The sequence below is a fragment of the Notamacropus eugenii genome, chromosome 3 (assembly GCF_028372415.1).
Source record: "Notamacropus eugenii isolate mMacEug1 chromosome 3, mMacEug1.pri_v2, whole genome shotgun sequence".
NCBI lineage: Eukaryota > Metazoa > Chordata > Mammalia > Diprotodontia > Macropodidae > Notamacropus > Notamacropus eugenii.
Genome location: NC_092874.1, coordinates 157,099,956 through 157,244,134, shown reverse-complemented (window position 1 = coordinate 157,244,134; position 144,179 = coordinate 157,099,956). Strand labels below are relative to the sequence as shown.

Here is a 144,179-nt window from a genome sequence, read left to right as displayed (position 1 = left end):
AGGAGGGGAAATACCTCAACATGGTGAGAATGGCATGTCTTTAACCTCGTATTACTTTTCTCCTCCAGAATTTTCCAGCCGTTTGCTGTCTCTTTGCTGATCTCCCCAAGGGTAGGAGGAGGAGCTAGCTCAAGTGCCTATACTCACAAGAGAGAGACGAAAATTAATGAGCCAACTCACCTCCCCACAAACACAGCAGACCCAGAAATGCACTGGTCTGCATCACTAATCACTAGTAAGGCACACACACACATGCACACGCACACACATACACACACTTACAATCAAGTCCACGCTCATGGACATACATCTGCATGGCCTGAAGTTGGACCTCTGCAAAGGATCCAGATCCTTTGCTATCCCCTACCTGCACCCTACCCTCACACATCACCCACACAAAGGAGAGTCAAGGGGCCTGGTTAAGCTTGAACAGGGTAAGAGATGGTAGTGGTATGGAAAGATAGGGACCTAGTATCCATGAACAAGCCATGGAGGCACAGCCCAGTACTTACTTAGACAGGAAAATTAATTGAGCCAAGCTAGATGAATCAATGCACATTTATTATATACCTCTTATATATGAGTCACTGTGCTGGGACATGAAAAACATAGAGATAAAATGAAAAATCAGTTTCCATTCTCAAAGAACCTGTTTTTTCCTGGGGTCAGGAGAGGCAATGTGCCATGTAAATAGTTCAATTAATCAATAAGCACAAGGCACTGAGGGGATCCTGTAGGATGTGGAACTGGGACTGAACCTTGAAAGATAGGGATTCTAAAAGACAGAGATGAGGAATAAATATATTCCAAGCATGGTGTGCAAACTGTTCAAAGGCACAGAGGTAGGAGATTGTGTGTGTGTGTGTGTGAGTGTGTGTGTGGGGGGGGGTGAGAGACAGAGAGAGAGAGACAGACAGACAGACAGACAGACAGAGAAAAACGGAGAAAGACAGAGACAAGGAGACACAGAGATGCAGCTAGAGAATATCAGTTAGTCCAGTTACATTGGAAAACTACTACAACTATTCTTACTACTACAACTATTATTCCTACTCCTACTAATACTACAAGTACTACCACTATCGTTAAGACTACTCTAACTACTACCACCATACCTACAATTAAACAACGAAAAAATATTAACCTAAAACAGACTACACACTACAGTAACTGCTACTATTATAACCGTTCATACTACTACAACTCCCTACTACAACTCCAACTACTTCTACTATTACCAGTAACCACAACAGTAGGTAACATTTAGATAACTTTGAAAAGTTTACAAAACATTTCACATATCTTATCTCATTGGTTATGGAGGTCAATGCTTTTACTGTCTTCATTTTTACATATAAGAATGCAGAAGCTAAGGAAGACAAGAGGGCCAGCACAACTAAGGTTCTGGAGTGAGTTTCAGACGTAGCCTTCCTGACTCAGACAACACTGCTTTATTTACTACGTCCTTCTTTTACCCATATAGAATTCTTGGAAGGGAGAAATAGAAAAAATCTTGAAAGGTAATCTGGCACTAGACTGGGAAGGGCTTTAAGTGATGAGTGAAGGAATATTTAATTCCTCCTAGAGGCAATAGGGAAGCACTGAATTTCTTTGAGAAAGGGGAACAATTTGGTCAGATTCGTGTTTTAGGAAGATTGTTTGGAACTGTGTGGAGGGTGGGGGATGGGTTTAGGAGGAGAAAGACTAAATCTAGAGGCCAATGAAAGGATTGTTCTATAGTACAGGTAGAAGTGATCCTGGTATAAATGAGGTTAATGCCTTTTTGTATGGAGAGGAGGGGGATAATACATTTGATGTAGATATGTATATCCTATGAGGTGCTTCCTCTGACTCCACTAAAAGCTAGTGCTCCCTTCCTTGCTACCTTAAGTGTCTACAAACTTATCCATTTAGATGTTGTACCCCACCACCGAATGGATTTCACATCTATTGCTAATGCTTGTCCAGAAATGCTCCTTTTCATCTGGACTTCTTTTTTTCCCCAAAGCAAAACATAATTCCTCCCACCTCCTTTCCTACATTCTTTTCCTTTTAAATAAAAGAGAAAATTGAAATCACTGTTTGTTTGGGAACTCCCACTCCAAAACTCTGCTGACTGGATTGCTGGAAGCTCCCTATCTCTAATCAGTTCCAGACCTACCCAAGCTTCATGTAGGTTATTCCACTCCTGCATGAAATAAACATTAGCCCACCCCCCCAAAAAAAAAATCCCTCCCCTCCACAACAACATTTGTGAATAGTATTTAAATCAATATTATCATTGCTTTTCTTATGGATGTTACTTCCCAGGCCAATCACATATATGATTATTCCTACATGTGTTATCTCTCAGTTAAAATATAAGTTTATTGAAGATAGGGACTGTCTTGCTTTTAAAGTTGTATATCAATCATTTCATTGACTATACACCAACCACTTGGTATATAGTCAGCACTTAATAAATACTTTTTCATCATTCAGTCTCATATACTCTTTCTAAATAGACTAAAGTACATTTTACTTCCATGTAAAAATTTGAATATTTAAAGAATTTTTTAAATTATCCAATTATCTATTCCTTTGTGGCACTGACTAATTTTAGTAATGAATATTCACATTGAATCATAAAAAATATAATCTATTTTAATGTCTAAATATTTTATAAATGGACAGAAATGTCTGATTTTTCTAACCATTCATTCCTAATAGGTGTACTGTCATAGTGTTAATATTAGTCAGTAATTAATCTCTTTTTTTACCCTATGGGTAAATTGGAAGAAATAATAACTATAGCAAACCTAAAAATAAAATATGTCTACAGAGGAGTAGCTAGCATAATGTCACACGCTAGTTTGTGATCAATAACTGTTGGTTGAATAAATGATGGAATTTCTTTCCTATTTCACTCTACTAATTTCTTCCATTTATGGGTGAGTTCATCCCATTTATGCAATATGTTGCTTATTAGAAATGCACTGGATTCATAATGACTCACACTGACTTAAAATAAGATGGAGCAAAATCAATTACTACTCTGTTGAGTTTTTCTAAAATGCAAGTTTAGACATTATGATTTCAGGCAAAGTAACAACAAAAATAGATTTCGTTAAAAAGGACAAAGAGGGAAACTACATTTTCCTGACAGGTAAAACAGACCGTTTCAATACTTAACATATATACACTGACTGACATAGCTTCTACATAATTAAAGGAAAACTAAATAATTCACAAGGAGAAATAGATAATAAACTACAATCGTAGAGCACCTTGATTTATCATCTCTAGATAAATTTAAACAAAACATTAACAGGAAGTAAATTAAGGATGAGAATTATAGAAAAATTAAACATAATAGACCTTGGGTAATTACTTGAATGGAAATAGAAAAGCAAACATATTTCCAAGCCATGTATGCAACCTCACATTGAGCATGCCTTAGAACATAAAAACCTCACAAATATATAAAGCAGAAATACCATATGTGTCCTTTAGTGGTCATATAAAATAGATTTTTAAAATAAAATTATATAGTAGAGCTGCATAAAAACATAAAAATCAACTGGAGATTAAATAACATAATTTTAAAGAACTAGTGAGTCAAAGAAATAAATCATAGAAATGATAAATAATTTCATTAAAGATGATTACAATTCTGAGTGAACAATGCAGACAACACAGGCAAAGCAGTCCTTGAGGGAATTTATGTCTCCAAGTACTTTTGTTAAATGTAACACAAAGAGAAATAATAAATCAATTGATTTAGAATGCAACTAAGAATACTAGAAAACAACAAATTTTTAAAATCTCATACATCAAAAAAGAAATCATGAAAATCAAAGATTAACAAAATTAAAAAATTAATGAAAAAAAAACCACTTTGTATTGATGCTGTTGTGTTCATTCTTCGTTGCTGAAGAAGACCATGCCATCAGAGAAATAATGACATGACTTGCACGTGACTTGGTTTTGAATGAGAGAGGGCTGTGCAGGTCACCTGCCTCACTTCTCCAGAGCCATATGAATCCAGTGACCAGATATTCATCAGGATGACTGGAGATGACCCAGGATGCAATAGGAGACCCTGGACCTTTTAGTACTCACTTCGGTGGAGGTAATGCCCACTCAGTGAACAGGCCTCTTTAAGAAGTAGTCAGGGAATGGTCCCTTTAATGAGACAAAGAAAAGAAAGACATCAGGGTGGGAGGGAAACAGTAACAACTGTGAATGATAATCACTCAGGACGGGGAAGGGAAGGGGAGGGAAGTTACAAGAAATGATGAACAAGAAGAATTCAGAGAGGCCTGGAAGGACTTGTATGAAATGATGCTGAATGAAATAAAGAAAACTAGGAACCCAATTAAAAAACAAAAATAGATAAATCATTACCTAATTGGATTAAAAAGAAAAGAGAAAACAAAATTATGAGTTCTATAAATTAGAAAGGGTTCACAGCATTTTAAAAAATAAAGAATATGATTAGAAATTATTTCTCCCACGTACATGCCAATAGAACCAATATCTTCAATGACACAAGTGAATAGTAACAAAAATAAAAATACCCAAATTAAGAAACAAGAAAAAAAACAACTTTAAACAACTTAATTTCAGAGCAGATATTGAAAATGTATGTTGTTACTTGCCATAATCACACAGCAAGTAAGTGCCTGAGAGTGGATTTGGATTCAGCTCTTCCTGAATCCAGATCCAACACTTTATCTTTTCTGTCTCTTCATAAGTAAACATAACATGAAAAATAATTCATGTTATAATTTCAATGTTATAAAAATGAACAATATTAACTGATAAAAATAGAATATATAATATAATATATATTATATTATTATATGTAATATATATAATAATATAATATATATATAAAGATATAACTGATAAAAAGTTAAATGAGTAGAACCAGGGGATCAATCACTTGAAGAACACTGAGGATAAAGAACATTGAAAGCTGTAAGAACTTTAATAAATATAATTACCATCTTATGATCCCAGAAAACTGCTGAAGAAAAAATATTATTCATCTCCTGAGAGAAGGGTTATAAATTAGGATACAAAATTATATGTATGTGTATGTAAGTATGTATATATATGTACATGCATATATAATATATACATGTATATACATATATAAGTGTACACCTATAGCCAAAAAGGAAATTTGCTTTGTTTGAGTATGCTTTTTTGTTAGAAAGAAGTTGCTTTGGTTTTCACTTTTTTTCTCAATGGAATAAAGGGGTAGAAGACATCAAAATGAATTTCCATTCTTTTTTTTAATAATAAAAAATAGAGAAGAGTGGAGTGTAGAATTTTCATTTGCTTTTAGGTAAGATCACTGTGTTATTACTTTATTTGACTATTTTTCTTGTTATAAGACTCCTCATGACCTGTAGGAGGGGGTAATCAGTTAATGTTAGTAATCTAAAAAAAACAAAAAAACAAAAGCCACACATCCATATAACTACATAACTGAAAATACTATCCATGAAAATGCTAATGCCAACAGTTTTCAAGGGCCAGAAACAAGTTCAATCTCTAATTTTCTCTAAACATTCTTTCCTCATAATAGGTAATGAGTCAATGACAAAGAAAGGGCAAAGACATCCATAACAGTCATGGTCCAGCAAAGCCAAGCCATTGGCCTTCAGGGCCCAGTGCAAGGTCCATCTGTTTAGACAGACTTCTGCCTTATTGAGAAAAGAATCAGCTATTTTTATAATTTCAAGATGACAATGATTTCATTTTCATCTGTTCAGTTTTTTTCATTTATTGCTCGTTCATAAAGCTGGTAAGATAGATGTATTTTAGTAATAGAGTAAATATCTGTAACAAAAGAACCATTGAATAATTTTCTTCATTTTGCTTATGCTGAAGAAGAAGTTGGTAGCAGGGAATTTTTTTTTTAGTATGCGTAAAAATACTAATTAATTGGAAAATGTGCAATTGGTCATACATTATTCAGTATGAAAATTATTTTTCAGCCTATCTAACTTCCCCTACTGATGGGAGTGGGGGAAGAGAAACAACGACACACTGCTAATGTGCCAAGCAGGAAAGCAATTTTTAAATACATCTTTTGAGATTGTAGGCTCCTGCTTTTCATTTTCTAAAGAATGAAAATAGCTATGTCAAAATCAAGCTCATTTTAAGACTATTATCCTCAAAACCTCTAAATTGCTTTAGGTTTTTATATTAGATGAATCCCAATGAAAATTCATATATATTCGAGAAACTGGATGTGTGTGAGTGCACCACATTTCTAACTATGCTACATAATAGAAGTTGTTAGCTTTTTTCTTGATAATTTCTAGATTAAAGAATAAGAAAACAAAAATTGCTGAGGTATCTAAATAAATTAAAAACTATATATTGTGCACAAAATAAGAATTTAATGTAGGGTGATTATGGAAAAATACATCCATTCCTGACTTCAAATTATAGGTGTCATAATGAGGGAAACTTGAGCTGTCAGTATTAAATATTTTTTCATTTTACTAGACTTTTATAATATTTAAGAGATTTACTTGGTGATAGGACAAGCATATCTCTGGTTAATATTGGGGAGAAGGGTTTTTTTTTCCCCCTGGGTCATAAACAATATTGACCAGAAAAATCATGTTATGTCCTCTCATAATTTGATACGTGTGATTTTCGTCAAGGGAGCATTTTTTCATTCCTATAGTTAAGATGAATAAACTCAAGGCCCTGACCAAAAGATCTATTCCAGTTTTTCATTGTGAGGGTACAAAGAACCCTGTGTTCTCAAAGCTACCACATTGGCATATAAACTCTGACAGAGTTTTCCATTCTAGACAAGCTCCCAGTATAATAATCACAGCAAGAAATCACATCTACTTTTTGATGATCAGCCTAATTATGCAGTCTTAAAACTAGCAAGTAGGCTAGAATGAAATGGATAAACTCTTCAATCATGACAAGTCATGAAACAAAGAAATATACAGAATGCTCCCAGTACCATGCAGTCCCTTTTCACTCTTGCAATGAAGTAAAATGGAACTAAATGCAAGTAAAATAGTACAAAAAATCACAGTATCAAGACCATATATATATATATATATATATATATATATATATATATATATATATATATATATATATATATATATATATATATATATATATATATATATATACCTTACCTAGTTGTTGGTTCTCCAAAAAGGAGATCCTAATCCATTGACCAGTAAATTGACCTGCTGATGAAAGAAGTCTAAATGAAACCAGAAGACATAAGAAAGTTACAACAAAAAGAAGGAGGAGCCTGTTTTTATCATACATTTAAAGAAAACAATAATAAATCATTGCATTGCAAACATTGTCTTCTTGTTTTACAGTGCTCATGATTAACATGAGCAAAATGGCTTAATGAAAATAATTGCAACTAACACACTAGCATTTATTGCAAAGAATGAAGAGGTAAAAAAAAAAGCTACCAAGACCTTGATCCAGGAGTGTGCTGGAGCCAATTCATACCAGTTCAAGAGAGCCAATTAAATTTATAGAGTGAGCATTTGTGTCTCAGGTGATAGCAAAAACTGCAAGCCATGGTTTAATTTATTGTGTTACCACTATCACCATCATCATCATCATCATCATTATCATCTAATCATAAGAAATGTATAGAATTTTTAATAATGTAAATTAAATTTAAATGCATCTTGTGAGTTTTCAGAGAGCTGGTTGTTAAAACATTTACCAGTATACCATAGGATAAGACCCTCCAAGTTAAATCAATATAAATTTTAATACTTGGTGATTTTAATACAAAGGTGGATAGAATGGACAATGGTGAAAAATAAGCTAGACAATAGAGCTCAGGATTTTTTTTTAGTGCAAGGACTTGTAGTATACATAGAAACTCCATGTCTATATATAGCATGAATACTGTCTTCAATAAAAGGACCAAAAAGCACTGTACATAGGAAATGATATATTTTTTAAAAAAAGACACTGGTTACATTTCACAATGCAGGAAATCCTTGATTATATTCAGAAATCATTTCTGAAACAGTTTTATATAAGTAGTCAGTACATAAACTTCTTAAAACAAAGATAAAGGCATCACTAAAATAAGAAAAAAATAAAAAGTGAGAGGTATGGACAGTTCTAATTAGACATATTTAAACAACATATGAGAGGGAAATGAAAAATAAGTAAAGCAATAGACACTGACATCACTTATTTTGTAAAGAAGTTTAATTAATATAAGTAATTTAAATAAGTAAAATAAATAAAGTTTAAGTAATATAAAAACAAATGCTAGACAGAATAAGCAAGAGTCTAGAAATTCTGTCAGTTACGAAACACCCCTTGATCATCAGAGAGAAATGTTAGTCAAAAGCAAAGCTGGGTTTATAACATAAATTTATTGAAACAGTCTTGCAGAGGAGCATGATAGGAGATCAGTATTACCTAATAAAAAAGCAGAGGAAAAAAGTTGACCAGAAGCTTGATTTGAAACCCAATTAAACCAGATCATCTTAAGAACATTTAAAGGTGAAGATGAAAGGAGGAGCATAATGAAAATGAGACACTTGTAGGTATTCCATGTGAGTTCTGAGGAATTTTAAATGATATGGTCAATTTTTCCATCCCAATTAATTTCCTACACTTAGTGGCAAAATCCTCTTCAAATGAGTAATTATACAGTGTTTTAGTGTATTAAAATTGTATCTTTGGTCCCCCAAAGCCTCCCTGCTTTTAGTCAGTATAAGAAAGAAGGTTCCAAAGAGGAACCTGGAAGCCATGTACAAACCATCCCAAAGGTCAAAGGGGCATAATTTACAAATTGTATAATATAGTGACCAAAACCCACATCTTGACAATCCATATCGAATCATGGGAAACCACCTAGTCTATGCTGTCAGGGATTTTTGGTCCCATGATATGTAAATCTCAGACAAGTTTCAGGCATTCACAGTAAGACAAGCAGAATACAAAATGGTATTGATAATGCTAAGATGATGTGGATATGTACAGTATAAAGTTTTACAGACAACTTTGCGATGATCAGCATATGGTAACGAATGAAGATGAGAGTTAGTCTATACCCCCTCCACAAACTCTATAAAAATGAGACCTCAAACGCCTGCCCCCTGAGCACTCCTCCATCTCCACATGGCTGGTGCTGCTAAGTGCTCCCAACTCTAATCCATGGTCGCATGAGGATCCTCTGTACATCTCCTCCTCTTCATCCACTTCCCTACATTACCCGTCTTCCTTCATGCCTCCATCCCCTGCCCCCCACATCATCTGCCTTTGTACCCCTTCTCACTGCTCGCCTCTGTATTTTGTGTGCTGTTTGCTCCAAAACCCTCTGTGCCTTATTAAAGTGTGATTGCAACCTCACTCTCTGTTGCCATCATAATGTTTCTCAGAAAGTACTCACTGAACCAGGTGTGCCTGTCTCATTTCTTAATTTTATAAATTAATTATTAATTTACCCAGTTTCCAAATTGGAAAGGAGAAAAGAGGAAGTTGTGGATGAGACTTACATATCCAAAAGAGATTTATAAGAAGACATTCTGTTCAGACATCGGGAGCTAGAAGTGCGTTGCTATAATACTCAGTATCTATATCTATATTGCAGTGGTAGTATAATAGCTCCCTTGAAAATAGCTTCCCAGATTTTCCTTTCCATAGAGAGAAAATCCCATCTCTAGCGTGTGTTAGGGTTGCTCTCTCCTTTTCAGGAATTCCAGGATAGTGATCAGTGAAGAACAAATTTTTATCTGTTACCCTCTAATGTGTTATCTATATTTTGGAATCTTTGAACACAGTTATGAAATGAAGATGATGAGAATATGAGACTGAAATATTCCTCAGTCCATAAAAGGTTAGCTAACAGAAGGATATAGAGGTCTTCTAGATCCTAGATACTACAGAGCTATTTGGACCCATATAGACGCATCTATTCAATAATAATTGAAGAAAATAGGAGACTTGCTCAGCTAACTTTAGGGTTGAAAACAAAAGGAAGTAAGAAGAAATTAAAAGACTATAGGTATATAAGTTAGAAGCCAATTAATATATACATGAGTCTTTCTAGGAAATTCTGCCTTTACTTTACTGACCATTTCCAGGAAAATATCCTTGGATTACTGGATAAAATAAGAATCAAAGATTTTAGGGTTTTTTTCCCTTTGGGGTTCTATACATTAATACTAATTCAGATGATACAAGGAGGAAGAAATAAACTTCCAATACACAATGGTCCTAACATGAGGAGAGAGGTCTTAATTAGCAAGATAACTATATATAAATGTATGTACATGTGTATAGACAAATAGATACAGATATTCTTAGCAAGCAATGCTAATGCATTTGTATTTCTCCAAACACGACACCTGGAGTTAAAAAATTCTATGTGAATATAGCTTCATGTATGTCATAAGAAAGGTCATATAAACTGTAAGCTAGACACTATCAAATGAATTACAGAGAATTAACGGCAAATAACATGCAGATAAAAATGGAAAATATGTCATGATTTCTATCAATAGCTAACAAACTATTTTATCGATCAAGGACACTGGATCGGTCACATTTGTACTCTAAAAGTCATTGTCCCCAAAGATTATGGAACACCAAAATGTCAAAAGAATTAAAACTGAAAGTCACCAAAAGAACAAGGAGAGAGATATAGTGGACATAAGTAAATTGCAACATGTTATCAATAAGGCAGTTTGCAGGATTAATGGCATGAAACATATCTTTAGGGGATTATATGATTAGTAAGGGAGTTAGCTCATGTATTGAGAGCAATTTGTTATCTTCACTAGTTTAGGAATCCCCAATTTGAATAACTCACAGATCTACCACATATCTGTTTTACACATAGAAGGTGCTTAAAAAGATTTTATAAACTGGGAATAATGACAATACTTATATTTTCTAACTAGCAGGGTAATTTTACAGAAATCATATTGTAAAAATTAGTGTCAAATGAATATGAATTATTAGTAAAATTTAGAACTGTATAATGAAGAAAATAGTATTCTATATTATAGAGATAAGGGAGGTCAGTAAAGGAAGGAGAGGTAAAAGAAAGTGCTAAATCAGGGATTCTTAATCTAGAGTATGTAAACTCGTTGTAACTAATTTCAATATAATTGGTTTCCTTTGTAATCCTATATGTTATATTTTATGGATTGAAAATTGTTATTCTAATAATGACTCCATAAACTTCAATGGACTGCCAAAGAGTCCATGAGACAAAAAAAGCTGAGTATTTTTATTCTAAATCTACAATTGTGATCCTAAGCCAGATAGGAGCTACATGAATTTAGGGTAATTGCTAACAAAAAGAAATATCACAAGAGAGAAAGAGACCCCAAAGAGATAAGGATAGGCATGGTATATTAGTAGAGAAGTAAATGGATCAGTTTTCCTAAAGGATATTTGTTATAGATTATTAGTAAATATAATTAGATGTAGAGGTTTTGGGGAGACCTTGCTATGAACTTGAAAGCTCATCAGGTGGGTTTAAACTAAGGAGGAAAGTTATATAAAGGAACACTGGATTTAGAGTCAGGGATCCAGGTATAAATCCTGCTTCTTCAAATTATCTATCTTGAGCAGATCATTTCTGTGCCTCAGTTTGTTTTTCTACAAAATGAGATGATTGGACTAGATGATCTATAAGGTTCTTCCCACCTATAAATGCATGGTGCTCAGGAATAAGGGATAGAAATGTACATTGTCAAAACAACGTTTAAAAAAGATTAATCTAGTATTGGTATGCATAATTGAATGAGGAGAACAAAGACCGGAGTTAGGGAGGACAGATACAAATATGTTGTAGTAATCTAAGGTGATTAATATTCAGAATAGAGTGGTTATGATAGACATTTCAAGGAAAATATCAACAGGATTTTTAGACTAATTGAATGTTGCCTTATGGCTTTATAAAAATATGCATTTGGAAAATCAATTTCACTCAAAACATGCATAAGGACAGGTCGATTCTAAAATAGCCTACTGACAAATGACTAAAATTAGCATTCCTTTTTCCTATACTCTCCACCATGAAAACTGACTCAGGCTTTCTGCATCTCAGGAAAGGTCTAAATATATAGGTCATTTTTGTCCTTTACTGATCCAACTGAGAATTCTACAGTCAAATACTTTCCCTCACTTAGATTATGTTTTTAACAAAAATAAAATAAAATAATCATAGAGTATCTGAAACCTGAATATTTTATATTGTTTTATCCACTGATTCCACCCTTCCACTAAAATCAGACAATTTAAGTGATATTTCTGTATACCTTACATGTTTCAAAAATTGGTAATTTTCTTGGTTTAGACATTCCCCTCCCTCACTATAAGTTGTGATCCCTCCTTACTTTAATAGGTAGTTTTAGTGAGTTGCTGTAGGTGAAAATATTAATCACCAATTTTCCAACCATCTAAGGATGACTCTCTTTAAACTTAGCTAGTCTTAAGTCAACAAAAATACACTTTATCTGGTTCATACCCAAAGTCATTGGCGCAATAGAAAGAGTGTTGGTTTTGGAGTCAGAGTACCTACATTTAAATACCAACAATATAACTTTGTATAAATCACTAAATTATTCAAGGTCTAAGTTTTCTCAGTTGTAAAATGAAGAGCTTGATCTCCAAAGTCCCTTTTATGTCTAAATCTTAAATCATGATGCTAAATTAATAGGGACTACCAGAGTTTGTACTCCTTTGAGATTCACCAAAGACCTAGGGAAACGTTTACAAGTAAGAGAAAGAGAACACTAATTCAGATTCTGGTACTAATCAGCAGCATGTCATCAAAAAGAAGCTAATTAATCTACCTGGACCTCAGGTTCTTGGTCTAAAATGAGAAGGGAGGATTAAATTATCATTAACCTCTTCTAGTTCTTAAAATTCCATTGTTCCTTGAGAACATTTGGCTTCCTCCCCACACTTCTTATTCATGTTTCCAAAGAAATTTGATGTTCAAAGCTTATTTGCATAAGACTCTCCTCATTGGTTTAGATTGGTTACTCAATGGTCCGCTTCTGAGTGGAAGTAGAAGTGAGTTGCTGTAATGCTCAATATCTGTATTGCAATAGTAGTATAATATCTCCCTTATTGGTAATAGAGTTGGCAAGAGTTTGAAAGCAAGGTGAGATCATGGTCTTTTGGCTTCTAGCTTTAAGGAAGACGTCTTGCAGTTCCAGATTCACATCAGATAACAACTGATTTTCTTGTCTTTGTAAATACTGAACCTTCTGTTGAGATGAAGTCTGTTATAGCCCAGGTCTCTACAAACCAGTGAGAAATCATTTGTAACAATGAGGGTCATTATTTAACACAGTCCAAAAAACAGCAGTGTTAGTAACAAGAAAAGAAGAAATGAAAAGCATAACCACAGGCAAAGAGGAAACAAAACTATTCTGGTTTGCTAATGACATGATGGTTGACCTAGAAAACCCTAGTAACTCCAAAGACACTAATTGAAACAGTAGCTTTAGTAAAGTAGCAAGATACGAATTAAAATCACAGAAATCAACAGTAGTTTTACACAGCAATAATAAAGTTCAAGAGGAAATAACAGAAAGGATTACAATAAGGGTCAAGCACAGGAAGTCCTTCCCTTCTTCACAAATTCGTTGTCTTCATTACAATAACTAATGTTTATGTTGGGGGCAAACAATGGCACTATACCAGTGAGGAACAGGTTTCAAAAGGAAGTTCAAACTCCTCTCAAGTTTATATCCTACTTATTCCTTCCTTGTTAGTAGCCTTATATTTTTATCATTCCTTCCCTTCTTCTCCTACATATTGTGCTTCTAAATCTGCTAATCTTAAATCCAAAGGAAGGTGGGTTTGGGGGAAGGAAATTGGGAGGAATATAGGGATCATTCCAATTCACTCTTTTCATCACTACCATTGACTCAAATAAATTCACATCAAACTCATCTACTCTCCACATTCAATTATATGATTTAATGAGTTCTCTGTAATAATCCAATGCACCAATTGCATTCTCAGACCCTGCCTTGTCTTTCTAACTTTATATAATAAACAGTACTGAAGATTTTGCTGTTTCTTCTGCATTCATCCCTAGATATATGTAGAGCATATGGATTAATTTTAAGGGTATCACCTTTAACTTACAACAAACTAAAACTTAGCAAAGGCAGTTTATAACAAAGTAATTTCAGGAAAAAAAATATATATGTTAGGAAAAATCTACTAAAATGACCAGGTAGCATAATATACTGGAAAGGCATGTAGCCACAAACTCAAGAGATTAGAGGTATAATCTCATAACTGTCACTAATTAGTTGTGTTGCCCTAAGTAATAACAGTAGCTTACATTTAAAGTTTGCAAAGTATTTTCCAAAATATCATCTTATTGTGTTCTCATAATATCCCTATGAGATAGGTATTGTTATTATCCTCATTTTAAGGAAAAGGAAACTGAGGCAGACAAAGGCTAATCTCTTGTCCAGGTCATAGCTAGTGAATATCTGGGGAAGAATTTGAACCCAGGTCTTTGTGACTCCAAGTCCAGCTATCCACTATGCCACCTAACTACCTCTAAGTCACTTCCCTTCTCTTGAATTAATTTTCCTTGGAAAAATTTGGGGGGGAAGGTTTAGATTAGGTGACCTCTAAGGTATTTTCCACATTTAGTATGCTGTATTTTGTTATTCAAAAGAATAAATTTCATTTATGCAGAAAATGTTCATGTATAACATTTCATTCCCAAAATATGCTGGATAATTGAGGCATTGCTGTAGGTAAAATAATGAATTGATTTTTTTATAATTAGGCCATTTTGTATTAGTCTTTTGTTACATGAGCAGGTTTTATTTAAATCTGCATCTTGAAATAATCTTCACTGAGTTTGAAATATGATATTTGATGCATCTATTTTTCTCTATTTCTATCTGTCATGAAAAATCACACAAATCTTAAATTTAGTTGTAGCTGTGACAAAGGCTAGAAAATTGTAGAATGCCTCCATGAAGCTCTCTGCATAATGATGGCTTTGCAGTTATATTTTCCTGCTAGCCCACAGGAAATAACTTGATATATCACTTTGCTGGAATAATTATTAAAATTTGATGTGAAACAATAAAATATTTATCATTCCAAACTGCTGAAATTGCCTTGGCTTTGGGTTTTATAATATCATCATGGCACTTCCCCCACCTTCTTTTCATCTCCTACACAGCTATCTATAATGTTATTTTCCTCATTCCCATTTCTACTGGAATTTATAGCATCACAGATATCTTTCTTGCCTCTAAGCAATAGTTCCAAAAGATGTTTCAAGTATGTAAAAATGTCTAATGAAATAGTCATTCCTTTCAACCTCAAAAATTACTATTAAGTTTCTCCAGAAGGAAGATTTTACATTTTGGTTCTCATAATGCTTAGATTAACTCAACTTCAAAAAATAAACTTGCCCTTGGAATTAAAGGGTCATCTAGTCCAGGTAAATAAGCCATTTTCAGATCCTCTAAGAGGAAGTACTTCTTAAATAATTATTTTTAAAGCATTTAGCATCACATTAAGCTAGTACAACTTCTCTTAGGATTTATAGTACTGGCCGCTAAAACAATTGCATACATTTATAATTTCAAAATACATTACAACTGCATTTTCTTCGGTAGCTTTCCCAAGCCAAACAGATCGAGGAAATGTCTTAGGACTGTATTATATCACATCTATCTAGAAGTAACGCAAAACATAGGAAGAAACAACAAGTTTGAAATGGAGATCTGGAGGGTTCGAGTCCTGACTTCATACTAGTGTGTTTATGTCTTCCCATGTTATTTAACTTCTTTTTGGAAAATTTTACCCACAGAATAGGCATTGATGCTTGTAGTTATAGGCCTTTACCATCATCATGACCTTGAATGAGTCACTTAAATTCTTTACATCTCAGTATTCACATTTGCAAAATAACGATAAGACTATTATTCACTTCTACGTATTAGTAACACAGTAGTAGGACATAATAGATGCTCGATGAGTGTTCATTTTCTTCCTTTCTCCTTCCCACAAGGCCACTATAAGGAAAGTATTCTGTAAATTTTAAGGAAATATATAAATAGCATTTGTATATATATGTATGTATGTGTGTGTACACATATATGTATATATGGAATTATATTACATTACATTAATTATATTATATTACAAAATGGAATATATAGTCAATTGCATTTCAAATAATTTAATATATATTTATGTATTACATATATAATGGGATATATATTTTTATACTATATATAATAGAATATGTAAATGGAATTATATAAATGGAAATAGAGGAAGCATGATGTAGTGGATAGAGAGTTGTTCTCAGATTCCATATGATCCGAACTGAAATCTGATATTCTGACTTGTACTTACTGTTTGACTATGGAAAATCACTTAAACCCTCAATGACCCAGATAGTCTTCTAAGAGTTTATGTTGGAGATGAATTACTGATAAAATATAAGCTCCTTGAAGGTATAAGCTATTCTAATTTTTGTGCACAGGGCATGGCATATAGTAAGTATTTAATAATTGTTTATTGTTTATTTATTAATGATTTAATAATTTTTTATTGATTGGTTGCTATGTAATGAGAGATCCTCACTGAGGGCTCCCCACACTAAAGAAAACACAAATCTCATACAAAAAAACATCCCGAATGTCACTATTTACACATTCTGTCCAAATATCTGAGAGTAAATTCCAGAAAAATAGACTCCACTGAAAATGACATTCTTGCAAAACCTATATCAAAATTGAAATTGATTTGAGGAAAGAGTGGTTATTGGCAAGAATATTTGCATTTTAAAGTGGCTTCCTGATTTGAAGCCTGACCACAGTAGCTACAATGAGGAGGCAACTCTGTCCTTGACACAACATAAAATACTAAGTTGATCTGACAAAGTATTTAACATGAAACCATTTAGACATAGTGCCAGAATTCCATTAGAAAATTTAGAGCATTTGTGGATTCTTAAGTCAATTCTTTTTCCAAGATGGTAATTAGACATGTTGAAAAACCACTGAGCTACAGCAGCAGGACCTGACAGATATAAGGTAAAGATTCCCCTGATTTACTGAAGTGGTTATACGTTAGTAAAGACATTAAAACTTCTTACAATAAATGAAAGTCATGGGTCTAAAACAGAGATTTTTAGGCAAGAGTTTGAGCTTTTAAAAAATATTTTAATTAACCATATTTCAATATAATGAATACCTTAACTTATCTGCATTTAAAAACTTTGATGTGGAAAGGGATTCATAGAACTCATCAAACTGCTAAAGGGGAGCATGACACCAAAAAAGTAAAGAACCCTTGGCCTAAAAGAAATCAGGATGATTCCACAAGAAATCAGGCAATAGGAACATATTATGTGTTTCAGTTTCTCTAATCATGGGAACTAAATTCCAGGGGGATTATCCATGTATTAAAATAGTGTCTCTTCAGGGATCACATCCCCAAGAGGAACTTGACCTCAAATATGGGGTCCTGAGAGGATAGCTATTAGTCTGTCAGGGTTCTTGCATAAGTTTAGTTAGGTTATACATGTAAATTTACTGGGCAGATAGGATTGGTTTCCCAGGTAGCATGGTTACCCACCTTTAATAAATACTGGGGTCAGGATTTCCATATTTATTAAATATATTTTACTAGAGCTGCACCTCAACTGAACTCAGGGACTGAGACAGATAAATGTCAATTACTACATGTCAAGGTAACTCACTCTACTCTCAACAAAAGCTGTTTAGGACTGGTTAAAATACCTCTGGTAAATGCCCTGTGGGTGGTACAGTGGATAGAGTGCTAGGCTTGGAGTCAGGAAGACTCATGAGTTCAATCTGGCTTCATTAGCTGTGTGACCCTGGGCAAGTCACTTAACCCTGTTTGCTTCAGTTTCCTTATCTATAAAATGAGCTGGAGAAGGAAATGGCAAACCACGCCAGTAATTTTGCCAAGAAATCCCCAAATGGGGTCACAAAGAGTTAAATATGTTTGAAATGGCTGACAGTAGCAAACATTGGGAAAGAATGTGAGGCCTTAGAAAATTTTTATCCTTTCCTGGGGTCTTCATTTACTTTGGTAATGGTCAGACTTCTTGTAGAACAAGGCATCTCTCTACAAAAGTTCATGTATTGTTAGGCTGGGTTGGGCTGATCATTGCTGAGTCAAGCTGCTCACCTTCTGCCTGTAAACTTCTAGACTTCGCAAAGTTCACAATATCATAGTCTGGCCATCTTAAAGTTGCTTTTTTAGTTACTTCCTGACTCCTGTGGTTACAGCTACCAACTCTGAACAACTCTACTGCTGAGTTTTTGGATCTGTTCATAGATGGTGCTTCTAATATGTTCTCAGGATCTTCTCAACTCATATAGTTACCTCTCAGGAGTAGAGAGAGGAGAGAAAAAGAAACTCCTCCTAAAAACTCAAACTGGAATCCTGAATTTCTGAACTCACTACTCTGCACTAGGAAATTGCTGAAATTCTTCAGTTATTTAAAGCTCCCAGAGTCATGATTTCCCTGCTTTTGTTAACCAATAAAACTTTTTTTTTCCCTTCTTGACCCAAAGGGCTTTGCACCATTATTTTGTCCTCTTTACCAATTTGCAGGGAGCAAAGTGAAAACTCAGAGTTGTTTTATTGTCATTTCTCATACTATTGGTTATTTCTAGGATGTTTTTCTAATGTTCATTAATAGCTTGCAGTTCTTTTAAAAACTGTCTGCTCATATTTTTGACCACTTATGTATTGGAGATTGACTCTTGGTCCTATACATTTGGGTCAGTGAGTGGCCTTTACAGGGAGTGTGAGCCAAGAGGTACTCTGGAAACATCCAGGCACTCCAAAAAATGATTACTTACTGCTTGGGTAAGAGATAAGAAACTTCCTGGCAGCTTCTTGTCAAATAGTAGACCAAACCTGAGAGGACTAAGCATTTTAGTATATAGTGGCAAATAGAAATTGGTCCAGCAATAAGGATGTGGGCTGCTGCATCTGTTAAAAACAAGTGAAAGTTCCTAGGCTGTCCTCTTGGCTGCAACTCTCACTTGAGGAAAATAGTGAGGCATTTGTTTAGTTCTTAGTACAGGAAAAAGAGCAATTCTCTTTTTCCCCAACCCCAAGAAATGGGGCATGGACCCAGTTAGGCAAACATGAGCCTGAGTCTTTGGTTGCGTGTATGTGTGTGTGGCGGGGGGAGGGCTAAAGGACCACCATTCTCAGTGTACATAGTAGAAGATGGTCTTGTAAATCTGAGAAATCCAACTCACTGTCACAGTGTGAGGAATAGTTGACTGCAGTAGATTCAAGAGGAGTTGATTTTTTAAGGGGCTGAATACAAGTTCAAAGGAGGTTCAGGGATGGAGTGAAGTATTATGAAAAAAAAGAATCAAAATATAGAATGTCTATTCAAATATCCCACACAATGCTTTATGGTATAATGAAATTTGGGTATCATTCTTCTAGCAGAGTACAACTGCATGTTGCAAGTGTATGTTATATTACTAAACCCTGTTTTAAGTTCATACAAATGCACACTTGTGAATGCCCTAAGTTTAACATTACTTTTGTGCGTAAGAATAATTAACTGTTCTAGGACTGATTCACACAGGGCATTGAGTACCTTTTTACTGTCACTTTTTTGGGGAAACTCTGTGCATTAGTCATACATAATGTTGTCTTTGTGACTCAACAAGGAGAGAAGGATTTAATTGGTCACTGAGTGTAATAACAAAAAGCCTAAAGTCTCTTAATAAAGGGAAGCTTCCCTTTACTCAACACAATCCTAACACATGCCTGGGCACAAAAAAACACAAGGTTTTGGCACAGTATGCCCACTGTTGTGCCCCAGAAGTGGTTTCTCAAAGATGGAAATTGGTGCAAATAATTTTCCCACTTGACAGTTTTCTTTCTGATTCTATCTTCATTGATTTTATTGAAATATAATCTTTGGAATTTCATGAATATCTAATTGCTTATTGGTCCTTTATGATCTTCTTCTGGATGCTGGTTAGTTAAGAATTCTGCTCCCAACCGTGGTAAAGAAAAGTGTCTTTTTTCACCCTTCTCTTTTTTTTTTAATGAAGTAACCCTTTATTTTTGGGTCAATTATTCATTTTTAGCTCATTTTGGTATATGACGTTAGATACTAGTTTCAATTCAATTTCTACCAAACTGCTTTCTAATTTTCCCAGCAGTTATTATCAAATATACAGTCTTTCCCACTTTATTTACATTCTTGCATTTATCAAACATGTAGCTACTCATTTGAATAGCACCTGGTTCTTAGCTAATATGATCTATTTTTTGACCAATACTTTTGGTGATTGTTTCTTTACAATACAATTAATCATATGCCCCCTTCATTTCTATTTATCTTTTTCATTATTTCCCTTGAGAGTCTAGACTTCTTGTCTTCCAAAATAATTTCAGTATTGTATGTTATCTAAATCTCTACAATGAACTCTTGGCAATTTGATTGCTATTGTGCTAAATTTATAAACTAATTTATATAATATGATCAGTTTTATTGTATTGGTATGTCCAAGTCATTAGCTCCAATGACTCTTCAAGCATTCAAATCTTCCTTTATTTCTGAAAAAGATAAGTTGTTCTTGTATAGCTTTCACATGTCTAGGGAAATAAACTATTAAGCATTTTATAATTATTTTCAAAGGAATACATTTTCCTTTTCCCTCCTAGACTACACTTGAAAGGCTCATTGGAAAATAGTTATACAAAATAAAGCTTTAATATTTATATTTATTATATAACCATCATTCTTTGTATCATGTCCATTAAATACACACACACACACACACACACACACACACACACACACACACACACACATATATATATAAACAGGGAAAGTTTAATGAAGTGAAATTTTTTAATGAACAAATTGTGATTTTTAAAACATTCTTAATCACATCTATTAAACCATCATTGCAACATATTATTTATTTATCCACCAAAACAATCTAAGATCTTGAGCTATCTGCTATCCACTCTCATTTATGTCCTACAGAAGATAAAATTCCTGTCCTCCTCCACAGTTTCAGAGAGCTGCTCTAAGTTTGGAACTTTTCTTAATACATCACTGTGCTCAGTATAGTCCTGTGGGAGGTACGGAGGAAGACAGGAATTTGGCCAGAGAAACTGAAGTACATAAAAACAAGTCTTGTGATGTGGCTAAAGAACACTGGGCAAAAAAATGCGTCTGTAAACCAGGGCCTAGGAATGTTCCAGTAATGTCCTGATGAGTCCACACCTACTGTCTGCATTCAATTTAAAGATACAAATCTTGTTCACTTCTAAATTGAATTGAGGAATTAGAATTTGGAAATACATGCTGCTCATTTCAGTTGATATACCAGAGCTGAAAATGAACATACTTTTTTTTTTCTGGAAGTATCCTTGTAATGAATATCATTAATAATACAGTAGTCTGCTGACTTTGGAGCATATACCTTATACCTCATAAATGAATTGTCTTAAAGATGTCTTTTCTGCACATAGTTGCAATGTTTCAGGTAACATGATTTGAATCACAGAGCGTCAGTGTTCTAGGCAACTATTTAAAACTATAACATATAGGTGAGTTGCCATCTTCCTAATTAGAAGGGGTCTACATGACAGGAATCCATACTCTGATGAAATCAGATATCCAGATTTGCTTTCTCTTTCCACAATCACCTATTACTCCAAATGGACAAATTTTCTCTGCAGGTTAGAAGAAAATTTCTCATTTGTTTGAGGTGAATAGCCTCTTATGAAAAACACACTTTTGGGGAAATTAAACAACAGTTTGAAAGGGGCAATTGATTTCTAATAAATGAAAATTAAGTAGGAAATCACCTCCAACATATATTTATGGATTGGTGCCAAAGATTCCAAAATAAATAGATAAGAAAATATCATATTCCAGGTAGTTCAAAAAAGATTGAGCCAAATACTCTGCAATGTTTTCAGTTGTCTAATTTACACAAGAGGGAGGGAGGGAAGTAAAGAGGGGGAGAGATGTAGGGATGGAGGGAGGGAGGGGTGAGAGAGAGAGAGAGAGAGAGAGAGAGAGAGAGAGAGAGAGAGAGAGAGAGAGAGAGAGAGAGAGAGAAGGGAAGGGAAGGGAAGGGAAGGGAAGGGAAGGGAAGGGAAGGGAAGGGAAGGGAAGGGAAGGGAAGGGATTGACAGACTGAGATGAAGGAGGAATGACAAAAATATAAGTAGTTTAAAAACTCAATAAAACTGATTCTACTTTCAAATTTTGTGAGTGTGAACAATGTTTTCAAAACTAAAAAATTAGCTTTCTAACATTTTGAGAAAAACTTGACAATGGTTCAGAAAAAAAATATAGTGTTGAGGAGCCAATGTTATCAAAGGCATTCATAGAAGGTTATTTTGAGAATTGGATTAGGTGTTCATGAAATATCAAGTCAGCCTATGATCTAGAAAGGGAGTCATTTCCTTCCCTAAGAAGCAAAAAATTTATATTAGAAAGGATCTGGCTCAGAAAATGTAATCTTATTAAGACAGATAATGAATCAGAAAAACTTTTCTCAGATGGAATCATAAGAACTCTTCATACACATTGCACTTGCATCGTCTTTAATGGTAATTAACATGTATCCCTATTTTTTGAAGGCACCACCATTCTTCAAGTCACAAGGATTTGCAACCTAGAATCCAATCTCTTCATTCTAAAGTCCTTTCCAACTTTCAGTCTAAGATCTTAATTTTGCCTCCTCAATGTCTATAGTTTTGTACTCACATAGAAGCATCCTAGTCCAGGCTCTCATTACCTCTTATCTAGATTACTGGAGCACCCTCTTAATTTATCTCCCTAAATCCATTCTCTTTGTTTCTCCAATCCAGCCTCCATACAACTACCATACCTACATTACTAAAGTTCTGTCTGACCATGAGTAGGACCTAGATTTGTTCACTGGATCTGGATCCACACTATGATGAGGCACTGAAGGAGGACTACATTGAAGATTGTTTTATTAAGCTTAAGGAATAGCAGTTTACTACAATAATATATAGTTCAAAAGTGTTTATTCATACCACAAGCAGAAAGAATTTAGGAAGAAATTAAAAGAGATAACTTCATACATTAAAATAAAAGAAAACCTCAGTGTTATAATTCTTGGGATAACAGGCTTAGAGATAGAAGGGATCTATGAGATTAATAAAATTGTGAGAAAACTATTGCATTAATGAATAAATCTAGAAGTTGGTTTTATGAAAAAAACAATAAAATAAACTATTCGTTAATATGGTCCAAAAGAAAATATACAAATTACTAGTATCAAAAATGAGATTAAATTAGAGCAATTATTAGGAGTTATTTTGCCCAATTACATACAGATACATTTATAATTTAAGTGAAAAGGAAAAATATTTTAAAATACAAACTATCTAAATTAACAAAAGAGGAAATAGAATCTCTAGATAAACCTATTTTAGAAAAAGAAATTGAACAGGCTATAAATGAGCTTCCAAAAGAAGTGCATCAGGATTTAAAATTGAATTCTACCAAACATTTAAAGATCACCTAATTCCAATATATTATTTGGAATAATAGGCAAAGAAGGAATTTTACCAAACTCTTTTTTAAGGAATAAATATGATGCTGATACCTAAAGCAGGAAGAACAAATAAAGACAAGGAATACTATAGGCCCATTTAATTAATGAATATGGATTAAAAAATCTAAATAAACTACAAGTCAGGAGACTACAACAATATATCACAAAGATTTTACATGGTAACTAAGTGGGATTTATATCAGGAATGAAGGGAAAAATTAACATAAGGAAAACTATTAACAAAATTGATTACATTAATAACAAAAGTAACAAAAATCATATGATTATATCATGAGATGCAGAAGAAATTTTTTGACAAAATAAGATACTCTTTCCTATGAAAAACACTCAAAAGTATAGGTATAAATGAACTTTTCCTTAAAATGATAAGAAACCTAAAACCATCAGCAAGCATTATTTACAAAAGGGATAATTTAGATGTCTTCCCAATAAAATCAGGAGTGAAACACAGATGCCCATTATTTTCAATATTATTCAATATTGTATTAGAATTGGTAAAAATAGCAATAAGAGAAGAAAAAGAAATTGAAGGCACTGGGACTGTCAACAAGGGAATAAAAGTATCACTTGATGCAGAAAATATAATATAGGAAAATCTTAGAGATTCAACTAAAAACTTAAAGTAATTAATTATCTTAGCAAAATATTCGGATATAAGCCCACATAAATCATCAGAATTTCTATCACCAACAAAACCCTGAAAGAAGAGATAGCAAGAGAAACACCATTTAAAATAAATGAAGACTCTAAAATACCTGGTAGTATAACTGCCAAGACAAATCCAGGAACTACATGAACATAATTATAAAACATTTTTATACAAGTAAAGTCAGATTTAAATAATTGGAGAAATATTAATTGCTCATGGGTAGGCAGAGACAATGTAATAAAAATGACAATCCTACCTAAACTAATGTTCTTATTCAATGCCATCCTAATTAAATTACTAAAAATATACATGTTTTATTGAGATAGAAAAAATAATAATAATATTTGTTTGGAAGAATAAAAGGTCAAGAATATTAAAAGAATTAGTGAAAAATGTAAAGAAAGAAGGTTTAGCAATACCAGATTTTAAACTTTATTATAAGGCAGTAATTATCAAAACTATCTGCTACTGGTTTAGAAATGGAAAAGTGGATCAGTGGAACATATAATAAACTTAGACATATAATAACCAGTAGTAGATTGTTATGGTAACCTTGTGTTCGACAGATTTAAAGACTTAAGCTTTTGGGATAAGGGTATATATACTTTTTGGTAAAATTTACTGGGAAAACTGGAAAGCAGTCTGGCAAAAATTGGATATATACCAATAGCTTACACTGTTTACCAAGATATGGTCAAAATGGATAACTTATATATAAAGGGAGATATCAGAGAAAACTAGAAAAATGTGGAATACATTACTTATAAGACTTATGGATAGGAGAAGAATTTATGAATAAACAAGAGATAGCATCATGAGATATAAAATGGATGATTTGATTACATTAAAAGAAATAGATTTTGTAATTATAAAACCAATGTTGCTAAGTTTAGAAGGAAAACAGAAAATTGGTGGGGTGAGGGGAGTTACAGATAGTTTCTCAGATAAAGGTCCCATGTCTGAAATATATAGAGAATTTTGTCAAATTTATAAAAATATAAGTCATTCCCCAACTAATAAACAGTGAAAGGATATGAACAAACAGTTTATTGATGAAGAAATCAAAATATATAATTTTATGAAAAAATACTTTAAATTATTATTCATTAGATGAAAGTAATTTAAAACAGTTTAAAGTGTCATTTCACATCTATCAGACTGGCTAAAATGATAGCAGGGGAAAATGACAAATATTGGAAGGGATTGTGGAAAAAATGGAACATTAACACACCATTGGTAGAACTGTGAACTGATCCAACCATTTTGGAGAACAATCTGCAATTATGTCCTAAAAGTTACACAACTGTGTATACCCTTTGACCCAGCAATACCACTCTGAGGTGGTATTAGGTATGTTTCCCAAAGTGATCAAGGAAAAAGAAGAACTTACATGTTGCAAAATATTTATAAGAACTTTTCTTGTGATGTCAAAAAACTAGAAATTTAGGCAATTTCCATCAATGGGGGGATAACTAAACAAGTTGTGGTATATGATTGTGATGGAATACAGTTGTGCTGTAAAAAATGATGAGCTCAGATTTCAGGAAAAAAAACAAATAAACGTGGGAAGACTTACATGAAATAATGAAAAATTAATTGAGCAGAGCCAAGAGACGATTGTATATAGTAACAGCAATATTGTTCGAAGAAAAATTGTGAACAACCAGATTTTGAGTACTATTAATACTCAAATCAACTATAAAGGATCTATGAAGGAAGATATTATCTACCTCCAGAGAAAGAACTGATAGAAAGAAGGGTGCATAGTTTACTTTTACATATATTTATAAATTTTGTCAAAAGGTGGCCTTCTTTAGTGTGGTGTTGGGAGAAAGTGAGGGAGACAGCTCAGAACTTAAAATGTAATCAAAAAATAATTTAATGTAAAAGAAAGAGATAGAAGGAATCTTAGTAGCCTTCTAGTCCAAGGTCCTAATTTCACTTAAATTTTATTTTGTAATTAACAACCACTTATCTATCAGCCCTCCCTGTCCCAAAAAAAATCCTATATCAAATATACGTAGTCAAACAAAATAAAATCTCACAATGGCCAAGTTTAAAAATATGTCTCATTATTTAGTCCTTCACTGCTCTGTCAAGAGACTGGCAGCATTGCTTCTCTTTTGTCATCTGGAATCATAGATTAAAGTTTTTAATTCTTTCAAAACTGTTCATTTTTACAGCATTGTTATCATATGAATTCTCCTTTTTCTCCTCACTTCACTTTGCATTGGTTCATACAAATAACTCCAGATTTCTCTGAAACTATACAGTAGTATTTCATTACACTCATTATTTGTTTAGCTGGTCATCACTTGATGCAAATCTCCTAAATTTTTGTTTTTGCCACAACAAAAGGAGCTGCTATAAATACTTTTGTATATATGATCCTTTTCCTCTTTCCTTGATCTCTTTACGGTATAAGCCCCAAATGATATTATTGGGTTTAAAAGTATACACAGTTTAATTGCTTATTGGAAATAGTTCCAAATTGTTTTTCAGAATAACTGCAATTCTTTTATTTTACAGATGAGGGACCAAGTCCCAACAAGGTCAAGCGACTTACAAATAGTGAGCAGCAGAAGCAGTGTTTGATTAATCCATGACTTTTTTCCACTGCACCATACCGTAGAGTGGTGCAAGATACAATTTACTCATTTGTTAGAGGACTTTATAGTTTATAAAGCATTTTCCTATTTAAGTTCTTATTTCATCTTTACAAGACCAATTGGGTAAATAACATGTGTACTATTACACCAAGTTTGCGGGTGAGAAAACTGAGGCTCAGAAAATTTAAATGGCATGCCTCAAGTTATATAATTCACAGCAAGGCAGAATTGCGACTATATGGCTATAGTAAAATCAACCCAAATGACTGTACATATTTTATATGTGAAATACCAAGTTAATCTGTTCAATCCTAGAATTCAATTCATTTGTTCAACTTTTAAAACAAAACTCGTTCTACCTTCTCTAGGAATTATAAACAAGGCAAATAGTTACCTCTCAAGGGAGGAATACCTATGAGGGGTATAGGGTGTGTTCAGGGAAGGCTAGAACCTCTGATGTGAAGGCTGTTGAGCCCTTTCTGGACCGCTTTTCACCTTTGGTGTTAACCTGTTCCACCTAACTCTCACTGGCTGCTCCAAGAAGCTGTAGCATGTGCAGCAGTCACACCCCAGTAAACTGTTTTGGCAGATGGGATAAACCAGGTTGAGGATAAGGGAGGGGTCTCAAGTCTGTCGGTGAGCTAGAATGGTGTCTATCCCAAACATGTGAAGATTTCCCCTGATGGAATGGGCAGATGAGAACAATCTTTTGCAGTGGCCTTGAAGGCAGCACTGTGGAGTGCTTAGAGCTTGGTTAGACATGGAAAATGTCAAAGGCATCCACTGTCATCCACTGCACCTTCAACCATCACCAGTCATCTTGATTCTGATCTGCCACTGAATTGTGATGACTCTGGAGGAGTAGGATTATGGTTTCTAATTCATTCTGCAATCTATTTCTGTTTTATAGGTGAGTTCTTCCCATTCCCATTCACAGTTATGATTCATACCTGTGCTCTTCCTTCCATCCTATTTACTTCTACTTATCTTTCTCTCTTTTTATACCTTCCTCCTCTAAAGCCTGTTTTCTATTTCTTCTGTCCATTGCCTTCTATCTGCCCTCCCTTTAATCACACCTCCTTTTTTTTATTCCCTTCTCCACCTGCTTCTCTGTTGGGTAAGATAGATTTCTATTGCAAATTGAGTACATATGTTTTCCCTTTTTTAACCAATTTAGATATGAGTGAAGCTAAGTATTGCCTCTCCTTCCCCTCCAGGTTCCCCTCCACTGTAAAGCTTTTCCATATACACCTCTTTTATATGATATAATTTCCCACATTTTCTTCTCCCTTCTCCCTGGGTATTCCTCTTTCTTGTCTAGCCATTTTTTACAACATTTTTTTTACATCTTGTCTATCCATTTTTTTTTTTTACATAATTGACTTATTTCCCTGTATTGAATCTCTCTGTGCAGAATTTTTCTAATTGCCCAAATAATGATAAAACTTATAGAAGATACATATATTATCATATCATATAGAAAAATAAAACCTTAACCTTATTGATTCCATTATAATTTCTCTTCCATATTTAGCTTTTTATGGTTCTCTCGAGTTCTGTATTTGAAACTCAAATTTTCTCTTCAACTCCGGTCTTCATCAGGAATACTCAAAAATTGTCTATTTCATTAATATTCATTTTTCCCTTGAAAGTTTATACTCAGTTTTGCTGGTTAGGTTATTTTTGTTTGTAATTCCAGCTCTTTTACCTTCTGGAATATCATATTCCAATTCCTTTAATGTGGTACCAGCTAAATCTTGTATAAACTGGTCTGGCTCCATGATATTTGAATTATTTCCTTCTTGCTGCTTGAAGTATTTTCTCTTTGACCTAGAAGTTCTGGAATTTGGCTGTAATATTCCTGGGACCTTTCAGTTTAGGATTTCTTTCAGATAATGATTGGATTCTTTCAATTTCTATTTTACCCTCTGGGTCCAGGATATCAGGGCAGTTTCTAGGCTTTTTTCTTTGATCATAGCTTTCAGGTAATTCAATAATTCTTATCTGTCCACTATCTATTTTCTAGGTCAGTTTTTCTTATTTCAAATAAGGTATTTTACTTTTTTTAAAAAAAGTTTTACTGTTTTGACTTTGTTTTATTGTTTTTGGTGTCTCATGGAGTCATTGACTTCTACTTGCCCAATTCTAATTTTTAAGGAAATATTTTCTTTAGTGAACTTTTTATCTTTTTTCCTATTAGGCAATTATGTTTTTCTTAAGGCATTATCTTCTTCAGTATTTTTGTGCCACTTTTACCAAGCTATATATTGTCATTTCATAATTATCTTCCTTTGCTTCCCTTTCTTTATCTAATTTTTCCTGTACCATTCTGTTTGATTTTGACCATCACTTTAAAAAAAAAAAGACAAAACAAAACTCTTCCAGCAATTCTTATTGGGCTTGCATTTTTCTTTGAATCTTTGATTGTAACTTTTCATTTCATTATTTTCTTCTGAGTATGTGTCTTGATCTTTCCTGTCACCATAGTAGCTTTTTATGGTCCAATTATTTTTGGTTTTGTTGTTTGCTTCTTTGCCATCCTATTTCTTGATTTGAAACTTTATGTTAATGTTGGGCTCATATTCTTTTTCACAGGGGCTCTGGGGAACAGAGCTCTGTCTCAAGTTTCAGACTTTTTTATACCACTCTTCTCAGAGTTAGTTCTAGGGGTTCAAGTTTGGTACTTACAAGATTGTGTCATCTGGGAAGAGGTGTGGTCACTGCTGTCTTCATCTATTCTCTAGTCCTTACTCAGAAAGGGCCCTTGATCCCTTGGCTTTTCAATGAATATTGCTCGTTATTTCTCTCCTTTTGGGACCAGAAAGGAAACTGTTTCTCGAGGTCTCTAATTCCTTGGGATCAGGAGTATTAATGCCCTTCAGAGCTCCCACTCCCTTATTATGGAAAATGCTCCTCTCTGCCCTTGACCTATGATCCAGACATAGGTATAGGCAATGGAGTTGCCAAAAAGCAATTGGTTCTGCATCCAGTTCTAGTACATGATTACTTTCTTTATGTACTTTCTTTATGATCAGTTGCCAGGTCACCTTCTATTTCTGGCTTGAAGCTCCTGACACTGCTGCTACTTCTATCATCAGAACCTAGTCCCACCATTGGTATTTCAATCCTACGGGCTCTAGGTCAGTTTCCTCACCCATGTCACAGATCTCTCTTTCCAAACTTTTGTGTTATCTTGGTCTAGAAAGATGTCTCACTCTGATCTTTTGTTGGCTCTGACCCTCCAGAATTGAATTTGAGACATTTATTTTAAAGTTCTTTGGAGAGTGATTTTGGGAGAGCTTGGCTGAGTGCTTCCACCATCTTGGCTTTACATCAGGAAGTTGACTTGAATTTATTCTTTCTGACTGCTTATGATGTTATCTGAAAACACTTGATTCTGACTCTGACACTCTTTGGAGTTTTCCATTTGGCGTTTCTTTCAGGAAGCAAATAATGGATTCTACTTTCACTTTGTTCTCTGATTCTACAAGTTTGGGGTAGTTTTCATTCATTTCTTGAAATATAGCATCCAAGGTTTTTTTGTTGTTGATGATGTTGTTGTTGTTGTATCATCAAGGTTTTCAGGAAATCTGTTGATTCTTAAATTCTCTTCTTGACCTCAGTTCATGAGTCAGGTGTTTTCAGTCATTGATACCTTTTCTTCTATTTTTTTCATCTTTTTTTCTAATGTTTCTTATTGATTCTTAGAGTCTTTAAGTTCCATTTATTTCATTATAATTTTTAGAGAAGCTTATTGTGATTCGAATGGAGCTACTTGAATATGCCTTTACACCCAGTTCACTCTAGCTTTCACTGACTGGCCAATAATTGATCTCAGTCCAAGTCTCACTTGCTAATTGTTTGCGTTTTGATAGCTCAGAGTGAGTGTAAATAGCAAATGTTTCTGTTCGGTTCAGAAACTCTGAGGGCTTTTCCCTCTCAGATTGATTCTTTTTGTGGTCATCTTTTCTCTCCGTTCTTTCCTAGTCTTTAGTCATTGAATGGGCATTGCCTTAGACAAACTGAAACCTGGGAAAGAACTTAGCTTAAAAAAGCCCAAGGTCTCCCACTGCATCCCTGGTCATCACCAGTAGTCTTATGTCTTGCTGCTGTACTCCAAAAGACTCTGGAGGAGAAAGATTGATGGCTTTGTACTTTCTGCCTCACTTAAATCAATTCACTTGCAAGTCAGGACATCACCTGATGTCATTGGCCTTCTTCAGAATGAAAGCTGAACAACCACAATGATAAGTTTTAGAGTCCACTACTTGGGTAAGGTTTTCTACTTACTGCTTGAAGTTATTCATCCTAACCACATCTGTTTTCCCTCTCTAGAGCTTGTATTTTGTTTTAAAATACTTTTCTTCATTTCATCTAGATGCTTATGTAGTCTTTTTGACTGGGCCATTTCCTTTTTTTTCTGAGAGTTTGCTTGCAGTTGATGGGAAGTTATTCTCTTTCTTGGGTTTCAAGTAAAAACAATAGAAAAAATCTTCTTAATTAAAAAGGTTTATAATATAAGAATCTTTATTCAGTAGAATGATAATAGAAAGGTCTGGTAGAAGGAAATGGGCCTTGATAGGAGTAGAAATACACAGTATAAGGATGAAAAGAGAAAGGGACAGGAATCAAGGTGAAATGGGGATGGCTATTATCCTGCCTCAACAAATGACTACATTTCTAAATTTGAAACTTTACAAACCATAAATTAATTTTCAGTAAATAATGAAATGTCAATGACCCTAGAAGTTCATATTCTATATGTCATCATAAGTAATTATTTCCAGAGGATTTGAACCAAGAAGTCAACAGTTGTTTAAGATCTGAGAAAAGGAATCAAAGTATTAATCTTTGAAATATTGTTATTCTTAAACTTTGCCTATGTTACTGTCTTTTTCAATGGTCATAAAATTATCTTCTTGGTGACAAAATGATTAGCTATATATTAAATATATTAATCATCAGAGACATTTTCCAAGTATCTGTATCAGAATAAACAAAATATATTTTTTCAGCACTCATCCTGCTTGTTAATATTAGTTTGAGATAAAAATCAGAATTTAAAAGTTGTTTTTGCTGGATCTTTTCTTATGTTTTTATAGATGAAAAATAAAATATGATTCACAGTTCTTTTTCTCCTAATAATCTCTTAGATTTTCATCTTATAATAATAATAAAAAAGTTTGAACCAAAATCAAAGAAAGTCAGCTTTAAAGACTGAGGTTAGTAATTAAAGTTGTTATTAACCATATTAACCTTTTGTCAGTAGGAAATCTGACAACATTGGGAAATCAAAATTCATGTTGGAAATGTTGCTCATACTGATATTTGTGGGGGAGTAGAAAGAGGCAGAAGTGGGTTGAATTTGCTACATTTTTTTCCTTCATACTAAATACAAATGAATTACTAAGAATATGGATCTACTTGTGTGTGTGTGTGTGTGTGTGTGTGTGTGTGTGTGATATTGATTTTCACTAAATGTCAGAGAATGGCCTGTTTTTGGTAACAACAACAAAAAAATGAGTTCAATTTGCTTGGTGAGAGTCTTCTTTGAATTGTAACTCAACAGTAAACTTCTTCCATGGCAGAAGATATTTTTTTGCAAGACACTTAACAAATTAAATTAGAAATACAGGACAACAACTGCCACCAAAGAGAGTGAGAATAGAAAAGGGGCCTACTTTTCTGATGGGCATCATATGTGCATACTTATACTTGATGAAGTTTACAGTCTGGCTTCTATTCAAACTCTTAAACCACTTTTCAAGTACACATCCCTAAACCACATATAAAGAAATTTCTGCCTAAACACTCGAATAACACTTGAAATCTGATTCAGGAGGATTCTCATAATTCAAATATCAAGAAAAGGCTATTTAAAGTGAACTCACTTGAAGTGGGGGATTGACAATTCAAATTATACTACTGGGGAAAATAAAATGTTTAATGGGGCTTTATCTTGAAAAGTGAAACTGAAAATCTTGAAACTTTCATGTAACTTAAATTTAGTTGTAATTATGCAGTAATAATTTGAATGAACAAAGAATGAAATATTCATACATCAATGATTAATAAGCTCTTTCTCCCCTGGTCACACCATCCCCATCCTAGTGATTCTGAAAACTTGGCTGTCATCATTCAAATGACAGTTTTCATCAACTACTGCCCAATTCCTTATTCCTATTCTCCTTTACTAATTCACCCCCTTCTTCTTCCACAGTCTCACTGTAAGGCTACCCCACCACTTTTATTGTGTTCTCTAGAATGCCTGATACATAGGAAACACACTTGATTTTATCTTAAATCTTTGTCTTTTCCCTTGCTTCCATCTTCTGTTTTACAATACCTGGCTCCCTCCTGATGACACAGACTCCCTGGACCCTCTTTCTAGATTGGTTGCACTCTCCCTCATTCCCCTTACTAAGTAATCAAGGTGCAGTTGGAATACTCCTTGCTCCCTATTACTATTTCCAGTTGTTGGAAATCTTGATATCATCTTGACTCCTTTTTTTCTCTGACCCTTCATATATAATCTATTTCCAAGGCCTGTTTATTTTACATTCATTAGTATCTCTCCCATATTACTCCTCTTCTTTGACACTGCCCCCACAATGGTACAGCCCCTCATCACCTCTTGCCTGAACTACTGAAGTGTCTTTCCAGTTGGCGCCAGGCCAGTCCATGCATCATTCAGCTGCCAAAGTGATCTTCCTAAAGATCTGACCATGCCATACCCCTACTCAAAAAAGAAAAAGAATTCTAGTGGATCCCTGTCATTTCTAGGATCAAAGTCCTATATAAAATGTGCTCACACTCACTCACCTTTTCATCTCACTACTACTTTGTCAGACAGTGACATTGATTTTCTTGATATTCCTCAAACTATATACTCCATCTCCCTACTGCGCAATTTCACTAACTGCCCCCATGGCTAAAATGTTCTCCCTCCTCACCTCTGCCTCCTAGCTCCCTTCAAGTCCCAGTTAAAATCCAGTCTGATAGAGCCTTTCCCAACCCTCCTTAATTCGAGTCCATTTCTTCTGTTGATTACTGACAATTTATGCTATATATAACTTGTGTGTATGTAGTCATCTGCAAGTTGCTCCCTCCAGGAGACTAAGGGTGCCTTGAAAGCCGAGACTGTCTTTGTCTTTGTCTACCCAGTTCTTAGGACAGTGCCTGGCAAATAGTAGTTATTAAATAAATATTTAATGACTTTGATGACTTCTGAGGTCCCTTACACTTTTAGATTTATATTTTAGGTACCTAGAATAAGTGTTAATTATTTTTAGTGTAATTATTCTGAAAAAAAAATGATGGTATAACTTTCATTTCATGGTCAACTTTCCTAGCACATTTTTACAAAAAATAATTTTTAGCTTTATAAAATAGAAAAATGGCCTCAATCTATCGTCACAGTTTTCCAAAACAAATGCCCACATTAGCTATCTTCAGAAATGTATGTTTCTTTCTGCATTTTAAGTTCATCAAATCTCTGTGAAGTGAGTGGTATTGTTTTATCTACATTTTTAAAGTATTTATCATTGTACTGATTGAAGACTTTCAAAGTTGTATAATACCATTAAATAAATTGATTTATTTCCCACTTTGCATCTATTCATAAAAATGTTCAATTTCTTCTGATATTGTCTATTTCATTATTTCTTGTGAAGCAGAAATATTCCAATGCATTCATATACCATATTTTGTTTAACCATTTCTAATTGGCCTCCTATTTTTGGTTACCTCAAAAAAACCCTATTTTATTTTTTATACATATAGATCTTTTTCCTTTTGAGAAGTGTAGAGGCCTGATAGTACTACAAATGGATCTGCATAGCATATTAACTTTCTGGTAATCTCCATATTGTATTCCATAATGGCTTTACCAATTCACAGCTCCACCAACATTGCATTAACGTATCAGTATTTTCAATCCCTTCAACATTTGTCATACTCTGTTTTTGTCCTTTTCTCTAGTCTGGTAGAAGTAGAAGTGAAGTAGAACTTTAAAACAGTTTTAATTTGCATTTATGTAATTATTAGTGACATAGAGGGGGCCACCTCCAGCGATCCTGATCTGTATCTTGCCACTGGACCAGGATGGCTCCAGAGGAGAAAATAAGACTGGTGACTTTGCACAGCCCTCCCTCACTTAGATCCAATTCACTTGCAAGTCATGGCATCATATTCCTGATGACATGGTCCTCTTCTAGAATGCAGAACAAACAACAAAGCAGCAATAGCAACAAAGAGCATTTTTTTCATGTGAGTATTTGTTACTTGGATTTCTTCCTTCGAAAATATTTTGACCATTTATCTTTTGGAGAATGATTGTCATATAAATTTGAATCCATCTACCATTTTTCTTTTTTTTGTTGTTTCATCTGCAATTAATTTATTCACTTTGCTTTTGTTCTTACTGAATTTTAAGCATTTTTAAAAAGTTATAATTCATGTAGGCAATCTCCCACAAGAATTAATTTGTCAATGGCTGGGACAGTTCTTGAATCTAAATTAAGTCTGGATTCTTAACAATAATAACATCAGTTTACATGTATATGATGCCCGTTATGTGCCACACACTGTGATAAGGGCAAATATTATCTTGTCTGATCCTCACAACAACTCTGAAAAGTAGGTGCTGCTATTATCCCCATTTTATACTTTAGGAAACTGAGGCAGAGGTTAAATGACTTGCCCAAGGTCACATAGCTAGTCTGTGTCTCAGGTCAGATTTGAATTCAGATCTTCTTGACTACCAGACCAGTACTTATTCTCTAGGCCACCTAATTGCCTCTACATTTTCTATATCACTCTCCAGAATTTCATGAGTCTGAAGACTTTTAATGATTTCTGAATCATTAGAAGTGTTCAAGTTATGCAGAGTACATAGTTTATTTTCACTGCATATTGAGTACATTCATAACTATTTACTATGTGCCTTTTTCTTCCATAATAATCTTAGATATTCAAATAATAAACAGTACTCAAACGATATCGAGGCCAATCTTGAACAAATAAAGACTTGGGTTCAATTTCTGTCTGTGAAACACACTAGCTTTATTATTAGCAAGTCACTGAACCTCTATCTGGCAACACTCTAGACTCCAAATCACAGTTCACTGATTTGAGTGGGCAGTTTTTGCATTGACAAAATCTCAACTCTAGAATCACCCAACACCTCCCTCCCAAAACAAACAGCTAACATTTTTTAAGAATTGGGTAAAATGCTAACTTAGAATATTTGGATTATGCAACCAGAATTCCTCCTACTTGAATATTTTGCTTTTCAGAGTTTTTCTTCTCTCTTTGCGCAGTTGAAATCCAATTTTATTCATTATTCATATACTTGAGTCATTTGCATACGCATATCAAAAAAATCAGAACAATCAATGTCTGAATGATCAAGAATTTAGACTAAGTGCCTGCTGACACCTGGCTTATTTAACAATATTTGGAGAAGTAGGGACGGTGAAAAAAAAAAAGTAGGTAGTGGCTAAGACAATTTACTGGCTTAAGCTATCATGTTGTTAAGGATTTAGAACTGGAAGCGACTTTAGAGGCTGACTTGAACCACCTCTTTTGACAGATGAGGGAACTGAATGTCAGAGAGGACCACACAAGCAGTGTCAGAAGTAGAATTTGAATCCATGTTTGACATCACAAAAAGAACCCTGTCTATTGTACCGCACTGGCTCTCTAAACTTCCAAAAGAAAGGCAAAAAGTTGTACAGTGTCCATTCCAATAGTACTTTAGAAGAGATGAGCATACAAAATTTGTCTGTGCCTACCTAGAAGCATCAATGATGAAAGTATGAAGATGAAGCAAGTAGGATTTCATAAATTTCATAGCAGATAACATTTTTAATTACAAAGAGGTCTAAAGAGAATAAAATATTTGTTGGTTTTTATATGATAAATATTTGGCTCATAACATAATGTAGCTTTAATGGCTTTCTAAGAAATGGCTTTCTATTTTTTCCCTGTGTAAGTTAAAATGATATGATAGTCTGTGATAGAGGCAAGTAGGTAAATAAATTGCGTGCAACAATCTGAGTATCAAAATCAACCAAGGCATAAAAACACATGCTCACCTCCTCTAGTATCATGAAGGATAGCCTGGAAAGAATTTGAACAAAAAGATCTATGAATCTTCAAAATTTAGTTTTGTGGTGACAATGTACTAATTTTATAGAGTCCCAGAACACTACACGGTAACCTTAATAGGTAATCAGAAAGCAGTTTACCCATCACACTGGAAACAAAAAGTGAATGAAACATCTTTGGACCAGGTCTTAACACGCAGAAGTTGACAGAAGGTCCAGTCAGTTAGCTTATCAATATATAACAATGATGACTCACATTTATACAGTGCTTCAGAATTTACAAAATACTTTTGTCACAATAATCCTAAGGTAAATAGCTCAAGTATTATCATTCTTATTTTACAGATGTGGAAATCAAAACTCTTAAGAAATGAAGTGACTTGCCTATATAACTTGTTCTCAATCAACCAACAAGCAGACATTAAATACTTCCTGTGTACTTGGCATTGGTTGTGACAAAAACTAGTCTCTTTTTTCGAGTAGATTTCAAAGGAAAAAAAAACAAATGCAAAATTAGATACAAAACATACACTAAATAAATTCCAGGGCATTTATAGGGGTGCAGCAGGGGAAGGGAAGTAAAGACCACTAACTGCTGGGAATATCACAAGGTTATAGATTTTAGAATTGGTGGTCAAATTAAACTCCTCATTTTGTGGATCAGGAGTCCATGGAGATCAAATGACTTGTCCAGGGTAGGATAGCTAATCAACATTTGAGAAATGATTCAAATCCAGGCTTTTATTCCAGGGCTAGAGCTCTGACACCACATTTTCTTTTGGGGAAGGCATTACAGAGAAGGTACTTCAATTGAACTTTAAGGGAAACAATTGATTTAGAAAAAATCCCTTTTTCCTATTATGAAATTATCAATAGAAATAAATTTTTTATAAAGGGATTTATATATACACATATATATAATACAAATCTCTCATATGTAACTTTTGCACATATGCATTAAAGTTAATGAGATAGTTCCAACACTGCCTTTTATGAAATTCCTTTCACTCTTTGCCTTTTTGGTATTATTCCACCCATTTGCCAAGAAGTAGTGTGTGTATACATGTATGTGTGTGTGTTTGTATGTCCAATTAGGCTAGAAAGATGAATTTGGGGCAACATTGTGAAGGGCTTTCAAAATTAATTAGAATATTATTTGATTCTAGAGGCCACTGTAGTCTAATGGGGAGATATTTGAAGTAGAAAGAACAATTTCGAAGCCTAAGCCAGAAGTAATAAACGTATGACCTAAGATTGTAGCTGTTGAGAGAAGGGGATATAGACCTATGTCTACATCTATATAGCTCCATTAGATTTCATTATTCTCTCTAAGCTGATTATTATCTGAGGCAGGAATGAACTAATTTTGTAGCTGTTAAGAAGATACACATACACACATAAACATATGCACACACATACATGCACACACGCACACACATGTATACACATATATACATGCACATACATGCACACACATATATGTATACACATATACACACATATATCTCTAGGAATATGTAGAGTGAAAAAAAGGGGACCTGGAGGGAGGGAAAGAACAACCATTTAGGGACATGATCTGGATAATATACTAGGCAAAGCAGAGTGAAGAATTATTACATAGGTAGGAAAAACAAACAAACCAGAATAGTGTGACAAAGGCTCAAAGAAAAAAGGATATCTAGGAAGAGGTTGGTCAATAGCATCAAATGTAATAGATCAATAAACATAAGAACTGAAAAAAACCTCATCAGTTCTAGCGAGTAAAGGATCACTGGTAACTTTGAAGAGATGAGTTTCAATCAAGTGTTGAGGTTGAAAGACACTGCACAGGGTTGAGAAAACAGGCTAGGGGTGGTGAGAACAGATAACAGTTTTTAGGAGGTTGGCTGAAAAAGAACTTAAGGGGATGGGAGATCTGGTGAAGTATTTTGCTTGTTTTGTTTTTCTTCTTGTTTTTAGGATAAGGGAGACAGACATATGTGAAGGTAGTAAGGAAAGAACCATTAGGCAGAGAAAAGGTTGGAGTGTTCAAAGAGAAAGGGGAGAAAATGGTCAAGGCTGTGATTTGCTAGAAAAGATGGGAAGGGAGGAGAAAATGGTATCAAGTGCACATACAGCGAGACTGGTCTTGGCATGGATTTTATTGTTAGGAAATGAGGGAAAGCAGTAGAGAATGGGAAGACCTTTGCAATAAAGAGAATGGGAGAAAAAGGAGCTCATGTCTAATGTCTTCAACATTCTTAGTAAAGTAATGTGTGTAGGTCTTTAGCAAAGCAAAGCGGAAAACTTATTGCTCTGCCCTATGAATGAATTTTTAAGTAAGCCTTTTATATACGGTTATTTTTTTCCCCAGATCCTGTGTACTGGAAGGCTTTAAGGACAGGCATTTCTTTATGTACTAGAATCCAGCTTTATTAATTTCATGATCTTCAGGAAGTACAGGTATTACCATAGTGATTTATATGCCTAATCCAATATCTTATTTCAGAAAACTTAGCTCACTTTACAAAGACTTTTTTGATTATGAGGACAGAGAAAAGAAAAATAACTCAGATGCCAATATTTAAGGGTGACAAGAAAGTAAACTCAATTTTCTATACAGTCAACTACTCTAATAAATAATGGAAACTTGCAAATGCTCATCAATCTTAGAATGATAATATTCTGATCAAATGCTTTTGTAGAATTGAAGTATACATCTCAAAAAATGTAAATTTATTACGTCTGATAATACTGCTGCTAGGTGGATGGCACATGAAAAGTCTGACTCACAAGTTCCATTCAAAAGAGTCTAATGATTAAAAGGAAAAAAAATGCCAATATGATGGCAGGTCTTTATTTTTGCTGGAAAAGAAGTAACTTCTCAATTTAACAAGTTTGTCTGCTCCCTAAAGTTCTAACTCACCAATGCAAATGCCAACTAATTTTCACAGCATGGAAGAACATTTGGGAAATTCAAAAGTTATTCTTCTGCACTGACACTGACATGGAGATTTAATAGGAAGGGCGTAGAAGCCATGTTTATTCCTTAATGTAAGGTTCTTCCACACCAAAGTGCTGGCTGAGCTCAAGTCACTTCACTTTGGGAAATTAAGACTTATGTAAGACATTTCTTGGGGAAATATAAGTTTTAATAAATTTCTGGTGCTCTGTACAAGAAAAACAAAACAAAAAAATCATGGGGCAAACTGCAGACCTAAGCAATACATGAATTCTGAGTGGGCTGGGCAGGTTATACAACAGATTAAAAGAAAAAAAGATTTGTAAAAATAATATTTAAAACACCTACTGGACTGCAATATACTCAACTCAGAGCAATACACAGAATCAACAAACTTGATTGTAAAATTTTAAAAATCTTAAATTTATTAGGCTTTATTAGTAACACAGAATTACACAGAATAAAGTTCAGGTCCTTATCAGTGATGGCTCACCAATGTGTCTTCCTTGTTGTTTTTTTCTTTTAACCATAAGTCTTATGATGAAAATTTCTTCATAGTATAATTTCACTCTATTCTCACCTTCATGCTGTGAACATATATAGCAGTCCTTCCACCAATAAATTCAATGAAAAACATTTTTCAAAAAAGGCACATAAAGAATTTAGACCAACAAAGCTAGAAAATTTTGATTAACTTCCAATTATGTTTTTTTAAAAAGCTCTTATAATTGAAACTGACATAAATGCAAAGTCATGTGTAAGTACTTTAAAGAACACAGATGCACAAATTGATGGATGTCAACTGTCAGAGTAAAATCAAACATGAGCTAAACACCATGTAACTTGCTTAGAAGCAAACAACTAAACTAGCAATTTTTCTGGGATAAGCAGAAGCCCCTTTGCATTTTTGCTGGAAATGGCTTAAACAGGTACATAGGGAGACAAGCCCAGGTCATGGGAGAGTAATGATTTTTTATCAAAGTGCAACATCTCAGTGATATGTAACACTTATGAGCATAGACTATTGTTTATTTCTAATAATTATTAGTACTTATACTTTGAAAATATAATTGTTCATGTTTAAAAGAAATGAAACATTTAAAAATGAAATAAAATAGACCAAAGACACTTGAAGGCAATATGAATACTCTAAAAGAAGAACAAAGGGCAATTTCAGCATAGCAGGATAATAAAATCTGAATCTAGTTATAGAGCTAAACTTAGAGCTTGTGCTGAATCAGTAGTAGACTATTCAAACTACCATGTATGTTAGGTACAAGGAGTTTCCCAAAGGAAATACACAAATGAATGTCTCTAAATTTATTACACTCACATTTTAGCCCACAAAAATGCTCTCAACACCCACCTCAACTTACTTATAAATAAAAAGCTTATTCATTTAAAATGTATAAAAATTAAACTTGGCACCACCATTAAGGCAATGCATATATATAGATCAATTACATAGGAAATTTAGGAGTGAAAACTTAAGTTAAATGAATAAAAATTAGGTATAACACTAAGTGGGAGACTGTCTACAACATATCAAAAAAGTGGAAATGCATCTTAGTTTTGCAACTGAAACCTAAAAGAGAATAAGGAAGCATGCACCTTTAAAAAGAAAAAAACCTAAAATGTACAAGATTTGTTTAAATAATCAATCCAAAGGCAAGTATATTCATCCTCTTTTTTAAGAGCATTTCAATAAAACAACAAATTTAGAGGACAAACCAAGTTTTTAAAATATTTTGTTCAATGTTTGTACAAATAACATTCCTACAATTACAAGTATACATACAATCAAGGTAGTTTTTCAATGTTTCTTAATATTACTGTACTTAAAAATTTACAAGACATGAACATAAATAAAGCTGTTTAAAACTGGCAAATACAGTACTGGTCTATCATTCAGCACAAGTCACTTTATATTTGTCACCTTGAAAACCCTCAGGTTAGAATTTTGTGAATCCATTCTTCAAACCTAAAGATCAATAATTAAACTTATAAATACAGATATGCACAGAATAATTTCCATATTTGCAAATATGCAAACATCATACACTGGAGCCTCGCTATAACTCTGTCCTAGGTTCCATGCTTGAGGACTCTGTTATAAGCTTAACAATGTTACAATAAGGTCCTTCTTGATATTTCCAGTGGGGAGGGTGGGGGGGAACAATCTTCAATTGAGGTCCCTCTGATGGACCTGCCTTGTGAATGTCATGCTACAGCTGGTCATACTATAGTGAGGCTCCTGTGTATATAGCTCCAAATTTAATTACATTTGGCTTAAGAAACTTGATTTACCATTAAACTTAAAAATCTTAGAAGAGACCACAATCCTTTAGGTTATTTTTTATGATGACATCTGTGACAGCATCAAACACAAACTGAACATTCTTAGTATCTGTGGCACATGTGAAGTGGGTGTATATTTCCTTTGTGTCCTTTCGTTTGTTGAGGTCTTCAAATTGACACTGAATATATGCTGCTGCTTCTTCATATGTGTTTGAACCTTTAAAAGGAAAAGGAGTGAAACAAAAAAAATTAAATAAATTTCAGTAAAGCTGGGGCATAGATTCAAATTTCATCTGCATGAGGAATGCCTGTGTATAAATTCCTTCTCATGATGCCAACTGGCAAAGCATCTGCTACTTTTGTTCTTCGAGATTTGCTTGAGACACATGAAGGCTAAGTGACTTGCCCATAGTCACATAACCAGCATATATGTCTAGGGTAGAAGTTGAATTTCAGTCATCCTCACCACAAGGTAGGCCCTGGTATTCACTAAAACTCACTACACCTAAACAATATGACTTTTTTGTTTGTGGAGTAAAATTTGTTTATATTTAACATTCATTTAAAAAAAAGTAAGTTCCAAGTTCACTCCCTTTTTCTAGCCCCTCTCTCACTCATTGAGAAGACAAGCCACATATCATCAGTTATACATGTGAAGTCATGCAAACCATATTTTCATATTTGCCATGTTAAAAAAAGGCAACAAATATAAAGAAAGTGAAAAAAATCTGCTTCAATCTGCACTCATAGTTCTCGACTTCTCTCTCTCTCTCTCTCTCTCTCTCTCTCTCTCTCTCTCTCTCTCTCTCTCTCCTCTCTCTCTCTCTCTCTCTCTCTGGAAGTGCATAGCATTTTTCATCACAAATCTTTTGGAATCATCTTGGTTCACTGGAATTATTAGAGTAGCTAGTCTTTCATAACTGATTATCATTACAACATTGCTATTACCGTGGACAATGTTCTACTGGTTCTGATTACTTCACTTTGCATCAGTCCATATAAATCTTCCCACGTTTTTCTGAAACTATCCTCCTTGTCATTTCTTATAGCACAATAATATTCCATTACTACAGTAGCCCAACTTTAAAAAAAATTATTGAAATACAATTTTTTTCACAAAGCAGTATTTGTTCCTCCTTAGCATTATTATGAATTAAATCTTATAATGCACTTCTTACACATATTCTCTCATTTGGTTCTAAATTCCCTTATGAGATCAGTAGGACAATTAACATCAATATCTTATAGTGCAAGAAAAATGTTATTGAATATGTTTATTTATGCGCTGGAGATAGAAAAGTTTGAAATGATCAAACCTATACTTCAGGATTTTTATTTTTTGCAATTGCAAGATGGGTTGCAGTGGTGAATACTGAGTCAGGGAGATCAATTAAGAAGGCTATTATAACAGACCCAGTGAGAGGTGATAAGGGCCTCAATTAAGGTGGTAGCTGTAAGGGGACATATTCAAGACATGTTCTGAAGGTAGAAACGACGAGGTTTGGCAATGGATTGGATGTATGGAATGTGTGAGTAATTATGGCTGGCACTATGGCTATAAGCCTAAATGATTAGGAACAGAGTAGCAGCTCTCAAAAGCAATAGGGAAATTGGGAAGAGAAAAGGGTATCGGTGAAAATTAGGAGTTCAATATTGAATATGTTAAGTTTGATATGCCTACAAAACATCAAATCTGAGATGTCTAAAAGACAGCTGGTGATACAGAACTGTGGCTCAGGCAAGAGACTAGAGCCTGATACAGACAAATGGGAATCATTTACATGGAGTTTATCATTGAATCCATGAGAAGCATCTGCATGGAGTTTATCATTGAATTCACGGGAACTGATGAGGTCACTAAGTAAACTGGTATTGAGGGAAAACAGAAGAGAAGCCCAAGACAAAAATATATTAACAGTGAGAACTGAAAACCTTTCTGAAAAAGGACAATTCCATTGTTATTTATGATACTAATATAGTGATATTAAATGTACCTTATTTTATGAAGTAAAAACGCAAAACAGAAAATTCTTCTAGCAATTTAATTTGCCTAATTTTCTAGACCTCTCTTTTGCTATGCCTCAACATGGTCTATGTTTCAACTATTCACTACCTGCTGTATAGCTCCAGTACTTTCTCTATATCTTGCTTACTGCCTATTCAATTTTAAGACCATTTTATTTATTTATTTATTTTTTATTTATTTAACTTTTAACATTCATTTTCACAAAAGTTTGGGTTCCAAATTTTCTCCCCTTTTGTCCCCTCCCCCTACCCCAAAACACCGAGCATTCTAATTGCCCCTGTCTGCAAATCTGCCCTCCCTCCCTCCCCACCCCTTCCCTTTGGAAGGCAAGCAATTCAATATAGGCCAAATCTGTGTAGTTTTGCAAATGACTTCCATAATAGTAGTGTTGTGTAAGAACTAATTATATTTCCCTCCATCCTATCCTGTCCCCCATTACTTCTGTTCTCTCTTTTGATCCTGCCCCTCCCCATGAGTGTTGACCTCAAATTGCTCCCTCCTCCCCATGCTCTCCCTTCCATCATCCCCCCCACCCAGCTTATCCTCTTATCCCCCACTTTCCTGTATTGTAAGACAGGTTTTCATACCAAAATGAGTGTGCATTTTATTCCTTCCTTTAGTGGAATGTGATGAGAGTAAACTTCATGTTTTTCTCTCACCTCCCCTCTTTATCCCTCCACTAGTAAGTCTTTTGTTTGCCTCTTTTATGAGAGATAATTTGCCCCATTCCATTTCTCCCTTTCTCCTCCCAATATATTTCTCTCTCACTGCTTGATTTCATTTTTTTAAGATATGATCCCATCCTCTTCAATTCACTCTGTGCACTCTGTCTCTATGTGTGTGTGTGCATGTGTGTGTGTGTAATCCCATCCACTACCCAGATACTGAAAAGTTTCAAGAGTTACAAATATTGTCTTTCCATGTAGGAATGTAAACAGTTCAACTTTAGTAAGTCCCTTATGACTTCTCTTTGCTGTTCACCTTTTCATGCTTCTCTTCATTCTTGTGTTTGAAAGTCAAATTTTCTTTTCAGCTCTGGTCTTTTCATCAAGAATGCTTGAAAGTCCTCTATTTCATTGAAAGACCAATTTTTCTCCTGAAGTATTATACTCAGTTTTGCTGGGTAGGTGATTCTTGGTTTTAGTCCTAGTTCCTTTGACTTCTGGAATATCCTATTCCATGCCCTTGGATCCCTTAATGCGGAAGCTGCTAGATCTTATGCTATCCTGACTGTATTTCCACAATACTTGAATTGTTTCTTTCTAGCTGCTTGCAATATTTTCTCCTTGACCTGGGAACTCTGGAATTTGGCTACAATATTCCTAGGAGTTTCTCTTTTTGGATCTCTTTCAGGTGGTGTTCTGTGGATTCCTTGAATACATATTTTGCTCTCTGGTTCTAGAATCTCAGGGGAGTTCTCCTTGATAATTTCATGAACGATGATGTCTAGGCTCTTTTTTTGATCATGGCTTTCAGGTAGGCCCATCATTTTTAAATTGTCTCTCCTGGATCTATTCTCCAGGTCAGCTGTTTTTCCAATGAGATATTTCACATTATCTTCCATTTTTTCATTCTTTTGGTTTTGTTTTGTGATTTCTTGGTTTCTCATAAAGTCATTAGCCTCCATCTGTTCCACTCTAATTTTGAAAGAACTATTTTCTTCAGTGAGCTTTTGAATCTCCTTTTCCATTTGGCTAATTCTGCTTTTGAAAGCATTCTTCTCCTCACTGGCTTTTTGAACCTCTTTTGCCAATTGAGTTAGCCTATTTTTCAAGGTGTTATTTTCTTCAGCATTTTTTTGGGTCTCCTTTAGCAGAGTGTTTACTTGTTTTTCATGCTTTGCTTGCATGTCACTCAATTCTCTTCCCAGTTTTTCCTTCACTTCTCTAACTTGATTTTCAAAATCCTTTTTGAGCTCTTCCATGGCCTGAGCCCATTGGGTGGGCTGGGATACAGAAGCCTTGACTTGTGCATTTTTCCCTGATGGTAAGCATTGTTCTTCCTCATCAGAAAGGAAGGGAGGAAATGCCTGTTCACCAAGAAAGTAACCTTCTATAGTCTTATTTTTTTTCCCTTTTCTGGGCATTTTCCCAGCCAGTGACTTGACTTCTGCGTGTCCTCTCCACCCCCACCTCCCCTCCAGATCCGCCCAGCCAGCACTTGGGGTCTGAGATTCAAATGCTGCTTCCCAGACTCAGGGCTTTAGGCAGGGGCAGGGCTGCTGTTCAGTGTGAGATAAAGTTCAGGTGCTCAGGTCAGGGCAGGGCCGCCTCACGGACTCTGTTCCCTCAGAGGGTTTATGCAGAGACCTTCAACAATGGATCCAGGCTCCTGCCCGCTTGGGGAGCCCTGGTCTGTTCCCACCTCCACTGCTTCCTCTCGAGGGGGCCTGAGTTATGGGGGCACCCCACTCCCCTCTCGACCCGCCAAAGAGACCCTCTCACTGACCCTTGTCACCTGTGGGTGGAGGCACCCGCGTGTTGATGGAGATTCCGTCCCTGAAGCCTGCTCATATCTGCTCCTTTTGGCACCGTGCCGCTGAGGCAGGGTTGGGCTCCGCTCCGGGTCTGGGGAACGAGGGACTTTTTCCGAGAGGTTTTCAGGCTCTCTGGAGCAGAAATCTCATCTGCTCCGTTCTGTGGCTTCTGCTGCTCCAGAATTCACCGGTCGTTCTTTTTTTTTTTACAGGTATTTTATGGGCAGTGGGTTCGGAGGTAGCATATGTGTGTCTTTCTCTCAAGACCATTTTAAAAATAGCACCTGGTCCATAAAGCCTTCCTAGATTCCCAGGGGAATTCCCATTTCAAAATGGCTTTTTGTTCTTGTGACTTTAACACAGTAATCTGTATTCTAAAAATTCACTTTGTATAAGAAGGAACAAGGAAGACCTGAATTAAAGAACATACTCTGACAGAATCTAGTTGTGCAACCCCAAGCTAGACACTTAACTTCTCAATCAGTGATATGGGGTAACAGTGCAAGGCTGTAAGTGGTAGCAGATCTACACTGGTAGAGGAGATTTCCTTGGCTAGAGTGATCTACACTAGGGATGCAGTCAGAGGTGTAGTCCAAAAATCCAAAAAAATGTACCAACTAATGGCTTAAATCATGAGAAGGGGCAACTTCCTCCAATGCAAATTTGCAAGTATTATGAAATTTATAGTCCTAAATAGTTACTTAGACCATGACTGAAACACTAACTAACCAACTTGGGGCTACACCACCTGACCTTGTCAGAATGTGCATTTGAACCCTGATTTTTCCTACTTAGAGACTAGCAAGCAAGTTTTAATCCCCTAAATGACACAGACTTTCCTCCATTACAAAACAATTTCTTAATAAATGTTGGTTTTCTCTAAATGAATTAAAAATAAGAGTTTCTACAAAAACAGTATCATATAAAAGTGTGAATTTCCACTGAGAAAGTTTTCAGCTATACATAAAGAATAAGTGACTTGACAAATTTTCCAAAGAAAGTAAAATACCTGCATATTCAGGATAGCAGATAGTGAGAGGACTCCGTTTAATTTTTTCTTCAAAGAGATCCTTCTTGTTTAGAAACAGAATAATAGATGTGTCTGTGAACCATTTGTTGTTGCAGATGCTGTCAAACAATTTCATACTTTCATGCATCCGATTCTATTGTAAAAACAACATAAATGCCATTATATCAAGAGTAACAATAATTTTAGAAATGCACTAGTTTCTAAGTAGAGCTAATTACTGCCAACACAAAATTAGCATCTTCTCATTATTAATTTGACATGAACGTAATGAAAAACCATATGTTAAAACTGAAAATGCTCAAGTTATATGTTTTGCTTGACTTATGACATATTTTAGAAAGTTACTGTTTGCTGGTTAAACATGATAATAAAACAAACCTTCTTGACCTCTACAATCTGCATAAGGTAGCTCCATAATGTCCCATGTAGTGCTGAAAAAATTTACTGCCCCTCTATTCTTTACCTCTCTCTCCTAAATTCAACCTTCTTTCTCCCCCCAAAATCCTATGTGGTGGCTTCAGCGGGAATATTATTTCAACATGAACAATGAAACTTTTTATATATAATACATAACAACATAATGCTAAAATGTATTGACTGCCATAGTGCTGTAAGTAAAAGACTGGGAAATACAATCTTTAGTCTATGAAGAATTGCTTCTTAATTCATTGTCATTCTTTTGTACCACAGGTCTGATGTGCTTATAGATATGAATGCAGACCTTTTTGTCTTCTTGGGTTCCTCTCTGGTTAAGGAGTGGAAGGAGGGAGGGAAGAAACTACAGTTCTTCTTCCTGTGGGAGTTCAAGGTCTGTCTGGAATGCAGGAACTCATTATGTTGGATCACTAGAGACATTTAACTTATTAAAACTATGCCATCGAACCAACCCTCCTCCCCAGCAGATCTTTTAGAAGACCTACCAAAGATCTTCTAGTAAGCTCTCTTAATGCTTACCTTTCAAATCACTGGCTAAAACAAAACTCTTTTTAAACAATATTGGGTAAAAATATAATACTATTTACTTTGTCATTCAGTTCTTAAAAAGGGATTATACTTGCCATTTCTTCATCTTCAGCCAGAACCAGGTCATAGTCACTTAGTGCTACACAAAATATAATAGCAGTTACTCCTTCAAAGCAATGGATCCACTTTTTCCTTTCAGATCTTTGTCCTCCCACATCAAACATCCTATAAAAGGAAAAACAGTTTGTTGACATGGTTTCAAAATATTCAGCAGTCACAGGAATACTGAATTGTCAACAAAATAGCTACAAGACATTCTGATAAGGATATAAAAGGAAAAAATAGTGCAACATTGTGATTTTTTAAAAGGCTGAAATTATATCATGGGGGAGTGGGAAAAGTGAGAAAGACAAAAAATTTTTTTTAAATACCTAAAAAAATAAGTGTATTCAATTAAGAATTAGTGAATTCCTATTAGTGGCACAGTACTATTGTAAAATAAAAAAAAGACAGGTAATCCATGTCCAAGAAGAAATAACAAACGAATTGGGTAGTTGAGACATATCTCAAAAAATATATAAAAACATCTGGAAAGGAACACAAAAGTTGTAGAGATGAATATAATACAAATCATACCAAGTTCAAAAAGTCTTGGATGGTGGTGTGAAATACTTATTGAACCTGAAGATAAAGACCTGACCAATCAATTAAGAGACCCAGGTCTTGAATCAGAAAGAGGTCAGTTCTCTCTCTTTGTCATTTCAGAGGACATAGGATAGAATCTTTTCATGAAGTAGGTAATTTTAGGTCAGGGCTCTGAAGAAGGGAGGGTGATGGTAATGTGACAGGAGAGATAACATTAAGGACTGTAAAGTTAAATTAAATTGGCAGGACAGTAAAATAGGCAGGCAGAGACAAGGAATGGGTAGCATATTATAGGAAGATATGGTGGATCATAGCAGTTTCTGGTGCACATAGGAGAACCCTGTGGATCAAGATGAAAAAAATACTGATTTTATACAATTGGAAAGAAAGAATTAATGAAGTGTTTATATAGGCTAATGTGGGTTTTCCAAGAGACTATGACATGAACATTATTTTAGGAAAAGAGTAGTTCTTTTTTTTTTTTTCCCCCTTATGTACTTAGGCACTTTTAATGAGAAGCACTAAACTGAGTATGGGGAAAGACTGCATAACAACTGTTTATGTAATAACATTACATAAACTGGTACAGTTTAAAAAACTCATTCATATAGATGGTGCTCTAATTAAAGTGGCCATATTTAATTGTCATAGATAAGAATTTTCCCTGTAGAGCAATATTAGATAACAGTTCATGACTCTACCCACTGTGCATTAGTGTCCCAATTTTTCCAAATCCCCTCTAGCATTTGTCATTTTCCTTTTCTGTCAGGTTAGCCAATCTGATGCTTATGAGGTAGTATCTCAGAGTTGTTTTAATTTGCATTTCTCTAATCAATAGAGATTCAGAGCATTTTTGCATGACTACTGATAGCTTTGATGTCTTTTTCTAAAATCTGCCTGTTCATATCTTTCAATCATTTATTAATTGAAGAATGGTTCATATTCCCATTTACTTTTATAGATGATAAAAATGAAACTTAAAGATATCAAATGACAAGCAACAAATAATAAATCAATATGCCATGTAAAAAAGTGATGACATTCATTGTTTCATTATAACTTAACAAAACAAAAATGCTGAGATTAAGCATGAGGCTGGTGGTAATAACAATAGGTAGTATTTATATAGCACTTTAAGATTTGCAAAACACTTTACAAATATTATATCATTTTATCCTAACAACCCTGGGAGGTAGATGCTATTTTAATGCCCGTTTTACAGATGAGGAAACTGAAGCAGAGGTTAAGTGACTTGCCCACAGTCACACAGCTTTAAATGTCTAAAGGTGAATATGATATTGGGTCTTCTTGACTCCAGGTCCAATACTCTATCCACTTCTCTAACAAGCTGACTCTCAATTAGATGAGATGGACAAAAGCCCAAATGTACAAATATACATTCATATTTGTATACACATGCATGAATATCCATCTGCTCAATTTCCTAAGGAAAAAAATTGCAATAAAAACTTTTACAAAAGATTTACTGGAATTCAAACAACTGCAAATAAGATTTATTTTAGCAACTGAATTGAGGTAGTTCTGTAAAGTGCACCAACGAACATTCTTAAAACATCTAGCAATAAAAGACCTACATTGTTGCTATGTTTAAATTTGGAACTATCAATTAGCATATTGTATAGTATTTTAAATGTACAATGTAAAATAATTCTATGCTTCATTAGAGACTCAACTTGGCAATTAGAGGCAATGAGAATTTTACCATGGAAGTACCTTATGTTTTTCAGTAGAGATGTAGGGGAAAAAAATTCTAGGACAGAAATGAAGTAAATGATGGTCCTTTAATCCATAGGTCAAGGGAGACAATGATTGAGAGTAGAATATTAGCCTTGGCCAGAAGGTGGTAAACAATTACATTAGTGAGAACAGTTTTAGTGAATTGCATATGGTAAAAGCCAGCTGGCTGAGGAACAGAGAAAACTCAAGGAAGAAAAGCTGGTTGTTATTTCTGTATTGGCTCAGTGTGACTGCATAATAGGTTTAAGATGCATCAGAAAAATCTAAAATTATATGATATAGTATGTTTTATATAACATACTATGTTTAAACATCAAAATACTTTATTTGAAAAAGAATGTCATTTAGAGATGTACTTTCTCTAGGTCATTCATTTAGAGATTGTTTTTTTTTTTTTCCAATAGTAGTGATGGGCTGTGTTGAATCATTGTCTCATACGATTTATTACCAAAGGAATAAATCTGTTACATTTGGGAAAAAAAACTTCATAAGATTTCGTGATTTTTTCCCACTTACAGGTGAACGGGAGTAAAAAAAAACCAAAAAGGCAGGTGGTTGGAGTAATCAAAGCTGGGATTTGGCAAGGAATGATTGACAAAAGGCCAAGGAGGCAAAAAATTCAAATATAGAAAACAACAGAGCTGAAATGATTTACTAAGAGGTTGAGTTAGGGAAGGAAGGATGATGTAGTCACTCCAGAGGTAATGGCCTGCAAAAGAACAAAGGGATAGACTGGAAGTCAAAGTGGGAATGAAGAACAGATTCAGGAGTTGTAATACAAAGAGAAAGTTGACCTAGGTGTTCTCTTGCTATCTCCTTACTAATCTTCAGTATCAACTTTCCATTAATCATTTTTGTTCTGTCATTTCCAATGTAAAGGTCATTTTCCTTGACAAAGAAGACAGAAATGAAATAAGAATTGAGTCGTTCTACTTTCTTCTTATTATCAATTATCATTCTGTCTGCTGCAAGGAAAGGAGAGATCCCTTCTTAGATTCTCTTTTTTCTTCCAATAAAATTCTTTTGTTATTGTTATTGCTAGCCTCGCTCACTTTCAGTCTTCATTCTTTCTGATGTTTAGTATTCCTAACACCATTTTTGGGGGGATGAAATCATTCCTGGAATTTGGCCCTGCTTCTGGGCTATGTATATTTCTTTTAAAAATTTGACTATTGAGTTACTTCTGCATACTATCAAAACTCTTTGAATAAATACCATTTTTTCTTTTTCGTTGGAAAAATGATTCCCTGTGTAGTTTCAGAATTTCATTCTTTGACATCTCCCATCACTCTTAACCTGACTGATGCTGAAGGGTTTTAGTCCATGAGGATGTGTGCCATGAAATATCCTTCTCCAAATCTAGGGTGCATGTTAGCCTGTGCCCAATTTTCCTCTCCCCAATCATTAACTTTAGCATGGTGTCATGACTTCCTGTCAAGGCTTCCATTTTTCTCCCATCCCAGCGTCATTTACCTCTCGGTTAGTTTAAATTAAATAAACAGCAGAATAACTGATAGTCTGCATTCTGACCTTCTCCAAGCAATTCCTAACAACAAACGTTTTGACTTTCTAAGTCAATATGGAATGCTGAGGATAGTAAGACCACAGGTCTAAAGACAGAAAGAACTTTAACAATATCATAACAAAATCTCACTTGCCATGTTCCCTGCCAGATTTTATAGATGAGGAGGTTGTATCTCAGAGAAGTTAAATTACTTGCCCATGGTCACACAACTAAGTCAGAATGAGCATCAAAACTTAACTCTGCCCCAGTTTCCTGTTTCCAATGCTAGTTTTTCTTTCCACTGTGCTTGGACTATGATGAAATACCACTGTACAAATTACTTTGGTACCCTCAACCATATATTCTAGAGAAAGTAGGTAACAGAATATCTTGTACATTTTCATGTTTCCACAAGAATAACATCTTTTAGGAAATGGTTTTCATCCCAAGAAAAGTTTTAATATGTTATTCTGATAATTTTACTATTTCACATATTAATATTAATTTCACTAAATTACTTTGACAACTGTATCATGCTTTCATATAGCCTTTTCAGATCAATACGAAAGCATGATTAATTTTCATATGACACATGTCCAGAAATAATTAGACAGAAATGATCTCCCAACTCCACCAACACAGTTCCATCTAACACATTTTGTTATTCTGTAAAGCTACCAATACATATTTCTATATAAAACTGCCCAAATCTAAGTTTAAGTACTCCTTTTTAAAAGAAATAAAATAAATCCTACACTATTCCAATCAATGAATATCATGCCTTTGTCATGATTTTGTCTTTGATAAAGTTTAAAACCCTATGGTAAAAAATAATTTTGCAGAGAATGAAAGAATTAATTGACTTCAGTGAATGAAGATGGACATAACAAAAGACATCAAGTTATATACTATACACTCTAAGACAAATTAAGGAGATTTTTCTTCTGCTACGTGAAAAACTCTACCATCATTAAAAAATAGAATATGATGGATAGCAAAGGTCAAAATCAGTGAAAAGATGTGAGAAATTTGAAGAAAAATACTCGATGGGAAATAAAATTTCTAAACTCAAAGGCAAATGAGCAGAACTGGAAGTTGCTGCAAAACACGATCAAAGGACAACAATTTGAAAAAAATGATGAAAAACATTACAAAACATACAATAGAGCCTGCTGAGATGACCTAAGACTTACAGTATTAATCTTTCTAAAAAAGTGAGGAAAGAGTCTGACCACCATTTTCCAAGTTATTGTTCAAGACAATCTCCTAGCCTAGAAAACACAGATAAACTACACATCTATAGAATTCAGACAGCTTTTGAGAGAGACATCAGATAGAAATACTTCAGAAAACATCTCATTCAATTTCTTCACTTAACATATAAGAAAACAGATGTAGAGAGGTTAAAAAATGATTTTTCACATGGTCTGACACATATTAAGTATTATAGCAGGACTGGAACCTGCATCTTCCAACTTTAGTCTTCTTTCACAATGCCATGAAATTCTACCACTTCATAAAGAAAGACTCTTAAAAGCATCTAAGAAAAATATCAACTATCAAAGTAACTGTTTGAATCATGCAGAACACAGAGAAAAAACTTCAACATGTTTCAACCTAGCTATTTATGAATAACAAAGGAACATAATAACTTATTGCTGTTATTATTATTTATGTTTCACAAATTTTACAAGCATTTTTCCAAGAAAATGAAAACTTAGCTTAACTTTACTATATGCAAAGCAGCCCAGGAGACCAAACTAGAAATTTGACAAGTAAATCAAGGGTGAATATAGGGTAAAATTCTGAATCACTGAAATACCAGATCAATAACTTAGGTAATATCTTCAATATTAATGTAATTTATTTTAAAAAGAAAGGAATATCAAGAAAAGGCATTTTTTAAATTGTGAAGATGAATATAAAGGAAGTTGATGATGGGTGAGGTTATAATTAGGTACGGTGGGAAATTTTAATTGACTACCTAGGAAAAAGAAAGAGGAAAGAACTCAGTACTGTTTTCTTGTCTCTGTTTACATGCAAAGTAAGTGGAAAGAAGGGAAGCTCTAAACACGTAACACAAATCTGCATCTTAAATAATTTCATTTCGAGGTATGGATGGTGGGGTAAAAGTCTGCACATTGGTAAAGATTGGGTACAGAGTTGTGAGAGAGGGTAAAAGCAAGCTTCTGTGTATCTTTAGAGATTGATATCTCCTTGGTTTTAGTCAAAAGGCTGACAAACGGAAATAAAATAGATTTCATGTTTGTCAGATCAACAAATGTTCATTAAATGTCTACCATGTGAGTATAAAGACACAAATGATTAAGTCCCTGTTTTAAAGTTGTCTACCAAGGGTAGGATGGGAGAATACAAATGTATGCACAAAGTAGCAAAAAGTAATTTGTAGGAAAGGGAGGCAGCAACTAGGGGAATCAAGAAAAATATACTCATGCATTACAGACGAAGGAAAAAAACAAAGTTAACAATCTGATTAGTCAAAGAAATGAGTCAGTCCTCTGAGCATCTTTGTGATAGACAGTTAAAGGTTTAAATTGAAAGCCTGGCAGGTCTCAGAGTCAAGAGGACCTTAGGTCAAAGACTGCCACGACAGTATGTAGTGTCTCTTTACATATGTCTTTAGTCAACAGCATACAAGACACTGGTAGAGCTGACACTTCTAGAATGGCTAATAAGGAGTATTAACTCTTTGTCAGCCAAACCATAGGTTAAAAAAATTACAAAAGTTGATTAAAAAAACCAAACAAACCCACAATTAAAGATGATTTGAAATATGTATTTATACCCATTCCTAACTTTTTTTACATCCATCTAACAAAAGTTTTGTACCTGGAAATATTTATTAATGATAGTACTAGGCCAAAGCAGGGCATTTAAAAACCAAGACAAAAAAGAGATGTCACTTTCAAAAACTCTAACAATTGTACATTGGAAAACACTGGAAACTGAATTTTCTAATCTGTTTAAAAACCTATGAAATCAATAATTTACTGGTTTTGATTCCATATTAAAAATATAAAAATGAAAACTTTTTCAATTACTTTAAGAATAGACATATCAGGGATGATAAGACACCTGGGTTTAAAAAACAAAACACCCTTCATGTAACTAGTGAATGGGGCTGAAAAGTAAGTATCATTATTTAGAAATTTTGTTTGATGATGCACTTTCATTTTGACGTACCTGTGACCATGAGGTATCTTTTTTGTCTGTGACCATTATTAAAACAAACTGAACTAACAATCAGACTTCCTAACTGCTATTATCACAAAGTAAAAATATATACCATTTACATTCAAACACAGTTGAGTTTAGTGACAGTTTAGTGATAGCAAAATTTCTTTCCTATAAAAATAAAAAAATTACGAATTGTTTCTTTAACATTTATGTTTTACACATTTCTGTCTGACTATATATTATAACATACATAATTAGAACATTTACATAACTCAGAAATAACCTTACACAGATATGCATTATAGGTACATGTGCGTATGTATCCATGTACACACACATATAAAATACCACTATGGTAGTAAAAAAAGAGTATTTATTACATATACACAAATATGGCCCTATTTGGCCTGTGTGACCCTGGGGAAGTCACTTAACACTGTCTCAGTTTCTTCAACTGTAAAATGAGCTGGTGAAGGAAATGGCAAACCACTCTAGCATCTATGCCAAGGAAACCCTAAATGGAGTCATGAAGAGTTGGGCATGACCGAAATGAATGAGCAACAAAATTAAAAAGAGAATTGTCGTCAAAATCAGTTAACACTATATACTGACACATATTTTGTTCAACTTAATCATACTCAGGCTTTCCAGTAGGAACATCCAAAGCATACTTTCATTTTTATTCTTCTGAGATCCACATAATATTTACGGACAACTGACACCAATACTTTGGCAAGAATAGTAATCTAACATTACTAGTTCAAAAATGACTTAAAATAATTTAAGAATTCCTAAATAACCCAAAATTATTGTTAAGCCATTAAATTAACCTAAATATATGTTATAAAATTCTATCTCATCTGTAATATATATTTTGGGTACAAATCATCATAAGAAACAGCTTTATATAACAGGTTAGTACTTGCCTAGTAAAGACATGACACAACTTTAGAAACTCAGCCTGGGGAAAAAAAATGACTCAAACATGAATTTCCAAGACTTTGGCAAGACAAAATTCAAAGCAACTGTTCCACAGCAGATCTGCTTTATGTTCTAAAAGCTGAACTACTCATTATTAATTTCTTAAAATTAATCAGTGATGAATTTTTCAATATAGGTAGTCAATATCTTGCATTATCCTTATAGTTGTGAGAAAAGTAGCTAGAGGCATTTATTCTTGTTTAATATTAAGGAAGTAAACACAAAAAGTCACAGACACTTAGAGGCACACAGTGAATAAACACCCTAGGTCTCCTGACCATAAACTATAAACTGACAGTATTAAGTGAAAGTGGTATTATACATGAATTTGCATAAACAGTCTCTTCCTTGTGTTAATGGACCTGTTATTCTTCCTATCTGCAAAGAACACAATCCATCTGTGCCTTCATATTCAGTGTTATTCTTATCTGTTTTCTCATTCCCAAAATTTTTATTTACTCCTGAAGTTAGGGAACAATGAATTTTAGGAGGCTAGGAAATACCCTGAAGGTTTCTAACATTTCTAACACTTTTGAGTCTATGCCATGGGACTCCAAAATGGAAATCATGTAGTGATTACAGAGAAAAAAATCTAGCAGCAGCCCATTATCTATCTGGATTCCAGACATCTTCAACCGCAACCTTCCAGAACAAGCCCTTGAGTAGCAAATAAGTGAAAAGATCTCTGAACCTTCAATCAATTCATTCTTTTGTCTAACTGTGCACTCCTCCAAGGATGTTGATTTCAACCCATCCATGCATTTCCAATCTGTTTAAACTTGTCTCTTGTAAAACCTCCTGAGAGAGTATGCCCAAAGTGCTCAGTATTTTCTTTCTCTATAACTCTACTCCTAAAACTCATGGTAATGCACAAATCCCTAGCTGTAAAAGACAGCCCTGAGGCTCCTGTTGGAAAGCTTACTAATACTTTATAATTCATAACAACTTTTGTTAAAAAAGTGGAAAGCTGGAAGTGGGTGAGTCTAGCTGCTATTAAAATCAGACAAAATGAGAAATGATGTTAGACAAACTGACAGGAAGGAAGATGAAAAACAAAACGAAAAAGCATAGGTAGAACTGTATTAAAAATATAAAGAATACATGATCTTAATGATAACTGAGTCATCCAGAAAAAATTAAACTTAGTGCAAAAAGTCAATTTCATAAAGATGGTATAAAATGTACTTGATAAAAAGATCCCCCCAAATTGACAAAACAACAAAAATTGACCCTTGTTGGAGAAAACTTTAGATATTAGAAAGCTTAGTTATGTGCGACATCCCCTTCTCCATAGATGTTAAAAAACAATAAACAGTGAATGAATACACATTATTTATTTTTTGATACTCAAGCAATCCAAATGATTGGAAAAGGTTCCCAGGTGGATGTACCTGTCACCTACAATGTTCTGTACTACCGCAACTAATGTTGGAGCGTAGGGCTTTCCCAAATTATTTGATGATTGTCAGGTTTCCTCCTGGGTTGACACCACAAGTAAAATTCTGTGTTATTATTAATGTAATTCTATTCCTGGACTTTCTAGAACAGAATTACAAAATCTCTACTTACATACATTAATCTCCTCTAAAAGGATGCCTTTATATCACAAAACTTTCAATCAAATTAAAAGAAGGTGAGGATAAGTGAAAAGGGAGAAAATGTATTCTAAAAACTATACAAGAACTACAAATGCTGATAGATAACTTTCATGTAACCTCAGAATGGTTTAGAATTTTTGTTGGAAACTAAGTGAAACTTTTGCAAGATATGATGAAAACTCTATAAATAATATGGAAAACTTAATTGGACATTTCTTATCATAAACAATGAAGTATCCAGATAATATTTTATAACAGTTGAAAAGTTGGAGGACTTTTAACTGAACTTTAAGCCTGGAGTTCTATTTTTGTTTTCTGTGCGTGTGTGTGTACATACATACATAATTTATATATATACATATATATACACACACATACATACACACATCTACATAACTCACACACACACATACATAAATATAATCTTTGACTACTTGTTCTCTCTCCTTCCCTCCCTCCCCAGCTCTCTCTCTTCCCAAATGTCTTTTGCATGTCCTCTTTTCTCTTTTCATACTGCTACTACTCTATTCCAGATCTCCATAACCTCTCGTGGACTATTCCAGTAACCCTTCTAATTAATACTTCTTGTTTCATGTTTTTACTAACTCCAACTTGATGCCAAAGAGACTTTCCTAAAATGGTGGTCTGGCTATCTCATCCCTTCTCCAATTCAATATATTAAGTGCCCTATTACCTCTAGGATAAAATGGTTCCCTCTTACCTGTAGGATCAAATATAAACTCCTCTATTTGATATTTAAAGATCTTGCCAACATGACCCATTCTTAATATTTCAGACCTTAAACATTCTATGTTTTACACCCACACTTTCTTTTTATTCTTCCTACATAAGTCATTTCCGACTTCTGTGCTCCCTCCATGCATTGGCTGCCCTCATATTTGGAACATTATTTCTCATATCATTTGATTCTTAGAATTCTTTGATTCCTTCAAGACCAAACTAAAGCAACAACTATGACGGGTTCTTTCTGGTCCCCACAGCTTCTAGTGCCTTCCTCTCTCAGGTTATTATCATTCTACACTGTATTTGTCTTGTATATACCTATCTATAAATATGCTATTTTTTCTTATTAAAATGAAAGCTCCTTGACCACAGGAGATGTTTTTGCCTTTTCATTGTGACACTAGAACTTAGAAAAGCATCTGACATAGAGTAAACCAGTTAATCAGTTGACATTCCAATAATGTTTTTTGGTCCATGTCATGAGACTGCTTCATAATAGAATCTATTTCATGATGAAAAGACTATAGTAATATCTCACTCAATGAAGGGGAGGCTTCTGACAACTTCCTTAGTGCTAGACATACTAGAGATATTTAAGAAATGATGTTTATTAAACATATTCTGAAAAAGAGGAGGCATAACACCATTTGTTTTATAGTGATCTGAAATTGGTCTTTTTTAGAGAACAAAACTGTAACTTTAACAAAATTTTGACAAATATGGAAGAACTAATAACAACAGCCTAAAAATGGTTTGGGAACAAAATAAAATAGAGCAGTCCTGCTACTGTACACTTGTCCCTAGAACTTAGTGATCACGTGACTATAATTTCCCAGTTCATTTGAAATATACGCCTTAATTTTCCATGAACTCAGACTGTTCAAATGATGAAAGAAACAGAATAATGTGAATAGTAGTAAGGCAGAAGAGAATCAAACATGACATAAAGATTTAAATAGAAAAAGAAAACAAGGAAGTCAAAAGGGGAAATTAAAGCATGAAGTAAGTTTTAGCATAGGAGAACCAGGAAGCAGTCAGAAACAAAAAGATGAGAAAAATACATTAAATTTTATAAATAACACAGGCACCCTGGTATATAAAATAAGGTATATGGGGATTTTGGAAATCTAGTAGTTTTTTTCTACATCTTCTGTGAAGGTCTATTTCTACAGATAAAAATTAAAAATACAGTAAACTTTAATATGGAACTTCATTTAACCTCTGGGATTCAGTATCCTCACCCACAAAAAGCACATTTCACCTCAAAGAACAGTGTAAACAGTTGATAACAGTGTAATATTGTGCAAGACTGAGAAATCACAAGGACAGAGCTGCCAGATCTATTGATTCAAAGAAAGGAGAAAAGATTTCACAGAAATTTTCATATTTTCAATTATTTCAGATAATTTCATAATGGGTATACTTTGTGAATATATAAATTCTTACTAAAAATTAGCCTTTCAGTATATAACAATTAGTAGCATTGGTTTTCCAACTAAGAGGACTCAATTGTGATCCATGCCTTTTATATAAAAAAAAAAAAACATACTTGGATTTCTCCAAAATTTTTTTTAATGTAAGTAGAGAGAAATTGTATGCAACTATTTTTTTCTGGATAAAATTTAATTATCACTTCTGGAATGTTTACTTCTTATAATTTTTCATCAGAAACTCACCTTTGCCATTTCTGAGAAAACAATTTATCACTTCACATAATTTGGGTTATCAAATATTTGTACTTTTAAGCCTTGTGTTTCTTAAGTAATGAATTTTACATTTACAACTTATATATTATGCATGTTAGGTACTCACTTAAAATGAAGATCCTTGAAAGTAAAATGTGTTTCAACTATTCCTGTCGTTTTCACTCTAGTTCTCAGAACATCCTGCTGTGTTGGGATGTAATTTGGATGTGCTATTCTGTCCAAGTCATTCAAGTAGCTGCAGAAAAAGATGGTAGGTTACTCATACTAACAAAGAAGAACTAGAAAAAGGAAAAGAGTAAAACATTTCCTAAGTACTTCTTCTGAGGTGTTAGGCAAACAGAGATCAAATTTAGACCTAAATATTTATGAAAACTCTTACTGAAATGAAAGAAATGCAACAATTTTTTAAGATAAAGCAAAAAAAACCCCAAAAACCACTTCATCAGTTGCAAGCAAAAGCAAAATCCAGAACAGTATGTAAGTCAAATAAAAAAAGATCTAAGTTTAATTTTACTTCTAGTTTTTAAATGTGTTCAGTGGTAGAGTATTCAATAATGCAACACCCCCTTACCAGAATGGAAAAGTTTTGACTATGGACATAGTCTATATGTCTGCTGTGCAAGAACCAGTCCAAATGTAAAGTGGCTCATCACAATATGCTTCATTCAATTCATTTATGAATCATTTCCTGATATAACTCTCAAAAAGGTACAAAGGCAACAGATTCTGTAATAGGGGAGTATGTGCCCACATAGATGAAATAATGAATTTTTGAATTTTTGAGCAAGAAACTTAACTTTACTGGCTTCTTTTTAAAAATGAATCTACCCAACTTTCTGTGGCTATATATCTATATCATATCCTTATGGTTCATGTCAAGTTGAGGGAACTTTTGGCCAAAGGTTGCAGACATTCTTCCATGAAAATTCTCCAGACTTTGATCACCACAACCAGGTCCTGTTTTTTCTACCTTACATCTTTCCAGTCAATCAACTTTCTACCACTTATACCAAAGTGGTTCACTCAAGTCAACTAGCTCTTGCTCTACCTGCCTTGGGATTCATTTGACCAGGCTTCCAGGGCCATGCTGCATCATAAGAGCAGCGAGGTGTTTGTTGTATGTGATAGAATACAGGCTAGGATAACATAATATTTCTTTGAAAAATGTTATTGTTAGATAGGAAATACCTGGAAGATATCTAGATAAGTACTTGTCATCATTTTTATCATATTTTTCTCATGGTATTCCACCCATAAAATGGTCTTCTTCTCCTCTTCTATTCTTTAAAACCTGCTTGAATCCCACATTTCCATAATTTTTCTTTTTTCCAATCAACCCAATTTGAAGTGATCTCCTCCATTCACAAGTCATCCAGTAATTGTTATGTCTTAACTTGGTATAGTGAAAAGAACAGAGGACATAGAGTCAGTTATGTGACATCCAGCAAGTCACCACCTCTCTGTGGTCTGTTTCCTCATTCAATTAAAAAAAGAAGAAACTGAATCACATGATCTCTACAATCCCTTTTGTCTATGGACCATTGTGACTGATGAATATGGTCACACATCTTAATGTTGACAATGAATGTGTTACTGTATCATATCTCTATATTCAATAGCAAGCCTTTTAAATCTTTTGTTTTAACCTTGTAAACATTTATATCATCCTGTCATAAGGTCCTAAAAAGGACCTACATCCGTTTCCACAACAGCACCTAGCACAGTGTCTTATGCATAACATATAGTATGCATTTAATATGTATCTGATTGTATTGCATTACACTAGATGAGAGTAATTTTCAGAATATTCTCTGCATTTTATATTTCACTTCCACAAATATTTATTAAACATATATTATGTGCAAGATACTATATCAGGTAAATGATAGGGACAAAAAAGAAACAAAAAAAGTAGAATTCATTCCAGTACATTCTACTGGGAAGTTATAACAGGCAAAGGGATAAGCAAAAACATGAATTTATGGAGGAAGAGAACACTCACAAAAAGACACTTTAAATTGCAAGCAAAAGAGCTTATATGTGATCCTTCAGGTAGTAAAAGAACCACTGGCATTTGGTAGCAAATATAGATAAGTGACAAGGTTAGATCCATGCTAAAGAAAAAAAATCCTTTTGATGGATATGTGGAAGATGGAATGGATTGAAAAGAGACTTGAAGAAAGGAGAAGAGACAAACTGGAAAATACTGAAACAGGAAGAGGTGCTGATGGTCCTGAACTAAGGTGGCAATCCAGTGAGTGGTAAAGGGATGGATAAAAGAGATGTGATGGTAGAATCAGCAAGGCTAAACAACTAACTTAGAGAAAAGTATACAGGATAACTCAGAGAGGACAAACTTTAGTGACAAGGATGATGATTTCTTCAACTGAAATGAAGAAGTAAGGAAGTGGCTTGGGGGGTAAGGAGGACATAAGTTCTGCTTGGGACATGCTGAATTTGAAACGATTATAGGACATCCTAACAAGAGACCCCAAAGGGAAGCTCCGGAGACTGGGACTAGATATACAGTTCTGAGAATCATCTGTTTAAAGAGCAATGTAATGATGACCTTGCTGAGTGCAGAGACAAAAGAAAAGGGCTCAGAAAAATGCTTTGGGGAGGGGGAAAACCTAGTTAGGTAATAGGATGTGAAATGATAAACTAAGAAAAGGAAATGAATAAGAGTTAGACAGGTAGGGAGGAAATGAAGAAAGAAAATTATCACAAAGAACAGAGGGTCCAGGAAAGCAGTACAGAAAATGGCAACAAATGTTGCAGGAAGTTCCAGTAAAATGACTGAGGAAAAGCCGACTGATTTCATTGGTAATAACTAAGAGGAGGCAGCTAGGTGGTGCAGTGGGTAGAGTGCTGTGCCTAGAGTCAGGAAGACCTCAATTCAAATATGGCCTCAGATACGTACTAGGTGTAGGATCCAGGGCAAGTCAAGTAACCCTATTTGCCTTGGTTTCCTTATCTGTAAAAAGAGTTGGAGAAGGAAATGGCAAACCATTCCAGTATCTCTACCAAGAAAATAATCTATGATCATGAAGAGTCAGACATGACTGAATGACTGAGCATCAATAACTAGGAACCCACAGAGCATAATCAGTTGAGTAACTGAGTCAGAAAACAAACTTCAAGAGGTTGAGAAGAGAAGGGAGATGTGTAGCAGCTGAGGCAATGAATGTAGACTTTTTTCAAAAGTTTGTCTATAAAAGACAGAAAAGAGATATAAGGCAATAACTTTAGGAAAGTGGCCAAAAGTAAAAAAAGGGAAAGAAAACCTTAAATGAGAACGGCCTTAGTCCAACGAGTAAAAATTGATTAGAAATTATGGTATTGGGTATTAATAAGGATTTGTTCCAAGCTAGCCATCAATGAGAATACTAAGGTGAAGCTACAGAGAAACTTTCAGATAAGGACTAAAAAGTGGTGGTGAGCACTGAGAGTAGTTTATCTTAATACTTTTTTATTTGCATGGTAAAATCAGCATAGATTTATTCTATGTGTCTGATGGTTAGATTTTTCCATATTCATAATTTGATCTCAAGTTCCATTTCTACTTCCTTGCATAGAGCACATTACATACCGAGTTCAAATGTAGTGGTGGAAGTGGCATTGTTGCTGGAGATGGAAACAGTTTGCTATAGAAAAATTAGTGAATTTGTTACTGGTCACATTTTTTGATTTACTTCAAGTTTAATCTACAAATTCTCTCAAATTATTTTATTTAGTTGGGTTTCACACTGAACATCTGCACACTTATTTTTTGTTCTGTTTTTTGCCATTTTATAAAGTAAAGCTACTCATAATTTCCCTCTGTCCTCCTCAAAGCTGTGCAAGTCAGTTTGTACTTCAAAAGTGGTACTGACCTTGTCTGCCTTGATCGCCTTTGTCTAAGAGATAAGTGTTTGCTGGCTGAAGAGTTATATGGTTTCTTTTGAACTTCTCCATGTGGTGACCTATACTGAACTTGTGGGATGATGATAATCAGAATCAACATTTTAGTTTATCAATTTCACATTTTTGAAAGTCAAGCACTTATTCTAGGTCAACCTAAAGCTTTTTTTTTTTTTAATTTCATGAAGTCTTATTTCTTGCCTTTACGTTTTTTTCCTTATTTTTTTAACAAGGAATAAAAAATGGACAACCTAAATACTGAAGCAATATCCATTTAAAAAAAGAAACTAAAAAACTTATAAAGGCCCCCACCATGTTGTACCAATTCTCTATGAAACATGTGAGAACATGGATAAGAACTGAAGATATTAAAGTAGATATAAGATAAGATATTAAGGTAGATCTGAAAAGATAAGCCTATATCATAGTAATCTATACAAGTAGAGGGAAGGCTAACATGGAGAATCTATAGTAATGAAATATATATGTGTGTATATATACATATACACACATGTGTACATATGCATATATGTAAATTATTTCTAGTAGTTATGGAATAAAATATTAATATTCCCTGTTCTTATTTTTCATGACTTCTTTAGCTATTAAGGATAAAATGTTCTTGAAAGCCTCCTTATTGAAACTGCAACTCCACTCAAATATTGGTTGTTTACTTGTATGGAGACCTCAAATGATTTTTTTCCTGTAGTCCGGTAGAATTTAATAAAAATTCCCTCCTTTCAGTCTTAAATCTAATGGTATGGCATTGTAAACAAGAGAATTTTAATTTATAAAATGAAATTATTTCTATTTTATTAGAAAAACTAAGAATTTGAGATTACTCCTAACCTGCTAACTAAAATTACAGCATAGTGTTAATAAAGTACACAACACAGGTTGTAGTTACATACTTAAAAGAAAGCAATATTAATAATTCAATATCAAATTACAATCATCACCTTTAAAACAATCAAGTGAAGTAGCCTGTTATTTTTTCTGACTCTAAGAATTTCAAGGTGAGACTAACAGGTCCAATAAATTACCAACATATCTTCATCCTACGATAGTTTTCCACAAATAGGGGAAACTTCTTTCCTTGAGTCCAAAGCTCTTAGTGAGTTCTATTATTCACTCTGCCTTGAAATGTGCCCAAGTGTCTGGCTGACTAGGCAGTGTGACCAGTGAGTATATGTGCATATACTGTTAATGACACAGTGATAACCTTTTGGCAATGTGCCCAGGCATCTGTCTCTTCCCTGTCAGTTAGCTTCATTTTCACCCCACCCTCCTGTTGGAAAAGTATTTGAAATGCTAAGTAATGACTTTTCTTCAGGTCTCAATGATCTTAAATTGGTTCCAGCATTTAGGTTACTGCATAGCTCATGACCAGTAAATACTACAACTCACTATTCCGATGGTATCTTCTGGATTTCATCTAGTTCCTGTGTTAAAAGTTCAGAACCCACATAGCTTTTGGATTAAGTAAAAAGAATTTCAAAAAACCAACGGGCCTTAGTTAATTTTTCAATTTCCTTCCCTTGGCTCCCTAATTACAAGTGCTAATATACTGCTGGAAAACAGAAACTGATTTAATCCTCAGAATTGTCCTATTCTGAGATTTTTAAATTCAGTTTCAAATTAGGTCAATGGAATTTGTATGCTTATATACTTTAACAAATAGATGAAAAATGATTCGTAAACCTTCAACATATCCATATTAAATACATAAGCAAAATAAAGCGGTCTTTGGGGATTGCTCATCTTTTAGAAGTCCACTTACATGGACCAACTTAATTTAATCCATATTCATTAGGGTACTACTAAGTGCCTTGACTGTGCCAAATAGTGGTTGGGGATGCAAAATGGTTGATTTCTAGGAACTTAAGTTAGAAAAAGGAGGAGGGGGGAACACAAGCAGTACAAGTGAATATATGATGCTAGCAAAATATATGTCTCACACAGTAAGTGCTAAAGAAGGCTCAAATACAATATGGGAATGTGAGACTGATCAGTCAAGGAAGGACAGCTAGAGGAGGTGAGAATATAGCTGATCCTTGATACACAGATCAGTGTATCTGGATAAACAAAAAGGACAGGGAGAGCAAAGCAGACAAAAGGAATGGGCTCTATCTTAGGAAGGCTGCTAGCAGCCATTGTAAGCCCAGATATAAAGCCACAGAACTATTAAGTCGGCTGATGGTTAGTTAGTGACGGAACTAGGATCTGAACTCTGGTCTTCTAGACTGAATGACATATTGACTACCACACAATGAAATATGCGACTAATAACAGAAGTGATTTTGGAAGATAAATCAGGCCACACAAGCAAAGAGAGAGATCAATTAAGAGAGTGTAGAAATTGTAAACTTTGTAAATTGGAATTGTCCCAGATAGTTTTTACTAGTTAATATTGATATGTTATATACAAAAGGTGCTCAATAAATCTTTAATTTAAAAGGGGTATGAGTAGTGCAGAACCATTCAAATTTTTTTGGCAGGAATAAGTAACTAATAATTCATTCTTTATAGTCATTAGGTGATGTGGTATAGTGGACAGAGAGCTGTCCTTGGAGGTGGTGGGCAAGTTCAAATCTTGCTTTTGATATGTTGATTGTTTGACCCTGAATAAATTACTTAAACTTCTCAGTGGCTCAAATAAATATCTAAGACTGTAAGTTGGAGAATTAGTTGTCCATTTGCATTGATAAGCGAGATTTCTTCATCAGGAGCTCTTTATACCAATGAAATCACAAGAAACAATAAAAAAAATTCCTTTTAATAATAGGAATACAAGTACACATATACCTATATAAATGTATAGATATACACATATTTAATATGTAAGTCTGTTTGCATATATGTATATAAATATATGTATATATGAGAAAGGGATGCATTATTACATACATTATTACATTAAAAAAGATATTAGTGTTAAAATATCTAAATGTAAATGTTTCTATAGAAAATAACAAATCCCTAATTTTATCTATTTTGTAAATGAGTGTATCTTGTTATAACAAAACACAGTTCAAAAACAATGAGTTTATAAAACATAAAGAGGATTCCCTACAAGTTGATTCAACCAGAGAGCTCCTCTAATACTTTTGAATTTATAAAAGTTCAATTTAGGCATCAAATTTTCATCAATGGTTCTACTGTAACAGAGTGGTATGTTTGCATTTCATGGTATTAAATGGGGAGAAAGGAAGGAACCTGAAGACTCTCACGAAAAAGTGTTCAAGAGCCATGGAAAGAATACAAAAGTGGATGTGAAAGTGACTACTACATAGTTACTGAAGTCATTTATCTGGTAAAATCAAGTACCACTGGATATTAATGGTTATACAATGGACCTTTTCAGATTTCAGTTGTCCTAATAAATAAAAAAAATTTCTAGGTATATGGAGCATTTTATTTAAAATCTCTTTCTCTGAAATAGAAATATATCTATTGAAAAATATGTAAATACTCCTACTGAAAATTATTGATAGATCTGGTGAATCACTGGCTATGCACCATTAATTATGCAATAATGAAGAAAAGCATGAAAAGAAGACCAATACAGTATCAGAGTATGGATATGTAAAGATATATAAGAAAAAAAATGCTGCCTATAAAAATACTGATAATGAAGACTGATCGAACACAACCTTCTTTTTAAAAAAAAAAATAATACTATTGAGCATACAATAATACTCAAAGAACATGACAGGCAATAATTAGTAAACATTCACATAATCCAGCAGTCACATAATCTATCATGGGCTATTTCTCATTGAGAGAGAGAGAGAGAGAGAGAGAGAGAGAGAGAGAGAGAGAGAGAGAGTGTGTGTGTGTGTGTGTGTGTGTGTGTGTTACTTAAGGCCTTTCATACCATTCATTAAATACTCCATTATTTTATATTCAACATTTTATTACACTTGTCTGCTCTATTCTTTTATAATTTACTTCAATTTTGAAAAGTTAACAATGCCAACAAGAAAATGAAACCATCTTGTAAAGTTCAGCAAATACAGAGTATATGTTTTTTAGAAAAGTTAAGAATGAAAAATATTAAATGAACAGTAGGTATTTTTTTTAGAATTTTTTTTGCAATGATCTACTACTCTGGGGTAAAATCTAAAAGGCAGGCAGGTTTTTATAACTGTTTACATTACTTGGGGCAAACGGGGGAGGCTGTTCATTGAAATACCATTTAAAGACCTCACTTCTATTGTCTTTCACATGCTCTACTGAAATATATGATATACTTATGACCAAACTGTTATTTACTGTCATGTCTTGGCACCATCCAAAGGAATCTCTCCTTCAGGTCCACACTGTTGGAACATGGCTTCTCAATATCAGGCTAGAACGGGTTACTTAATTTGTTTTGTATCATGGACCCCTTTGGCAGTCTGGTCAAATCTGCAGCCCCTTTGCAGAATGCTGTTTATCTGCTTTTTAATTCATAAATGAAGAAAGTGCTTAATTTCAGTTAGGGGTTACTTGAAGACAATTTTTTTTCCCCTATCCAAACTGTAAGAACTTCTGAAATCTATTCCCAGACTCCTTAGTTAAGAACCCTTGAACCAGAACAACAATGCTGCAATAATCTAATTACACCGCAATTTCTCTGGCTCCAGTAAGATTCTTAAGACTCTCACATATACATGTGAATATTGGCACTGGAGATAATTGTTTTTCCTGGAAAAGTATTTTTAAAAAATTCCTGTGATACATATTTTCATTAAAAACACACATTCATTTCTTCAATGAACATAAAAGAAATAACAAGTAATGACACACTGAAACATACAAAATAAAACACCAAGACATTGAAATATTTTGAGTTATGTAACAATGCATCTAATAATTTAGCAATAAAAATCTGAATTATAAGGAAACTTGCTTTTAATTATTAATGAAATTTTAGTTCTGAAGTTAAAATTACTTACTATGCTGCAGAATCATTAAGTTGGTATTCTCGGGACCTGTTGAAACAGGCTTGTACACCACTATCTTTCCACAATCTTTTGATAACACCTGCAAGTTCTGCAGTCATAAAACCTTCTTCGGCAGCTCCAGCAAGTACAAAAAGTTGCCGGGCATCATCCTGAACAATTACAAAACATTAGAAAAGTTGAGGGGGAGGTGGAAGGGATAACTATTGTAAAACAAAAATAAACATTTATTCTGTTCTTAAAAAAACACAAAACAAAAAAAGAAAAAGAAAAACATGCTCCTTCCCCAAATCACTATGTATTTCTATTAATAAAACCATCAGAAATAAATATTTACAGAATCAGAGAACGTTATTGCTGAAAGATGTCACACCTGAAAAGTAGATGGGAAATAATCTGTTTCAACACACTCATTTTACAGATAGAGAAAGTGAGGTCCAGAGATAAAAAATTTGTCTAACAGTTCTCCCAGGTAGTAGCAGAGGCAGAACTAGAATCCTAGTCTAGAGCTCTTTCTATGACACCATGTTACTTTTCTTGCAAACATAGGCAGCAAGATATGCTCCCTGTCCTCAAGGAACTTACAATCTACCGTTAAAGACAACACAAAGAGTAGCAAATGAGTCACTATGCTTTTAATTTTTATAACTCCAGGTTAAAAAGAGCTTTCCCACTATCAGACTTTGTGAGGTAAGGAATGTATTATAATCATCATTAAAATAGCTAAGGAGACTAGAGCTCAGAGAAATCTGAGACTGGTTCAAACAAACACAGCTAACTTCTACATTCTGACCTCAGGTATAGCATTCTTTTCACCCAGACATTAAGTCTTAAATTTTGTCTTATGTGGGATGCACTATAATACTTACTTTGGGAAACTGACAGATGCTTTGGGAACCTAGTCCTTAAGAAACTGCCAACATTTTGGGGTAAGACTAACGAAGATTTAAGCTGAAATTTGAAAGACATATCACCAAGATAACAGGGTAATGGGTAGGTAGGTAATGGGGAGATAAGTATTCTAAACTGAGGAAAGAACATGAAAAATATGGAATGAAGATTACATATCTGAGGGCCATTCAGAGACCAAAATGACCACAGTTAAGGAGTTCATTCTTTCATTTCAACTAGAACTCATTTAACTAAATGAACCTGAAGGTTCATTTTTGAGGATTAGTGGGATGTAATATTGAACAAATAGGTGGGGCTGGATTACTGAATATTCTTAAAGATAAACAGATTTAGATTTGCTGATTAATTTATTTACCCTATTTGGAATTAAAAAAAAAATTCCCAGATACTTTTCACTATGAACCAATGAATACGAAATAAAGGGTGAATTCAAAATAAGAATACAGTTATTTTAAAACATTAAGTAAAAAATCCATTTTTACCTAATTATCTGGATATTTTCATTAATTTGCACATGTGTGGAATGAATCTCAATTTTTTTGTTGAAACTAATTTTTCCAATCTTCTTTTTTTTACTTCAGTGTATATAAAGGGGGAGTGTGTGTGTGTGTGTGTGTGTGTGTGTGTGTGTGTGTGTGTGTGTGTGTGTGTGTGTAAAGCAGAGAAATCTATCTTACTTCAAATAAGACTTCATTATTAAACGTTTATGGGATTAATTTCCTCTTGGGCTTCAACATAAAGAATATTTTATTAAAATGTTACAATCTTGATCAAAATCACAGAGTCTGATTAAATATATCAAAAGTTCAGAGGAAGGTAACCAGGAATGGTTAAAGACCTTGAGATCATGTCATGTGAGAACTGGATGCCTGGAGAAGAGAAAATTTTAAGTGGAAGGGACAGTTGTCTTCAAGTACCTGAGTAATTATCATGTGAAAGTAGAATTTGAAGTGTTCTGTTTATTTGGCTCCAACAAGTATAACAGGAACAAAATGCAGAAGTTTCAAAGAAATGAACACATTTCGTATTATTGTCAGGGAAAATAAACAAATTTCTTAATACTAAGAGAGGTCCAAAAGTGGAATAGGCTGTCTCACAAAATGACTGGATATTTTCCCCCACTCCGTAGACATTTTCAAGCAGGGTTCAGGTGGCCACTTTTGGAGTGCCAATTCTTTTTAGATAAAGGTTAGACTATGTGGCCTTTGAGGGCCTTTCTAATACAGAAGTTGTGATTCTACATCAAAATGCTTCATTTTTACTTTAAAAATATCATTATGCTCTAGGACAAGGGACATCTTTATAAATATTTTTTTCTACGTATGTACTACAAATTTTGTGACAATAAATTAATTTTGGATTGACTTTTTCCTCTCTTACATCCAGCTGAATTTTAGATGTTATATTAGAAGACAGGAAAAGAATAATATGTGTACCTTATCACATAACAGATATAACTATCATTTTGATGCAATTAAGAAGGGTAGTGATTTTTTCATCTTATCTCAATAATAAAATTTTATAGTAATAACATGAACATTTCCAGAATACTAGACATATTAATATATTTTTAATATAATTTACTGGATTTCTTAAAAGAGTCTGTATTCCATACATGCAAAATTTAAAAATGCAAACAATGCAAAAAGTATCTTCCAAATATTTAAGGTCATTTTACCTACTTTTATACTTCAAACACATGGGATTTTATCGCTAGTGTAGTATTAACTACATTCTCTGCATTTAGTAAGTAGTCACCAAAACCTGCTATGGCCAAACAATTCATCACCACATGGTCAACTAAGCAATAAACCTTCCAGAGCTTAACTAGACTATTTCTAAGGACAAGACCTATCTAAAGTTCTTCCATCTGGCTAGTATCTGCCAGAGTTTGCTGCCTTTCAGAAAAGTCTGCAACATGCCACAATGAGACATAAGCAAACTACAATATAGACTAAATTATGTTGTAATTTTTTTGAAGTAACTACTAGATTCTTGGCCATTTATTACTTCCAGTTAAAAACAATACTAAAGTTGAAAGAGATCTGCTTACAGTATCCTTTTCCTATCTCAAAGCACTAAAATTTGACTAAAATTATGTGATCTATACACCTTTTTAATTGTATTTCTTTTTCAGCTCCTTAATGTTTCACATGTATTATGATTAATCGTAAAGTTAGAATAACTGCTTTGGCCATCTTCAAAGAGCTTTTTTCTTAGCTGAGCTAAGAGGTTAAAAATCATGATCCTCATAGGTAGTCACTTTAGCCTATATTCTGTATTTTTTAAGCAAAATAGAAAAAATACCACTGTTTATAAAAAAAAAAGTTATGTTATAGAGAAGAGGGAGTTTTGATGGAGTTGGATAGTAAAGAAAATTAACTGAAAGAAAACAGTGCCTTTTTCTTGCCAATTCATAAAGTTCACCATTTTTCCAGACGTGAACAAAATGTGAAAAACAATAAAGTCTTCCAGATGGGATCACAACACATAAGCATATGTTTCCTTTTTTTAGGAAATCTCAAGAAGAATGCACGCAATCAACTACCACATGGGATATATCCTTAATAAGCACAAAGAAAACATGTCCTTAAAGACCTACATTCCTGTGATCATTTATAAATTTAAAGTAAAAAAGATATAATTCGCTACCATTCAAAATAATCTTTCAATATAATCTAAACTACAATCAATTAATATAAACCATTTCAATTTATTTAAAAGGCTCAGATTTAAGGTATAAGCTGAGATTTTTGTAGAAAAGAACTTTATAAAAGCTAATTATTATTTTCTTAATAGCTGGGGGATTAAAACCTATGAACAAACAAACACATCTAACTCTAAAGCAAGATCTGAAAAACAGAAGGAAAATTCTAAAAACAGAGGTTTCACTATACTTATTGATGACATCGGTCCTTTCTTTGACTTTTCAAAAGCAATTAACATCCTAAATGATGTCAAATCATCCAATTATCAATAAATCACTAACACATTATCATCTGAAAGACACTAGCAGTAAATCAAAATGAATATGTACTTTCAGACATAACACTGAAGTCAGTTATTATGTGTGTGTGTATATGTGTATATATACAAACCCACATAAACGGCATTGAAAATAAGCAGTGGGGAACAGGAGGAGAGTTTACAAACAAGCCAATAGGGCCTTATGTTCAGTCAGTTTGCAACATAACGGAGATTCACAAAAAGCATAAAAAAATGTAAAGAACATTGATAAAAATGGCAATAAATAATAAAGCATACAGAGAATATGCTCAAATCAACGTTGCCAGAAAACAATGAGAAATTAGTTTGGTAAGATTTTAGGGTGGTTCAGTAGCTAAGAGAGATACCCTCAAAGACAAGAAGACCAGTATGTAAATTCTTCCTCTGACATATGATAGCTATATGACCATGGGCAATCTATTTATCCTCTCATTGGCCAAGGCAATGCTCTAAGGCAGAAGAATCAGACACAGGGCTAATTAGCCTGCCAGCAACGTCAAGGCAAACAGCCAGAACCAGATTAAAATGTAATCAGGAAATATTTAACAAAATAAATTAAAATGATATACAACACAGATAATATTAATGTGGTTTTTAAAGTCAATATGCAGAGACAGGGATCCTTATGTACCATTTGATGGCTGGCCCTGTTTCTATTTGAGTTTGACACTACTTCTCTAGGAAAACTTCAGAGCAGCTGACCATCTACAGTGCTAGAACCTCACCTGAGAGTTTTGTCTACACCAAGGAAATCACAGATCCAATCTAAAAGACTGAGGTGACTAGGTGGTATGGTGGACAAAGTGCTGGGCTTGGAAGACCCAAGTTCAAATCCACTTTCAGATACTTACTACCTATGTGACTCTAGGCAAGTCATTTAGCTTATCCTTGCTTCAGTTTCCTCATCTGTAAAATGGGGATAAAAATAACACCAAATTCCCAGGTGAATAAAAAATTGTTGTGAGGAGCAAATGAAATAACTGTAAAACACTAAGCACAGTGCTTGGCACACAATTAAGTGCTATAAAAATGTTAGTTATTATTATTACTAATATTATTATTAAAATACATTGAATTAAAGATAAGTTTTTATAGATTACAAAGGCAAAAGAGTTTCAATTTCATATGACAGGTAACAGATTAAATTCTTATTCTAGGAGTTAATGTAAAGAAAAAGGTGTTTGAGGAAAAATGTTTCAAATCTAGTAGGAAGAACTGAGAAATGAAGGGAGACTCTCACAGTGGAAAAGAATAGAAAAAAGCAGAGAAGCAGAAGGGCTAGAGTCCATATGTGTGGTCATAAAAATGTAAACTAGGGTGGTGTCCATGTAAATAAAAACCAGGAACTATTGTGGTGAAAAAACCGGTAGACCCTGATGATGGCAAATATAAAGACTTCATTTTTTATTTACTTTTAAAGAACATCTGGCTTATAAAGAATATATTGTCTCCAAAAAGGTACTGCACATGAACTTGCTAATATCATAATAAGATTCTTTGACAGGTAAAAATCAGAAATCTCTTTAATGATTCCATGTGCTAATGTAACATGACACATAAAACAGGGAGACAAGCAGCATGGTACATCAGAATGGGATCTGGATCTGAAATCACTTCTCAGGACTCAAGTTTGAATATGTTTTTGGGTTAAATCATTTAATATTTCTGTGACTCAGTTTTCTTATCTCTAACATGAGGGCAATGGACTAGATGGTAAAGGTTCTTTCTGATTTTAAACCAATGAATCTATGATCTTCCAGGGCCTATTTTATCTACCTTCATTTAATTACTGTGTCCATCATACCCTGTGTGCTGCTCACACACAGATCCTGAATTTTCCTGCCTCTATTTAATGCTTAAGGTGATCTGAAAGGGGTGAAGGTAGAAACATTATTTTAACCATAGATCTGAAGATGGAAGGAATCTTAGAGGCCTACCCAAGTAGTGTCAGGAGTGAGAGCATTATCACTGGAAAAGGTATCAAGTCTGCCATGCTGGAGATAGAATTACAGCAAATAATGACTATTCCATATTTTTTAGGTTTCTAATGTCATGGTTTATAAGAAGCATTCCATTATGAATATCCCCTTGTCTATCCTTTATATTTTTTAATAATATTGGAGGTTCTCCTCCGAGGATGACTTGTACTTAAACTGAACTTAGGCAAAATGAAGAATGGTTTTTCATAGTATATAATCAAAAGGATTAAGTGGGAATTCAACTTTAGCAAACACACACACCTTTTTAGCAAAATTTAGGATGTAACTGCATATATACACTAAATTTTAAACACCAGTCTTGATTCTGGAGGAGGATTCTGGAGAAGCCCATGTGACCCAAGACCATAACATAAAGGACAGTTGTGGATCTATACTGGTAAAATGAAGTTTCCTCACTGTGAATTCTCCAACCTCTTGAAATCACAGGTCTAGACCAAAACTAAATCACAACTTTATAACCTGTGGGGACTGAGATAATGAAAACTCCACTAATAAGGACCCTGTAAACCTTCTCCTGCTTAAAATCAATGTCAGATAGTTTTATTAAAATTTACTATAGAATATTATAGCTATGTAATTTATTCTTTCAATTTAAAATAATGAATGTATCAAATCTATTAGGTGTTGGCAGCACAAATACAATGAATCAAGCAACCTTTATTCACAAGTACCTTACATTTAATGGGGAAAATAATGGCACGTATATAAATAAGTATATGGATAATAAATGAAAAGTAAATAAATACAAAGGTGGTTTAAGAGGGAGGGCACTGGCAGTTGGGCAGAATCAGAAAAGTTTCTTGTAGATAAGATGACAAGGTTATGTTCTCGAAGAAAAAAAAAATCTGAGAAACTATTCAAAAATCTATTAGGACTCAGTTAAATGTGACCGTCCCAATGATACTTACCGCCCTCGCAGCGTCTCCAAAGTCTATCTTTAATCTCCCCATTGCCCTAATAATAGCAATAATTGACTGAATGGTGTTGCTGTAAACAACTGCTTTATACTGTTTACATTCTTCTTCTGAATAACCAGCTTCATGGATAATTCTAAGAGGAGAAAAAAATAAAGAATTTATTTGTCTTACCAGAAAGACATGTTCTAACTAGAAATCTCACGATTGTTAGTTCCACCTACTTCATTTGTTTTACAATTGTGCTCTTCCCTGATTCACCAGCTCCTAAAAAATAAAGAGACACAGTTACAAAGGCCCCTTGAACAACATCTTTAATTACAAAACTTGTTTTTTTGTCTTTGATTTCAGAAAGTGCTTTTATCTTTGAGAAAGCTCTCATGAAACAGGGCATTCTAAATTAGTTCAAGAAAGGAAAGAAGGGAGGAAATCTTAGATATATATAATTGTAATATATACATATATAATTCTAAGTTATCATTATATGAATCTTTCCCCAAAATGCTGTTTCTATGTCAATTCTTTTTAGTATATTATCTGTAACTGAGGGGTAGCAGAGTAGATAGAAGGCAGACCTCAGGACCAGGAACATACCCTAGCTACATGACCATGAGGAAATCACTTGAACTCCGAGTGCTCTAGGCAACTCGTTTAAGATTATAAATCACAAAATAATAATAAATAAGATTATAAGTCACAAAAAAGCATGCTGACCTGTACTGGTAGAATGAGTTTCCAAATCTGGAAGTTCCTTACACTAGCAAAATCATATCACTATTTTATTTGCATTTCATTTCCCAAGATATCTTAATCTTATATAATCTGTAGAGGTGCTCCAGGAGAGGAAGGGAACAAAATACTGAGGAAAAGGAAGTAGAAAAACAGAGGACGATTTTATTGCAGCTTAAACCTTCCCAACAAGTTAGGACCATTGAAAAATATTTGGCTAAAGAAATGGGAGGCAATATTTCTCTGCTATTCTAGGATTTTAAACCTGTCCCCTGAAAAATATTATTTTGCTATTATATATTCCAATACTGAGAGTAGTTTAAAAATGAACATATACTTTAAAATGACTCATTTTATAACTTTAAAATCTCAATTTCTCTCTGCTAGCTAGTGTTCTTTGATGCTAACAACTGTCCCCTCCCCTTCAGTATTATCCTCAACTTACTTTGACATTACTTTTTTTAAAAATAAATTATATGGCTGCAGATAAAATAGAATACAGGAGACTACTGCACACTTAGACCAGTAAACAGAGTTGAGTAGAGGGGGAGGGGAAGAGAGGTCCATTTATTAAGTATTACTGTCATGCTAGGCATCCTTGTGGTTTACTTGGAATGGGGAGAGGATGCCTTCTTGCACAGCGAACAAAAGTTTGGTGGAAATACAGAAGGGGAAGAAAATGTGCTGATGCTGGGTTGATTTCCACAGCAGTATCTGGCACGTTCATAAGGAGAAAAAAAGAAGAAAAAAACAGAGTTGAGGCTAGAAAGACTGGACCCAAACACCAAACTGCTCCTCAGGGTATATGTTACAAAACAATTCTCTGCTCATCATTACTAACCCTCTTGACTGTACAAGGCTTAGTTATCTAGTTGGTGGCTCCCATAGGATTTGTACACACAGGCTTCCTTTTTTGCCATTCTGTTAAAAAAGTGATGAGAAAGCTACACTCATGAAAAGGAAATGGTGTCAACAGTCGACAAAATAAGTAGATGAGAAAAGTTGCAGTTAAGTGCTACAATTTAAGATTAAATGGGGATTTAATTACCCATGGTATCCCAGACCTATACCATTGCAAATAATTTACAGTTGTTGTGAATGCCTGGGGGAAACATTGTCATTCAATAATTTAAGAAATTAAATTCAATGTCTGCTCCCCATGAAAAAGGAAAAAAAAAACAAACAAACAAGAACTGGATGTGCAATCATGGCGTTTACAATCTGAGCTTTCTAGGGTATGTGCCAATGTACACACATCCAAGATAAACACCCCATTACTTATTAATCAACAATAGTGTACTTGGCACTGGGGAAAAGCACAATCTCTGTCTTTACAGCTTAGTGAAGATAACTGTTTTTCAGCATTTTAGGAATAAACAACTCCAGCAACCCATTAAGATTAGCTTTTATCAAGTGGCATTCATAATAATGCTTTTTCCTGGGTTTCCCCAACATTTCTGGGATTTTCTGGCTAGTATTTTGTCACATTATTAAAATATACAGACAGTAATGTCAAACATTAGTGAGACACTGTGGAAATAACCCCAGAAATCTGTGATCAATTCAAAGGTTCTCATATCCACTATTATGGGACAGATGCACCTTTAGAGGCTAACAAAAGCCTCTAAATTTTGGAAGCCATGTATACCACTGCGCAGGTAAAGGACTACTTTAGGTATCTGTGTCCAAAAAAGATGTTGTAAGACCTTCCACAGAAAGAATCATTTTTTATTGGTAGAAAGTTTCTTTAAAACTTAACTTCGTCCTTACCTATGAAGCTTATATGTGACACTGCCTACTTCACTTGACCTGTCAAACAGGTATAATGTCTATGTACACTTTATAGCCCAAAAGCACTACAATCTGTCTTTCAGTAACAAGAGAATCCCTTATTGATATCGATATAGATATATATACACATGTGTGTGTGTAAAATTTATATTATATAATTATATATGATTATATATTATATATTAATATTATATAATTTGCCTTTCTTCTAATTTAGTTAAGTATTATGTTACTTGATGAAGTATGCTTATTTTTGTATGGAATGGATAACCAGAAGCATTAATACTTGGAGGCCCTTTCAAAACATTTTTCTTTTAAGCAATTTAACTGTCTTGCTTTGGTCTCTTATAATAGTGATCTTCTAAATACTGTGAGCAAAAGCTCTAAAACTGCACTTTTTAGTATATTAGGTAGCAAAACAGAAAATAAGAGGTTAAACCCAAATTATTAATGTTCCAACTTTTAGCAATGTAGGCAAAAGATAGGAAAAATTCTCTAAGTGATAAAGTGAATGATTTTCTAAGAGATTTTTTTGCCTGACTTTTCTTCAAGGACACATTCACATGACTGACCTTGCTTACTGAGAATGTGGGCAGCTTAATGTTGTACAATGAACCATTAGTCAAATATCAATCAAATCTACTTGTGGAAACATTCTTTTCTCTCTCATTTACCTGTTTCAGGTGAGAAATTCAAATCTGAATTCAGAATTATCACACAAAGCAGATGAAAAGATAATGAAATTAAGTTACTATTCAATTTAGAGCTACGTTTTCTAGCTAAACCATCCATTTTACTAATTCATAAGCACTGTTACATGTAAATTTGAATATACATAATATATATATGCATAAACACAGATAATATTTTATGTAGCTTTTCAATAACGAAACTTGAACATTTGATTCTGGAACCCTTAAAATGCCCACCTTCCCTTACCCATTACTTGTGTAAAGGATAGAAAGAAGTGACTCACTAAGGGATGGCTATAGTAACATTACAATGATAAAATGCAAACCCCTTGTGTGTAGATTACACTCTCACTAAATTTCCCATTGGATTAATTCACACCTTTCTTTGCATGAAAGAGTGAAGAAAGGAAAGAAATGATTCAGGGTGTACTTAGGTAAACCTCTTAGTTCAAAAGGCTTTTTCTTATATCTTTGCCAGAAGAAAAAGAAGACTACTCAATGCAACCTCAATAAAATGAAAATTTCATTCTTTTCCACTTCCTATTCAGTCTTACAGATTCTGCAAAGAAATAACAGAGACAGACACACTGTTTCTGTTCTGCTTTGTTTTAAAGTCATTTTCTTAAGTTTAACTACCTATGAATAATTAAGATCACTTCCACTCATTGTCTTCCCCAAAATGTCCATGCCATCTTTAATTTTTTATTTTCAGTATGACATATTGGACAGAATTGGCCTAAGGAACAGGAAGATGTGGGTTTAAAGACCACCTCTCACACATACTGGCTTTGTGACCCAAGCAAATCACCTAACTTCTCAGTGTTTTAAACAAGTCTAAGAATCTAAGTGGCTGAGAATACCTGGGAATAACCTTTTTATTTTTAAATCAGGTCCTTTAAGGTAATACTAGGTAGGGGAAGATCTTTTAAAAAGTTTTCTATATTTTCCCAAATACATAGAGGAAAACAATACTGGACATGCTGCAAAGACTTCAATTAGGATGTCTGACTAATGCTTGCTGTTTATCACTGAATGGGCATTGCCTCAGTCAAACTGAGACCTATTAAGGACCTTAGCTTACAAAGGCCAAGGTCTCCCACTGCATCCAGGGCCATCTTCAGTCTTCTTGATCTATGTCTGGACCAAGATGGCTCTGAAGGAGAAAGTGAGGCTGGTGATTATGCAAAGCCCTCCCTCACTTAATTCAATTCAGTTGCATGTCATATCATCACCTCCCTGATGTCACAGTCTACTCTGAGAATGAAGGACAACCAATAACCACCTTGACTAATGGTACAAAAATATAAGGCTAAGGTGTGGCTAAATATTGAATTTTTTTTTTTTAAAGTTTACTTACAGTAAGATTGGTCCTTAGTTTTTTCACACCTTTCAATCAAGACAAGATAGATGAGTTAAAAACGTTTTCCCCCCAAAACAAATGTGTATGATGGTAGGACATATAGCTACAACTAAAGGGTGAATCCAAATAAAAGCTCACACACTCATGGAATAGGTTTTGGGAGGAGAGTGCGAGGAATTCATATTCCTCTTTCAAGTTCATTTCAACCTTTTTAAGCAGATCTAATAGAAGTGTATAAGAAATAGCCTTAAAGACTTGTATAGGCCACAAAGCTGTTAAAGGATTTGCCCATGATCACATAGCCCTGATCTGTCAGAGGTAGGACCTGAATCCAAGTCTTCTAGAATTTCAAGCCTGACCTTTCCATCCAGTATGATGGCTTAAAATGAATAGTACTTAAAACACTAACATACTGATGACAGAACAGTGAATTAGTCTCATCATTCTGGCCTTGTGAGTGGCTTTTGTACCAATCTAGAAAGCACAGAGAGATTTTAAAACCAAAACCAAAACCTTAAGAATTATGATGAATATAACAGCCAACAATAATTTCAGAGGACTAAAGATGAAACATTCTCCCCCCGCTTCCTCCTGACAGAGAAATGATGGATTCAAGAGGCAAAATGAGACGACCAATGCATCAATTTATTTTGCTTGATTGCTTATTTATCAAAAGGGCTTGGTTTTGCTCTGTTTTTTCAACCCGTGAAAGGTAGTAGAGTGAGGAAGTATGGTGATAGAACTACCTGATCCCCTCCCCCCAAAAAGGATCACTGAAACATTTTTTGGTTTATAACACTGAAAAAAAAACAGAAGGAAAACCAGAAGGGAATTCAGATGAGCAGAACACCTTTAAATTATATTTTGAATTAATTTATTATGTGTTTTAAAGGAAAAGCACAGATGTGTAGTTTTGTCTTTGATCTTTTTCATATATGTAAATGTTCATTTTATTATGTATTTAAATTGAGAACTTTAAAAAACTAAAATATTTTTTAAAAAATCACCCAACTAATTTGGTTGACATACTTCTAAATTTGCAACATACTGACTGAATTCACAAATGAAGAGCTCCACATTCAAGGTCACCTGTCACTATAGAGGAGAAGGCTTGATGGAGCATGAGGGGAGGGGGACAGTATTATGATAAAAGCAGAAAACTGGTTTGAAAAATTAAACAAGTCAGAGTTACAGTAATTCCTGTCATGCTGCTTCCTACTTTTTTAGGGAAGTTTAGGGAAAGCGATAAAAGCCAATGTTAGGGAACTGTTTCTTCAGTGTAGCTCCTAGCTAGGGCAGACTTTGTAATGGAAATTTAAATGTAAAATCTTCCCCATTCATTAATAGGCCCATGTGACCTGCTTTAAGTAGCATGGGAGCCTAAGTCACATGAGTGTGAGTCACATGAAGCCTGTGGTGGGAGGAGTTTGTCAAATGGGTGGAGTAGGGAGAGGTGGAGCTAGAGCAAAGCTGAGAGGAAACTGGTCAGAGTCTAGTCAGAGTTAGGAAGGATGCAGGCAAACAGGTAGCTGGCTAGTATGAGTGTCTGAGAGCTTGTTTGTGATTTTGTTTAAGGGAGCATGCTTGTGGTTTGTTTAATGGAGCTGGTCTGTGGGAAGCCTAGCAGGGGGAAGGCTTGGGGATGGTGTTGTTCTCTGCATTGTTACTGTGTATAGATCTCTCTGTTACTATGAAGGATTTAGCTTTCTGCTGTCTCAATAAATATTTTGGTTCTGTCTTCCATGTGGATAGTCCGTTATATTTTGTGATTCAGAATCACACTAGGATATTCACGGCTGCTGTAGGTGCTGTGAATGTTGCATTTGCACTACAGACTTTTAGAATAGGCCTGTATTGGGGGGTCTCTTTTTTCTAGAGCTACTTTCCTCCTCAGAAAGCAATATTAGTTGGTAAGTTGTTGAGCAACATCTACAGCCTAATATAGCAGACTCCTTTAAAGAGGTGTTCTTTAAAATGAGAGGAGGCAAGTTTAAATATAGGAATTACTATCATGAGAAAAGACCTCTGTGGATTACCAGGATCACCAGAGTGCTACAGGAAAAACATAAGTTTGAAAAACAAAGATGAAGCAAATCATATTAAAATTAACTAGAATGACTTTTCCACACTGTGCAATTGTTTGTAACTAGTCATTTCCACAAGTCAAATATATATATATTTATAGAGAGATATACAGATAGTTGTATAGGGCCTTATTGTTGCTGTTCAGTGGTTTTTCAGTTATGTCTGATTCTTCACGACCCCATTTGGGGGTTTCCTGGCAAAGATACTGAGTGGTTTGTCATTTCTTTCTTCAGTTCATTTTACAGATGAGGAAACTGAAGGAAACAGGATTAAATGACCTGTCCAGGGTTACACAGCTAGTAAATGTCTCAGTCCAGTCCAGATTTAACTCAGGAAGATGAATCTTCCTGATTCCAGGTTTGGCACTCTATTCCCTGCATCACCTAGCTTCCCTGAACAGAGTCAAAAGAAGTGAAACGGGTTTAAGATTCAGAATCCTGCAATGATGACACATAACAGACACTTCCCATCCCCACAAGCACATATACACACTCCCTAGTCATTCAAACAGCTAGTTGTACTCTGACTCCTTCCTCTTCATGCTCTGTCTGAACAAAAATCTGAAATTGTTTCAGCTGAGAGAACCACCATCAGATCAGGCAGCTCCCCACAACAAATTCCATTTCTTCTCTGTGACCACTTCTTTCTTCCCTCTTAGGGAATTCCACTACATTAAACTCTTTCCTTCTATTTTTCACTGTGAGTAATCAGTTCTACCTTAGGGACTCTCTCATTCTTTCACACACACACATTTACACACACACACAAAAAAAAACAATAAAAGCCTTCTTCCTATGTCTCTTCTAAAATTACTTCAGCAAAATTTCTTCCCTATTTCTCTCCCTCTAAATATCCTTCATTTTATTTTTTGAGTAAAAAAAAGATTCCAATCATGAATGATTAATTTTAAAATAGTTCTAGCAGTGAAATGCTTTTGTCTCAGATGAAGAAAGTTATTGTGATATGGGAGAGGGGAGAAATCAGAGCTTATTTATACCAAGAGTCCATTGAAAATCTCCTCAAAAGTCTCCATCTACCCTTTCTATTTTCATAAGTAAGTTTGTTTTGCCCTAAAACTGTCAACATTCAGATTTTTAAAAAAGATTCTTTCTTGGGGCGGAGCCAAGATGGCAGAGTAGAAAGACTCACATACACATAGCTCTGGACCCACAACCCATAGAACATCTGTAAAAAGGAACTCATGGCGAATTCTGGAGCAGCAGAGGCCACAGAACAGTGGAGCGAAGGAGATTTCTGTTCCAGAGGGACCTGAAAACCTCTCGCAAAAGGTCCTTCGTGCCGCGGACTGGGAGCCAAGCACAGCCCAGGCACACCCGTGGCACCGAGAGGAGCAGATCCGAGCGGGCTTCAGGGACGGGATCTCCAGTGGCCACGCAGGTCCCTCCACCCACAGGTGACGGGGGTCAGTGAGAGGGTCTCTTTGGTGGGTCGAGAGGGGAGTGGGGTGCCCCCAAAACTCAGGCCCCATCAGGAGGCAGCAGCTGAGGCAGTGGCAGACCAAGGCTCCCCAAGCAGGCAGGAGCCTGGATACACTGTTGAAGGTCTCTGCATAAAACCCCTTAGGGAACTGAGCCCTTGAGGTGGCCCTGCCCCCACCTGAGCACCTGAACTTAATCTCACACTGAATAGCAGCCCCGCCCCCACTGAAGCCCTGAGGCTGGGAAGCAGCATTTGAATCTCAGACCCCAAGTGCTGGCTGGGAGGATCAGGAGGCAAGGTGGGTGTGAGGAGAATATTCAGAGGTCAAGTCACTGGCTGGGAAAATGCCCAGAAAAGGGAAAAGAAATAAGACTATAGATGGTTACTTTTTTAGTGAACAGGCATTTCCTCCCTTCCTTTCTGATGAGGAAGAACAATGCTTACCATCAGGCAAAGACACAGAAGTCAAGGCTTCTGTATCCCAGCTCACTCAATGGGCTCAGGCCATGGAAGAGCTCAAAAAAAAATTTGAAAATCAAGTTAGAGAGGTGGAGAAAAAGCTGGGAAGAGAAATGAGAGGCATGCAGGCAAAGCATGAACAGCAGGTCAGCACCCTACTAAAGGAGACCCAAAAAAATGCTGAAGAAAATAACACCTTGAAAAATAGGCTAACTCCATTGGCAAAAGAGGTTCAAAAAGTCAATGAGGAGAAGAATGCTTTCAAAAGCAGAATTAGCCAAATGGAAAAGGAGATTCAAAAGCTCACTGAAGAAAATACTTCTTTCAAAATTAGAATGGAACAGATGGAGGCTAATGACTTCACGAGAAACCAAGAAATCACAAAACAAAACCAAAAGTATGAAAAAATGGAAGATAATGTGAAATATCTCATTGGAAAAACAACTGACCTGGACAATAGATCCAGGAGAGACAATTTAAAAATGATGGGCCTACCTGAAAGCCATGATCAAAAAAAGAGCCTAGACATCATCTTTCATGAAATTATCAAGGAAAACTGCCCTGAGATTCTAGAACCAGAGGACAAAATAAATATTCAAGGAATCCACAGAACACCGCCTGAAAGAGATCCAAAAAGAGAAACTCCTAGGAATATTGTGGCCAAATTCCAGAGTTCCCAGGTCAAGGAGAAAATATTGCAAGCAGCTAGAAAGAAACAATTCAAGTATTGTGGAAATACAATCAGGATAACATAAGATCTAGCAGCTTCTACATGAAGGGATCGAAGGGCATGGAATAGGATATTCCAGAAATCAAAGGAACTAGGACTAAAACCAAGAATCACCTACCCAGCAAAACTGAGTATAATACTTCAGGGGAAAAATTGGTCTTTCAATGAAATAGAGGACTTTCAAGCACTCTTGATGAAAAGACCAGAGCTGAAAAGAAAATTTGACTTTCAAACACAAGAATGAAGAGAAGCATGAAAAGGTGAACAGCAAAGAGAAGTCATAAGGGACTTACTAAAGTTGAACTGTTTACATTCCTACATGGAAAGATAATATTTGTAACTCTTGAAACTTTTCAGTATCTGGGTACTGGGTGGGATTACACACACACACATGCACACACACATGCACACACACACATAGAGACAGAGTGCACAGAGTGAATTGAAGAGGATGGGATCACATCTTAAAAAAATGAAATCAAGCAGTGAGAGAGAAATACATTAGGAGGAGAAAGGGAGAAATGGAATGGGGCAAATTATCTCTCATAAAAGAGGCAAGCAAAAGATTTTTTTAGTTTGGGGAAAAAGAGGGGAGGTGAGAGAAAAACATGAAGTTTACTCTCATCACATTCCACTAAAGGAACACACTCATTTTGGTATGAAATCCTATCTTACAATACAGGAAAGTGGGGGATAAGGGGATAAGCAGGGTGGGGGGGATGATGGAAGGGAGGGCATGGGGAGGAGGGAGCAATTTGAGGTGAACACTCATGGGGAGGGACAGGATCAAAAGAGAATAGAAGTAATGGGGGACAGGATAGGATGGAGGGAAATATAGTTAGTCTTATACAACACAACTATTATGGAAGTCATTTGCAAAACTACACAGATTTGGCCTATATTGAATTGCTTGCCTTCCAAAGGGAAAGGGTGGAGAGGGAGGGAGGTAAAGAAGTTGGAACTCAAAGTTTTAGGAACAACTGTCGAGTAATGTTCTTGCCACTAGGAAATAAGAAATACAGGTAAAGGGGTATAGAAAGTTATTTGGCCCAACGGGACAGAGGAGAGGATGGAGACAAGGGCAGAGAGAGATGATAGAAGAGAGAGCAGATTGGTCATAGGGGAAATTAGAATGCTTGGTGTTTGGGAGGGGGAGGGGATAAAAGGGGAGAAAATTTGTAACCCAAAATTTTGTTAAAATGAATGTTAAATTAAAAAAAAGTGCCAAAAAAAAAATAAGATTCTTTCTTCTTCTGTTTTAACTTGGATAAAAAAATATAGTCATCTCTCATGTTTGATTGAAAATTTATAGCATTTTTTATTAAAAAAACTATTTGGGGGGATGTTGACTGGAAGACTAATTATCTTTATGAATGTATTTTCACATAGCAACTATTAACATAACACATAATTGAGGACTTCCTGAAATAAATAGATATATATGTATATATGTAATATATACATATATATGTATGTATATATATATATATATATATATATATATATATATATATATATATACATATGTATGTATGTTTATCAAGCAACTACAGAAACCAGGATGTCAACAGATCATCAGAATCATGAAGCACATAAACAGCAGTATGGAAATTAAGATATTAACTTTTTTTTAATGGTATACACCTAAGACTAGGTCTCCCTATATCACTTATACTGGAAGTGTAGCAGACATTTTGGTTAGTTTCAATACTGCTCAGTTACAAAGCTTTAACCTCCTCTGGTATTTGCACATGAGTTGATTTATTTGTCCCTCCTTAGACAACCTGGTGATCCTCTGTTCCCAGAAGCTCACCATATTGATGTTGACTTAATACACAGCTAATAGCTTTTATACCTACTTAAGCTTAGAACTGCTGAACTCGAGGATTTGTCAGTCTTAATCTCCCAGCAGCAAGGACTGCAGATGTGTACCAACACAATAATTTCACTGCTGAAACAGAGCTAAATGTTTAAGGAAGCTATGTCATTCAAGATAAACGCTATCTTTTTTTTTTTAAGAGAATAAAATTAGCATAGTAGATGAAAATAAACAAAATGTGGAAAACCGGTAATAAGCAAACCAAATTAAAGACTCAAAATAAAATTAATAATGGCTAATAGTTTGGTATATAAGACATATTACAAAAATTAAATCATTGACCATTTACATTTTTTAAACTGTCAATATGTAACTGAAAAAAAGAATAGACAAATTATTTATAATGATATGGGGGAGGGAGGATAGGAAGGTTCCTTCCAGATCTAAATCTACGATCTAAAGAATAACTGTGAGGAGAATAGTAGACCAACTTCTTTTTACAGTTACAAGGAATGATAGAAATATATTCCTGTGTTAGTTTCCACTAGTGTGCTAACAGGTGTGGCAAATGTGAAAGGAAAACGTATATACATTTGGTCTGTATGACAAAGGATCTGAAATTTCCATTTTAAAAAATCTCGACCGAGACCCTTTAATTGTTACTATAGTTGCCCAATGAAGTAAGGTATTCTAAGAGAATACTGAAGTATCAAATGTCAACTAGTCCTGATACGATCAAAACAATTGTACTTAAAATTTAGAATAAACTAAGAAAGTAACAGAACACAAAGAAGGTGAAACATGGTAAATAATCTTTTATTTTGAAAATGCTTATCTCCAGGAGAAACACAACTATCTAAAACCAATGATAAATGATCAAAGGATATGAAGCATTCTGTCAGGTTAACCAATCTGATATATGTGAGATGATATCTCAGAGTTGTTTTAATTTGCATTTCTCTAATCAGTAGTGATTTATAATGTTTTCTTTTGTGTTGTGACCACTGATAGCTTTGATTTCTTCTGCTGAATGCTGCTTCATATCCTTTGATCATTTATCAACTGAGGAATTTTTTTTTAATAAATTTGACTCTGTTCCCCGTATATTTGAAAAAAGAAGCCTTTTTCAGGAGAAGCTGCAAGAAAATTTTCTCCCAGTTTTCTGTTTTCCTTTTAATTCTCTATGCATTAGTTTTATTTGTGCAAATGCTTTTTAATTTCATATAATCAAAATTATCTACTTTATTTCCTTTGATTCTTCTAATGTCTTATCTTGTCATTAACTCTTCCCTTATCCATAGATCTGAGAAGTATATTTTTCCATGTTCCACTAATTTACTTATGACATCACCCTTTATGTCTAAATAATTTATTCATTTTCACCTTATCTTGTTATACTGTATGAGATGTCAGTCGGTACTCCATTTCTTCCAAAATGTTTTCTACTTCTCCCAGCAATTTTTGTCAAATGATGAGTTCTTACCCCAAAAGCTTGTATCTTTGAGTTTATTAAAAAAAAAAAAAAGATTACTATGGTCAATTACTATGATGTATTGTGTATGTAATCTATTTCATTGATCCATCACTATATTTCTTAGCCAGCACTAGATTGTTTTGATGATTACTGCTTTGCAAGTTTTTAAAATCTAGAGGTGTTGGGCCACCTTCCTTCACATTTTTTTGGAGATCTTTGTTTTTCCAGATGAATTATTTTTTCTAGCTCTATAAAATAATTCTTTGGTGGTCTGGTTGCTATGGCACTGAATAAGTAAATTAACTTAGGTGAATTGTCCCTTTAATTATACTGGCTCACTCTACGCATGAAGAGTTAATATTTCCCCAGTTTTCAGATATGTCTTCATTTGTGTGAAAAATGATCTGAGTCCCTGGTTTGTCTCTCCAGGTAGATTCCCAAGTATTTTACATTGTCTTCAGTTATTTTAAATAGAATTTCTCTATTTCTTACTGTTGGGCTTTGTTGGTAGTATAAAGAAATACTGATGATTTATGTGGGTTTATTTTATATCCTTTAACTTAGCTGAATTTCTATAGTTCTCTAAATATACCATCATATCTTCAAAGAATGAACATTTGTTTGCTCATTACCTATTTTTATTGATTTTTTTCTTGTTTCATGGCTATAAATACCATTATTAATATATTACTGAAGAGTAGTGAGGGTAATAGACATCCTTACTTCACCTCTGATTTTACTGGGAAAGCTTCAACTTTATTCCCGTTGCATACAATGCTTGCACTTGGTTTTAGATGGATACTACTGGCTCCATTTATCTTCATGCTTTCTAATGTATGGGTGTTGTATTTTCTCAAAGGCTTTTTCTGCATCTGATATAGTCATATGATTTTTGTTGTTTTTGTTATTGATATGGTCAATTATGCTGACAATTTTCTTAATCATCCTAATATTATTTCCTAACAATATACTTGCTAATAGTTTCCTAATACATCATAATAGTCCTAAAATATTTAGGAATAATAATCCTAAAATAAAATAATAATTTTCCTAATACTACATTTCCTAATAAATTCCACTTGGTCACAGAGTTTGATCATTGTGATGCGTTGCTGTAATGTTCTTGCTAATATTTTATTTACAAGTTCTGCAGTAACATTCTTTAGCAAAATTACTCCATACTTTTCTTTCTCTGTTTTTACTCTTCCTGGTTTGGGTAGCAAAATTATGTTTATATCATAAAAGGAATGTGATAGGAATCCTTTATCTATTTTGTCAAATCTGAGGTCACTGTCAGTCACCTCAACCTATGCCTTACCAATGGATTCTGAATGATTCTGAAGAAGAGAGTAATGCTGATGACTCCGCACAGCACTGCTTCAATGAAATCCAATTCACTTGCAAGTCAAAACTGTCACTCTCCTGATGTCATTGTCCTCTTACAGAATGAAGGATGAACAAAAACAAACCATTACTTTCCAAATAGTTTATATAGTATTGGGATTAACTGTTCCTTGTTGGGAGGAAATCACTTATAAATCCATTTCGTGTTGCAGAATTTTTCTTCATGAGCTCATTTCTGAATTATATTTTTGTGAATATTCATCTACTTCACTTAGATTGTCAGTTTTAATGACATATAATTCAGCAAAATAGCTTCAAATAGTGGCTTTAATTTCATCTTCCGTGGTAGTACTTTCACATTTTTCATTTTTGACATCTGTAATTTGGTTTCTTTTTTAAATCAAATTAGCCAGTGTTTTCTATTTTATTGTTTTGTTTTGTTAACAAAATCAGTTCCTGGTTTTCTTTTCTTAGTTCTATCTTTTTTTACTTTTAATTTTATAATCTCTCTTTTGATTTTGAAGATTTCCATTTTGATGCTTAATTAGGGATTATTAATGTTTTTTAATAACAGATTTAATTGATCTGTTCTTTTTGTCTCTTTTACTTATATGTAAATATATGTATATATGTGCATATATATATATATATATTTATAATTAGAGATATAAACTTCCCCCATATTTTGCTTTGGCTGTATAAAACAAATTATGCAATGTCTCATTTTTGTCATTCCTGTTAATGAAATTATTGACAAATTCTATTATTTGTTCTTTGACCTATTTATTCTTTAGAATTTGGCTGTTTAATTTCCAATTTTTTTTTTTTAGTCCACGATTCCATGTTCTACTATCAAATTAAATTTTTATTTCATTATTGGCTGAAGACAGTGAATTTTCTATTTCTGCTATTCTGCATTTGGTTGTGAGATATTTATGCTCTAATACATCGTCAATTTTTGTGAAGGTGCCATGTACAGATGAAAAATGTATACTCCTTTCTGTTACCATTCTGTATTCTCCCGGGGTCTATCATAGCTAACTTTTTATAAGATGTTATTCATCTCCTTGACTTTTTTCCCACTTATGGTTAGATTTATCTAGTTCTGAGAGGTGAAAGTTGAGGTCCCCCAAAATGTTAGTTTCACTATCTATTTCCTCCAATAATTCATTGCACTTTTCTTTTAAGATTTTAGATGCAATACCATTTAGTGCATATATATTTAGCACACATATTACCTCATTGTTTATTGTTAATTTCAGCAAGATAAATTTTAGTAAGTCTAGTTTTGTTTTTGCTTTGTCCAAGATCTTGATTTGTTTTTGTTTTTTTTTTTTAAACTTCAGCTGAAGCATAATAGATTCTGCTCCAGCTCCTTGTTTTGTGTGTTTCTCTTTTTCAAATGTGTTTCTTGTAAATAATGTATTGTAGGATTCTGGCTTCTAAACCATTCTGCAATCCATGTCTCTCTCGTGAGTTCACACCATTCACATTCAATTATGATGACTAAGTATGCATTTTCCTTCATCCTATTTTCTATTTATCCTTCTCTTTTTATCCTTTCTCTTCTCTAAAATCTGTTTTGCTGCTAACTACTGACCTTTTAATCCATAATCCACCCTTCTTTTTGTTATCCTTTCCTTTCCTTTTCCCTTAGCCCCCTGTTTGCCTATTGGGTAAGAGATATCTATTACAAATTGAGTGTCTGCGTGTCCATGCATGTTTATATGTGCCTATGCACATATATGTGTACACACATATGTATTTTCCTTCTTTGAACTAATTTAGATTTGATTCAGGTTCAAGTGTTGCCACCATCCCCTAACCTTTCCTTCACCTCACTATAAAAGCTCTTTCTAACATGCCCATTTTTCACATGAGATTATTTCTCCCATTCTTCTTCTTCCTTACCTCTTCTGTCAGGCACTGGCTCACTTCTAAAAGGGGCTTATTCACTGAATGGTCATTACCTCAGTCAAAGGGAGAACCTGAAAAATCCTTAGCTTAAAACGACCAAGGTCTTCCACTGCATCCTGGATCATCTCCAGTTGTCCTGATTAATATCTGGCCACTGAACCCAAATGGCTCTGGAGGACAAAGTGAAGCTGGTGCCACACCACAGCCCTCACTCACTCAAATTAACTTCAATCACAAGTCATGTCATCATCTCTCTGATGTCATGGTCCTCTTTGAAATGGACAAACCACAACCTGTGAATAGTCTGACCTGTCTGAATGGGGACCAAGGTGGCCAGTTCCAGTTGGGCAACTCCTCCTCTCTCCTTCCTTTCCTCTCTTGGGTCCTCTCCTTTCCTCTTACCTGAGGGTATACTTCCCAAAAGAAAGTAGATTTCGAAGGCTGAAAGCTATGAAGTTAACTTGAGGTTTACTGGTTGTATTACCTTCTCAAAGACCAAGTCCTAAACATAACTCACTCTGGATCTCAGGGACTGGACAGCAATAGGTCCCTGCCCAAAGACCACTTAATGTTTATTTTTTGGGCCCTCCTGGCTTAGAGTGAATGTAAATAGCAATTATTTCTCTTTTGGTTAGAAACCCTGAAGGTCTTCCCTCCCAGTTTGACCTTTTTTTTCTAATTAAAAGAGCTATCCCTTTGACTCACTTCTTAAAGAGGCCTATTCACTGAATGGGCATTGCCTCACTCAAAATGAGAACCAGAAAAGACCTTTTCTAAAAAGGGCCAAGGTCTCCCACTGAATCCTGGGCCATCTCTAGTCCTCCTGATTGATATCTGGCCACTAGACCCAGATGACTCTTGAGGAGAATGTGAGGCTGGTGACACTGCACAGCAGTCCCTCACTCAAAAGAAAGTCAATTGCAAGTCATGTCAACATCTCCCTGGTATCATACTAGAAACACGCAATCACAACTTTCTTACTTAATATTTTTTTGTACATCATTCCAATATAATCCACTCACTGTCACACCATCTGTGAAGAATCCTTCTAATAGCTCTAACAATTATAAAGTTCTTAGAATTTACATGTATTAGCTTACCTTATAGGAAGATAAGGAGTTTCACCTCACTGAGTCCCTTAAGATTTCTCTTTCATGTTTATCTTTTTGTGCTTTGTGACTCTAGTATTTGAAAGTCAAATTTTCTTTTCAGCTCTGGTCTTTTCATTAGGAATGTTTCAAAGACCTCCATTACATTAAATGTCTGTTTTTCCTTTGAAGGATTATACTCAGTTTTGCTGGGTAGGTGATTCGTGGTTCTAACCTCAGCATTTTTATCTTACAGAATATCATATGCTAAAGCCTTCTCTCCTTTAATACAGCAGCTGCTAAATTTTGCATGATCCTGTGACTCCATGGTACTTGTACTTGAAGGGTTTTTTTTCTGGATGCTTGCAATATTTTCTCTTTGACTTGGGAGTTCTGGAATTTGACTATAGTATTTATGTGAGTTTTCATTTGAGGATCTCAAAATTTTAAGTGGTGACCAGTGGATTCTTTAAATTTCTATTTTACCCTCTGGTTTTATGTTAGGGCAGTTTTCTTTGATAATTTCTTAAAAGATGATGTCCAGGTTCCTTTTTGATCATGGCTTCCTTCCTTCAAGAGTTCCAAAAAACTCTTATACTACCACTCCTTAATCTACTTACTAGGTCAGTTATTTTTCCAATGAGTTATTTCACAATTTATTCTATTTTTTCCAGTATTTTGCCTTTGTCTTATTGTTTCTTTATGTCTCATGGAGTCATTTGCTTTCAGTTACCCAATCCAAATTTTTAAAAAATTATTTTCTTCAGAAACCTTTTGTACCTCTTTTTTCCATTTGGCCCATCTTTTTTGTTTAGGTGTTATTTTCTTGAGTAATTTGTGTGTGCCTCTTTTACTGAACTGTTAAGTCTTTTCATAATTTTTTCTTTGCTCTCATTTTGTAACTTATTTTTTTCCTTTACCCCTTTTACTTGATTTTGAAAATCTTTTCTTTTAGTTCTTTCAATAGTTCTTGTATCTTGTGTCCAAGTAACAGTTTTTTATGAGGCTTTGATTGTAACTGTTTTCAAGTATATTTTTGTTTGATTCTCTGGATTCTCTTAGTATATTATCATATTGTTTGGAAAGAGTGATAACTTAGTTTCTTCTTTGCCTATTTTAATTTCATCCATTTCATTTTCTTCTCTTATTGCTAAAACTAATATTTCTAGTACCATATTGAATAACAGTGGTGATAATGGATATCCTTGTTTCACCCCTGATCTTACTGAAAAGGCATCTAACTTATCCCCATTACATGTAATGCTTGCTGATGGTTTTAGGTAGACACTACTTATTATTTTAATGAAGACTTCATTTATTCCTATGCTCTCCAGTGTTTTCAATAGGAATGGGTGTTGTATTTTGTCACAAGCTTTTTCTGCATCTATTGAGATAATGATATTATTTCTGTTAGTTTTGTTGTTGATATAATCAACCACACTGATGATTTTCCAAATATTGAACCAGTCTTGCATTCCTGACATAAATCCTGCCTCATCATAGTGTATTATTCCTGTGATAAGTTATTGTAATTTTTTTGCTGATATCTTATTTAAAATTTTTGCATCTAATATTCATTAAGGAAATTGGTCAATAATTTTCTTTCTCTGCTTTGGCTCTTCTCAGTTTATGTATCAGAACCACCATATTTGTATCATAAAAAAAGAATTTGGTAGGACTCCATAATTTTCCCTACTAGTCTATGTAGTACTAGAAACAACTGTTTTTCAATTGTCTGAAAAAATTCACTTGTAAATCCATATGACCCTGGAGATATTTCCTAGGGAGTTCTCTGATGGCTTCTTCAATTTCTTTTTCTGAGATGGGGTTATTTAAGTATTTTACTTCCTCTTCTGTTATTCTGGGCAATTTATATTTTTGTAAATATTCATCCATTTCACTAAGATTGTCAAATTTATGGGTATACAGTTGGGCAAAATAATCCCCTCATCTTTTAACGTAGATGCTGCAAGATCCTGTGTGATCCTGACTATAATTCCTTGTTATCTGAATTGTTTCTTTCTGCACGCTTGCAAGTATTTTCTCTGTGATCTGATAATTCTTTAATTTGGTTGCAATATTCCTTGGCATCTTCAGTTTGGGATCTCTGTCAGGGGGTGATTGGTGGATTCTTTCAATGATTATTTTATGCTCTGGATCTAGGACTGCAGGGCAGCTTTCCTTGATGTTTTCTTGGAAGATATTGTCCATACACTTTTTTTTCATCATGACTTTCCGGTAGACCAATAATTCTTAGATTTTCTCTCCTGGACTTATTTTTCAAGTCAGTTGTTTTCCCAATGAGATATTTTATGTTTTCTTCCATTTTTTTATTCTTTCAATTTTGACTGATTCTTGATGCCTCAAAGTCATTAGTTTCTATTTGCCCAATTCTAATTTTTAACAAATTATTTTCTTCTGTATCTCTTTTTCCATTTGTCCAATTGTTCCTTTTAAGGAGTTAGTTTCTCCCATTGGGTTTTGTCCCTCCTCATTCATTTGGCCAATTTTACTTTTTTAAGGCATTGTTCTCCCCAGAGAATTTTTTTTTCATTTTGTTCAATATATTTTTTAAATCATTGGGCAATTTTTCTTCTACCTCTCTAGTTAGGCTTTTAAAATCCTTCTTGAGTTCTTCCAAGAATGCTTTTTTGGGTTTAAGACCAGTTCATATTCCCTTCTGAGGTTTTAGATGTGGGCATAGTCTCAATGCTGTCCTCTTCTGAATTTGTATTTTTATCTTTCCTGTCCGCATAATAAGATTCTATGATCTTTGATTTTCTAATTTGCTTCTTGCTCATGGTGATTTGCCTTTTCTCCTGACTTTTTAAAGTGGATCTCTGTCCCACATTTCCTGTACTGGGAAGTAGGGGTGTTGTTACTGGTTTTGTGTACTATGGCCTCTGGTTCTTTCAGCTATAAGTCACATAATGCTGCAGCTTACCTGGTGCTGAGATGGCTGGTATGTGCCAAAAAAGGCCAGGTGAAGTCTGAGTTTCTCTGGGGTTATAATGAAGCTTGCTGTGTAAGGTGTGGGGGATGGGTGTCTGGCCACTGGAGGTCTCCTCTTCCCCTAGGGCTGCACTAGAGCATGGGTAGGCTCAGCAGCTGGCTGACTCTGTCTGTGCTGGTGTCTGCCAAATTACTCTGGCTGTGCTAAGGCCTTCCTCTCAAGTAGTTCAGGATCTCCTGCTGGTTCACTGAGGTGGGGCTTGCTGGGAAACCACTGGTTCTGCACTGCTCCCCTTCAGCCACAGCAAGAGGGACTCTTCTTGTCAATCTCCCCAGTCTTCTGCGCTAAAAGACTGCTGTACACCTTCTGCTGACTGCACTATACTGGATTTTTCCTGGGGCAATATTGTCTAGGGTTTTCAAGGTCAACAAAGTAGGGTGACAGCACTTACAGCTTACTCCACCATCTTGGCTCCCAGAAATTCAAACATGTGACTTTCAAACATTCAGTCTGTGGGTTGACAGCCTCAGGGGCAGCCTCTGTTACTGCCGCAACCCACCTTTGTCTGTCACCCAGATCTGCCTGACTCCTATCCAGTGCTAAGGGGTTTGGGAATTGCAGCTGGTGACTCAGACCACCCTGGGTTATTCCTATTCCACTATGGCTTAATCTGTGCTGGTGCAGACCACATGCTCTGCACTCCACCAACCTCGTGTAAGAGATCCTTCCCATCAACTTTTTGGGCTGTCCTGGGCTGAAAATCTGCTACACTCTGTCTGATAATGGATTATAACATTCTAAAAATTTGTTCAGATTCACTTTTTAGAGGTATCTGAAGGAATTCGTGGAAGAGCTCAAGTCCTTGCTTTCGTTCCACCATCTTGGCTCCCCCCACAGTAGCTTTTAATAGGTTCTTTTTATTTTTGTCCTTTGATAATTTTTCCACCCTATTTCTTGATCTGGAACTTTAATGTTGGGATTTGTTCTTGGTGTGTGTTTGTATGTGTGGGGGGGGGGGGTTAGGGAGAGGGTTAATGTCTCAAGCTTCAGACTTTTTCCTACTGATGCTTTCAGAACTAGTTCTGGAGGTTTGGAAGCTTTTGGTTCTTCCATTGTGGGGTGATTCAGGAAGAGATGTAGTTGCTGTTTTCTTTGACTGCATTCTGCTCCTTATCCAGTAAGAGTCCCTGTTGCCTTGGGATTGCAACTAATACTACTCCTCAAGTTCTCTACTCCCTTGAGACTGGAAATGATACTGTTCCTCAGGGTATCTAATACCTTGTGACCAAAATCAATACTGAACTTCGGGGCTTTTTCTCACTCTAAACCAAAAATGCTCTTCTATACCCTTGAACTATAACCTAGAAGTGGGTATAGGCAATGAAGTAGCCAAAAAGCATCTGATCCTGCACTCAGAGCTAGCACAAAGGTCCTCTGCAATCTCTTTCTGACCAGTTTTTAGGAACTCTTACTGTCTCTGGCTTGAGATCTACTAACACTGATGCTTTTGTCACTAGCACCTAATTCCATCAGTGGTTTTTCATCCACGTGGTCTTTGGGTCAGCCTCTACCGCTGTACTACAGATTTCTCTTTTCAACCTGTTAAGCTGTCTTGGGCTAGAAGAATGCCTCACTCTGACCTTTTCTTGGCTCTGCCATTCCAGAATTCAACTTGAGGCATTATTTATAGTTGTTTGAAGGGGAATGTTGGGAGAGCACAACTGAATGCTTTCTCTACTTTGCATCTAATGGAAGCTTGATAGGCCTTTGAATAAAGAAAAGGATCCACAGCAAGTAGAATCAAAGGGCCCCCTGGATGTAGAATGAGGCTTGGAAAAAGAAACTGAATCAAGAAAATCAGAAAACAGAATAATCATGAAATGAAAAAAACCTTTACTGGTCATTTTTTTTTTGGATTTGTATGGATGTATATACATACATGTCTGTCTGTCTATCTATCTCTGTTACTTCAAAATGGTCTAATCAGCCTAAATCATCCCTGACATTGTACAACCTTCCTATTTTTGAAGATTTCCTGGGGGGTTGGGGAGATATCACAACTTCCTTTAGAAAGCCATTCCAGAGTTTAATAACCTTTACAGTCAGGAAATTCCTATTTATACTGAGTCTAAATTCTTCAGGGCACAGCTTAAGTTCATTTCCTCTTGTTTGGTCTTTGTGGGCTGTGAAGAACAGCTGGTCATCCAAACAAGCATGTAAAGATTCATAGGACAGTCAATCCTCATCTCTGTTTGCTAAGAATCATCTCAGATTGTTGGTACTTCTAAAAATAAAAAGAAAAAAGAAAACTTGCTTTATACATTTGCTGTAAAAAACAAGAAGAAATAAGGCCTAATGAGATCTTTCTATTCATCTTAAGTACAAGGTCTAGCACTAGGCAATATTTTAAAAGTCCATCAAGTGCTAAATAAATTTCAAAATTTACCTCATATTTCTACCTGCTACTTTTGATTAAGAAACCAACATGTTATGTTTGCTTCTTTGCATTGAAGTACCTTTGAAAAATATGGTGAACAATTAAAAAGTTTCCTTCATAAAAAAATGTTAATTGCTTAGGCAAATTAAAGAAAAGTTATACAGATGACATACCCATGATTTAAACAAAGGGCTTAAAGTTTTTAGTAGCACCCCCATGGACAAGATGGAGAAATGTGGATTTGATGAAAGCACAGTCAAGCAATTTTATTGAACAACATTCACAAAGAATATTAACTAATAAAGAAATGTTTAAATAAGAAAGATGTAATTAGGAAGGAGTTCTCCAGTTAGGTGCCATAAGACTATGTCCTATTCTGTTCAAATGTTAAATGAACATGAAGAGACATGATTACCAATTATGCAGAAATCAGGGAGAGGTAAGTTAATGTTGGATAAAAAAGCAGAAAAGTCAAAAAGACCAAGTTGGAGCTAAAAGCTGAAAACAGGACAGTTTTTAACATAGCTACACAAATTCCATATTTAGATTTCAAATGTCAATTTTAGTGGATGACAGGAGTGATGTGGTTCAACACCTCATTTTTCATGTTCATGTGAAAAATATAAGTTTATCTTACATGTTTTGAGTCTAGGATGTGACATGAACGCTAAAGAATTTAATGAAGTTGTTTATATTTCGAGCATTTGAAAGTTAAATCAAAAGACAATTATTATGAACTTCTGATTATTCATACTGAGTGAAGATGGGGCCATCTTCAGTCATCCTAATCTATAACTTGCCACTGGACCCAGGTGGCTCCAGAGGAAAAAGTAAGGATGTTAACTTTGTACAGTCCTCCCTCACTTAAATCCAACACACTTGCAAGTCATGGTATTACCTTCCTGATTTCAGGTCCTCTTCAAGAATGAAGGACAAACAACAACTGAGTGAAGGAAAAAAACCAAACATTCTAACCAAAGGTATTTGCCATTGCATGTTGTTTACAGATGATGGTGTGCTGATGGAAAACAGCTCTAGAAGAAGAGAGAGCTTAGTAAACATGATCAATTTAAGAGACCAACCTAACTATCTAAAGAAGAAAAAACACAATTAAGAATGGTTGTGAGAGGCAGGGCCAAGGTGGTGAAACCATGAAGTTACCTGAGCTCTCCTCAGTCTTCTTGTAAACATTAAATCAAGCATCTAAACATATTCTGGAGTGACAGAACCCACAGAAAGATGGGTTGAAACAACTTTCTAGCTTAAGATAACTTAGTAGGACTTCAGGAAAGATCTGTCTCACTTGGGTAAAAGGTGTCAGAGCAAGCCAGTAGGAGGTTTTTAGTTTTTAGCCACAGCACAGATAAGCAAACAAAGCCCTCCAGGACTGGCTCAGCAGGTCAGCTGTGAGACCTCCAGCCCCAGCAGCAGAAGGCAAACTGCCTGCCCTGAAACCTCAGCACAACAGACACAATTAGGCTGAACCCATCCCTGTATAGTGGGCAAGCCCTCAAGCACCTAAGACCCCACAGTAGAAAACCAGTGACTAACTCCCTGGCCCTTACTGTAAAAAGTTTGGAATAGTGCCATCTGTACCCCAGGAGCAGAGCTCAAAATTTTAAAAATGAGGGAAAACCCCCAAAGAGCCCTGATGATAGAAGGCTACTATGCAGACAGGAAAGATTAAAATACAAACTCAAAAGAGGCCAGAGTCAAAAGCCTAAATACAAAGCTTCAAAGGGGAATAAGAATTGGTTTCAAGTTCAAAAACTTCTCCTGGAAGAGCTCAAAAAGGATCTTAAAAGTAACAGAGATAGAAGAAAAACTGGGAAAAGAAATGAGAATTATGCAAAACTATGAAAAAGGTGTCAACAGCTTCAAAAGTGAAGCACAAAAATTGACTGAAGAAAACAACTCTTTAAAAAATAGAATTGGCCAAATGGGAAAAAAATCCACTGAAGAAAACAACTCCTTTCAAAGGAGAATTATTCAAATGGAAAAGGATGTATGTACAAAAGCTTACTGAAGAAAAGAATTCTTTAAAATTTACATTTGAACAAATGCAAGGCAATGACTCTATGAGACATCAAAAATCAAACAAAATCAAAAGAATGAAAAAATTTAAAAATGTAAAATGTCTCACTGAAAAAAACAACTAACCTGGAAAACAGATCCAGAAGAGATAATTTAAGAACTACTGGGCTACCTGAAAGCCATGATCAAAAAAAAAAAGCCTAGGCATTTTCTTTCATGAAAATATCAAGAAAACCTGCCCTAACATCCTAGAACCAGAGGGCAAAATAAATATTGAAAGAATCCACTGATCACCTTCTGAAAGAGATTCCCAAATGAAATCTCTAAAAGCATATTGTAGCCAAATTCCAGAATTATCACGTTATGGAGAAAATACTATAGGTAGCCAAAAAGAAACAATTCAAATATCAAGGAGCCAAAGTCAGGATTACAAAGGACTCAGCAGCTTCTACATTAAAGGATTAGAGGGCTTGAAGTATGATATTCAAGAAGGCAAAGAAAGTTGATTACAACCAAGAATCGTGTATCCAGAAAAATTGAGCATAACCTCTCAGGGGAAAAGATGTACATTCAATGAAATAAGGGACTTTCAAAATTGCCTGATAAAAAGACCAGTGATGAACAGAAAATTTGATCTTCAAATACAAAACTTAAGAGAAGAATAAAAAGGTAGAAAATTAAGAAAAAAAAGTATTCAATAAGGCTAAACTGTTTATATCCTTATACCAGAAGATGATACTTGTAACTCTTGAAAACTGTATCTTTATTAGGACAGTTAGGAGTGTATATAGACAGAGTGTGAGTATAAGTTGACTTTGACGTGGTGATATAAAAAAAAAATTAAGGGGTGAAAACAAGGATTGTACTAAGAGAAGAGGAAAGTGGGAGGCAGATGTAAATTCCACCATATGAAGAGGCACAAAAGACCTATTACATCAGATGGAGGGAAGCAGTGGGGAGGATCGAAACTCTTTCTCTTCTGATTTGGTTCAAAGAGGGAATAACACACACCCAGTTGACTACAGCAAAGTAGGTTGAGGGCTGATAGAAGGGAGGTCAGAAGCAAAATCCTGATAAGAAAGGAAAGGATGAAAGGAGAAAGAAAAGTATTAGCAGCAATGGGGGGAATAGGATAAAGGGGAATATACAGTTAGTAATCATAACTGTAGATGTGAATGGGAAGTACTCTCCCATAAAATGGAAGTGGATAACAGGGAGCATTAAAACAACAATATGGTGCGTAAAAGAAATAATAAGTTTACAAGAAACATATTTGAAGCAGAGAGATACAGAGTAAAAGTAAAAAGGCTGGAGTAGAATACATTATGCTTCAGCAAAAGTAAAAAAAGCAGGAGTAACAATCTTGATTTCAGACAAAGCAAAAATAGATCTAATTAAAAGAGATAAGGAAGGAAACTACATTTTGCTAAAAAGGTACCAAAGACAATAAAGTCATATCAATAATAAACATATATGCACCAAGTTGTATAGCATTTAAATTCTTAGACAGAAAGTTAAGTGAGTTACAGGAAGAAATAACCAGCAAAACTATACCAGTGAAGAACCTCAATCTTCTCTCCCCACCGATCAGAACTAGATAAATCTAACCACAAAATAAACAAGAAAGAAGTTAAGGAGGTGAATACTTTCAGAAAAGTCTGATACGATAGACCTCTGCAAAATGGATAATTCTGATTATATTAAATTAAAATTTGCACAAACAAAGCTAATGCCATCAAAATTAGAAGGAAAGCAGAATGATGGGAAACAATTTTTACAGCAAGTGTTTCTGATAAAGTCCTCATTTCTCAAATATATAGACAACTGAGCCAAATGTATAAGAAGACAAGTCATTCCCCAATGACTTGTAAATGGTCAAAGAATATGAACAGGCAGTTTTCAGATGAAGAAATGAAAGCTGTCTATAGTCATATAAAAATGCTACAAATCACTATTGATTAGAAAAATGCAAATTAAAACAACTCTGAGGTATCACCTTATACCTGTCAGATTGGCTAATATGACAGAAAAGGAAAATTATAAATGTTGGAGAAGATGTGGGAAGATTGGAACACATACATGGCTGTTGGGGTTGTGAACTGATCCATTCATTCTGGAAAACAATTTGGAACTACACACAAAGGGCTACAAAATTATATATTACTTTGGTCTAGCAATACCACTACTAGTTCTGTATCCCAAAGATCATAAAAAAGGGGAAATGACCCACATGTACAAAAATATTTAGAGCAGTTCTTTTTGTGGTGGTCAAGAACTGGAAATTGAGGGGGTACCCATCAACTGGGGAATGACTGAACAAGTTGCTGTATATAAATATAATGGAATATTATTGTGCTATAAGAAATGATGAATAGGTGGATTTCAGAAAAAAACCTGGACACACATGAACTGATGCTGAGTGAAGTAGGCAGAACCAGGAGAATACTGTATGTAGTAATAGCAACACTATATGATGATTAGCTTTGATAAACTTAGCCTTTCCCAGCAATACAAGTGATCTTAGACAATTTCAAAAAACATATAATGGAAAATGCTATCCTCATCCAGAGAAAGAACTATGGAGTCTGAATGCACATCGAGGCACACTATTTTCACTTCTTTTCCTTCTCCTTTTGTTCTGATGCTTCTTTCACAACATGACTAATGTGGAAATATGTTAAACATGACTGCAGCATCAAACTGCTTGTTGTCTTGGGGAGAGGGAAGAAGAGGAGGGAGGTAAAATATTTGGAACTTGAAATCTTACAAAAATGAATGTTGAAATCTATCTTTACATGGAACTGGAAAAAAATAAAATACTATTAAGCAAAAAAATAAAAAAAGAGTTGTCCAGTCTATAATAGATGGATGACTCACAGTTGATTCATCAGAACAAATCTTGGGTTGACACTGTAGAGGAACAATGAACTGAGAACAGAACTGAATAAGAGACAAAAATTACATTTCAGAAACTGGTTCATGCTGGCAAATGATTCCACTTTCTTCTTGCAGTAAATGCTTACATTTTTAACACAATATTCTTTTTTTATGATATATGTCTATGAATCATGGAATACCAGCCTCAAAAGAATTAAGGTGAGACAAAAGACAATGGAGAGACACAAGATGGGTGAAAATGTTGCTTCAATGCATACAGTATCCAAATTAGGGGAGTATTATGAAAGAGCAATGGTAAAGAGCATATCTGAAATGTTAACAGTTAACTATGCTATAATGGGTTTCAAAACCTCAGATTTGTTTTAGTATATTATGGAACACTCTTTGTATGATTTCTTCCTCAAGAAAGAAGAATTCAGAAAACTTAAATACTTCTCTAGAACTCACAAACTGCAACCATTCCCATGCCCACTACCATAAACAAACTTCAGGTCTTTGACAAGGTAAAGTACCATATTTATTGATTATTTTCTGACGCAGTAGTACTTGTAAGTAGAAGAGGGCTGGTCCTCACCACCCTTACTCCACATCCACACCCTATGCCTTTCAGTAGGAACCCTCTTGCCCTGTCCATTTTGCCTGTACAGCTTCCAGGGTTCAGGCTGAGCATCAGTTTGAGGTAACATATCATATCTGGTCACTATTTATTATAGTATTTATGTATTCTTTAACCATTTATCATGCAAAAGCTACACTACCATTTCTTATTAGGTTTCTATTTTTTACGTGTTATTGATGACATTTTTGAGCACTACACCCCTACCTCTATTTTTTTCTATATTCACTGTGGTTTCTATTGCAAGATTTTACATAGTGATTAGTGAACTTTTTGCGGGGAGGGGAGAAGGCATACATCCTGTTATAGAAGACTTACTTGCCAGTAATTTCAATTCTGGATGTAATTTTAAATAAAGACAGTACACTGACCAGTTGGAATGTAGCCATGAAAAGGAAATGATTTCTAAATCATTCACTATTCCATTAATCTATAGCATTACTGTGACATTTTAAAAAAATGGGCCAAATTCAAGAGTATACATTTTTCACCTACATTTTCAGCCCAGAGTGTTAGTTCTCTTTTAAGTAAATGTGGATTTTACTGAAAAGACACTGTAATATTCCAGGGCTTAACACAATTACTATGATGTGGACTTTTTCTAAGAAAAAAAAATTACTAAATTCAGGAAATGAGCTATCAAAAATAAACACCAACTTCCCTTCATTGAACAATACTTACTATCTCCTATGGGCAAGAACTGTGGATGACAGCTACAAATATGAAAGAATCATGGGCCTTGCCTTAATGACTCTCACTAAGGAAGTCATAAACAACTATTATAGGAGGTAAAAATCTGAAAGGAAGAGGAAGAACACTGAGGTGGATTCAGAGAGTACCTATGGTCAAAAAAAACCTAACTATACTATATGAGGAGTGATTCCAGGAAGTAGGTAGGCTTAGCCTAGAAAAAGAGAATATTTGGGTTAAGAGAAAGAAGAGAATGGAATGGAACCATCAAGAATTTAAAGGGCAGTCATGTAGAAGAGAGCTTAGATCTTTTTTACTTGGACCTAAAGGGCAGAATTAGGATCAGTAGATAGAATTTGTTAAAAAAAAAAAAAAAAAAAAAAAAAAGCTTAACGGACTTAATATTGGGAAAGACTTCCTTAAAATTAAGAGCTGTTCAAAAGTGGAATAAGCTACTTATACTTTAATGAACTTGCATCATCTCATTACTGGAGGCCTTTAGGAATTACCTCCCTCTACGTGAGTACCTGAAAAGGCCAAGGCCTCCCAATGCATCTTGGTCCATCTCCAGTCATCTTGGTGAATCTGGTCACTGGATTCAGATGGCTCAGGAGGAGAAAGTGAGGCTAGTGACCTGCACAGCCCTCCCTCACTCAAAACAAAGTCAAATGCAAGTCATGTCATCATTTTTTCTGATGTCATGGTCTTTTTTGAAAATGAAGGATAAACACAACAATAAGAGTACCACTTGTCAGAGATATTGGAAAGGATATGTTTTTCAGACGTAAGCTGGAAGAGACTATTTTGAAGTACATTCCCAGTCTAAGAATAAAAACTTACAGAATGCAATGGGAGTCCATAGGAAATACAGATTATCTCCAGCAAGTAGAGATGAGGGAAAGCTTCATGGATTAGCAGAAAGACAAGTAGAGCTGGAGAAAAGGAGATTTCAAGTAGAAGAAAAGTTGTATAAAGGCAATCATGAAGGGAGAAAAATTACAAAGTAATTGAGAATATAGAAAACAAGATGTCACCATTAACATTCACTTAAACATCATTTAGGGAGGGCTAACAACATAATTCACATAGGCAAAAAAAAAAGATATCCGATGAAAATATGAAAAAGCAGTAAGAACAAAACTTTATATTTATTGAACTTTTTTTAAGTTTATAATATCTTATTCAGTGTTGGACATTTTGCAGTCAATAACAAGTCAACTTACATTAAGTGCTTATGCACTGTGCTAAGCACTAGGAATACAAATATAAACAAAACAAATGAATAAAAAGAGCCTTAAGAGGTTCTAACAGATTCTAAAGATACGAATTAAAAATTAATTTTTAGAAGCTTAAAAAAATCTGAAGAAAGTTCAAAGCAGAATATAGTACTTGAATATCCAGGCATCTTACTTGTTTGACTGAGGGTAAACGAGAACATTTACTCCCCCATATCTCTTCGCTAGTCCCAACCAGTTAAAATGTCTTGCCTTGACATTCCATCTAGCCTTCCACCCAGGTCATCTTGTCATCTGCTTCCTGACAGTTCTATCTCTTCCTTTGGGAACAATAATTTAATTCACAAATTCTACTAATTCTAGAAAGTACACACCAACTGATTCTATGGATTAACTCATATTTCTGTGACTCTCTGTGATGGCAATCAAATTAGGATCTTCTGCTGTTTTTATTTTACTAAAAATGCCTCTGATTGAATCTTGCTTTTATCAACCAAGAGTCTTTACTAGGAGTAAAGTAAAGAAATAAGAGTTTCATTAACAAGAAACAGTATATGTATTTGTATTGTTAATGTGATTATAGATTTTCCCCACCCCTTAATGGGCCTGCCCATTAGAGGGAGTTTGATTAGGAAGGATCTGTAGAAAGGCCCACATCTTATGTTAATGAGCCAAAGATTCTGAAGGGTTGGAATGCCCTCGGGCTCTAACAAAGGTATAAACACTCTGAGGGTGAGGTTTTACTTTGGTGCTCACTGACTAGAAGTGTTTATTTGGCCAGATGAGGACTCTGGGAATCCGCTAAGGAGCCTCTGGTTTTGAAAACTCAGATGTCTGTGCTTCCTTCTCTGGTAACTATGGTCAGATGGTTGGACCTGTCTGTTGAATTACAGTCAGGCAGAGGAAGCCATGTCTGTTGACCTTTGATTTCTCTGTATTTTCTTAAAAGTTCAGGGTACTAACTCCCCTGAACTAGATGAATGAGATATGTACTTGGTAAAAGGAATGAGACATGTGTCCCTCTTCCTAACTTCCCTATTTTCTGTTCATAACACTATCATTTTTTTCCAGTTACCTAGGAATCCTACCTAACTCTATGCTTTCACAAATGCCCTCTCATTCTAATATTCAAGCAACTGTCATACCTTGTCAATGGCATCTCTTCAATGTCTCTTGCATTCGTTCTCTTCTCTCCATTCATACCACAATCACACTTATTCAAGCCACCACCTCTCACCTGGACTAAAAACAATAGCCTAATTAGTCTCTCTGCATTTAGTCAATCTCCTCTTTGTAATATAACTGCCAAATTGATATTCCTAAATCATAGGTCTAACCCACATCACTAGCTTGGCTCAAGAAGTTTTTATGGCTCATTAAATAAATGGCAGGCTCTTTTGTTTAGCAATTAAAGTACTTCACAATCTGGCTCCAGTTTATCTATCCAGGCTGATTACTCATTACTGCTCCATCCAGCACTCTAGCCTTCAGCCAAAACTGGAGGCCTATTAGCTGTTTCCTATATACAATATAGCATTTCTTCATCTGTACCTTTGTAGACATTGTCCTCTGTTTCTCAAATGCTGTCTCCCTTCACCCTGCATATCTAAGAAGCCTTAGTTCCCTTCAAGGCTTAGCTGAAGCATCACCTCCCTTCAGAAACCTTTCTTTATTTTCCCCAGATGTTAGTACACACACACCGTGAGATAACTCTGCATAAACTAATCTGTGTTCTTGTTGGAGTTCTCTAGTAATTATAAGGTCCTTGATAACAGGAACTGTCTCTCTTGTATTTGTACACACAAGACCTAGCAAAATGCTGGGCATAAAAAAAAAATGTAGCTGCTCAATAAATGCTGGACTGACTAGTAAAATCTAATTTTATCTTCCATACTTCATAAAAACTTGCCCAATTACTAATATTATAGGCATAGAGTGCCAAACTAAGAATGACTTGGGTCATTATACAATTAATGACAGCCTGGGTTTGTCACAAACTGTCTAAACTTGAGTTGCATATATAAACTCCCCTAACTTCTTTATGTCCATTTTCTCACTTATTATCAAGGCAATATGTTACAACTTGCCCAACATCTGTCCCAGTGTTGCTTTAAAGTTCAGATGAAATAAGTGGGATGAAAATTGTTTCAAGAGTATGTCAGTTCCACACAAAGATCAAGGCACTATTATCATTATTTTTATTTTTGCTATAAAGCAAGGGACCACATCACTGGAAATAACAGAAATAAATTCATTTAAATTGAATTTTTGTTATTTGGTTTTGCAGTATGATATCCTTATATTATATGAATTTGTCATTCTGGAAATTACTTCAAATAAAATAACAAAACCACCACGTAAGATTTGGCTCAGTAGGCATCACTGAGAAGCTGGAGAGTCAGTTTTCAAATCTTGACCTCATCTCAATTCATCTGAGAAACTTACCCTTTAGTTTTTAAGGACAATTAATTTCTTAGATTTAAAATTAAAAATAAATTTGCTTCCTTGGATCAGAAGCAGGGGTTATGTGTCTGGATTTCAAAAAGAATTCCATACATAAACATTGGTTACACATAAAAAAATCAGAGCAAGCAAGATATTAAGTAGAATACATAAAACGATATGTAAACTAAGCAAATTGAGTGGGGAACAGTGCCTAAATGTAGTCAGTCAACACATAAAACCATAGAATTTCGTGACCAGAAGAACTTTTTGGAAGCCATCTCTCATTTTATCCTCAGTTTACAAATGAAAAAGATAACAGACAGAGAAGTTAAGTGATGTACAGAATGAGGACCATAAACTATGCATCCTGACTAATGTTCTTTTAATCATATTATATTATTTCTTCAATTTGAAAACAAGTTAAAATGACCCACAGTTAAAATGACCAAAAGAAAGAAAACCTATTTGTGGACAATGCAAATGGTGAAATGTCATAGCAATCTAGAATAATTCAAGATCTCTCAGTATTGAAAAAGCTGGATAGTCTGTGTCATTTCTAGTTTGATCATAAGGAAAACAAGAAATTTAAAATAAATTTAAAGTTTAAAATATAATAATGATGCAGAAACAATAACTACAGTGATAATGAACATAAAGACACTTATGTAGCTGACAAGTTAGGACTATATTAGTATGCCTTACTTTTTGACAACAATATATGCATTTTTAAATGTTAAACAGAAATTATTCTGATTTTTACTGAAAGTATCCCTAAAGCTATAAACAGTATTTCAAAGAGATTTAAAAAAAAAATGTATGGTGGAATTAAACAAGCAAAAAAATGAATATGGAAACATAAGCACTTGAGGCTTATTCTAACAAATGTTTGTTTTGCGTGTTTTTATCACTGAAAAAAGCCAGAATTGCCTCCTGCTATGCATATTAATTTTCTAACAGTCTGATCAGTGACATACTTACTAGAAATTTTAACATCTAAGAGCATAAACTCTTCTATCATTGTTCACGGTATGCCATTTGCCACTTAAAATTCTAAAACCTCAATTATTATCACTGATCTTTAATAATAATAGAGATCAACCCACTCATTGACTTTGACACTGATGATTAAGAGTACAAAGTATTGAAAACTAGACTACATTAAAATATCTTTCAAGAAGAAACGCAGCTATGACTACTTTGCTTTACTACCACAAAAGAAACACATCAGAATAAATAAGAACAAAAGCCTGTTTGGGAATTTGGAAATTTCTAAAAGTTTTAGTGAATTTTTAAGATCTCCTTACAACTAAAAAAGAGATATTACATTCTTATTTTTAACTGGTGACTTGATAAACTACTTTGCAAACCTTAAAGTGCTATACAAATGTTAGTTATTACTAACATCAATTTTCACATAAAAAACAGGAATAAAATTCTTTTCTAACATGTAGTCCTATACTAGTCCACTTGACATACTCGTCGACTTGACATACTCCTATATAGGACAAGAGAAATCAAAACAGTCACGCACTCATTGTCTTAAATATTCCAAGATAGGCAATCCACAGTCAGCAATAAATGATTTCTTTACTGGAGCCATTCAAGGAAAGGATAGTTTATATTGCTTAGTTTTTATGATTCCTTCCTTCCCTACCTCTATCTTCATCAGATTTTCAATCCTAATATTTTACCATATATAATACTGACACTGTTTTTTAATTTCCTAAGAACATCCCAAATGTCAAAAGACTGAGCTAACTCTATGGAGATAACACCAAAAGTGCTTCAGACAGAGTAAATAATATTTTTATACAAAAATAAACTATATTTTAACAAAACATTCACAGCCAAGGTAATTTCTTATTGAGAAATCAATTTAAGGGTAAAGTTTGCCAGAAGGCTCTACAATCTTTACAATGTTGTAAAACTGAATTCACATAGCATAATGTCAGTGTCAAACATGGAGGATTTCACCTACAGGGAATCCTTCAACTCAGACTCTGAACTGATTCTACACTATCATCATCAATCAATCACCATCATCATCACCATATTAACAATCAGACGGCTAAACAAGTCTCTTTCTGTTATATATTTCAAGGCATTTTGAACAAGTTTTAACATAAGCATGGGAGACAGATATTTTACTGTAAGAAAGCCTTTAAGGTGATACTTTTTAAAAATAGAATCAAATGCTTTTTTCAAATCAACAAATATTAAGTGTACTATAAGCTTAAACATCACACTTCCTTATGTCCATTATGTGATAGGAAAGATACTGGGTACAACAGAAAACTGTTTTCAAAAGTCTGTCTGTTCCCTACTAATACCTTCATAAAGGATGCACCTGATACATGTACAGATTATTCTCATAAAATAGGAGTAATACCCTAGGTCAGTAGCTGTTATTAACGTTATCTATTGCCTTTTCCCAAAACTGTAAGATTTGAGTTTTTTCCCCCTTGCTTTTGTTATCTTCCCAACAGTTTCTCTATCTATGTCTCAATGCCCGATCTTCTCTTTGTACTTGATACTCCCTTTGTTACTTTCACATCTTTGCTCTCCATGATGCTATTTCCAACTCCTCTAGGAGATTATTCAAAATTGTGATATTAGTATTCAAAGACGGAGGCTCCACTCTACTTAAGTAAGAAATGGATTTATTCTAAAATTCACTGCAGATCTTTTATATTTCTTGTATTTCTGTTGCCTTTCCAGCTTCATTCATGAACCATTCTAGGTCTTTCCCCAAACTTTCTGGTAACTGATTTTATTCTCAATTCCTCTTCTGCTTTATGAGGTGACACTGCTATAATCTTGCACCACCTTTTCTAAATGAGATTTGTACAAATCAGTTTATTTTGTAAACTGGCACGGCTCTTGGTTGCTATCTCTCATTGCTTGATAAATAAATCAAGAATATGACTTCTCTCGTGATAGTTATCTGAACTGAGGCTGCCTGCTGAGCTCTCCCCTATGTACTTCGGCAAAAACCAACAATAAAAATCCTTACAGTTATAGATTAAAAAATACATGGAAAACTAAACTAAATCACTTTTGCGTGCTCTAGAGCAAGATGAAAATTATCCAGCAGCCTATGGGCAATAGCAAAGACTGTCACAAAGTTAGCCATAAAGGAGGCAAATAAGCCCTTCCCTCCCACTGCAACCACACAATGGTCAGAAACAAGTGTAATCAATAGGCATTTCTGTCTGAAGAAAGAAACAACAAAAGACTTCCCTACAGAAAGCCCCAAGATGACTGTAAATGCATAAAGTTGATCATCTGCTTGATCTTGCATTACCACAAACATATCACCTTCATGTTCACAAATTCTGATATCCTGGGGTAGAGGCAAGATGGGGGAGTAGAAGAAGGGACCTTCCTGAGCTCTTCACTCGAATCCCTCAAAATACCTGTAAAAAATGACCCTGAACAAATTCTAGAGTGGCAGAAGCCACATAAAGACAGAGTGAAATAAATTTCCAGCACAGGACAATGTGGAAAGTCTATAGGAGGGGTCTCTTACACCTGGCTAAGAGTGGAGTACAGCCCAGTGTCGGTCACCAGCATAGATGGAAACTAGAGCAGGCTTCAGGGCAGTGAGTGAATCACTGCACAGAGGTTTTCAAACTTCTCAAGCCACAAATGCCTAAGACAGATGCGAAGGTCAGTGGGAAAGCTCTCATGAGTGAGAGAGGAACATGGTCTGGCTCCAGCTCCAGACCCAGAGCAGCAGCAGCCTACTGCTTCTGGAGGTCTCAGTCTACACGCAGTGGCTGATCTATGGAGCAGTCTTGACTGGTGGCCCTGAGACAAGGAGGAGTGCTGGCATGGCAGAGCTGGTGGCAGCTATGGAGAAGGAATCCTACACACAGATCCAGGGCAGAAAAGAGTGCTTGTGGTTACTCACAGACCAGAGTGCAGGCCAGGAAAGGAGTAAATACTTCTTCAATCACATCACTTTGGAGGAGATGAGAATTTACAAGTCCCTGGAGAGATCTCTGAAAGCAGCTGCACAAAACCCCTAAAACTTGGGGCAGTGCACTCTCCACTTAACAAGGATCTCAGAGGTCAAGTAATTGGCTGGGAAAATGACCAAAAGGGGGAAAAATAAGATGATAGAAGGTTACTTTCTTGGTGAAAAGGTATTTTCTTTTAACAAGGAAGATCAAAGCATACAACCAGAGGGAGACAGCACAGTCAAAGCCCCTACATCCAAAGCCTCCAGGAAAAATATGAAATTGTCTCATTCCATGGAAGAGCTCAAAAAGGATGTTGAAAATCAAGTAAGAGAACTAGAGGAAATATTTGGAAGAGAAATGAGAGTGATGCAGGAAAATCAAGAAAAACGTGTCAACAGCTTGCTAAACGAGATCCCCAAAAATGCTGAGAAAAATAACACCTTTAAAAACAGACTAAACCAAATGGCAAAAGAGGTCCAAAAACCAACAAGGAGAAGAATGCTTCAAAAAACAGAACTGGCCAAATGGAAGAGGAGGTCCATTAGCTCACTGAAGAAAATTATTCTTTCAAATTAGAACAGAGCAAATGGAAGCTAATGACTTTATGAAAAATCAAGAAAATATAAAACAAAATCAAAAGAATTAAAAAACAGAAGACAATGTGAAATATCTCACTGGAAAACAACTGACCTGGAAAATACATCCAGGAGAGATAATTTAAAAGCTATGGGTCTACCTGAAAAGCACAATCAAAAAAAGTGCCTACACATCATCTTTGAAGAAATTATCAAGGAAAACTGCCCTGATATTCTAGAATCCGAAGATAAAATAGAAATGGAAAGGATTCACTGATAACCTCCTGCAAGAGTTCACAAAAGGAAAATTTCTAGGAATACTGTACCCAAATTCCAGAGGTCCCAGGTCAAGGAGAAAGTATTACAAGCAGTCAGAAAGAAACAATTCAAGTATTATGGAAACACAATAAGTATAACACGGGATTTAGCAACTTCTACATGCAGAGGTCTTGGAATATGATAGTCCAGAGATCATAGGAGCTAGGATTAAAACCAAGATTAAAACCAGATAAACAGAGTAAAATACTTTAGGGAAAAATGGAATTTCAATGAAATAGGGGATTTCCAAGCATTCTTGCAGAAAAGATCAGAGCTGAATAGAAAAATCTGACTTTCATATCCAAGAATCAAAAGAAACATGAAAAGGTAAACAGGAAAGAGAAGCCCTAAGGTACTCATTAAAGTTGAACTCTTTGCATTCCTACATGGAAAGATGATATCTGTAACTCATGAGACTGTTCTCAGTATTAGGGTAGGTAGAGGAAATACACAATGTGTGAGTATGTATATATTATATCTTTGTATATGTATATGTAAAATATCTATCTACCTATATATCTATAAGGTAAGCTGACTATGAAGGGAAGATACCTAAAAAATAAAATTAAGTGTTGAAAGGAATGTAGTGGGAGAAAGAGAAAGGGAAAGGTAGAATGTAGTAAATCATCTCACATAAAAAAAGCAAGAATGAGCTTTTACAACGAAGGGGAAGAGGGGGGAGGTGAAAGGGAATAAGTGAGCCTCACTATCATTGGATTTGGAATAACACACATTCAATTAGGTATGGAAATCTTACCTTCCCCAGCAGGAAGGTAGGGGGAAGGGAACAGGAGAGGGAGGATAACTGAAGGGACTGCAGATTGGTGGGGAAAGGATAAACAGAAACAAACACTATTGTGGGGGAACAGGTTAAGGGAGACAATGGAATAAATATAGGGCAGGATGGGATAGAGGGAAATGTGGTTAGTCTTTTGCAATATGACTGCTATGGAAGTGTTTTTCATGACTACATATGTATGATCTATATTGAATCACTTGCTTTCTCAATGAAGGTGTGTGGGGAGGGAGGAAGGGAGAGAATGAGGAACTCAAAGCTTTAAATATGAATGCTAAAAATTGGTTCTGCATACAAGTAGGAAATAAGTTGTACTAGCAATGGGGAATAGAAATCTGTCTTGCCGTACAGGAAAACAGAGGGGAGGGGAATGGAAGAAGCGGGGGGGTTGACAGAAGGGAGGAGAAACTGGAGAAAAGGGTGGTTGGGGTGCACACTGTCCTGAGTGGGAGCAGGGGAGGGATGGGGAGAAAAATTGGAATTCAAAATCTTGTGTAAGTAAATGTTGAAAACTGAAAATAAATTATTTTAAAAAAAATTCTGATATCCCATTATTTGGATGTAATTGATTCCTTTTCACATCTCCCTCTTCCTTACCTTATAAAATTCTACTGTTCATGCACAATGTGACCTACAAACCTTTAGCTTATCAGTTCTCTTCCAAGCTATCTACCCTGCACTAGCCACGCTCTCCTCTCCATCTTGACTCCTTGGTGAACCAATTTAACTCCACACTGTTCTCTTCTTTGAATCCACACACCCCTTTATCATATAGATAATTACACCCACTCAATCTTCAACCTGAGATTATTCTCACCATTCACTGCTTTCTGACCTACACATATGCTGATGAATGAAGGTAGAGAAATTCATTCTGAGTGAATTCATTATAAATTTTTGTCATATAACCTCAACTGGGCACTCATAACTACTACACAATGCTGCTATGCCTTCCTTATGAACTTACTCTCCATAGTATCTCTTCCAAATCATTTCATCTATCCTTAACCATCTCATAGCTCCCCCTCTCTTCATTCTATCAGCTGAAAATTTTGTCTCATATTTTACAGGGGAAAAAATGAGGCCATTTTGTCATAAACACCTTCCTCTCCCCTCTTCTTTATCTCCTATCACTCAGATGCCTTTGGCCACTTTCTCTTCCTTCACCCCTGTCTCACATATGAAGAAGCTCATTAACAAGGCTAAATCCCTCTACTTGTTCAAGCAATCCCATTCTATCCCATCTTCTCCAACAGATTGTCTCCTGTGTCATCCATTCTTTTTCTTATTTTCAATCTTTCCCTGTCTCCCATATTATGTTCTAACATCAATGAATACACCCATGGCTCCCTCTGACCTGAGAAAACTCTCACTTGATGCTTCCATACCTGCTATCCTTTATCTCTTCTGCCTTTTGTCACTAAACTCCTCAAAAAGGCCATCTAAAATAGGCATTTCCACTTCCTCACCTCTCACTTTCTTCTCTCTGGCCTTCTAGGGTGAGAGTGGAGTAAACTCCAGCACACACTGTACCCCGCAAGCTTGAAGCAGGCATTGGGGGTACTGAATTGCCATCTTCCAGAGTTCTCAGCCCACCGAGAGTAAGGGGATCAGATTTGGTCAAAAGGAGCCTAGAGGGGACCCTTTACTGCCACTGAGTGCAAGATTTTGTCGTACTGCCCATACACAGTTCTAGGTAGGCGTCCCGGAGCAAGAAGGAGCAATGACATATTAGGGTATATGGCCATAGAAGGCAACAAGGTCAAAACAGTTACATCCAAAACCTCAAAGAAAAATGTGAATTGACCTCAGACCCAAAAAAAACTTCTGGAAGTGCTCAAAAAGAATTTTCAAAATCAAATAAGAGAAGCATAAGAAAAATTGTGAAAAGAAATGAGAGTGATATAAGAATATCATGAAAAAAAGAGTCAGTGGTTTGGTAAAGGAGGCAAAAAGAAATACTCAAGAAAATATCACTTTAAATAGAATAGGCCAAACAGATAAAGAAGTACAAAAATTCACTGAACATAGTAACTCCTTAGATAAACAGAATTGTCCAAATGAAAAAAAAATACAAAAATTTACTGAAGAAAAGGACTCTTTAAAAAACTGAATTGGTCAAATGGAAAAGTAGCTCATCCAAAAAAATAATACCTTAAAAATTAAAACTGGGCAAATGGAAACTAATGACTCCATGAGACATTGGGAACAATAAAACAAAATCTAAAAATGAAAAAAAAAACAATGAAGAACATACTGCAAGCAGTGAGACAGAAGCATTTCAAATATACAGTCACAGTCAGCACAACAAAGATTCATTAGTTTCTACATTAAAGGATCAGAGGACTTAGAATATGATGTTTTGGATGCAAAGGAAGTAGGATTACAACCAAGAATCACTTACTTAGAAAAAAATGACTTACTATCTTTCACGTGAAAACATAGACATTCAACGAAATAGAGGATTTTGAAGCATACCTAATGAAAGCCCAAAGCTGAATAGAAAATTTGACTTTCAAATACATGACTAAGAGAAGCATAAAAAGGTAAATAGGAAAGAGCAATCATAAGGGATTCAATAAAGATAAAGTGTTTACATTCCTAATCAGGAAGATGATATTTGTAATTCCTAAGCACTTTATCATTATTAGAGCAGTTAGGAGTATACATGGACAGAAGGCAAGGATATAAGTTTATTGTCATGGGATGATATCTTAAAAAACTCTAAAATTAAAGCATGAGAAAAAAATACACTGGGAGAAAGGAAGTTAGAGGTAGAATGGAGTAAATTATCTCATATAAAAGAGGCATGAACGATCCACTATTTTCCAGTGTATGGGGGACAGTGAGGCCAACAGAAAATGCTTGAACCGTAGCCCCTTCTGAATTGGCTCAAAGTGTGAATAACATATACATTCAGTTGCATATAGAAATCTATCTTACCCTGCAAAGAAGTAGGAAGGGAAGGGCATAAGAGAAGGGGAGTGGTGGGTAGGTGGGACAGAGGGTAGGGCAGGTGGGGGAGGCACTGGTCAGAAGCAAAACACTTTTGAGGAGGGAAAGGTACAAGAAGATTGAGAGAGAAGGATAAATGGGAAAAAAATAGCATGGAATAGGTAACCTGTATTAAATACAATTACTAATCATAACTCTGAAGAAAGTTTACAGCAAGTTTCTCTGATAATGATCTCATTTCTCAAATATATAGATAACTGAGTAAAATTTGTAAGAATACAAGTCATTCCCTTAATGATAAATGGTCAAAGGATATGAACAGGAAGTTTTCAGAAGAAGAAATCAAAGTTAACTATAATCATATTTTAAAAAGCTCTAAATCACTATTAATTAGATAAATGCAAATTAAAATTGAGGTACCACCTCACATGTATCAGATTAGCTAATATGACAGAAAAGGAAAGTAACAAATATTGGAAGAGATGTGGAAAAATTGGGATAGTAAAGCTCTGTTGGTGGGTTGTGCACTGTTGCAACCACTCTTGACAGCAATTTGGAACTATAACCAAAGGGCTAAAAAACTGTGTATACTCTTTCATCCAGCAACCACTACTAAGTTTGTATTTTGAAGAGATTAAAAAAAAAGGCAAGGGATTTATATGTATAAAACTATTTATAGCAGCTGTTTTATTTCTTTTTTTGTGGCAGCAAAGATTTGGATATTGAGGGGATGGTCCATTAATTGGGGAATGGCTAAACAAAATGTGGTGGTATAGGATTGTAATGGAATACTATTGTGCTAGAAGAAATGATAAGTGGGATGCTTTTAGAAAAATTACATAAAATGATGCAAAGTAAAGTAAGTAGAACCAGGAGAACGGTGTACACAGTAACAGCAAGTGAATGTTTAAGCTATTCTCCACAATACAATGATCCAAGATAATTCTGAAGGGCTTATGATTTTTAAAAATGCTGCCTACCTCCAGAGGAAGAACTAATAGAGTCTGAAATATGGATCAAAGCAGATCAAAACTTTTTTTTTACTTTCTTTTTTCCTTTTTTGGGGTCTGTGTTTTCTTTCAGAAAATGACTGATGTGAAAATATGTTTTGCATGACTGAATATGTATAATAACCTATATTAAATTACCTGCCTTCTTAATTAAGGGTGGCAGGAAAAAGGGAGAGAAAATTTGGAATTCAAAATTAAAAAACAAACTAACTAATGTTAAAAATTGTTTTTATATGTAATTAAAAAAAAAAAAAACAACCTGCCTCCAAAGATGCAGGACACAGGCAACCTACAGTCTGTAATTTTAGGTGTTCTAAAGAGCCATCTGGGGCACTGAGATGATGAGTGTCTTGCCCACTCACAAACACAGTATTTATTAGAGACAGAACTTGAACCCAAGTTTTCCTGATTCAAGACCAGACATCCCCTCTATCCACTATTCCAACCTACCCCAAGTGTTACCACTTGAGACTTCATCAATGTGGGTTTGTAAGTTTATCAACATAATAAATAACTGACTGCCTTAAGCATTAAGTTAATGGCTTATAAAGAAATGGGAAAAACAACGTAATTCAAAAGACACAGAGATATTTATCTAGCTATAACTTGAAGTACCAGGCATCATCAAGGATGGAAAAAAGGACAGAGAGCGCCAGAAGATCTCAGTTCAACTCTTAACTCAGAGCAAATCACTAACCCATCTGGTAATCCCCTGGTATCTCACAAGACTTAAACTGGTCTGCTCAATGTTTACTACTTTTGTGGTCTTGGGTCAATTTTCTTGGCCTCAATTTTCTTTTCAGTGAAATGTGAAGCATGAATTAGGGAACTGGTAAGATCCCTTCCAGTTCTAAATCTATGATATAATTAATAACACCAAGAAAACACTGAACTACCAATCCACAAATACATCTTTTCCAGGAATGCAACCAATATTCCCAAGTTTTAAGTCAATACACAAATTGTAGCCACGAAGAGGGGATCCATCCCATAATTGATAACAATCTTCTCTACCACCCTCCCCCCAGGTAGGCATCAGTCTGGAAATGAGGCAAGCTGAGCCTCTATTAAGCTGAGAATGAAGATTCAGTGGTTACTTCCTGAACACCATGTTTTAAAAAACTAAAACCCTTCTTCACATCATTTTTCATTTCCACAAACATTTATTAAGCACCTGGGTTCATGGCACTGTGCTCTGCCCAGGAGGTCTGAAAACAAACTGTTTAGGATCACAGTAGAATGTGCTCTTCGAAATGCAATGCACTTAGCATTGGGAAAACAGAGATTTCATTCTGGGTTCTCAGTTGCCTAGTAACTATTGGGCTCTTGTAAATATTTAATATGCTGTCTTTTCCGGTTTTATTTACCAGAGAGGTTAAAACATGGACAATATCCAACTTACAAATGCACTGCATTCCAAAAGTACATCTGTAAGTCTTTATATTTGGAGTTTGGAACACATTTTCTTACAGATTTTTTTTAAATGAAGTTTTCTCAAACCATCCCTGAGTAGACTGTTGCAACCATTAAGTACTTGCAATAAGGTGTTGTGCTGATAATGTTATACTAAACTATCATACTGTGTACATTACTCAATTACAAAAACCAATAATTTTAACAATGAGCAACGTTTCTATATGAAAATGTATTCACAAGTCTAAGAACAGACCAGGAACAAATTCCTTTGTCCTTCCTCCCAATGCTAAAGTATCAGGATTCCTCCTGGGGATGGTGGAAGAGAACTGCCCTGGTCTATGTGACCTAGTTCAAAATGGGGTTAGCAGCATAAAAGCCAGGTGTCTAAGATGGTTTCAGGGTTTGAGCCACAAAGAGGTAGGGTCAAATTTTCTTAGAGCATCCAGACAAGTTTAAAAGTTCAAAACGCGGCTTATTAAAGGCATAATAAATGTATCAGTGGTGATTAATCAACACAGAATCTGAGTATCAGAACAACATGATTTGGGGAAAGGATGAAATCAGAACTGTGGGCCAATTAATGAGGGTCTAGGATTTTTAAAGGGCTTTAGAAAAGGTGCTTTTCCTCCTAGGTCTCATAAACTTTCTAGCTTCTCAGTTATAGAAAAAAGAACTGGCCTCTATATCCAGATGGGCCACCAGAAAGGACTAGTCTTAGAGATACCAATGAGCAGGGATGGGGAATGAGGAATAAGAAAGAAGAGAGGAAAAAGGACTAAGAAGAGGTTGATAGTATCATTTGAAAGAGGCATAAAACTATACTCTTAGTCAGGAGGCCAAGAATCTTTACCACTGTGGTTGTCATGATACAGCATCCCCTCCAATACCTACACCTCCTCAAAGACAGACACTGGCATTCAGCAGCTTACCTATCTCCTCTTTCCTGTCAATCAGCAATGATTCAACAAACATTTATTGAGTACTATATGTTAAAAACTGTACTAAGCTCTGAGGAAACAAAAACAAAAGTGAAACAGCCCCACTGCCCCTCAAAAAGTTTATGTTCAAATGGTGGGGGGGGGGAAGGACACATATTATATACAAAGGGAATATGAGGAAAGGGAATTAAGAAAGGCTTTAAAATGACAGTGGTGGTTGAACTGAGTTATCAAGGATATCAGAAATTCTAAGGGGCAGAGGCAAGGAAGGAATATATGGATGGTATTGGGTTGCTGTGTGCTAAAAGACCAGCATGGCTGAATATTAAAAGTGTGTGAAAGGCAATACATCATAGTAAATGATAATAATAATTTAATATTTGGTAAATCCAGAAATTCAAGCTTTTGGGACAAAAACTGCTGGAAAAACTGGAGAACTGTACAGCAGAAACTATCTCACACCATATACCAAGATAAAGTCAAAATGGGTACACGATTTAGACATAAGGGTGATAATACCATAAGCAAATTAGGAAAGCATGGAATAGTTTACCTGTCATATTTATGGATAAGGGAAGAATTTAGAACCAAACAATATATAAAATGGGTAATTTTGATCTTATAAAAAAACATTTTTGCAGAAACAAAACTAATGCAACCAAAATTAGAAGGAAAGCAGAAAACTGGGGGAGGGAGGGAACTTTTAAAGCAACTATCTCTGATAAAGGCCTCCTTTCTCAAATATATAGAAAACTCAGTCAAATTTATAGGAATACAAGTCATTCTCCAATTGATAAACGGTCAAAGGATATGATCAGGTTATTTTCAGATTAAGAAGTCAAACCATTTTTGTCTTCATCAGTACCTGGTAAGCACAGTAAATCCACTTAATGAAAGGGAGTGTCTTCTGGGACATTTGGAGATGAACTGGGTGTTAGGTTGAGCTTACTCTTTTTATCTGAATGATGAAAAAAATAATTTTATGTGATTAATTTTAATAACTCCTCTTTTCTTTGGCTGGAGGAAGGGAAGAGACCTAGTTAGGTAATTAATTAAAGAGGAACCCACATCACCAAGTTCTAAAGCTCAAGGCCAGATTCCTTTTAGAAGGTAGTGAAGGAGTAGGACTTCCAGATGGTAGCAACACTTGAAATGTATCTTAGTCTAAGAATCACTTCCCCAGCTTATTTCTCTCTTTATCAGGGCTCTGTGAACTCACCTTACTACCTTCTCTATTTTTCCCAGGGATTTTTTTGCTTGGGACCTCAAGCAAAATAGAATACAGTGTGACACACAGACATTTTATGATTACTTAGAAAGCATTTTCTATGAAAGCTTATACTTTGGAAAGCTTGTACTATTTTGTAACTATTTAGAAAACAGAGAAAACCATCAAGGAATAAAAAGGACTTTAAATCCTTTATCATGTTCTCATTTTTCACTTAGTCCTTTTCAGAAAATAAAGTCAAACATCAGTCAAGACATAGAGTAGCTACATGGTGGGGTTTTGCACATAAATGACCTAAGTAAAATTCATCTATATTACAGAGGAAACCCACTCTCATGCTATCCTCATCATTTTGTCTGTGGCATTAATATGGACTCTGGAGGAAAGAGGTTAAGACCACAGAGCAGAGAGGCTGGAGGCTAAAGAGGGAGTGAGAAGTCAGTCAAATAATAACATTTACCGTGTATCATAAATTGTGCTAAGTGCTAGGATACAAAGAAAAGCAAAAACAAAGATCCTGGCCTCAAGACCTTTACATTCTCATGGGAAAGACAACAAGAAACACACACGTGTGTGTGTGTGTGTGTGTGTATGTGTATATATATATACATATATACATATATATATACACATACACATACATATGTCCAAAACATATACAGTATAAATGGAAGGTAATGTCAGAGGGAAGCCACTGGTAGCTGGGAGAGGATGAATGAAGTCCTCCTACAACAGATGGCATTACGGCTGAGTCTTGAAGAAAGGCCAAAGATGGAAAGGAGAAGGAGAACAAGGTGAGGAAGTACATTCCAGGGCATGAAGGACACCTAGGGCAAAGTTACAAGAGTTGGAAGATGAAGTATCATGTAGGAGGACCGGCAAGTAGGCAGATCTAGCTGGATGGTACAGTATGTGGAGGAGAGTAAAGCCTCAGAAGGTAGGAAGGGGCTAAGTTGTGACTGAGAAGGGCAGTAAGGGAAAGGTGAGGAAATGAGAGAGCAATAACAGCGGTTCTATCTTCCCCTCCAATCCTTCTCTGTTTATACCACCAGTCTTGTCATGAAAAACAATGCCTGAGGACCTAGACAAACCATAGAGATGCTGAAACTGGGAGGAAGCAAACAGGGTAATGATCTCAGGAAAGAAAAAGAGGTGGATGGAGGGAGGGGACTGGAGTTTATTAAGCACCTACTATGTTTTGCACCAAGCACTCTGCTAAGTGCTATACAATTATTATTTCAGCTGATCCTCACAACTTTGTGAGGGAGGTGCAAACAAGTTCCAAATCAACTGGGGGTGGGAGGGGTGTGTAAGTGTAAGGAATGGGAGCTCCTGTAGCCAGACGCTGGCTTGTCCTTCCCAGTCTCTCTCCTCTCTTCCTTTCCATCTGCCTCCCTCCCCCTTCTGTCTGCCTCTCTCTATATCTGTGTGTGTGTGTGTGTGTGTGTGTGTGTGTGACGTATATTAGCGACCGCCTCTATTAAGGACAAAAATAGCATTAGAGATTATACATCAATATAAATTGAAAAGGGCTAGCAAAACAAAGCAATTCCCTTTTTTTACAAATAAAAACCACTTATTTTGCAATTATGATAACATGAAAACAAGATGCTTCTTGTTCTTCTAATCAACACCTATTAATAAAGTGTTTTAGCCTTATTTGTGTTAAAAGGTCAACCTCCAAATCATCAAGAAATAGTTTAACGATTTTTACACAAACTTTTTAATTACACATACACAGAGGAATAGTCTTTTTCCTCCCCTTCTGGTTTTATCCAGTGGTTAAAAAATGAAACTATTTTTACCCATCCATTCAATGTGAAAAAAAAAAAAAAATCTCCCTATTCAAAGGAGCAGCTTACATGCTTGTAATAAGCTAAAATACAAAATAAACTGCACAATAGTTCCATGACACATTGTCTACATACATTATAATTTTAGGTCATGCATGCTAAAGGTCTTTCCAATAATATTATTCATTAGAGTTGAAATATAGACTTAAAAGAAATGTACCTAACACTTTTATCTTCACCTACAAAAGTGCAAACCTGGGTATTTTATTTTGTACTTCATATTTTGAACCTTTCTGGATAACTGCCCAGCTTGCAACTATGACTCTACAACCACTAGCTAAATGCCAGTAAAAACCCTGCAAAGATCTCGTTTAAAAAAAGCCAAATACTATTTTCAAGGAATTTTTGTTTAGCTTTTACTATGCTGATTTTGCATTTTTTTGTATGGATCATAACCCAGTTACTAGATTAGGGGATTTATTATATATTTTAAAAAACAATTGTAACTGAATATTATTTAAGTATTTTGGTAAAAACTTATAGTTGTAGCTATATAAATCTTACTTGTCTTTGTAAGTTATTTATTTTTATCTACATTTAATGGATTTTTTTCTTTTAATTTCTTCCTGGTTTTTGTTAGTACTATAAAATGATTTTTGTGAATTTATTTCATATCCTTGTAGTTCTCAGAAACTATTAATCACCTCAAAAACTTTGTTCACTGAGGCTCTCGGGTTTTATAAGTACAACATCAGCTCATCTGCACGTGAGGATGATTTTAACTCTCCTTTGCCAATATTTATGCCTTTTGTTTTGTTATTATTACTATCGTTACTATTTCTAGTACTATGTTAAATAATATTGGGAATAGGGTGCATGCTTCCTTTAATTGGGAAAGGGTTTCTTAATTACAAGTTTTATTAGCTCTTGGTATTAGATAAATGCTTTTGATTTTAATAGAAAAGAGTCCTTTAAAACTATGAGTGGGGTAGAAACATCACTGCATCAAATATCTCTACTTACATTCTGAATTCCCTATATGCCTGTGTAATAATACAAATATATAAGACTAAAGGCCATTCTCTCAAGTATGATTGAAGAATATGGAACAAGCTATACTCATGAAAAGAATTATAAAACTATTAAAACCATGTGAGTTTCTATTCAAGATATTAAAATAGGTTTGCAAACATATAATCTCATTTAATTCCCACAAGCCTCTGACAGAATCTCATTGTACAAAAAAGAAAACTGAGGTTGAGAGAGATTAAGCAAATGATATCAAAAATATACATGACACAAATATAATAGTATTTGCAGCAATGAACGAGGAATTCAAAGAAAGATGGGGAGATCCATATAAACAAAAGCAGACCAAAACAAACAAGTGAAAGAATACACACAGCAAACAAGAATTACAAATAAGTCAAACTGAATACCTGAAAGTCTAAAAGGTTCTAGAGAAAACAGAAGGGGAGAAGAGAAGTGGGGAGAAGGTGAAGACAGGAGAAAGAGCTAAACCGCATTAAGACAGACCTGAAGATGCAAAGAACCAATTCTCTAGGATAGCATTAATAAACTATAATATTTTGTCTTGGAGGAAAAAGGATTCAGAAAAACTTTATAATGTTCATATTGCTGATAACCTAGTAAACTCTCCCCATTTATATATCAGGAGAATTGGAACATCTGGTTCACATTCATCAAGCAAGTATCTCTGATAAATGACTCTATATAACAAGAAGACAAGCTGTCTCAGAAATCAAGTGAATACTGAATATGACAGCTACTCATGAAAAATGTCTCCTTGAAATTAAAGTCACTTACAGGATAGGCAAAATAACAGTAAGCATATTTAGTAATATAATACTATTATTACCAACTGAGGATAAAGAGATGTAATTTATGGGCTTAAAAGAACAGCAAGGGTAAGATCATGGGACTCCTGCACAAATGAGTCCAGGATCAGGGTGATAAAATTATAGGACATAAGGTGAGCCCTTTTCAAGTTGAGTGTCCCGTGCATAATATTAGGATGTTGTTAATTGATGATTTGCTGAGGGATCACCATTTATTTATGATCAAGATACAAAGCAAGCAGTGTCCAAGCCTGGACAAGAAAGCCAGCTATGGGAAGCTGTCTCCTCACTTTTGCTCCCGTTCATCTTAAGAAAGTACACGAAGAACAGGGGGGAAATCTGATGCCATCTAACACAGGCCAAGTGGAGTCCGTGAACATAGTTTCAGAATTCAGAGCCTAGAGTGACTGTTGATCATGAGACAGACCCTCGATACCATGAGTTCTACTGTTCTTAGTATGTATATAGGCTCCAGCTCCTTCTGCAACTGTATGGTTTTATCCTAGGCCTGCATGTCAGCTAAACTAAATGCTGAAGGCAACTGTGACTACAGCCAGAGTAAAGTAACATCTATAAATGACTTGGAGACCAAGATTGATGACCCTGCAGCATCCAACACAGCAATTGCTTCTCAGAATGGCCCTGCTGTGTGTATGCTGGTGTACTTGAGAAGTATAAGTCAATTTCCCATACTGAAGCTCTATTAGTGAGAGAGTACTTTCCAGATGATATTTTGGAGCTACCTTTTTTCTATGCTGGTTCACTACATACCATCATCTGGAGCTAACTGTGTTCTCTGGTTGACTACAGTCAAGGGTAAAGAACATCCACGACAGCATATGAGCTTTTAGTTTTAGGAATGCTAACTCATAAAGTACCTCGAACCTGAGAGAGTCATACCTAAGTGGACCCAATCTTCAAGTGTTAAGCTGAGGAGAAGGAAGGATAGTAAACCAGAGACATTAAAAATTAAGACTTTCACTTACACTTCAAAGTCTCTTTGTTGTTATATGCCTCATCTCAAAATTTCCATTAACTCTCATCATACTTGGTAGACTTGTCTGACTGTGAAATGGTTATTTCTATGCAGTAAGCAACAGAAACCAACCATGAACGTGATATTAGCCTTGGAATACTTCTTTCACAGAAAATAAAATGCTCAAAATCTCCAATTAGTCTCTAGAACCTTGCTGAAAGGCACCTAGGAATACACTATGCTTTTTGATTTAATATTCACCAAAAGCTACATTAAATATCCCAGGTGTTTTTAAACCATAATCATAATAGTTCTATGAATTGGAGATATACCAACATAACTGTCAAATGAGAATAAATACAAATACAGTCTATGGGCTTAAACATAAAGCAGAGGTGGTCAAGGAACCCATGCTCAATTGACAGTCTCAGAATCAGACTGATGAAAGTACAGGAGTATAGGAGGGACCCCATTTCAAATTATGAGGGGTCCATTTGTAATCTTTAACAGGATAATAACCCCTGGATGAAGGCAACTGATGGCTCCCTATCAACTTCTCTCTATTAGACTCCCTCCATTTACTGATTTTTAAAAATCTGTCAAAAGTTACATAGTGTTATACCACCATAAAAATCTGATGATTCACAAATCTGAAGGAAGTCACAACTTGATATCATTTAATATTATGACAAATTATTTTTTCAAAAGGTAACTTTTTTTAAAGGATTCATGAAAAATAATAGGTGGTCAAACTGAAATAGACATATGACTATGGGAAAGCAAAAAAAAAAGTTATTTAAAAATTCATCTGATAAAAGCTATTTTTTAAGAGAAAGAAATTTATGCCAATCTTTATCAAGCAATTTGTGGGGGAGGAGGCCTTTTTAATCTCAGAAGCCTTCAACATTTTACTTAAGGGCTAATGAAAAAAAGCATATAAAGTATCTAAAACATCTCCTAAACTAACTCAAAAGGTGACTGATATGAGCCAGAGGATAAAGGGGATAGCCTTGGAATCATGAAGACCTAGGTTGGAGTCTTGCCTCTAACACAATGGCAAAGTGAATAAAGGCAAGTAACTTGGTCTGCGTCTCAGTTCTTTCATACTATCAAAAAAATCAAAATCAAATACAGAAAATCACAGGCCTGAGTAAAATGGTGGTAGGCAAGATAGGTAGTTAGTTAGGGTATGATATATAGCAGTGCTCAAAGATTTTTGAGTATTCCGCTACCCACATAATATCAAAGGAAGAAACTAATTTTTCTCTAAAACTCAATTACAGCTATTGATTTTCCTTTGTGTGATTCCTTTCTTTTTATGTCTTTGAGGTTGTATGCCAGGGTACAAAGACAAACAAGAGGAAAAAGTCTTAAGGAAAGGCCTTTAATGAAAGAATACAGAACTAAACAAGCAAAGGGAATGAGGAAGAGAAATGTAAACAGAGAAGACACTGCAAGAGCCTTAAGGACAAGAAAGATAAATGGAGGAGGACAGATTTCAGAGGCAGGGCTGGAGATCAGAGATTTCAAACTGAAGTTGCCAATTTGTTGAAAAATTTTAGCACTGAGACATTTGTGCAACAATCTAAATCTTTGTTTCTTTTCACATAAATTTACCAATAAAATACTCATCAGAGCAAAGTGAGTGTTACAGAATTCAGACAGTGCTTGCTTTATGTTCTGTAGACAAATACATAAAGTTACTTTTACACAATAAGAATTTGGCTGTTAAAGTGGGAAAAGGGAAGAGGGAAGGAAGGCGGCAGTATAGTGGTGCAGAGAAGGAGCCAGGGCAAAGTTCAAGGGCCTGTGGGAACAGAGGACAGAGAGGCACTGAGAGGAGAAGGAAGAATATATTCGGTGTGTGCTGGGGACTCCTGACTACACCAAGAGGAAGAACACTGGGAAGTGCGTAAGCATGGAGGGGTCTGAAACAGACAGGAGAGAATGAAAGATACACAAGCGGTGGGCAACAGATGCAGTAGTCCAACAAAAAGTAACAATACTAATGAGAGGGGGGCTGGATATGTGGTTCTTCTGCTTTAAAATGAAAATTTGGGGGTTTTGTTTGTTTTTAGTGGAGAGGTGGGAGGCCTTGGAGCTCTGAGCTCAGGGGCAGAGAGAGAGAGAGAGAGAGACAGAGAGAGAGAGAGAGAGAGAGAGAGAGAGAGAGAGAGAGAGAGAGAGAGAGAGAGAAAGAGAAGGGAGGGAGAGAAAGAAGAGTACTATAAAGTTAACATAGGTGTTTTGATTCTTTTTTGAAGACTTCTTTTAGAATTCTTTATGTAAAGTCAAATTTGCATGATGCAAATTTACCTAAATCTAGAACTGTGTGTACTGTTTTATGGAGGACCAAGAACAATTTCAGGCAGCTAGGTGGTGCAGTGGATAGAGTGCTTGGCCCAAAGTTAGGAAGACAAATATTATTGAGTACAAATCTGGCCTCAGACACTAGCTGTGTAACCCTGGGCAAGTCACTTAACCTTGTTTGCCCCAGTTTCCTCATCTGTAAAATGAGTTGGCGAAAGAAATGGCAAACCACTCCAGTCTCTTTGTCAAGAAAACTCCCAATGGGGTCACAAAGAATCAGACACAACTGAGAATGACTGAACAAAGAAAACAACAGAAACACAATATTGGTGGGGGGTCCCAACAAACACAGCTGTTTCCAAATGTAAGTTACTCAAATTTAGCAAAAGATAACCTTCATCTTACCATAAGACCAAAAATCTAGAACTAAAAGAGACCTCCGATGCCATCTAATCCAATCCTTAATTTTTCCAACTGACAAAACTAAAGCTTTGGAAGATGAAGTGATTTGCCAAAAATCACACCCCTATATAATAAGTGTCCAAGGTGGCATCTGAACCCAGGACCTCCAACTCAGGAGCCAGTGCACTTTCTACTGTACCACACCGTCTACTTGTACTCCTCTAGAAATTCAGGATGTTAATTGTGGATTTAAAAACAGAAATCTGAATCATCAGAGCAGCTCTTAAGTAAGGGTTTAGAATGACTTGAAAGTAACCATCAACTCTTCCAAAGAAAACATTTTCATGTGGAATTCATTGTTTCATAATTTATACTAATAGCTTACCTCCCTGGGGAAATGGGGGGGGGAGGGAATCTTAAAGAGACATCTGCAGCCATGTTTTTTCTCAGAATGCAAGAGCTTCTGAGATTATTTAGCTGAACCTCTTCATTTTACAAATACAAAACTGACATTCACAAAGGTTGCAACTTTTCCGAAGTGATTAGAATCCAGAGATTCTGACTGACAGTCCTACCTAGTCTCAGTATTCAAGCTAAGTATCAAGGAAATTCATCCACTTATGTGTGTATCATTATCACATCTGTGTTGAACGAACAAGTGCCATTTATTACTCCAAATGTATCACACAGTCTCAAAATCCAGATGACACTGTTTCAAACTGCATATCTACTATAACTATCAATTTTGTACAGTAACAAATAGGACTCATCAGGAATATCTTTCTTAGAGATCCATGTCTCTGGGAAAACAAAACAAAACAATACTGAGGAGTTGATCTTCTTGGAAGAAAGACGTTATTTGTTCATTCAGCTCTAGAAATAGACTTTGACTACAGATACAAAACGTAATCACTTAGGTGAAATAGTTTGCTGTCTCAACCAAGCAGGCCTACCTTCCTAGTCAGCAACTTGCATTTATCAAAGCCTTAAGGAGAACAGGTCTACATTCAAAGCTTAAGTGGCCAAATAGAGTTAAGTAGATTCAGACCCTAGATGAAAAGCTACATCAGTGATTCCCAGAGTGGGCCACCGGGCCATTTGCTGGCTGTGCTATAAGCTGTGCCAAGAATTGTACACAACTCATACTTGCAATCATATGCACATATGCAAGTCTCCCAACTCTTCTGTATTGTTGCCAACTTAAACATTTACGGTGCCATGTATCCCCCCATTGCAAAAAATAAAACTGTGTTGTAAGCCAAAAAAAAAAAAAAAAAAGCAAAGTACTGGTCTATAGGAAATTGGCCAGTTTCTCAGAGTAGCAATCTTGAAACTATTAAAAAGGTTAATTTCTTACTCACTCATACCACTACTTATTCTACTTACTCTTCATGTATTCTGGTACTATTACATAAGGTCTAAAAAGGGAAGTTCCCTGATTAATTCTATGTGCTACTGGAGATAAGTCTTCGGGTTGAAATGTTTGCTTGTTCATACCTCTCTTACCTATAAAGCCAAGAAGCACTTGTTAAGAGCATAAAAGACAAGTCCTGATTAATTTTTCAGTGTCTCCAGAGCTGCCCCAAGAGACATAGTGGTATATAGTCAGAGGACCTAGCTCAAATCCTCCCTCTACCTTTTATTACTAGTATGGCCTTAGGCAAGTCACTTTTTCTCTCTTGAGACTAAATTCCTCACCTGTAAAATAAGGGGGGTTGGGTTCAATGTCCTCTAAGGTCTCTTCCAACTCCTAATCTATGATTCCAATGTTTGATATCATTCCAGGGGAAGGGTTTCAATAACTAAGATGACTTAGTTGTCTCAGAACCTAAGGAGGATGAACTCTGTTGGAAGAAGCAAGATTCCATGGTGTACAAACATGAGTATAAAGAGTCACCGGACATTTTCAGAACTCTTTTTTGCTGTCTTTGAGTTCATGAGAAAGCTGCAAAGGAACTAAGGGTAAAGCTGAATGCTGCCAATGGAAGCCATTGCATGTACCATTAATATATAGGGTAGCTGTATATGCTTGATGACATGGCCTAAAGGCAGGTTGTAGGAGTGTACTTTCTCAATCCAAGAGATGACAGCTGGGACAGAAGAAAAGGTTCTATAGGAAGAAGCACATGGCTTCCTTAAAGTTTGAATTCACTTAGGCTGAGATGTGAATTCAAAGCCAACATTTTCTGACAAACTGATTCTTAGTTAGAAGAGTGAATTCCCAGGCAGGATCACATCAAAATCAAGCATTATAGAACAGAGGTGTTAAATTTGCAGTCTATACTGAGACCAAACCAAATTAAAATGTAACTGGGAAATTTTTAGCAAAATAGATAAAAATACAGTAAAAGACAAATAATGTTAATTTGTAGTTTCCTAAGTCAATCTGCATCCTACAAGAAGCCAAAGTTTGACACTACTGTTATAGATGATAAAGAATTTTGGGGCCCTATTAGCCCAGAAGTGTTTTGTTAGCAACCCCAAGTTCATGAGTAAGAAGATCCAGCCTTCTATCATTAAGAAGGGGAGTTTCTGAGAAGTATGTCTCTTATAGAAAGAGGATAGGCTGTGTGGTCCACGAAGCTGTTATTTTCACAGGAAAGTGAAGTCACAACATGGGGAGATGATTCTATTTCCCTCTGGATAGTACCATGGGTTACCTATACTGGCAGTGAGGGTATAAGAGGAGGGGAATTCCTTTTTTAGCATCACCAAAATATGTTCACTTCTGGACAGTGACCAAATTACAGGATGAAGCTAAGAGTTTGGGAGGGACTCTGTAGAACCAGACAGGAAAGCTAGGGCTTCAATATAATGCCAGAGTGTTGCCATACTGCCAATTCTCTCTAAAATAATTCTAGATAACAGAATAGGACACCAAGTTGTAAAGTACTTTAGGTACCCACTAAAAGTAGGAAACTGTGTTGACAGGTTATGGGCTACCATGAGTCTTATATGTTTCCTGTATCAGCATATGGATTGCACCACTGAGTCATCTAGGATGTCAAGACTAAAAACATTCCACACTTTTTACAAGATGTCACACAGCCTCTGTGAGTAGGTGCCCAATAAATATTCATGATCACCACTGAATAAACTATATAGGAAGAGATAAGGAAAATAGAGAAATCCAGAGGTTTGTCTCAGAAAAAAAATTAATTTGTGAACTAATATGACTGAAAAGCTTGTGGTACTCTCAACAGAAACAGCAGAGTATATAGAAAAAACTTTGCAAAGTAAATACAAGGCAATTTCAGGATGAGACACTGGGATCTAGGATCAGAAAAGTCAGCATGAAGGAAGCTAAATTCTCAGGGAAGGTGGGTATTCTAAGGGGCAAAAATGAAGGCAGAGTCTAAGCAAAGGGGAAGGAGTTCAGGGGACATCAAGCAGGCCAATCTGACTGGACTGTACAGTGTGTGAGAAGAGTATAATGTGCTTGGAAGAGAAGACAGGAACTAGGTTGTCTTCACTTGTCTTTAAATCTAAACAGAAGACCCTAGAGGTAATAGGTAGGCCCTAGGTTTTATTCAGTAGGAAAGTGACAGAGGTTTATTTTTGGAAAACCACTTTGGCAGTAAGGGGAGAAAGGACAGACTTGAGGCAGAGATACCAATTGTGACAAGAACATCTCAGAAAAGAGGTGATAAGGGTCTTAACTAGGGTGGTGACTATGGCTATGACGAAGGGGATGGGTTTATGAGATGTTACAGAGATAGAATAAACAAGACTTGACAAGCAGTCTAATTGGATAATGATATCATGAAGAATAAGGATTCAAGAATGACTTCAAGACTGTGAAAAAGAATAACCAAAGAATGGTGGGGCTTTCCATAGAAACATTGAAGTTCGGAAGGGCATGTGGGATAGGGGAACTATACTGAGATGTGTTCTAGATATATTATAGGATAGCCAGTTTGAAATGTCCAATTGGCAGGTGGTAATGCAGGACTAACTCATGAGGGGCTGATAAAAATGTCAACAGACAGGAGACAGACAGATAGAGACACACACACATCCTCACACACACACACACAGATAGAGAGAGAGAGAGAGAGAGAGAGAGAGAGAGAGAGAGAGAGAGAGAGAGAGAGAGAGAGAGAGAGAGAGAGAGAAAGAATGAAGCCAACATAGAAGGAGCCCAAGGGCTGTTTCCTTGGGGCACATCAACAGTTAGGCAAGGAGAGTTTAGAGATGATGATACATCAAAGAAAACTAAGAACAGTGAGAGACACGTAGGATAAGAGAAAGCACTGTCACAAAAAACAGGAGAAAAAGACTACTGACACTGATAAAAGCTGCAGAAGGATAAAGATTGAGAAATATCCACCAGATTTGTCAAGAAATTGATCATTAGTAACTTGGGAGAGAAGTTTCAACTGAATGGGTTCAAACTGAATGGATATAAATGGATATTTTTTGCTTTCATTCACTAGGTTCAAGTAAGAGTACTCTACAGGGGTCTGTAAGGAGAAATAAATAGCAAGGCAAACATATCTTTGGGCATATTAGAAGTCAAAGTCCTACACAGAAGTATCACCTTCTCCTGACATTTAAACCCACTAAATCTCAAATCCCTTAGTTATTTTCAAAGATCTTCATGAGTCAAAGTTAGGAAGGGGAGCAAACTAACAAAACCCTACAATTATGATATGAAAGACTTATTGATAGAGTAATCTAGCTTCTAACTCACCACTTCAAAGAAGTACAATCAAGGAGGAAATTTCTTCAAAGTATAAAGATCATTGAATCATATTAAATATATTGATCTAATTAACAAATGTGACAACAAATCTGTGACCAGGTTTGGGATAGGAGGATAGCAACAATGACAGTATGTAAACATTTCTATACATAATACATGTTTATAACAGATTTACCTGTGTGTATTAAGATACTGGAATGGTTTGATATTTCCTTCTCCAGCTCATTCTACAGATGAGGAACTGAGGTAAATAGGGTTAAAGGACTTGCTCAGGGTCACACAGCTAGTAAGTATCTGAGGTCAAATTTGAACTCATGACATTGAGTCTTCCTGATTCTAAGTGCAGTGCTCTATCCACTATGTCAGCTAGCTGTCCCCCCACCGCCACATATATCTATATATGTATGTGCATGCATGTGAGAGAAATGTGTTAAAATGGAATCAAACTATTCCTATAATCTTAGCTTGCCTATAGTCAGGATTTTACAAGGTAAATGTATAAAATCACAATATATACCTAGAGAGACTATAGAGATCTTATCAAACTTAATTATACATACAGATAAAGTAAAGCCCAATGAGGTGAAGTAACTTTTCCAAGGTTATCCAATTATTGATATGAAATATCAATTCCAATTTTTTTTAAATCAACTAACATTTCAGTATTCTAATCAAATTGAAATAGAAACTCATCATAAAGACAAATAGATTCAATATCTATTTAACCAATTATCACAACAGGACCAGAATCATATATTACATTTTATGAAGTATAATCCTTGTCTTACAGATAAACAGCCTTTGAACTTTTCTTTATTTTCAAACTTTGCAGGTCCTTTTAACCTTACAGTCCTGAACTTTTTGTAAAATTGTGTGCACAAAAATGAAGAGTAATATTTACATTCAAGATTTGTAAGTAAGAAATGAAATAGTTGTAAAAGGGGGTTGGGTGAATTAATCACTTTAAACAAATTGATATAATTTGTGATTTCAAACTGATTAGTTGCCAGTATAGAACCAATACAACAAAGAGAAACTACATGACTCATGTTCAAATATTAGATTTTAAAAAAAGGAAATGAATTTTAAAGTTCAAATTCTAAGTTGTTTTTAGCATATAGTATTACAAAACCTGCATATATCACTTTGAACTCTCTGAGTCTCAAGTTCTTCATCTACAAAGCTAAAGAATGAAAACTAGATAATCTCTAAGATCCATTCTGGTAATATACTAATAAGTGCAAATTCAAATCAGATAGACAGTAATACAGTGTAAATCCTGCTTTGCCAGTATTTCCCAATTTTGGTCTGGATCTCTAAGGAAGTTATAGTTAAATTCAAAGGAAACCAAGGAGACCAAGTGCCAAAATCCAAACAGCATTTTGGTGGTGTTAGTGACAAGTGATACACTTAGAAACAAATTGACTATAATTTTGATCTTCTTTCTACTCTACTTGTAAAACCCAAGAGAAAGCTAAAACCTTCCTTTATCTCTTTTTAGTGAAGATGAAGTGTGATAAAAGGGGACTGAAAATCTGTATTGAGACAGGTGACAAAATTGAGAACCACTACAATACACAAATGCTCCTTTTGTGTAAAAACAAAAATCCATTTTAGAAAGTTATTATCTCTCTCTCTCTCTCTCTCTCTCTCTCTCTCTCTCTCTCTCTCTCTGTCTCTCTCTCTCCTTCCCTCCTCTCTGTGTTTCTCCTCCATGTGAACTAAAAATTGAGACTAGATTTTCTTCTGGTAAAATGTAGTTGGTGTTAAATTGTAGCTTTCCCAAAAAAACTCCCCAAGGATATGGACTTTTTTTTCCCTTTAAGAGAGTCAACCAAATGCAATGCAAAGAAAATTGTTCTCTTTTAAAATAGTTTCCCCATCCTGTACTGACTTTAAAGAAAGGGGCATTTATAATATGACCTTATCTGACCTAAATATTGAGAAATCTTTCCAATACTAAAGCATAACAAAACTTAAAAAAACTTACAAAACTTAAAAAAACTTACAAAACTTAAAAAAGCCTTAAAAACTTAAAAAAAGACCCAACCCAAGAAACTAATAAATGACCTAAGCTCTTGGACTATGTCACCATAGTCCAGTCAATTAATGATACATATATTAAATTAAATTTCAGTGAATTATTTTATATGTTTATAAAATCTATTCCCTATCAAATCCTATTTATAAGATTGAAATTTCAAGAACCAAAGACATATCTCCTATCCTTCCTCTTCAAGGGAGAGGAAAGGAGAAAAGAAAAAATTAACATTTTAATACAATCATAGAATTAAGGAACAGGGAAAAGAACTTAAGGATTCAGTCCAATTTTCTCATTTGTTACAGAGATGGGCTAAAGGGAGATGTTTCCTTAAATTTAGTTTAAAGACCTCATCATGAAAAAGCAGGGATTAAAACACAAACAAACAAAACCCCTGGAAATCAGTGAAGTGGCCTACCAGTTAAGTTCAAAACCAACCTTCACACACCTGCCAAAGTAATATGTCTAATGCCAAAGTTCTATCAGGATGAGAAAACAAAAAGCCACAGAAAAGGTGATAAAAGATACAATTTTCCTTCCACTTACAAGGATCAAAAAAAAAAAAGTCATCAGACAGAACCTACTAGTGAAAAATTCATATAGATTGATTTGATTCTCTGCAACAGAGCAGAAAATATGTTCCCGACTAAGCTTGCCAAATCCTATGTGTCTTCACCAAATTATAACCAAAGGAGGTGTAAGAACTCAAAAATCATTGATAGCCCCATTTACTGTAAGATAAAATGCAAACTTCTTAGCCTGCCTCTCTTGCCTCATTTCATATTACCACTAGGTTCTACCAGCCAGTCCTCTTTTCCTTTCCTCTCTCCTCTAATCATTAGGTCAAGGGTTATTCTATAATCAGAAGGACCTATCTTAGGTTAAATAACTCTTCCTTTACACTGCAAGCCAGGTGCTATTTTCTCCATGAAGCCTCCTCCTTCAATTTCTTCACCAGAAAAGGATCTCTCCCTTCTCATATTTCTTATTACAGTATTCCTAGACTTCTGTAAACACACTGGGGAGGGAGTAGTGGAAACATTAGTAGACCTAGAGTCATCAGACTTAGGCTTGAATTTTCCCTTAGACCACTTACTCTTATGACCTTAGGCAATCACTTAACTAACTTCCAGGAGCTCCAGTTTCTTTAACTATTTTCAAAGTTTCAGAGATTTATAGCTGGAATAAACCTAAGAGACCAACAAGTCTAATTTGCAATTATACCCACGAGGAAACAGGCCTGAGGACACTGTAACAAGTAACTTGTTCCTTACTCTATCAACCATACAGGGTTATTAAGAGGCTCTAACGTGAGAACTATTCAAACAAAACACTACATAAAAAGTGAGCTACTATAAAAAAAATGATTACATTAGCTGGGTGGAACAGTGATAGAGTTTGCTGTACCTCAAAGACCAAGTTCAAATCCAGCCTCTGATACTAGCTCTGTGACCCTGGGTACCTGTTCAACCTCTGTCTACTCAGTTTCTTCATCTATAAAAGAAGTATAGCACCTACCTCACAGGTTGTTATAAAGCGCTCTGAAAACTTCAAAGTGCTATATGAAAGCTAGCTATTATTTTCATTGTTTTAATTATAATTTTCCCTTCTAGCATGTTGATTTGTATACATGGCTTATCCCATCCTAACAGACTGTAACTCCTATAAAGTACGTTGCTTTTCATCTTTGTACTTCCAATGCCTAACACAGGCATTTAATAAAATTCTGTTAAATTAATTAGACAGAAAATGATGCTGGTCATATGTGTAACCTGTAAATTCTTTTATGTTCCCAGCTAATACATTTGGACGACTGAACTGGAATGATTAAACTACCCATCAAAATTTTAGTAACCAAAAAGATAAAGCAGATCAGATTTTGGCAGTATTAGTCAAAGCAAATTTTGTATTCACACATTCCAGAAAGGGAAATTTATGAAATTACTGAACTGTTAGTCGAAAAATGTTAGGAGAACACTGGACAAAAAAAAAGGGTACTCCAGCATCAATATTAGTAGGAGGAGTAAAATGAAAAGAGAAGGAGTTGACCATAATTCTGCTGAAAGAAATAGGAAGTCAAGGCCAAAACATTAAAAAAAGTTATGAAAATTCATTCCCATCCCCACAGAGAATGAAAAAAGATTTTTAAATATTTTAATGCAATTAGCATAATTAGCATAAAGTATTTAATCTCTTGGAATTTTCTAAACATCATCCATTTACTGGTCATTATTTTCCCTGTAACCTACTATAAAGATTCACATTCTCAGTGCCAAATTAAAGAAAAACTTTGATCAGATAAACACATTTTAATATAAAGTGTTCTTAAAAAGCATTACCCCCTAAGAAGTAGAAAAAAACAAAAGGAGGACTCTGGATTTAATTATACCCTCATTCTATAACTTCATTGCGTGAGAGAGTAACATGGTAGAAAGAATGCTGGATTTGAAATAACAACTTCCATATTTATTACAAGAATGCCCCTGGTAAATTGAGACCCTCTTGGGGTTAAATTTCTCTGTAGAAAGATGAGGGCTTGGATTTGTTGTTCTCTAAAGTCCCTTCTAGCTTTCAAACTATCAACCTATCATTAATACAATTATTTTGAATAACAGCATGCATTTCTACAATATTAAACAGTATGAAAGCCTCTTATGTTACTTATCTAATATGCCTAATTCGAATATTACTGCCATTTTCCAGATGAGAAAGTTGAGTTACAGAGATGTTAAGTCTTAGAAGTGACACAACAAAGAACTGGCAGAATCAAGGCCATTAACAACAACAATAATAATATCTATTTATAAAGCATTTCAAGTGAAGAGCTTGAGTCCTAATATTAATCAACTGAGGATTGTGTGAGCATTTTAAAGTTTCAGAAACTGAAGCTTAAAAAAATTAATTTGTACCTACTCTGTTGCAGGTCCAGTGTTATTTCTACTACTTGATGGTCAGCTGTTTCAGTTGTGTTCGACTCATCTTGACCCCATTGGCTTTTTGTTTTTGGTTTTGGTTTTTTGGCAAAGATACTGGAGAGGTTTGCCATTTCCTTCTCCAGCTCATTTTACTGGTGAGGGAAGTGAGGCAAAAACTAAGCCTAGGGTCACACAGCTTATAAGTATCTGAGGCCAGATTTAAACCCTGGAAGATGAGTCTTCCTGACTCCAAGTCTGGCACTCTTATCTATTGTGCTACCTACGTTCAAAAGTATATATTGCAATTCCAGGACTTCTTCATAAGAAATTAAGGCCAATGTTTTCTTTCTTTCTTTTTTTTTTTTTAAGTGTTCTCCTAGTGAATTTTAAATTTGTTTCAGTGAGAACTTCTAAGATGGGTTTCTCAAAATGACAGCTGAACTGGGCCTACATGAGAATTTCAGAGCAACAACCTTAAACCTTAAAAGAAGCCTCTTGCTTTACATGTGCTCTCAAAAAAATCTCAGAAGATAATCATTCCCACAAGACAAATGGATAGCATTAAATCGCACAACTTTTTGTGTGCACATGATATATAGTAGTATCATTATATCAATCTGTCATGCAACATGAACTTCAAAAAAATCGTATTAACACTGAAAAAGTAGCCATTAGCAAGAGAAAAGGTGGCCACCCCAGTCTTAAAAATTTCAGCTTGCCTACAAAACGACTTGCTTCATTACTACTTTTAATACTTTTAGGTTTGATACCTTTTGTACATACTAAAGGAACACTAACCAAAAGCTTCCATTTATTTTATAGGTCATTAAACCAGGCTAAATTTTCTTCTTCTGTTGTACCATTTTTTAGAAAAAACAAACAAAACTTCTTTTAAACCTAACAATCTCCAGAGTGAAAATATTAAATTTCTTCTGTAGTGTTTTAGTATTTAAAGAGGAAAGAGAATCCCTTTAAAAAAAAAAAAACAAACAAATCTCTAACTACTTAATATATATCCCTGACTCATAAACCTTGTCCATCTTCTTTTCCTGTAAATAAAATAAAGCAACTTTCACCTAAACATTTTGCTGACCAAGATAATCAATGGAAAAAAAGCGAAATATTTTCTAAGTTTCACACAAGCTGACCACTTAAATGGGAGAGAGAGGAAAAAGAGGGGGAGAGGAAGAAAGGAGGGGCAGATGAGAATGAAATTTTCATTTGAAAAATTACTCTGTACTATTTTTCAAAGTGACATTTTCAATTTCAAAATATCTTTTTTTTCCCCCTACATAAAACAATAACTGAATACCTCTAGTAATGGTTGTAGAAAAATTACAGCTCCTTTGCAAGAAGAAATATCAGCCTTCTAATAATGCAGTGCCGGCCTGCTGTAGAAAGCTTAAAAACAGAAATATTACCTTAATGCTTAGGAAATGGCCTTTTGAAGTTCAATAGCTAAGGCACATTTGTAAAAGCTAGGTACATAGCTTTGCAAAGACTTTGACTCTTGAATAGAAGCTGATAACACCTTTGTTGATTTTTGGTTTAAGCCCCCTCACTCTAGAAAAAAGCAAAAGAAACTTCAAAAGAAACGTTTTGACAATGTACCCAGGTACGCCCTATCTCTGCAATTAAAACGATCCTGTCTTTTTAATGCGGACTACATGAAAAGCTTTTTGGAGTAAAGCAAGGGAAAAAAATATCTACTCTACAACCAACCTCTCGGCAAGTTCTGGAGAACACATTAGGAGGGAGGAGGGAAGTGGGATGGGGAAAATCAAGGGTTGTCTTGCTCCTGCCCTACACTACACCACCAAACATCTTACTCCTTAGCTCTGTGTACATTTTGAAGTCCTTTAAAAGGAAAAGAAAGAAAAAAATGTCCACTGCTCCCCCTTCCCCCCAAAAAGGAGTCTGCATCTTTAAGAACATATTTCAATACCTCCCTCCAAGCTGTCTTCTGAAACCCACCCAATTTGTGAGCATGATGGGCAAGTGAAAAGAGGCAGTGTAGACTAACTCTCCCCCCATCCTCATCCCACCCCACCCAATAGCAGCTCTCTCCACCGAAAAGGCTCAACTCAGCAGAACGGGATCATTTGGTGATTCACACCAAAGCTACATCCACAGGGTCCCTCTTCCTCCCTCTAGCAGAGAATAATCATAACACTGTAGTGGCCGTCAGCAACACCCTCAGCCCATGCCGTCCTCCCAAATGGCTTTTGCTTCCTTACCCAGCAGAAGCAGCTTGACCTCCCGGGCGGCTTTCTCCCCATCCTCCCGCAGGTTACGGTCAATCATCTTACTCCGTTCCACCGCCGCCTTGTCCTCCGCGCTCAACGTACAACCCATCTTGCGGAGCGTCGGGAAGGACCGTTCCTCCCTCCACCTCCAACGTCCACCTCTTCTTCCACAATCCCAAATCCAAGGCTCGCCCGCGGTGGCCTCTGGGCTTGCTCGTGGGCTTGAAGGCAGGAGAGGCTCTCCGGGCGCTCTCCCCACTTTCCAGCCCACTGGCGAAACTAGGAGTCTAGGCAGCGAGCGCCAGCAGCATCCAGGGGAGGATTCTCAGGCCCTGAGCTCCCCTCCCGGGAGGGGCGCCTCACTCCTCGAGACCCAGACAGGAGGATGGAACGCAGGGGATACAGTTGCCGCTGCCAAAACTGATACAGTTATATTGGCCGCCCCCGGAGCGCAGCCGCCGCCGCTACTGCTCGGGCTGCTCGAGCTGCACCTCCCCGGGAGTGCAATGCGCCCGCGTACTCTCGCCCCAGCCCGGTCCTGGCCGCGGCCCCGCCTCTTTCCCTTCCCTCCACTCCCCACGGCGCGCACCCGCACACGTGCACTCGGACAACACCTCCCTCTGCAGGACGCGCGCGCGCCCCCGCATTTCCTTTCCCACCCACTTCGCTCCCCCGCCCCCTTTTCCAGAGGCCAGTGCGCAAATGCTTGCGCCCCCTCCTAGTGCCCCCGATGCGAGCTAGGCTCCCTGGCCCAGGGACGTGGAGAGGTGGGGGGAGAAGAGGGTCAAGTTCTGGGGAAAAAAGCAGATCCACTGCCATAGGCTGACTCCCCCTCTTTCCCCGCCTCCCTTCCACCACTATGAGAAATGGGTTGATTTCCTCCTGGATTTTTTTACACTTCCCAAATGTAGACCTGCCTGTTCAGATGCTGTGGGGTGGGGGAAGCTGCCAAACTTAGAAGCCAAAGAAACCCAGTCCTTGGTGTCTGAGCATGCCCAGCTCCGTTGCTAAAGCCGCAGGGGAGTTCTCAAAGTGTAGATCCCATGTCTGTTGGCGTTTGGGGCCTGTGGAAAGGAAGGGGAGAGGAGGGAAGAAGGGAACAGAAGTATTTGCTGGGTAGATACTCCCCATCCCGTCCCCTCCCTTAGTAAGGAACGGCAGAGGAGGAAAGAGGGAGGGAAAGAAACTACGGTAAGTATCACCACCAGCATTGCTCTGCCCAGTTTTGTCCAAAACAAAATTGTCAAATAAACTAAGAAAAATATGGAGTAAAGTACCAGGATAAACACAGGTACCATAATTCAACTCCGTTAGAAACCGAGGTGTATGGTGCGTCTTGAAATCCTAAGCTTGCTTTATGGTCCTGTTCCCACCCCCCCAACCCCCCCATCCTCTGAATGGTGTCTCCCCTTACCTTACTCTCTACCTCTGCCAGATATCCTTCCTCCTTTTCAAAGCTCTGCTCACTCTCCGTTAGGCCTTCCTAGATTTCATTTTTAAAAGGCTCTCTTTCTCTTTGAATTTCTACCAGTAGTTTCTTTGGACTTCGTTCTTAGTCTCATTTAACTTGTGTTAAAGGTACTTGTGGACTTGTTTTATTCACTCTAGATTGTAAACTGCTTGAGAATTAGAACTGTTTTGAGCCTTTTATTCTCCAGCTTCTAGCAAAATGCTCTGCATATAGTGGGTGCTTATTAAATGCTGAATTTATGCAATGTTTAACATAGGCTATTCATCTGGAAGCACCTGAATTCTGTACAAAGGTATGTATGCCTTTTTATGATGGAAAGTATACTGGAGTTTAAGCCGAAGCAGCTAGATTCAAATCCTACTTCTCTCTCTCTCCACTACCCCATACAAAATATGACCTTGGGAAAGTCACTCAACCCATCCAGTCCTTTGTTTATGAGTGAAATGTAGGGATTGGAGTAGATGACCTCTAAGATTTCTTCTAAGCTATAAAACTAAGATCCTGTATTCCTGAGAGTGCCCTGTACATAATAAAGACTTGAATAGGTATTTATTGAATTGCATAAATGTCAATTTACCTTGCTATTCAGTTAGGTTATAAATTCCTTGAGAAGAATCATATCTACTAAATTATGTTTCATCTCACCACGAAGTCCTGGTACAGTGCATTTCAAATAGTAGGTGCTCATTAAGTGTTGCTGATGGACAACTCCAAGAAAAATAAATTCAACAAGCACTTATTGTTGAAAATAGAATGGTGGTAGGAATGGGAGGGACAAAAATAAATAGTGTTTGGTGATAAAAGAAAATTGTTTTTTAATTTCTTTGTAAGGTATTCTTTCCCTACCAAAACAGAAATAGTAGACAATGGTAGTGTTCTAAGATTCTTTCCCCCAACAAAAAGGGTGGACCTAAATTAATGATATAATCAAAATAACTTTAGATCAGATCACCAAAGAAAACTGACTGGCAGGAGTCTCATGAACATGTGAATACATGTTCAACTATAAATCAGCCCAATTAAGATCATGAGATGACATCTTTAGTCATGCTTCAAGTCTTTCCTATAATTGCTTGCAACACCAACAGGAACAGGATCCAGATTATTCTTCATTCATCAGCTCATATTATATCCCTAACACTATCAAAACTTATATTCACTGTAGTCTGTCAAATTAAATAAGGCAATTCTTAATAACCTTACAAGTTCGTTTTCTACTATGATGCTAGGTCTTCTAGGTTTCCTAGGTTTCCTTCAGAAACTGCAAGATAGAGAGGTTGGAAGCTAAGAGTTACACCAAAACTAAAAGGAATATTAGCCAGAATTAATGCAATTCCATAATAATGATGATAGTAGCCTCAAAATATACTGGAAAACTCAACCAGTAAACCAGGAATTGGACCTTTCTCACATGATGAACTGATGACTTTAAACTCTCAAAACGGTGATCTAGAAAAGTATAAGAATAACGGCATTCT

At 35.3% G+C, this 144,179-nt stretch overlaps 1 protein-coding gene across 3 annotated transcripts; it reads right to left on the bottom strand.

Annotated features, from left to right (window-relative positions):
* Positions 1 to 40,340: 40,340 nt before the first annotated feature.
* Positions 40,341 to 141,774, bottom strand: GNAI1 (G protein subunit alpha i1). 3 transcript variants are annotated; one of them, XM_072653199.1, is made up of 9 exons: positions 141,222 to 141,331; positions 140,297 to 140,385; positions 76,771 to 76,813; positions 76,541 to 76,682; positions 69,709 to 69,866; positions 60,975 to 61,103; positions 48,830 to 48,959; positions 47,751 to 47,904; positions 40,341 to 42,456 (listed from the first exon to the last, which is right to left on the bottom strand). In XM_072653199.1, the coding sequence occupies exons 3-9, from the start codon at positions 76,773 to 76,775 to the stop codon at positions 42,266 to 42,268; spliced, it is 909 nt and encodes a 302-aa protein (XP_072509300.1). In that variant the 5' UTR covers positions 76,776 to 76,813; positions 140,297 to 140,385; positions 141,222 to 141,331; the 3' UTR covers positions 40,341 to 42,265. The 3 variants fall into 3 exon arrangements, with proteins under 3 accessions (XP_072509300.1, XP_072509298.1, XP_072509297.1); XM_072653197.1 differs by lacking the exon at positions 140,297 to 140,385 and having other exon boundaries at positions 141,222 to 141,774; XM_072653196.1 differs by lacking the exons at positions 140,297 to 140,385; positions 141,222 to 141,331 and adding an exon at positions 138,983 to 139,197.
* Positions 141,775 to 144,179: the final 2,405 nt, after the last annotated feature.

What these genes read in the sequence shown, in the direction of transcription:
- GNAI1 (XM_072653196.1), bottom strand. Translation starts at nt 139,115, where the DNA reads ATGGCAAACCTCTCCAGTATCTTTGCCAAAAAACCAAAACCAAAAACA. An exon ending in TGGCTGAAGATGAAGAAATG is followed by an intron (nt 47,905 to 48,829) that starts GCAAGTATAATC and finishes TTTTTACAATAG; the next exon opens with AATCGGATGCATGAAAGTAT. An exon ending in CTGCTATCCTGAATATGCAG is followed by an intron (nt 42,457 to 47,750) that starts GTATTTTACTTT and finishes TTCCTTTTAAAG; the next exon opens with GTTCAAACACATATGAAGAA.